The following is a 144179-nucleotide window of genomic DNA, read 5'->3' as shown; positions in this document are numbered from 1 at the left end:
TACAAACATGCTAATCAATGCTAGCAACATGATAGTAACTTGCTAATCATTCTAAAAACGTGCTAGCAACTTGTTGTTGTTAATAATGCTAGAAACATGCAAGCAACTTGCTAATCATGATAGAAACACTAGTAACTTGTTAATCATGCTAAAAACGTTCTAGTAACTTGGTAATCATGCTAGAATCATGTTAGCAACTTGTTAATCATGCTAGAAACAGTAGAAATATGCTAATCAATGCTAGCAACATGATAGTAACTTGCTAATCATTCTAAAAACATGTTAGCAACTTGTTAATAATGCTAGAAACATGGCAGCAACGATTTAATCGGGCTAGAAACATGCTAGCAACTTGCTAATCATGATTGAAACACTAGTAACTTGTTGATCATGATAAAAACGTGCTAGCAACTTGGTAATCATGATAGAAACATAGTAGAAACATGCTAGCAACTTGGTAATCATGCTAGAAAAATGCTAACGACTTGTTAATCATGCTAGAATCATGTTAACAACATGCTAGCAACTTGCTAATCATACGAGAAACACAGTAGAAACATGCTAATCAATGCTAGCAACAAGATAGTAACTTGCTAATCATTCTAAAAACGTGCTAGCAACTTGGTAATCATACTAGAACCATGCTAGCAAATTGCTAGTCATGCTAGAAACACAGTAGAAACATGTTAATGCTAGCAACATTATAGTAACTTGCTAATCATTCTAAAAACGTGCTAGCAACTTGGTAATCATGTTAGCAACTTGTTAATCATACTAGAATCATGCTAGCAACTTGCTAATCATGATTGAAACACTAGTAACTTGTTAATCATGCTAAAAATGTGCTAGCAACTTGGTAATCATGCTAGAATCATGTTAACAACATGCTAGCAACTTGTTAATCATGCTAGAAACACAGTAGAAACATGCTAATCAATGCTAGCAACATGATAGTAACTTGCTAATCATTCTAAAAGCGTGCTAGCAACTTGCTAACCATGCTAGAAACATGCTTACAACTTGTTAATCATGCTAGAAACATAGTAGAAACATGCTAGCAACTTTCTAATCATGCTAAAAAATGCTAACGACTTGTTAGTCATGCTAGAATCATGTTAACAACATGCTAGCAACTTGCTAATCATGCTAGAAACACAGTACAAACATGCTAATCAATGCTAGCAACATGATAGTAACTTGCTAATCATTCTAAAAACGTGCTAGCAACTTGTTGTTGTTAATAATGCTAGAAACATGCAAGCAACTTGCTAATCATGATAGAAACACTAGTAACTTGTTAATCATGCAAAAAACGTTCTAGTAACTTGGTAATCATGCTAGAATCATGTTAGCAACTTGTTAATCATACTAGAATCATGCTAGCAACTTGCTAATCATGATTGAAACACTAGTAACTTGTTAATCATGCTAAAAATGTGCTAGCAACTTGGTAATCATGCTAGAAAAATACTAACGACTTGTTAATCATGCTAGAATCATGTTAACAACATGCTAGCAACTTGCTAATCATGGTAGAAACATAGTAGAAACATGCTAATCAATGCTAGCAACATGATAGTAACTTGCTAATCATTCTAAAAACGTGCTAGCAACTTGCTAACCATGCTAGAAACATGCTTACAACTTGTTAATCATGCTAGAAACATAGTAGAAACATGCTAGCAACTTTCTAATCATGCAAAAAAATGCTAACGACTTGTTAATCATGCTAGAATCATGTTAACAACATGCTAGCAACTTGCTAATCATGCTAGAAACATAGTAGAAACATGCTAGCAACTTTCTAATCATGCTAGAAACATGGTAGCAACTTACTAATTATGCTAAAAACGTGCTAGTAACTTGGTAATCATACTAGAACCATGCTAGCAAATTGTTAGTCATGCTAGAAACACAGTAGAAACATGTTAATGCTAGCAACATTATAGTAACTTGCTAATCATTCTAAAAACGTGCTAGCAACTTGGTAATCATGTTAGCAACTTGTTAATCATACTAGAATCATGCTAGCAACTTGCTAATCATGCTAGAAACACTAGTAACGTGTTAATCATGCTAAAAATGTGCTAGCAACTTGGTAATCATGATAGAAACATAGTAGAAACATGCTAGCAACTTGGTAATCATGCTAGAAAAATGCTAACGACTTGTTAATCATGCTAGAATCATGTTAACAACATGCTAGCAACTTGCTAATCATGCTAGAAACACAGTACAAACATGCTAATCAATGCTAGCAACATGATAGTAACTTGCTAATCATTCTAAAAACGTGCTAGCAACTTGCTAACCATGCTAGAAACATGCTTACAACTTGTTAATCATGCTAGAAACATAGTAGAAACGTGCTAGCAACTTTCTAATCATGCTAGAAACATGCTAACAGCTTGGTAATCATGCTAGAATCATGTTACAACATGCTAGTAACATGCAAATCATGTTAAAACATGCTAACAATTTGGTAATCATGCTGGAAACACGCTAGAAACATGTTATCTATCTATATCTATCTATCAAACATTAAGCCATGCAATGCCTAATTCAAAATTTGGGTAAAACAACTATGAAAATTAAGTACAGAAACTTCCTTCATATTAACACAGTAGATTGGAGCCAAGTTTTCTCTTCCTCCCCAACATTCAGTGCAATCCAGAATAACTGTTATACTCTATGATTGTGCTTTTAAGCTACCTTCAGTAGAAATACAAAGGCTTAAGCTTTCAGTAAAAGAAAAAACCCTTCCTGAGCACTACCTGTAGTTAAATGATGAGGATTTCACATGGTGAGTGACGTCTGGGATAGCCTGAGCCTACAGTGAGCTTTCTCTTGCCAAGAATAAGGGAGTGGATGACTGGAGTTGACTGTCAGTTTCACTGGAACGAAAGTGAATAATTGGGCTCCAATAATTCAAGGTACCCTAGGAAGTGTAGACTAGAGTCTAGTAAGCCACCTAAATTAGCAGGATCAACCTTGGCAACCAGGTTTGACACTCCCATGGGTGAAGTTGTAGAACCGGGAGTGTCTGTTTTCAATCTTCCCACAATCCCAATGGTGAGACCAAACTCACACCAAAAGTGCTAACTTAGCTTAATGTTTCATATAATGATCTAGTGAACAAACTCTCACGATGCTGGTTTATGCTGGTTAGCGCTGGTTTGGTATCATCATGGGACCATAGCCATGATGAAAAAAAAAAATGGAGGTTTGCTAGTTAAGTTATTAAGCCTGTAGACACTAGCCTGCCAGTTTAAAGATCACAACATACAGTATGCTGGATGGACTGGCAGTAAAAAATGACAGACTTCCCACTGGTGACATACAGTGCCTTGCAAAAGTATTCATACCCCTTCATTTTTTCCCCATTTTGTTTTGTTGCAGCATTACGTTAAACTGCTTTAAATTAGTTTTTCCCCACATCAGTTTACACTCCATACACCATAATAATGACAAAGCAAAAACCAGATTTGCAAATTTTACACATTTATTAAAAATAAAACACTGAAATAAGTACATTGCATAAGTATTCATACCCTTAACTCAGTACATAGTTGAAGCACCTTTACAGCCTCAAGTCTTTTTGGGTCTGATGGGACAAGCTTTGCACATCTGCATTTGGCAATGATCTGCCATTCTTTGCCTCACCTTTTCACCTCTCAAGCTCTGTCAGCTTGGATGTGGGCTGGCAGACATTTTCTAGAGTCCTAGTTGTTCCAGTCGTCTTCCATTATGGATAATGCTTCTGTCAACCTTCAATGCAGCAGATTTGTTTCTGAACTCTTCTCTAGATCATTGCCTTAACGCAAGTCTGTCACTGAGCTCTACAGGCAGTTATCTTGGTTTTGGCTCTGATATGCATTTTCAGCTGTAAGACCTTTTCTGAGAGGTGTGTGCCTTTCTAAATCAGACTCATTCAAATGAATTTGCCACAGTTTAACTCCACTCCAACTGTAGTAACATCTAGAAGCAATATGAATGCTCCTGAGCTACATTTCCAGTGTCCCAGAAAAGGGTGTGAATACTTATGCAACGGGATCTTTTCAGTTTTTTATTTCTAATAAATTTGCAAAGTTGTTACAAACCTGTTTTGTGCTTTGTCATTATGGTGTATGAGATGTAGATTGATGTGGGAAAAAAAGTAATTTAAAGCAGTTTAGCATAAGGCTGCAACAAAACAAAACGTACCAAAAAAAAAAAAGGAGTATGAATACTTTCGCAAGGCACTGTATGCAGGACTTCTCCAAACATTGGCTTTGTCCCAGATAGCACTGAAAAGTGAAAAGTGCTGCCTCTGGCACGTCTAAATCCTGAGATTGTGTCACATTGTTTCTACTGACATACCTTCATCTCACAATTTTTAGAGGCAGCATAGACTTATCCCGTGCTGTCTTTGATAAGCCAAGGATGGGTTCTATTCTGTGACAGCTGAGCTAAAAAATAATGGCCAATGTTTACACTGCATTTTTGTTTTAAGTCAGGTCACCTTTATATAACGCTTTTAACAATACAGGTTGTGTCAAAGCAACTTCACATTAAACAGGACGATAGTGTGTCAATAGTGCAGTATTGCAAACAATACATTTTCAATTAAAGGCAGTTCATCATTGATTTCAGTGATGTCCTCATCCAGTTCAGTTCAAATAGTATACGATATCGCTGGAAGGTAAGTGTCCCCAACTAAGCAAGCCAGAGGCGACAGCGGCAAGGAACCAAAACTCCACAGGTGACAGAAATGGAGAAAAAAAATAAACTTGGGAGAAACCAGGCTCAATCGGGGGGCCAGTTCTCCTCTGGCCAGACCAAACCTGCAGTTTGTACCAATGTCAGATTGGAGAGGACTCATCAGGTTCCCATGGTCTTGCACCTGGGTGACGAGGTCTCCACTGATGATCCGTCTCTGGGGCTCATCTAGTCAACATTCAGGGCTGTAGAGGTCATCTCTAGGGGCTGATCCACCATCTTGGCTGGGTACAGACTGGATCCGGGGGACTGCAGTGACCATCTGATCTGGACCTCGGAATAAGAATGAAACAGACTAATATTAGCTTAGATGCCATTCTACTTACGGTGCAACGAGTAGGGTGATATCAGGTAAATTGGGCCACTTATTGGTCAACTGCTGGGGACACTAACAAAAAAACCATGATTATGATTAATAAGGACTGTTTTTAATATTTTTGTGTTGAATTGATGTAGTAAAATATAATTGCTCAGGTCCTACAGGTTTTTTAAACATTTGGTGCCCCACATTTTTTGAGATAGCAGTGTTCAGGTAAAATGGGCCAGTCAATATGCAAAGTGAAATAGAGACATTTTTGATAAAACACATTTAATTATATTTCATTTTATAATGTAGCAGTGTAATTATATTAAAACATCAGTTTCACACCATTGAGAAAACATACATTTACTTTTAGGCCTCTCTCGACTGTCTCCCTATATTCGGCCAATGCTCCTCTCATTCTCTCCCCTACCCTCCGATTGTATTTTTTGCCCCATCCCTAGCAGACATCCTTTCTATCTCCTTAATGTTCCTTTCTGACCCTTTTTTTCCCTTTCTGATCCTTTGTTTTTATGCTGTCTGTAATAAATAGTTTAACATTTGGCTACTTCAACTAATATCACTTCTATATCAAAATTTTAGTATTTAGAAGGTAAAATGTAAAAAGGGTGTGTCACAAATGCAATAATACAATATATTAATAATATTTAATCAGAGGAACCACTAGAATTTCTGCCTAAACGCTACTCAGAAGGTGGCCCATTTTACCTGAAATTAACGGCTCGTTTTATCCCAACACATTCAGGTCAGTGTTGTTTTCGTCAACGATGACGATGACGAAATCATTTCGTTGACGCCACTTTTTTCCATGACGAAAACGAGACGATGACGAGATAAAAATGGTTCGTTGATGACTAAAACATGACGAGACGTGTGTGAGTTTTCGTTGACGAGACGAGAATAGACGAAAATGTTAGTGGGTGGTCCGTCAGACGTTTAAAATGCATGACATTTCCGCTTATTGTGCATGCCAATTAAAACCGAAAAAAGTACCTGCCGCTATGGCAAGCCGTTTTAGCATTAAATGCTCTTTGCCATACTAGTATGGCAAGCCGATCTTAGCATTCCATCCTTGTTTGTCTTTTATGTTCTAAAACATTCCTTCATTATTGTAATTATTGGTGAAAATAGTCGATCCGGAAGCTCACATTGTGTTGAACTATAGATCTGCTATTTTGAGAACTTATAAGTGACACTACCCAACAGCAAAATACTTACTGACCTACATTCATTTGTTAAAAGACTACTTTTTCCCCTTTTTTTGACTAAAACTAGACTAAAACCTTTTTGACTTTTCGTCGACTAAAACTAGACTAAAACCTTCTTGACTTTTCGTCGACTAAAATTGGACTAAAACTATCACATATAGAAGTGACTAAAATTTGACTAAAACTAATAACCATTTTAGTCCAAAAGACTAAGACTAAGACTAAATCTAAGATGGTTGTCAAAAACAACACTGATTCAGGTAAATTGGGACGGTCCCTAAAATATAAAAATCTAGATTATTTAGCTAAATCAGCATTTTATCTCACAGATGCCATCAAGACTATGAATCGTTATTTCTATATGTGCATTTGGTTTTTTTTTTATTGATTTATCAACCTTATTATTGAGGAGTAAGATTGGATATGTCAGGCCACTCACCCTGCTTTTTTCTGGCCTGGTCTTAAAATAAGGCATTGCCCCTCACCCCTTGGCGACCTCAGTCCAATAAAAAATATTTGCTAAATGTCATGAACTGTTATGGCAACAGTTTGAAATTCTTTGCAGTCATTGACTGTTCACTTTTAATGAAATATGGCACACAAACCTTAAGTGGCCCATTTTACCTGATATTACCCTTCCGGTTGACCTAATTAATGCAGCCTTACAATCCTTTAATGGATTTGGATTTTAGAAATGTGTTAATGTTTTATGTGTAAGCCAGGTTAAAGAGATGTGTCTTTAATCTAGATTTAAACTGACCGAACAGTGTTAGATAGAGTTTAGGCGCTAAATAAGAAAATGATCTGCCGCCCGCAGTTGATTTTGATATTCTAGGTATTATCAAATTGCTACAGTTTTTGAGAATGCAGCGTGAGGGACAAGAGCTCGCTCAAGTACTGAGGAGCTGAATCATTGAGGGCTTTTATATTTTAAAACGCACAACTTTTGCTGTGGTTACGCCTGTTGTTTACACTATTCCGGCGTTAAAACACTTTACAAATACTAGAAGGGACAGTTCACCCGAAAATGAAATCCAAACATTATTAACATTCTACAAACACCTTCTTTTTTGTCATGATAGAAATATACAGTAAAATCACTCCTTTTACAACAAGAATAATGCATTTATAATCTCTCAGTAGCCATGTGGTATTTAAAGACAGCCTTAAGGAAAAAGAAAAGAAAAAAGACCAAATGTTATATGTTATCTTATAAGAATCACACCATGAAAGAGTTATTATAATATAATTATTAGAGTTTCCTAAAGACTTTATATAAATGTCAAAATCGTTCCTGGAAACAAAAAGGAAGGTTTTCTTTGACAATTTACATTTATGAATGAAAAATTTAGCAGGAAATAGCAATAAATACAGGGTCTAGATTCAAAGAGTAACCAAAAAAAAAAAAAAATTTGGGTTATACAGAAGTTTGGATATAAACAAAATTTAAAAAAAAAACAACAACCCAGAACACTTTACAATAAACACAGTCCCAAATTAAATGATTGATTATTTCTTCAGACTGAAGAAACTTCAACAATTTTTATTAAAGGAGTTAACTGTCATCCAAGATGTTCATGTCTGTCTTTCTTAAGTCGTAAAGAAACTTTTTTTTTAGAGGAAAACATTTTAGGATTTCTCTCCATATAGTGGACTTCTATGGTGCCCCTGAGTTTGAACTTCCAAAATGCAGCGTCAAAGGGCTCTAAACGATCCCAGCCGAGGAAAAAAGGGTCTTATCTAGTGAAACGATTGGTTATTTAAAAAAAAGACAATTTATATACTTTTTAACCTCAAACACTCATCTTGTCTAGCTCTGCGTAAACTCAAATATTCTCCTCCAACTTTAAAATCGTCCTATCGCTGTTTTACCTTTTTTCGTAAACGGCGTTTGATCTTCTTTGCATGTTGACTTTGTAAACACTGGGTCGGGACTTCTGCAGCGAGGATGATTTTGAAGTTGGAGGAGAAAATCAGATGGGATTTTTTCCGATATATCCCTTCTTGAACGGGAATACACAGAGTTTACGCAGAGCTAGACAAGTGTTTGAGGTTAAAAAGTATATGAATTGTAAAAACATTTTTTAGAAAATAACAGATTGTTTCGCTAGATAAGGCCCTTCTTCCTCGGCTGGGATCGTTTAGAGCCCTTTGAAGCTGCATTTAAACTGCATTTTGGAAGTTCAAACTCGGGGGCACCATAGAAGTCCACTATATGGAGAGAAATCCTGAAATGTTTTCCTCAAAAAACTATTTTTTTTAAATTGTAAATAAATAAAAAAAATAATAATAATTAAAAAAAAGAATCAATCGTTTCACTAGATAAGACCCTTCTTCCTAAGCTGAGATCGTTTAGAGCCCTTTGAAGCTGCATTTAAACTGCATTTTAGAAGTTCAAACTCGGGGGCACCATAGAAGTCCACTATATGGAGAGAAATCCTAAAATGTTTTCCTTCAAAAAACTATTTTTTTAAATTGTAAATTTAAAAAAATATTAATAATAATAAAATAATCAATCGTTTCACTAGATAAGACCCTTCTTCCTAAGCTGAGATCGTTTAGAGGCATTTGAAGCTGCATTTAAACTGTATTTTGGAAGTTCAAACTCGGGGGCACCATAGAAGTCCACTATATGGAGAGAAATCCTAAAATGTTTTCCTTCAAAAAACTATTTTTTTAAATTGTAAATTTAAAAAAATAATAATAATAATAAAATAATCAATCGTTTCACTAGATAAGACCCTTCTTCCTAAGCTGAGATCGTTTAGAGGCATTTGAAGCTGCATTTAAACAGCATTTTAGAAGTTCAAACTCGGGGGCACCATAGAAGTCCACTATATGGAGAGAAATCCTGAAATGTTTTCCTCAGAAAACATAATTTCTTTACCACCAAAGAAAGAAAGACATGAATTTTTGTTCTGGAAGTGAACTACTCCTTTAAGAAGCCAAAAATCTTTCCATTCTATATCACTAAATATATTACTCCGAGAACTCACACAAGCAGGTAAAGAAATCTGAGATCTGTTGATAATTGAACGAATGTCTTTGTTTGACATGTTGGGTCAACAAATAAGTAAGTGTTGTCAAAAATACTGAAATCTAAAGAACATATAGAGCCAGACTTGACTAAAGGTATAGCAGTCAGGAACTGCACCAAAAACAATGGCATATTCTCTTGGAGAAACTAGAAAAGAAAATTCTTGCATACATTGTTCTTTAGTGAAAAGGGCACCATGATCATCTAAAAGTATATATATATTTTTTTTTATAAAAAAGAGATTTATTTTTATATCTTATATTTTTATTGTTAAAACAACTATGTGGAGAAAAATATAATTATATTTAAGGAACCAACTAATTAAAGCCTGTTTATAAAAACTAGGTAAAGTTAAAGGTATTTTAGAGATGTTCCACAAATTTACAATGAATAGTTTTTTTTTTACAAACTACCACAAAACTTACAATTATAACAAGACAAATTAGATAAATAAATAAATAAACAGGTTTGCCATTTACATTTTAGATATAAATATACAAAAACTACAATTGGACAAAAATACAGATAAATACAACCAAATGTCAATTTTCCAAATGACAGTGTATATAATTTCACTTTCCAGTCAACTTTAACTCTTTAGCAAATACAATTGTATCTTCAAATTGTTTTTACTATCAATGAATTGGAGAGAATTCATATATAAATGAAAATCAACCATAAAAACCTTTAAACAAAGTTTAGAATTATTTCTTCTACTCAAAATTACAATGTCTTTTCTTTTATTATTATTGCAAAACTTGTAAAAAACATTCAAGAACGGGGAAATTAGACACTGATAAATTCCTACAAGGAACAATCCGAAAGATAAAAACAGAAAAATAATATTTTGGATGTGCGTACATCAAATTATGGTGTTATCCATACAGAAAAGAAAAGTATAAAAATAAACTACATCCCTTTAGAAAAGTTGTCATAATGCAACACAATTTTTTGTTATTTGCCCTCTTTTTGTTATTTCGAAGTCTAAGAGATGAAACAAGATAATCAAGTTCAGCAAGAAAAATGGAAAAAGACAGAGGAGATTTAAGCCATTTTTGTGAATAAAAAAGTTTGCATTCAATATAAGAAAGTTAACATCTTATTCAACAGATAATAGTTTTGGATTTTCATAATAAAAAAATAACACCTTTGAGGTCGAAAATATGGGTCACATTTGTAAGGCTGAAAACAAAATTACATATTTTTTGTTGTTTTTGCTTTTTATGCTTTAAACAACAGATACAGACAAAAACAACAGATATTATAAAGTCAGGGAACTTTACATTTCTCAAAGATTTTGAAGACAGAACACAAACAGACCGTTTTGATTGCTTTTCTATTAGTCCTATGTTGAATAGTACAGAAATAGTTTTCCAATTCTTTACAAAACACTGTGAAACTGGTTTTTAGTTAGTAAATTTACACTTATGCATGTGAAACTTAACTAGTAATATAAATAGATTAATAACAAAAGCTTCGTTATTCACATTAATTAAAATATGCAAAAACTTTCAAAATGCAAATTAAAATGATTTTTTCTTTGATAAACACGAGGAATTATACCATAACTTTTTAACATAACTACAGTGCCAAAAGATGTGGGGTAAAATTACAAAAAAAATATTATTAATTCAATGCCACATGAACAAGAGGTATTACAAATTCATATCATATTAGCATTAGCTGCCAGAGAAAAAAAAAAAGAAACAAAATAGAAAAAAGAAAGAAATAAATTACATAAATTTAAATGTTTTTAGAGCATTACATGTTTTCAGTGCTTTTTTGTTTTTTGTTTGTTCCTAGAGATTTACATACAATTTAAAGTCATTAATAAAATGAGGAAAAGAATTTTTACACTGAGCCCACTTTTTCTTATGTATATGGAATTTTCCTAATAATATAAACAAATGCACACGTACATCTGCAAGATGTCTGTTAAAGATCTCTTGATCTGGAAAGCATCTGCTGTGTACAAACGTCTGGCAGATGTCTGTAAGATGTCAGTTTTATCTACATTGTGATTCAAGAACATCTTGAAGACATCTAATAGACGTCTATTTGACATCTGATGGGAAACGTCTAATAGATGTATTGCAGATGAGCAAACTACGTATTTCAGATGTCTTTCAGATGTAAATGCAGACGTCAAATAGACGTCTCCGAGATGTATGTGTGCTATCAGGGATAATGTGTTGTTCTTTACAATTCAATATTTTTTGATTGTCTGTATAAAAAAGGCACATCAAATGTACATATGTGACCCTGGACCACAAAACCAGTCATAGGTGTAAATTTGTTGAAATTGAGATTCTTACGTCACCTGAAAGCTGAGTAAATAAACTTTCCATTGATATGTTGTTTGTTAAAATGGGTCAATGTTTGGCTGAGATACAACTATTTGAAAACCTGGAATCTGAGGGTGGGGGAAAAAAAATCTAAATATTGAGAAAATCACCTTTAAAGTTGTCCAAATGAAATTCTTAGCAATGCATATTACTAATCAAAAATCAAGTTTTTATATATTTATGGTAGAGAATGTACAAAACATCTTCATGGAACATGATCTTTACTTAATATGCAAATGATTTTTGGCATAAAAGAAAAATCGATCATTTTGACCCATACAATGTGTTTTAGGCTATTGCTACAAATATACCCGTGCTACTTAAGACTGGTTTTGTGGTCCAGGGTCACAAATAGAATTCCACGTCTTTCCCAAAAAATCACTTTGAAATTCAGAGAGCGCACCTGACGTCACATGGAGCTGCGGGTGCACGTGAAGCTGAGAGTGCACGACGTCCGCATCAAACCGCTGAATCTGGCCAACAGAGGGCAGGCGAGATGAAGAACAAATGACATTTGAGCCCAGTTGCTATTCTTTTGAACAACTGTGCTACTTATAGAGCTATTTTAAATCATGGCGAATATAAGCTAGATAAATGAGGTCATTTGAACTGAGCGAAAGCTACTCCAAATGACTGGTGTCCCTGGTCTCCACTTACCTTCCTGCAGCCCCGTAGAGCCCACCCACCCATCCACTCCCACCGGAGAGAGAAACACGACTCCTGCGCTCATACAAACCCCCAGCACTGGCAGAAGCACACGCTCAGAGGGGCTCTTTGTCTCCATTTCGAGGAGATTTCTGGTGAATTCAGCATGGAGCGCCTGACACATCCAACCAAACCCACAGCTCCAAACTAACGAGCATCAACTCCTGGAAGACTCGCTTTGGGGAAGACCAAGAAACTGGATTTTAGCGTTTATACCACAACCTACAATTGCAGTATTTGTACATACATGAACTTTTAAGCCTTTAATTTATACCAGTCGCGTTTTTCGACTTCGACCATGGGTTTATGGACGAGAAGAAACGAGCGCAAACTTACAAACGCCGAGAGTGTTTTCCTAGCGTTTGCTCTGATCGCCGAAGGTAAGAATCCATCCATCTCTACATGAGCGTGCATTTTTGTTACACAGTACAGCATGTTTGTAGCATTTGCCAGGTTCGGAAACTTCATATCCACTTCTTTCCCCCTTCTTTTCCCAATGCATAACTAGTTTAGACATTGATGTGCGTCTAGAACTATTAGCCAAAGCGAAGCGTTTGAGTTTACGCAAACTTTCCAATCGTTGTGTTCGCAAACGCTTAAAAGCCCAGAAAGAAAAAAAGTGTTCCAATATGTTACCAGTGACTTAAAGGATACTCATTTATATGAATGAATCAATCCGCTCTCCTTTTCTAGAAATCCCAAGTACAGTAAGGGCAGAGGAGGCCTGTAAAATAAAGTTTGCATAACAGTAGACCAAGAAAGGAGAAACGGGTTTGTCTTTTTATCTAAACTTGATAGGGCGCATGCAGTGCATATTTGTAGGCGCCCAAGTGAACTTCATGAGGCACGTCTATCATTTAGGTAAAACACGAGCTGAATATCAATTGCACCAACTTGGACAACTTGAATATTAATTAGGCTTTGCTTGGGTCAAGTCAAGTCCAAGTTTATTTAAATATCCACTGCAATGCAGCATTGTAGAAGCCGTTGAAATTCAAATAATAGCAAAAATAGGATATGGAGTACACTCTTAAAAATAAAAGTGCTTCACGATGCCATGGAAGGTCCTTTTTTGTCTAAATGGTTCCATAAAAAACCTTTCAGGTTATAAAAAAAGGTAAGAAAGAGATGGTTCTTTCTGGAACCAAAAATGTCGCTTGAAGAACCTTTTAAAGCATCTTTGTTTTTAAGAGTGTACAAGTCAAAGTATGATATATATATTATAGTCCAGTGTGTGAGATGTCTTCATCTGAAATGTTTAGTTTTACTTGACGACTTATTGGTTCCTCTGCAAGCTCCTCCAAGAGTGAACAATCCCATCTGTGTGGCCTTTAATGAAATATGCATGGTCTGAGCTGGAGTTTATCTTGAGGGAGTTTTGGGGAGTCGTAAGATGTTAGACCTGAAGCTTCTCTTTTGAGGACCATAAAAATGGTACATGATGTTCTGTGGAGTGGCCCATAGCTCGAGAGTTTGTATGTCCTGATTAATTGAACCCATGAGACATCTTTTGTGAAAAACAAGAGCTTCTAACCTTATTTGGAGCCAATCAAATCCAGATCAAGGTCCTACTGGATGTGTTGTTGTTTTTTTAAAGTTCAACTTGTTACTTTTAAATCCAGTACGATTTCTTAAAAGTCCTTTTGATGTCCTACAAGGACATTTACGTTAATGGGAACTATAATAGTTCAACTCGAGCTTTGCTTTCTTAAAAATAAAGGTGTTTCACGAAGCCATCGAAGAACCTTTTTTGTCTAAATGGTTCCATAAAGAACATCCTCAACATCTGAAGAACCTTTCTGTTTCACAAAAGTTTCTTTGTGCGAAAGATTATAAAAAGGTAAGAAAGATATGTTTTATAGAGAACCTCTGACTGAATGGTTCTTTGTGGAGCCAAAAAATGGTTCTTCCATGGCATCGCTTGAAGAACCCTTTAAAGCACCTTTATTTTTAAGAGTGTATGTCGGAATCATATACAAACTTCCATTAGGATCCTTGGCATGGAAGCCACAGAAGAGTGTGAAGAACATTTTATTCATCTAAAGAACCTTTAGTGGTTCCATAGATGTTAAAGGTTCTAAATCGAACTGAAGATTCCAATAAAGAACTTTAATTTTTTTAGAATGTAACAGAAATTCCAATTGGAAACTTTGGGAGTTTTTGACTGATAGAGATGGCTTTGGTCATTGTTGGTGGGAGGGACGGCCTCGGGGGCCCATTGAAGGACCTGCAGCATTTGCATGAAGACTTTAAAGATAAAAGGGTGGAGGGTAGAGACATTTCACAGGTACTTGAGGGCACTGCTTGATCTCAGGGACGAAGGGGATCCATCTCCTGTCTTTCATATGCTAATCGCAGACAGTCTGGGAAAGAAATATCCCCCGCTATGCAACGTGAAGGTGTGACTCTGTGGTTATCAGTGCTATTTGTGTATTCAGTTATTTCTCAGGTGTTGTGTTTCACTGAAATCCATGTTTGAATTTCTCATTCGTTTTGTGGTCTTGATCGTATTATCATAATCATTTACTTCATGGTCTTTGTAAACGTCACTCCAAACAGGAGAAAAGCGAAAACAATGGCTCATAAATTATGAATGAGCAGACGTAAGAGCTAATATTGTAATTTTATCTGACTAGTTTGGAGTTTTTATGCGTGTTTTTGTTCTGTAGTTTGCAGTAGTTTGGCTCTGGCTGGTAGACTTTCACACATTTATATTTAAGGCATTTCATAGTCACTTAAAACTTCTCACAGTTTCAATTTGCTATAAATGTATTATTTTAAAGAGCAAACAACTTGAATTGATCAGTTGGGGCTTACAGTGAACATGCTTTAGCTATTTTATTTACCCAAAATCAAAAGATAAAAGAAATTCTATTTTGCATTGAGGACCATTGCATTTTTTGGTTTATTGTGATGCAAAAAAAAAAAAAAGTCCCGTTCAGCCGCAATATTTAATAAAATCAGCCTAAATTCAGTTTTAATAATATTAAACATAATATTCTTTAATTTATAAAGTTCTTTATTAAAATATTAGATTAATTTTTTAATCAAAATCAAACCAAAAATGATTCAGACACCAGATATAATTTTAGATTTTTTGTTGCAGGACGCTATAGTTAAGCGAGGATAGCAAAATAAAGTAAACTGTGACATATTATACCCAAAAATTCTTCAGACAGTGGACTACCAGTAAAAACTGATAGACATTTGGGACCAAAAAATTGATTTGACACTTGGACCTGACCGTGTTTTGTTACTAGGGTTGCAAAAAGGTGGAACATTTCCAGTAAATTTCAGAAACATTCCAGAAATTTTGGAAACTTTCCAGGATTTTTTGGAATCTTCCAAGTGTTTTTCGAAATTGTCTCGAAATTTTCAACCCTATTTGCTACATACCCTTCCATCAAGATCAATTTGCTTTGAGTTCTCATCATATTTTATTACCGTTTTCTAAACCATAGCGAATAAACTTTTGAAGGTGTCTGAATAAATTTTGCTTTGACTGTAATTCATTTGTGATCATCAAGATGAATTTGTTCTCTTGAGCTCTCGTCAAATTTTATTACCATTTTCACAATGTTGTATGCGTCTGAATAGATTTTGGTTTCGACTGCATGCTTGCATGATTGCAATGCATAAGAATTAAATGATATTTCAAATATATTTTTCTTTAATTCTGCCAATTTTTAAGTGAACTTTGACGCAATCCAACCATTCTTGTTTTTAATGAATGATTCTTGTTATCTTCTCAAAGCTAGTAGTCTGCATACTTCAAGTTCACGTCAGGTCAAGACGAGTCCATCGCCAGCTGTTGCCATTTATCGACTTTGTTTTTGTTTTTGGAGCGCTATTTTGTTTGATCAAGTAAAAGAGAAGAGCTGAACTCCACAGGAGTCGTGTTGATGGACACAACAGCTGCTTTTCCCCCTCAGACACTCTCTTGAGACACAGCGCTGCCTGTTAGACCGTCACAGTATAGCGTCTCAAAGCTTGTTTTCAATGTAAAATGCCACTATTGTTGAGATCACACAGGTCTCCCAGGAAGTTCACACTCGTTTAGGAGGTGAAGCCTTTTGTGTCCTTTGTTTGCAAGTTTCCGTGAGGGGGTGACAAAAACACAAGGACCAGTTTGAGGACTTGTTAGAATCATAGTGCAACCATCAACACTGGAATACCTCCATTTTTGGACAGAAGTGCTCCCTGCGTCACCTTGAATAAACTTAGTAGAGGCCATGTCAAGCATGTCTCAACTGGTTTGAGTCTGATTAAACTTCTCCATATTCCTGGTGTTTGGCGTCCGGCCACGTTTGAGTCGGAGGGGGGCGGCTGACAGCCTGCCTGTTTGATCTCTTTCTTAATTAACTTCTGTAACGACAGCCTCCGAGATGCCACTCTCGACGGCAGTGATGAAACGCAGAGCCTTGGCGCAAAGAGCGCAGACACGTTTATCTTGGAGCTGGTTTCAGAAACGTGAGCCCGGCTGGCTTCTATGATAATGCAGTGCTCGTGAATCCATGAGATTAGTTCGCTCCGGTTAAAGTGAAAATGCAAACCATTTTAGACTCAAAGGAGTTTCAGTTTCATTTTTCTTAGTGTAAATGCGAGTTTCTGGTATCATAGATGTGCACATTTTACTTTGACGTGCCAGGAGTTGAACAATTGGATGTAACTTATTCTATATAACATTCTATTTAAGGCGATAAAAAAGTAAGTAATAAAACTGTAAAGTTTGTTGTAAGTGTTACTGAAGTGGAGACGTGTGGCTCAGTGTAAGAGAAAAAACTGTTGAGAAAACGGCCTTTAAAATTATACATCTATCCATGCCCAGCAACTAGAATCATGCTAGCAACTTGTTAATCGTGTTAGAATCATGCTAGCAACTTGCTAATCGTGCTAAAGACATGCTGACATCTTGTTAACCATGCTAGAAACAGGCTAACAACATGCTAATCATGCTAGTGACTTGTTAGTCATTTTAGAAATGCTAGCAACAGACTAGCAACTTGCTAATCATGTTAGAATCATGCTAGCAACTTGCTAATCATGTTAGAATCATGCTAGCATGCTAGCAACTGGCTAATTATGTTAGAATCATGCTAGCAACTTGCTAATTGTGCTAAAGACATGCTGACATCTTGTTAATCATGTTAGAAACAGGCTAACAACATGCTAATCATGCTAGTGACTTGTAAGTCATTTTAGCAATGCTAGCAACAGACTAGCAACTTGTTAATCATGTTAGAATCATGCTAGCAACTTGCTAATCATGTTAGAAAACTTGCTAATCATGTTAGAATCATGCTAGCAACTGGCTAATCATGTTAGAATCATGCTAGCAACTGGCTAATCATGTTAGAATCATGCTAGCAACTGGCTAATCATGTTAGAATCATGCTAGCATGCTAGCAACTTGCTAATCATGTTAGAATCATGCTAGCATGCTAGCAACTGGCTAATCATGTTAGAATCATGCTAGCAACTTGTTAATCATGTTAGAATCATGCTAGCAACTTGCTAATCATGTTAGAATCATGCTAGCATGCTAGCAACTGGCTAATCATGTTAGAATCATGCTAGCAACTTGTTAATCATGTTAGAATCATGCTAGCAACTTGCTAATCATGTTAGAATCATACTAGCATGCTAGCAACTTGCTAATCATGTTAGAATCATGCTAGCAACTTGCTAATCATGTTAGAATCATGCTAGCAACTTGCTAATTGTGCTAAAGACATGCTGACATCTTGTTAATCATGCTAGAAACAGGCTAACAACATGCTAATCATGCTAGTGACTTGTTAGTCATTTTAGCAATGCTAGCAACAGACTAGCAACTTGTTAATCATGTTAGAATCATGCTAGCAACTTGTTAATCATGTTAGAATCATGCTAGCAACTTGTTAATCATGTTAGAATCATGCTAGCAACTTGTTAATCATGTTAGAATCATGCTAGCATGCTAGCAACTGGCTAATCATGTTAGAATCATGCTAGCAACTTGCTTATCATGTTAGAATCATGCTAGCATGCTAGCAACTGGCTAATCATGTTAGAATCATGCTAGCAACTTGCTAATCATGTTAGAATCATGTTAGCTACTTGCTAATCATGTTAGAATCATGTTAGCATGCTAGCAACTGGCTAATCATGTTAGCATGCTAGCAACTGGCTAATCATGTTAGAATCATGCTAGCAACTGGCTAATCATGTTAGAATCATGCTAGCAACTTGCTAATCATGTTAAAATCATGCTAGCATGCTAGCAACTGGCTAATCATGTTAGAATCATGCTAGCAACTTGCTAATCATGTTAGAATCATGCTAGCAACTGGCTAATCATGTTAGAATCATGCTAGCAACTTGCTAATCATGTTAGAATCATGCTAGCAACTGGCTAATCATGTTAGAATCATGCTAGCAACTTGCTAATCATGTTAGAATCATGCTAGCAATTTGCTAATTGTGCTAAAGACATGCTGACATCTTGTTAATCATGCTAGAAACAGGCTAACAACATGCTAATCATACTAGTGACTTGTTAGTCATTTTAGAAATGCTAGCAACAGACTAGAAACTTGTTAATCATGTTAGAATCATGCTAGCATCTGGCTAATCATGTTAGAATCATGCTAGCAACTTGCTAATTGTGCTAAAGACATGCTGACATCTTGTTAATCATGCTAGAAACTTGCTAATCATGTTAGAATCATGCTAGCAACTTGCTAATTGTGCTAAAGACATGCTGACATCTTGTTAATCATGCTAGAAACAGGCTAACAACATGCTAATCATACTAGTGACTTGTTAGTCATTTTAGAAATGCTAGCAACAGACTAGCAACTTGTTAATCATGTTAGAATCATGCTAGCATCTGGCTAATCATGTTAGAATCATGCTAGCAACTTGCTAATCATGTTAGAATCATGCTAGCAACTGGCTAATCATGTTAGAATCATGCTAGCAACTTGCTAATCATGTTAGAATCATGCTAACAACATGTTAGAAACATGCTAGCAACATGCTAGAAACATGCTAGCAACTTGCTAATCATGCTAGAAACATGCTATCAACATGCTAATCATGCTAGAAGCATGCTAGCAACTTGTTAATCCTGTAAGAAACATGTTAGCAAAATGCTAATCATGCTAGAAACATGCTAGTAACATGCTAATCATGCTAGAAGCATGCTAGCAACTTGTTAACCCTGTTAGAAACATGTTAGCAACATGCTAATAATGCTTGAGACATGCTAACAACTTGCTAATCATGCTAGAAACATCTATGTATCTATCAACTTTAAGCTTTTAAAAACTACTTTAAGCTTCAAACTATCCGAGGCTGTAAACAGTCCAACTTAAAACTTTTAAACTTCTTACATCTTTTCAGACTTTCTGGTCCGGCTTTCTCAAGCCAATTTAAAGTTTGTCTTGACAAAATTTTTTTAATCTAGTTGAAATCTATCGACACAAATAGATACAGTGCTATAAAAGAAACACTTAACAGTGTCTTTTGGGTGTTTTCTTTCCACTAGCCTGAAAAAAAAAACACTTTATGAAACACCAAAAAGCCTAAAATCTCCAAGTTGATGGGTGCATGAAAAAAGTGTTTTTGCCTGCAGTGTCTCCCCTTCATGAACTCACTCTCATGTTCTTCTAATCTAAACCATTTGCATTTCTTTTTTTCTGTGGAACACAAACAGCAGACATTATTAAAAAGTAAATAAATCTGAAGTAGTTCAAAAGAAGTGGAACTCATTCTTTACCTGCTTTCCTAATGTAATCTCCATCCAGCGAAACCCAATCACGCAGCAGGAGCAGCTGTGTCTCCTCCACTGTAAACCAAGAGCCGTGGGTTTTGCCAAGGCTCAGCCAGGATCCTCCAATGGTCCGCTAAAGGTTTTCACAAGCCGATCTTCAAAACCGTAATTCCATCATCAGGGAAATTTGTTTGACCAAATGCAATTATCTGCTCGTGATGCGGACGGCAGATGTGAAGGTTTCCGTAAACTATAGACGTAATCCCTCAAAGCCATAAAAATAAAACTGCTTTTCCTGCTCCACAAACTACATATTGCAAGTGTTCAGTGAGTTTGGTTTAGTTCTTGGGTAGAAACATTCACATTTCACCACGAAAAGTAAAAAAATAGACAGAGAAAAGAAACTCTTGGCTGTTTGTGGCTGTTATTACAATTTTTTTTTTTATTTCAGGACAATTAAACCAGTTGTCATGCTGTAATGCAAAAACATTACACAGGGCTCTAGACTAACTTTTTGCACTGGTTGCACTGGTGCGCCTAACTTTTTTTCTTAGGTGCACCAGCACAAAAGTTAGGTGCACCCAAATTTTCAACCGCATCACATTCAACACCGCAGTTTTACAAGTTCACTTTTTTTTTTACTTTTTTATTTTATTTATTTTTTAAATCCCTGTCCATATAGGCAATATTGACTTGTAAATGATTAACTAACAATCTGGTCAATATAAAGTTCTTTATTTGAAGCATATTTTTTCCCCCAGTACTTTACCCTAGTTTGTTTAATAACGAAAACATTTCAGTGAAAAAATAAGGACAAAACTCTCTATTTTAACATTTTGAACAATAGGGCTCTACAATTGTTTTTTAATTTAATTTTATTTTTTTAAATTCTTGTTTTAATTTTTCTCATAATCAAATGAAAGCATAAACATGTATTTATTTTTAATCAAATGAAAAATAAACCTTTTTAATTTTTTGCAAACATATATGATTTATAAATAGGAATATATATATAAACACCTACATTATACTGTACAAAAGTAATACAGGGCTTATATTGTTCTGTTTCATGTTAAACCGTACTCTTATTTTGACAGGTTGCGTTGAAGTTTCTGTGTGTACAGTATGATATGATGCTTTCTCAAATGAAACGGTAAAAGTGACACAGTAGGTTTGGAGATTGAGTTTATCTGTTCATGTGAGATGCAAATGCCAAAAATTAGCGGGAGCGTCACGCGTGCTTCAGTAGCCTATAGGCTACGCGTGTAGTTAAAAAAAAAAACACGTCTCCACCATTAATACATAGAGGCAAACGGAACATGCAGGATTCATTTTAAACGGTCTTTTTGCCTTTCAGTTTTCATAGACACTAGTCCATATCGCGATTTGAATTAAGTGACAGACCAACTTTTGATTTATCATTCCAGAAATCAACGTATTACGTGGCATTCCGCGCCATAGTAAATTCGGTTTTTATGAATGGAGTCCGCGATCCAGTCCGTGTTTTTGCGGAGGAGGCATTGTAAACGCTTGATCCGTCCTTTATCTCTGATTGGTTTAGACCACGATATGGGTCTAATGTGTGTCTGTTGTTGAGCAGCAGGGAGACTTTAAGAGTGACGGAGTTTCGTTTTTCCCCCCTCAAACGGCTGGTCGCACCGGTGCAACCTTTGATTTTTTTTAGTCGCACCATTGAGAAATTAGGTCGCACATGCGACCAAATTGGTCGCACTCTAGAGCCCTGTTACATTACAGTAAAGTCCTGTATTAGTTAACGTGTGTTATCTGACATTAACTAACAATGAGCAATACATTTGTCACAGTATTCATTTTTTTGAACATTAGTTGATAACTGACAGCTGTTCACTGATCGTTAATGTCAGCTCAGGTCTATTAAATATTATCAACAGCCTCAACGTTTTATTTTAATAAAGCATTAGTAAATTAAAGTAAACTTTAATAAATAAAAGTAATCTGATTACATGTACTATGCAGAGCTGCGTAGATTACTTCCAAATTGTAATCCGTTACTGATTCTAAATTACATGACAAAAATTGTAGCTAACAACGTAATCCGTTACGTTACACAGATTAGGTAATATAATCGGATTACTTTTGGATTACTTTTGTCTGGTTTTTACTTTGATTTACATTGAAATTTTCGCACGTAAAAAAAATACTGTCGGTCATGTTTACACACTGCCTTTGAAACTTCAGTCCGTCATAAAAAAAAAAATCTATCTATCCAAGCCTAGCAACTAGAATCATGCTAGTGACATGCTAATCAGGCTAGAAACATGTTAACAACATTAAAAACATGCTAGTAACTTGCTAATCATTCTAATAACAGGCTACTAATGTTAACATCATGCTAGCGACATGCTAGTAACAGGCTAATCATGTTAGAAACCTACTAGAAACAGGTTAACGCCATGCTAATCATGTTGGTAACATGCTAAAAACTTGTTAATCATGTTAGAAACATGCTAACAACAGGCTAGCGACATTCTAATCATGCTAGCTACACGTTAGTAACATGTTAGAAACATGTTAGAAATATGCTAACAACATGCTAATCATGTTAAAAACATGCTAGTGAAACATGCTAACAGTGTTAATGATGCTAACATGCTATCAACATGCAAGCAACACGCTATTGACATGTTAATCATGTTAGAAACATGCTAGCAACTTGCTAATAATGTTAGTAACTTGCTAATCATGCTAGCTACATGCTAGTAACTTGTTAAATGAGTTAGAAACATGCAAGCAACACCCTACTTACATGTTAATCATGTTACAAACATTCCAGCAACATGTTAATCATGTTAAAAACATTCCAGCAACATGTTAATAATGCTAGTAACTTGCTAATCATGCTAGCTACATGCTAGTAACTTGTTAAGTAAGTTAGAAATATGCAAGCAACACGCTATGTAAATGTTAATCATGTTACAAACATGCTAACAACATGTTAATCATGTTAAAAACATTCCAGCAACATGTTAATAATGCTAGTAACTTGCTAATCATGTTAGCTACATGCTAGTAACTTGTTAAGTTAGAAACATGCTAACAGTTTTAATGATGCTAACATGCTATCAACATGCAAGCAACACGCTATTGACATGTTAATCATGTTAGAAACATGCTAGCAACTTGCTAATAATGTTAGTAACTTGCTGATCATGCTAGCTACATGTTAGTAACTTGTTAAATAAGTTAGAAACATGCAAGCAACACGCTATGTACATGTTAATCATGTTAGAAACATGTTAGAAATATGCTAACAACATGCTAATCATGTTAAAAACATGCTAGTGCCTTGCTAATCATGTAAGAAACATGCTAACAGTGTTAATGATGCTAACATGCTATCAACATGCAAGCAACATGCTATTGACATGTTAATCATGTTACAAACATGTTAACAACGTGCTAATCATGCTAGAAACATTCTAGTAACATGCTAATCATGCTAGTAACTTGTTAAATAAGTTAGAAACATGCTAGCAACATGCTAAAACATGCTATCTATTTATCCATCCATCCATCTGACAGACTGTATTGCCTTCAAAAAGCTTTAAAACTACTTTAAACTTCAATCTTTTTCGGACTGAAAACCATAAACTTTCTACAATTTCTAAAATTTTTACAACTTTCTGATCAGGCTTTTTCAAGCCAACTTAAAGTTTGTCTTGACAAACTTTTTTTATTTAGTTTATTGCTATTGTGAAAATATGTAATCGTGTAATCTGTAAAAAGTAACTGTAGTCTGATTACAGGTATTTTAAAATGTAATGTAATCTAATTACAACTTCTTTTTTTTGGAATCTGAGAGTAATGCATTACAAGTGATGTAAGATATGTAATCAGATTACTTTTTAAAGTAACTAGTGAAGTAACAGATTACTCTTCAATTTACAACTAAATATCTGAGTTACTTTTCCAAATCAGTAACACGACTCACTTTGTTTTACCATTTATTCACTGACAGCTCTCTTGTCGTCGTGTTGAGAGAAATTTGAAGCGCAGAGACAGGCACTTCCTTCAGCCTGAGGCTTATTCTATTCACTTTGGGTATGAAAAGAGCCTTTACAGTTGGCAAAATGTAACCTTTGGGGTTTTTGTTATTAAAAACAAAAACAAATAAGCAAGCCCAGCTTAGATGACACAAAGTAATCCAAAAGTAACGTAATGGATTACTTTCCATAAAAGTAATTACTGCTATTAGTTACTTGTTTATGGAGTAATGCATTACTTTTAAAAGTAATTTTCCCCAACACAGTGTATATATATGTGTGTGCATGTGTTTTGATGCATATGTCAGGTTTTTAGGAAGATAAACTGAGGGATTTGAGTCTCTGTGAAGTTGACTGGTGAATTCGGAGAGCGAGTGGTTCTTGTTAGTTTTGATAGGAGAATGAGAGTGATTACAAGAAGTGCATGTGCTTTACGTTACATTCGCTGGCCCTTCCCCCCCATTCTGTATTTAGCATTCCCCTCCTTCACCACAATGCCGCCCAGATGATATTTAATGAGAAAAATGTGTGCGTGTTCCTCAGATGGTACCGTGTGCTGCTTTCTCCTCTCTGATACGCAAGGGTAAATCCTCGAATCATTAATAAACGGGACTTCGGCCTCATTTAGTTCATGTTTAATCCAGACGTTCGTGTTTAGTTTGACATTCCGAGGGGGAAAAGTTTCGTTTCATCCAAACAATAGCTCTGGATTTTTGGTTGAATTAGCCGTTTGTTGTATTGTGTCTGTTGCGGTAACCAGGATCTGTTTATATTAGGGCTCCATGGTGTCTCCCGAAACACTCGTCAACGCTGCAAGTGTGTGAAGCTCTTGACATGTTCAACTAATGTTCCTGTAATGTCAGAGAATAGCTAGTTGCATCACATTCCCCGTCTCATACTGTAAACACGTGGTGGGTCACCGGAGGCTGTGGGACGTCCTGGAGAGTTTGCATTGTGCAGCGACCCCCAGGACTGACCGCATTCCCTGAACGAGTGCTTAGTCATGAACTTGGACTCAAATTAAACACACATGCTCTTCTTTCTCATCTCGTGCATTTGATTTATTGATGAGGACAAGCTAAAAGTGGTCACTGATGTCTGTTTATAATGCTTGTAAAGGATTTGTGCAACAAAAATAGACAATCTAGTTTTCCTCAACATTTTCCAACCATTTTTTTTTTTTTTTTTTTTTTTTTTGCGTTTGCACTTTTAAGACTTCTAAATGTAAATGGCCTACATAATGATTGGCTAACCTTTTAACAGACTGACTTACATGCTGCTTGTTGGTCCTAGTTGGCACTGCACCATCATTTTGTATGTATTTGATAATTTGCCTAAAATTCATTACAAATTCAATTCATATACACAATGACTGTTTTTAATTATTGAATTCAAATCTGTTTTGAAATGTGACCCTGGACCACAAAACCAGCCTTAGCATGGGTATATTTGTAGCAATGCCCAAAAATACATTGCATGGGTCAATTATTGATTTTTTTTTTCTTTTATGCCAAAAATCATTAGGATATTAAGTTCGTGTTCCGTGAATATATTTTGAAAATTTTCTATCGTAAATATATCAAAATTAATTTTTAATTAGTAATATGCAGCGCAAAGAACTTCATTTGGACAACTTTAAAGGTGATTTTCTCTAGAGGTCGACCGATATTGGTTTTTACCGATACCGATAGCTAGGTTGGACCACACTGGCCGATACCGATTAATTAACCGATAGATTTTGAAAATGGATATTGAAGGGCAACTAAAATAGTGCTCTACGATTTAAAAAAATAAATACTAAACCATACTTTGTAAATGAATAAAAATATTAATATTAATTATAAATTGATCATTAAAGTTATTTCATAGTTCATTAATGTTAACAAAATGAACTTCGAAATTTAACAATATATCAGTAAATGTTGAAATTAACACTTTAACAAGGAACAACACTTCTATTCTACAGCTTTCATCAATCTTAGTTGATGTTACAAATGGGCTCATTGTAAAGGGGTGGGAATCTTTAAATTTTAACATTTTTTTATTATATAAGCAGGCTACTTTTTAAAACAATTACTTATTTAAAATTAGTGTTCTTTAAGTGTCGGCAAGTTTACAGAAATAGTTATTGTTTTTTTCTTTTTCGTTTGATTATTACTGATGAGATCAGACAGTGGCTGCTTTAACAGGCTGCATTCAAACGAATGCAGATCTATTTCGATGTATCAGATATTTTGTCCTGCTCTGAAAACATAACTGACTGTGTGTACATCAGTTTCGTATAAAAGTATTTGAAAATCCAAGTGCATTTAACCGCATCTGCAATCAAGCTTTTTAGGACGAACAAACACAAAGAGCAATTGAAAGTCTGTCAGTGCATCTACTGCATTACAAACGGCAGAAATGAAGGCACATGTAAAGTCAAAAACTGCGATTGATAGCTCACACGGTCAAACAATACACACTTATTAGCTCACTGTGGAAATTCTGTGCAATGAAGCCAGCCGCGTTTCTGGCGCGCACGCGTGCCATATGCGGGAAAAACACACGCTCATTGAAGAGAGGATTGAGATGCGTCTGAGAATCTATTTTTCACCCACCCTTAATGAAACCGAACAAAAGTGCAGCGCTGTGTTGCGCGGACAACTTGCAGGTATCACACACACACAGGACGCGTTGTATAGTTCAAGCATAAATCTAAAACAGTTTATTTAATCACCAAACGGGCAAATGTTTACTTCAAGAATGATCAAAAAAGCGGCAAAGGTTAGTTTAAACATGAAACGGAAAGAGAAAGTGCGATCTATATTGCAGCCATTTCAGAAACAATTTCTTTTCTGTTTTACATTTATGTTTAAATATGATTTGTTTTTGTTTTGTTTCAGTTTAATATGTTAATTACGAAAGAAGTTTGTGTAATTTGTAAATGTCATAAAGGACATGGTATGAATTGGACGGCAATACGCCAGGAGAATTGGAGAGGGTCAGACACAATTTTTGACCACTTCGTACGTTTTTATTTGTGGAAAATCCCTTCTTTAACGAATTTCGTTTTGTATTATTTTTATCTTAATTTTTAATAGATATTTTTGTTGATCAGTTATTAAAATCAAATAGGAACAGGAAAATGGCATTGTGAAATAAAGTGCGTAACAAGATGCAAACTCACCATGCTTCAACGGCCTGAAGAAAAGGCTAAAACATAAATTATAGCTCTATATTAAGCATACAGACTTAATTAGAGCTACAGAAATACAAATAGTTTGCTTAAATGCACAATACTTAATTTTCCAGCCCAGGGTCAAGTCTTTATGAACGATGTGGGACAGATGTGTAATGTAAAACTAAGGCGCGCTGTGACTGATTTTGTCGGCTGAATGAACACAGTTTGCTTTCTCATGTCTTTAAATCTGCAACTTTGCTGGCTAAAAATATGAACAGCTGGATATAAATCAATACAAATATATGGTAACAATCCTGGCATTAAACATTGGTCTGGGGCTTAACCTCTCATACTCCATGACAGCGGAGCGTGAGCCGCTTCAGCAAAGAATGCAACCCGGAAAAACCATCGGCATGGATTTTTGCCGATAACCGATAGTTCGGCCAATCAACTATCGGTGCCGATTAATCGGCAAAACCGATACATCGGTCGACCTCTAATTTTCTCAGTATTTTGATCTTTTTGCACCCTCAGATTCCAGATTTTCAAATAGTTGCCCTATCCTAACAAACCATACATCAATGGAAAGCTTATTTATTCAGCTTTCAGATGATATATAAATCTCATTTTTTTTTAATTATCCTTATACCTGGCTTTGTGGTCCAGGGTTGCATGTTGTTTTGAAGAGAATAAAGTCAAAAATGTAGAGTTGGAATATAACTCTCCTGGTATGAAGAATAAATAATTCAATTCCTAAAGTCTTTTTAAGTAGTTTAACATAAACTTTGACTTTTTCTTCATCTACTTTTTCGACTTCTTTGGATTCTGCTTTTTCTTCGACTTCTTCTATGGCTTCTGCTTCTAACCCTAACCTCTTCGACTTCTACTTTTTCGACTCCTTCTACGGATTCTGCTTCTTCGACTTTTTCTTCAACTTCTACTTCGACTCCTCCTATGGCTTCTGCCTCTTCGACTTCTACTTTTTCGACTCCTTCTACGGATTCTGCTTCTTCGACTTTTTCTTCAACTTCTACTTTGACTCCTCCTATGGCTTCTGCCTCTTCGACTTCTACTTTTTCGACTCCTTCTACGGATTCTGCTTCTTCGACTTTTTCTTCAACTTCTACTTCGACTCCTCCTATGGCTTCTGCCTCTTCGACTTTTACTTATTTGACTTCTATGGCTTCTGCTTCTTCGACTTTTTCTTCAACTTCTACTTCGACTCCTCCTATGGCTTCTGCCTCTTTGACTTCTACTTCTTCGACTCCTTCTACGGATTCTGCTTCTTCGACTTTTTCTTCAACTTCTACTTCTTTGACTCCTCCTATGGCTTCTGCCTCTTGGAGTTCTACTTCGACGACTTTTATGGCTTCTGCTTCTTCAACCTTTTTCTTCAACTTCTACTTCAACTTCTATTTCTACGACTTCTATGGCTTCTGCCTCTTCAACTCCTACGTCTTTGACTCCTACGTCTTTGACTCCTTCTATGGGTTCTGCTTCTTCAACTTTTTCTTCAACTTCTGTTTCTTCGACTCCTTCTGTGGCTTCTGCCTCTTAGAGTTCTACTCCTTCGACTCCTTCTATGGCTTCTGCTTCTTCAACCTTTTTCTTCAACTTCTACTTCTTCTACGACTTCTATGGCTTCTGCCTCTTCAACTTCTACGTCTTTGACTCCTTCTATGGATTCTGCTTCTTTGACTTTTTCTTCAACTTCTGTTTCTTCGACTCCTTCTGTGGCTTCTGCCTCTTCGACTTCTATGGCTTCTGCTTCTTCGTCTTTTTCTTCGTCTTTTTCTTCAACTTTTTCTTCAACTTTTACTTCTTCGACTCCTTCTATGGCTTCTGTCTTTTCTACTCCTACTTAGACTCTGTCTATGGCTTCTTCTTCTTTGCCTTCTTCGACTTTTTCTTCAACTTCTACTTCTTTGACTCCTCCTATGGCTTCTGCCTCTTGGAGTTCTACTTCTTCGACGACTTTTATGGCTTCTGCTTCTTCAACCTTTTTCTTCAACTTCTACTTCAACTTCTATTTCTACGACTTCTATGGCTTCTGCTTCTTCAACTCCTACGTCTTTGACTCCTACATCTTTGACTCCTACGTCTTTGACTCCTTCTATGGGTTCTGCTTCTTCAACTTTTTCTTCAACTTCTGTTTCTTCGACTCCTTCTGTGGCTTCTGCCTCTTCGAGTTCTACTCCTTCGACTCCTTCTATGGCTTCTGCCTCTTCGACTTCTACTTTTTCGACTCCTTCTACGGATTCTGCTTCTTCGACTTTTTCTTCAACTTCTACTTCGACTCCTCCTATGGCTTCTGCCTCTTCGACTTCTACTTTTTCGACTCCTTCTACGGATTCTGCTTCTTCGACTTTTTCTTCAACTTCTACTTCGACTCCTTCTATGGCTTCTGCCTCTTCGACTTTTACTTATTTGACTTCTATGGCTTCTGCTTCTTCGACTTTTTCTTCAACTTCTACTTCGACTCCTCCTATGGCTTCTGCCTCTTTGACTTCTACTTCTTCGACTCCTTCTACGGATTCTGCTTCTTCGACTTTTTCTTCAACTTCTACTTCTTTGACTCCTCCTATGGCTTCTGCCTCTTGGAGTTCTACTTCTTCGACGACTTTTATGGCTTCTGCTTCTTCAACCTTTTTCTTCAACTTCTACTTCAACTTCTATTTCTACGACTTCTATGGCTTCTGCCTCTTCAACTCCTACGTCTTTGACTCCTACATCTTTGACTCCTACGTCTTTGACTCCTTCTATGGGTTCTGCTTCTTCAACTTTTTCTTCAACTTCTACTTCTTCTACGACTTCTATGGCTTCTGCCTCTTCAACTTCTACGTCTTTGACTCCTTCTATGGGTTCTGCTTCTTCAACCTTTTTATTCAACTTCTGTTTCTTCGACTCCTTCTGTGGCTTCTGCCTCTTCGACTTCTATGGCTTCTGCTTCTTCGTCTTTTTCTTCGTCTTTTTCTTCAACTTTTACTTCTTCGACTCCTTCTATGGCTTCTGTCTTTTCTATTCCTACTTAGACTCCGTCTATGGCTTCTTCTTCTTTGCCTTCTTCGACTTTTTCTTCACCTTCAACTTCTTCGACTCCTCCTATGGCTTCTGCCTCTTTGACTTCTACTTCTTTGACTCCTATGGCTTTGCCTCTTCAACTTCTACTTCTTTGACTTCTTCTATGGCTTCTGCTTCTTCAACCTTTTTCTTCAACTTCTACTTCGACCTTTATGGCTTTGCCTCTTCGACTTTTTCTTCAACTTCTACTTCTTCGACTCCTATGGCTTCTGCCTTTTCGACTCCTTCTATGGCTTCTGCTTTTACTTTTTCGACTTTTTCTTCAACTTCTACTTCTTCGACTTCTTCTATGGCTTCTACTTCATTTTCTTTGACTTCTACTTCTCCGACTTCTTCTATGGCTTCTGCTTCTTCGACTTCTACGTCAACTTCTTCTATGGTTTCTACTATGGTTTTCTTTAAAAAAGTTTTATTGCTTATTAAGATTTGAAAGAAAAAACAAGAACATCAAAGGTAGAAACACATAGGGTGAAAAAAAAAAAAACATGAAATTTTGGGGGTCAATAAGTGTCTTAAAATATAAATATAATAAAGATAGTTTGACATTTTTATGACAAGGAAAGGTTAGTTCAAGTTGTACAATGTCATGTTTCGCAACTCCTTAAAAAGTAACGTTATTTCTGTTTAATAATTCATGACTTCTGTGAAAATAAAATAAACTTCATATATTTTAAATAATATTTTAAAAGGAAAATAATTATGATGTATGCAAGGTATCTAAGTTATAAAAAAGTCTTTCTTTCCCACATTTTCAGAGTTACTACATTTAAACTTTCAGGAAAATAATATAAAACCATGAAAAATGTGTGATATACTTGTGTGATATACTTTTAAACTAGATTTGCTGGACGTCTTTATTTGCCAGTGACCCCATGAACTGCTGTATTGTTGTGTAGATTTGGATGAACTATTCTTCGAAAGTTAGCATTTTCAATTACAAATAGATGTGCCAGCAGAAGCTGTTTATTTAAGAGATGAAATCTTTTTAGTTTAGAACGTAAGCCGCTCTACGACACCACTACATCATGCCTATATACTTGGCGTTTGTTATTTTCAGGGCTCTGGTTTGAACCCCAGCGATGCCCCACCACCCATCATTACACATATAAACAGAGAAGCTTGTGCTTTTCTTCTGCATGCGAAGCCATCAGCCCCTCCTAATGATGTAAGGTGTTGGGTTTCCACAAGTGTGGAGGCTCAGTTTGACCTTTCAGACCTCTTTGTGAATAGCAGTGAATAGTGAATGGAGCACAACACAAACTGTGTCACGGGTTTCGCCCTTCAAACGCTGTCACTGTCCTGATATCATAATGAAGAAAGCCTTATTAAAAGAACTCAATTCCTAACAGTTCTTGTTAGAGGTGCATTAGATGCGTGCAGCTCTAAACATGCTGCCGATTGTCATTAAAGGGACAGTTCACACAAAAATGTAGTCACTCACATGTTGTCCCAAACCTCTATTAATTTTTTTGTCTTGTGCTAAACACAAAAAAAGATATTTTGAAGAATGTGGATAACGGTAGCACTTTGACAGTGGGGAAAAAAATAAATAAAATACTATGGAAGTAACTGGGGTCCAGCAACTGTTTGGTTACCCACATTATTCAAAGTAAGTTTTATGTTCAACAAAAAAAATAAATTATGACAGGATTGTCATTTTTGGGTGATGGTAGGCTAATAAAACAAAACACAAAGGAAAATCACTTACAGCTCTTGACTGAACAACTTTAGTTGCTTTAATAAGAGTCAATGTATAATTTGTTTATAGTGTATATAGTGTTTTATTTTTATATTTGTTAATTAAATTTCTTGAATGCTACTGATAAATACACCTACTGTATCTGAAAATTAAAGCACTGTTTGTTTTATTTGCATATTATGTGTATTTGTGACATGTAGCCTATCTTTGCTCTTATTTTTTAATAACAAAGTTAAAATAATGACCAAGATTTATCTTTGCCCATTTTGGCCTAAACATCCGCTATTCTTTTGGTTTTATATTTTGTTACCTTGTAAGGTTTTGGTTTTAAAATAGGGAAATTAGTTTGGCTGTGTTGCTTAGACAGTTTGTAAAATAGTAAAACCAACATGACAAAGAATCATGATATTTTTATATATGTGACCCTGGACCACAAAACCAGTCATAAGGTTAAATTTTACAAAACTGAGATGTGTATATATAATATGAAAGCTCAATAAATAAGCTTTCTATTGATATATGGTTTGTTAGGATTGGACAATATTTGGCCGAGATGCATCTATTTGAAAATCTGGAATCTGAGGGTGCAAAAAAATCTAAATACTGAGAAAATCACCTTTAAAGTTCCTCAAATTAAGTTCTTAACAATGCATATTACTAATCAAAAATTGCATTTTGATATATTTATAGTAGGAATTTTACAAAATATCCTTATGGAACATGATCTTTACTTAATTTCCTAATGATTTTTGGCATAAAAGAAAAATCAATAATTTTGACCCATACAATGTATTTTTGGCTATTGCTACAAATATACCCCAGCGACTTAAGACTGGTTTTGTGGTCCAGGGTCACATATAGTTCTTGTCCTTAGTAAATAGTTTAATACAATCTTTTTGAATTGAATTGTTCACCAAATCTGTTCAACTTTTTAAAATTAAGATTTGAAATCAGATTGAAAATGTAGAACATTTTGTAGACATTGTACCTTAATTGACTTGAGATCCAGTTTAAACTGTCTCTTAATATAGTATGTCCACTGTCCAATTGCAAATAACTGCACATAAACAAATTCCAGTCGTGACACTCCCTCAATACCAAATCGCCATGATGGGCGCTAATGTTCTGTAATATAATTCCTCTTTGGCGTCTGGCACCTCCACCAGCAGACTGGATTTTCAGTGGTCCCTTCTGGCTGTTTCCCTGACCCCACCCAATGCTTCAGCATGCGTGTGTACTCGCCTCCATCTTGTCAAACGTTCTGATCCTAGCAGTGGCACCTGTTCAGCGGCGTCCCAGCACAATATGACGACTGTGATGCCACGAACAGCTGCAAAAACAGCTTCCTTCCTGCTTGAAATGAGTCTCCCACCTATTCAATAAATGATGGAGCACCTTGCAAATCTCTGTGTTTTGGGGTCAAAGGCCTGGAGTGGGCAGACAGGACTTTGAGGGCTAACAGGCATTGATATCTAGTTCCCCTCAGGGAGCGAAATGGCTAAACGCCAAACTCCAGTTATGTCTAAAGCTAGATCTTGGGTAAATGTTTTTGATCACTACTAAAATGTTCATTTTTTTTAAGTAGATACTGCAGAAACTGCTGTTCTGTGACTATTGATAGAAAAATATGTACGTATAGTACACTTTTTTTCATGACTAATGGTCATTATATGGCATAACTATCAGCTAGTGGCAGTTTTAAAATCTTCTGACCATATAGGTGAATGTTAACAAATTGTCGTCAGAATGTGGTCATAGTAGAGATGCACGATTAATCGTTAAAAGATTGCAGTCTTCTTTTGAAAGTAGTCGTCGCTTTAAATGACATTTGCGTTGACGACAAGTGACTGTTAAAATGTGTTGGTCATTCAAGACATTCATTCAAAAATGTTGACTCATTCAGAAATTAAACAAGTGAAGTATTTATGAGTCATTGAATCATTCGTTTAATTTTTTTAAACAAGTAATTTAAATGAAAGATTTTTAATTGTAATTTTGTCAGCCTGTAGTAAATTACATGTTATTTTGTTAAGTTCAAAATCATGGAATCTCTATTTGAAACAAAAAATTGCGATTCTCAATTTATCCAGATTCGTGCAGTACTAGTTAGTAGTATTTACATTTTGGCGAATTGGTTGCAAATTTGTTGATTGTCATTTCTACGTTTTCTAGGGCCCTATGAAAACCCATTTTTTATTTTTTTCCAAATTCAATTTTTCAATTTTAATTTTTCTGGATTGCATTTTTTTTTTATTTCTGTTTAAATTTGTCTGAGCTCTATTTTAATGCTCAAAAAAAAAAAAAAAAAATCAAATATTTAATATTTTAATTAAATTGTAATTAAATAAAATTAGCATGTTTAATTAATTTATTAAATGTACACAATTTAACAGCATTTTTTTTCTTCTTCTCAAATTTAGTTTCATTCTTTCCTAATTCTGTTTTTCCATTAATTTTCTGCATTAAAATTTAATGGTTCAATTAAATTTGAATAGTCATAAGCATCTTTAATTAATTGATTATTTAACTGTTTTTTATAACAATTTCTTTCGTTCACACAGTGCATGCTGGATTCGTAGTTAAATAGTATTTTTGCGACGTAATATTCACAGACACTAGTCTACATTGCGTTTTAATTTAAGTGTACTGACTTTTGATCTATTCATCCAAAATTTGGCAAATTCCGCAACATTCCGTGTTATAAAGAAAATTCCATTTTTAGGACTGGATTCTGTGATTCTGCCCTAGTTTTAATACCATCAGTTTATGGCCCACTAAGGGTTAAGTTAAAGGTTAAGTTTAATTCATATGAAGTCGCCAAATTGTAAAATAGTTACGTTTTTTCATTGAATCGAGTTGGATAGTACACATTCTATACTGTTATCACACATTGTTTGAGTACATTGTGAGTATATATGATGTAAAATAAATATACTTATATTACCATCACTAAATTATTTCTTTTTTGTTGCCACTGGCCATTGACAATCCTATCAAATCTAAAGATGTGGTGAGATTTCGCCACATTTTCATTAAATTACATTCTCATTGGAAGTAATTTTAATAATTTCGCACGAGTGCAAACTGTTTCCCCAGATCATGGTCATGCAAACTCTGCACTGCATAGTTTTACTATTGTTGTGGCTACAATGAAACCTTGTTGGTCCATAATCTTGCTCCACATAACTGTATAATATGTGAAATATGTCATGTGTCTCACAATATTGTTGCTTTAGTGTCAGCGAAATGTCTCTAAAACTCTCTCATAAACTCCAGTTTAAGTGTTATTTTCCGTGGGCTGACCCTCAGCGCTCACGTTTCCATGTGGGCTGTTCTCATGGTTTCAGATGAGATTAACAACCCAATTAAACGGCTAGTGTTTTAAGAGGACAGGTGGAGTTCATCAGCAGCAGTTGATGAGAGTAACGTGGATCTCTTCATGTGTCCCTGCTTGGCTTCACTTCTTTACTTTACGGTCTCAACATCTGTGGGTGGCACGAGTCTAAAGTTACAGTACGGTCTGACTCCACCTCCCCAATGGGCTTTGTTTCATATGTCGGACTTATAAATCAACGGCTCTTTCAAACCCATCCTCCCCTAGCATAGCAAACTGCGCCGTTTGTTGGACCCTATTACAAATATTCGAAGCTGGGTAGTAACTGATTGCATGTAATCTGTATTATTTTGGATTAATTATAGATTACATGAGTACATATTATTTACACAGTGGTGGAAAATCATTCATAATTTACTTTTCTATGCGAGAAACACAAACCATCTATAATGCTTACAAGGAAACATCTTAAAATATAAATGGAAGTAAAATTAGCCTCATGCCACAATTGAAAATGTATATTATTATTAATGTATTTGCTTAAAACCCACTTTAAACCATCATTGAGTGCTTGCAATAACTTCTGATTGTGATCTGAAGTTGATTTAGATTCTGTAATAGGCAGACATGCACTCTATGTATGTTTAATAATGCCACACTGCATAAAAAATAGATACAAAAAATATATCATATAGATGTAATATAACAATCGTATTTCTGTTTGCTTTCATATTTCATGCGTATAATAGCAGAAAAATGTTTCAATCATTTTTTTTTTAAATACGGAAGATCTAGAGAGTGAACACGCTCTGACTCATACAACAGTCGCTCATGTGAAAGAAAATGGACAGTGTTTTCCTCCAGATTCCATCATTCAGTGGAAAATTAACAGAAATTATATTAAGAACGTGTGAGAATAACCATCTGTTTTCTCGTAATACTCCTCTTCTGTTTTTGTTTATACTGGTTTTCGAAACTTGGTCACCACCCTTGCCTTTTGTGCAACAGCAGCTGCTCCGGGCACGTGATGTAATGCTCAAATCTTATTGGATGGCTGTTTTTTCGCTTTGAAACTGGCTGACTGGTTTTGTGGTCTACGGTCACATTATATCAACAAAAGAGTTTTACAAACTCACTGTAGTTCTTTAGGAAACCCTGGTTTTTCTCTTTGCTTTTCAACAAGTTCATTAAAAAATGTAGTTTTAAAAAGCTTAAATTAGTAACCTGGATTACATTACTAACTACAGTTTCTGTCATATAAATTGTAGTCCATTACTGATTACAGATTACAAGTAATCTACCCAGCGTTGACAGAATTGGTGTCTAAAATGGAAATGCCAATCCTTCGGCTCGCTTCGCTACTTGATTGTGGTTGTTGAATGGTGGCATTGTGCTAAACTATGGAATTGACAGGTTTATTTTGTGTTAATGACTGTATGACTGTACATTATCCCTCAGTTGTTTAATGGAAAATCAGGCATGACTTTGATACGGGCTGATTAGTGCTTCCCAGATTTTCCAGCGGCGGATTTAAGTTCGACCACAGACGCGACTAATAAAGTTTTGCTTGGAGATCATCATCTGCCATCAAAGACTCTTTGTGAAGGTGGTAAACTTGGCTCTTGGAAAAATGAACGATGGGTTTTAATATAATAAATGTGTTGAAAGTAGCGGTGGGTCAGCTGCCATTTGTATAACCACAGTTTTACTACAAATACCATGGTTAAACTATGGTTAGTGTAGCGAAAACATGGTTAATTCGTGGTTGCCATGATTATCTACAATAGCTATGTTTTCTTGGCCTTATTTGTATTAAAGCACTGTTTGTCCATGAAGACGACTCAATTTTGTCTACAAAGAAACTGTGCCTCAGACTGTTGCTGCCAAATGTTTTGGTTTATCCAAAATCTTGAGGTTTGTGTGTTAAAAGAGGCCAGTTTAAACACAGTTTGATAGTGTTCGAGCACAACCCATGCTCTTTGGAGAGGTTTTGTGAGCAAGCCTAGTATGTACATAAAGTTTATATGTTCTTTAGCCAATCAGGTTCGTCTCTTGGTTCTCTCCTGGCTTGTTAGTTGTAGAGCGGCCATGAATGGGCACCTTTGTCCCAAAAAATTCAAATTCCTCCACAGGAATCCAGGAAGTGGAGAGCAACTTCAGCCAGGTTAGCGCTCCTGCCCTAAAGCATCCTGCTCTCATCAGGGCCAGTGAAAGTGGTGTGGATATTGGCTTTTTGGCTCTTTGAGAACTTAAATAAGTCTTGGCGAATAAACGCATGGATAAATGGTTTTATTTAAAACTTTAAGAATATTAAGAACATCCTATGCCTACTCTCTTGAGGTTCGTACTGTAGATATAGTGTTTTTCCCCATTGTTTTAACCCAGCGCTTTCCCCTAATCTACATTTTCCTGCGTTATTTAAAGCTTTCGATTGGGGTCAGTCAGATTGTGTGGCAATTGTTGGTGCAGCTGTGTGGTTGGTGTTGAGTGCTGGGTTAATTCTGCCTTATGGTCATCTGGGAGCTAACAGACAAGGTCTTCTGGTCACGCAGAGCCGCAGAGATTTTGTTTCTCTGACCAAATGCGCATAAGGAGAGATATACGTCTGAGTTTATTCGTGTAGTTGTGTTAGTGGTTTGTTTTCCTGTGTATTGGTGAGGGTTTGTGGCAGGACTAACCCGCTACTTTTCCCAGCTCTGGCCATAAGTTTGTGAAAGTAAACAACAATTGTGTTTAAAGTAGAAAAAATGTATTTAAAGTAGAACCACTTGCAGAATCTGTGAAAAACTTTCCAATGCCGCTGTATATATTCTTTATTATAGGCAATGCGTTTAAACTCTCAGACACACTTGCCCCATAGAAAGTGTAACCGAAGGACAAGATGAAATCATCTATGGCAATCCATGTCATGAATGCTGTCCATGGAGATTAACTTGTATTGAGTTCAGGATATTCCTTTAATGCTCTAGTAGTTTGGTAGTTCTCCAGAATGCTAACCAACTTTAGCCATTATGAATAAGGTCTACAGAAGATGACAGACTGTGCTGTTTAAAGACAATAGAGATCTCACAGCGTCAGGTTCAAGGATAAAGATCTTGCTTGTAGAGACTTGATTGTGCTTTCCATAGACCTCTGAATACAGACGTAATGACTGCTGTCTGCTTGAGGGGAAAACAACGATACAAGCGGAGGTGGTTTACGGATAACATTTGGTGATGTTTATTAGCTTTTGTCGAGTTCTGTGGGTGTGCATTTTTTGCAGGCGTAATCATAACCACATTAAAAAAAAACACACAAATGCAGTCTGAAGGTTTCTTTGTCATTGGTAAAGACTGCTAATAGCTTGCTTGTAATGCTGTTTTGTTGGACGGATTACTTACAAATTGTAGTTCGATACTGATTACAAAATATGTGATAAATTGTAGTTAGTAACATAATCCATTGCTTTCCATTACATTTTAGGAATTATAATCGGACCACTTTTTGATTACTTTTAGACTCATTAATCACATTGATTTACGTGGGATAATCTTGTACCAAATTGGAATAAAAATACAAAGAGAAAGAAAATATGTTCCCTTCATTTAGGAACTGCAAAAGGTTTGTAAATTTAATGACATGCTAACAGTGAAGTCATAAAAATATCAAATTAAAGTAAATCATTTAAAAATAACAACCAAAATAAAACACTTACTAACAAAGATGAACTAGTAGCAATTAGAAAAAACGTGAACGTGAAAATATGTTACTTAATTATTAACTTTTTACCTAAAAATTTCAGGAAAGAGGTTCAAGAGGTTAATTACAAGTACTTGAAAAAAGTCAAGACAAACTTTAAGTTGGCTTGAAAAAGCCTGATCAGAAAGTGTGGGAAAGTTTTAGAAATGGTAGAAATTTTAGGGTTGTCAGTCCGAAAAAGATTGAAGCTTAAAGTAGTTTTAAAGCTTAAAGCTTCATTTTAATAACTAAGTTTAAATAGCATTTCAGTAAGTTGGCTTTCTGAAGCCAACTTAATTGCATAATCAGGTTACATAAATTCAGATTACATATAATCCATTACAACCCAGCTCTGTTGATGGAATAGGAGCCTAAATTGGTGACAGGACACAGAATATGCTGACAATATAACATTTAGCAATGATTTAAGTATATCTGGATCTGAATGTCTTTATATGACCTGGCCTCAAGTATAACCTACTGACACAGGTGTAGGTGAAGATGACAGACACATAAGACAGCAGCAGATGAATGTAGAAACGGGGTTTCATAGGCCGATGTGACGTTGACATTGTGTCAGAGTGAATTAAAGAGAGGTTATCTCACTCCTGACAGGTGCAAGCTTCCTTCACCCCCTCAAACATCCAGCTACACTCATGAAATATCTCTGTATGGTTCAAACTCCAGTCACTCATCGCAGCTGTTTATTGAATATGTTTTACTCCACTCCACAGGGAATCCGGGCTTCATTTCCCATTCCCAGTGCATGCTGGTCCTCTCCCAGCACGAGCTGTGCTCGCTGGAGCGGGACTGACTACTGTCTGTCTGTCTGTCTGAATGGGAAGTCTTCAGAGCTTCACTCCGTGGGGTAGAAAATGGGCAGAGGCGCCAGAGATTAGACCCTGTCATTCAAAGGGCCGCCTCTTTTTTTGTTTGGTAGTAAGAGTTGGCACGTTTGAATGCTGTTTTTACAGGAGTGATATAAAACCATCAGTTGCCTTTGAAGATCATCACTGGCGTATCAGTTTTTGGCAGCAGGCAAGCGTGAACTTCAGAATTGCTCATAGTCAGATTAGGGACTTTTTTTGTAAACCAAATATATGAAGCATCTATTGGAATGTGCAACATATTCTCTGTCAATTTAGTAATTTATAAAATGGACTGTTAAAGAAGTTCACTTCCAGAACAAATATGTACAGATAATTTACTCACCCCCTTGTCATCCAAGATTTTCATGACTTTCTTTCTTCAGTTGTAAAGAAATTACGTTTTTGAGGAAAACATTTCAGGATTTCTGTCCATATAGTGGACTTCTATGATGCTTAAATGTTTAAATTTCCAAAATGCTGCTTAAATGCAGCTTTAAAGGGCTCTAAACGATCCCAGCCGAGGAAGAAGGGTCTTATCTAGCAAAAAGATTGGTTATTTTCTAAAAGGAATTGACAATTTATTTACATTTTAACCTTAAATGCTCAACTTGTCTAGATCTGTGTCAGCTCTGTGTATTCCGGTTCAAGTCAGTTAGGGTATGTCGAAAAACTCCCATCTCATTTTCTCCTCCAACTTCAAAATCATCCTACATCGCTGCAGAAGTACCGACCCAGTGTTTACAAAGTAAACATGCAAAAAGGGTAAAACGGTGACGGGACGATTTTGAAGATAGCATGATTCGAAATAACCCAGGAACTGTGTATACTTTAGATTATATTGGCTATGGACTTAATGTACTTGTGCTTTTGAACAGCCATCTTTGTTAAGTGACTCTGTTGTAAGCTTTTTGGCTATGAAATGTTTCGTTCAGTTGTATTGCTGGTCATGCAACTTATCAGCCTTGTTTGGCCTGGGCAATATGTCAAAAATATTTGACATAATCTAAAACCTGCATTCTCCCACTGAAAACACATTACAACTTTATAGCAATGTCCTGGAAACCGTCCACATCATCATAGAATTGACCTAGCAAGCACATATGAACTTACTATAGAAGGTCTCGTTAGCCACCTACAACATTGTAGCATCACATAGTGAAAAATGTAATACTTGAATGTATTTTAAAGTGAAATAGTGTTGTGCAAATGAATCAAGGTAATGTTAAGCTTCATGATGCATGTTCATACAGGTATTCGTCCACTCACCTCACATGCTTTCCTTCAATAAAAACTGTAGTGTGCAATTCAGGTGCTTATTACATGCTATAGCCACACTTTGATCTAAAATGAGGCCAGTGCCAATAGTTTCACTCAAATACATAACGGTAAGGGTTATCGCTTGGGTCATTGTTAAAAGGTCCAGTTCTTGCGTTGTCTACCCCAGCTGGCCTGTCTTTCTAAAGCACACCTGGGCGTCTGGCCTTGAAGTTCCAGCTGGATGAAAACAAAGAACAAACTGAGAGTCTGAGGGAGGGGTGAGGAGGGGGGTGTTCTGCTTTTTCTCAAAGCTACATTCTTTCACCTGCATTTCAGCATCTTGCTAATCAGCATCACCAGTTGTCCGTCTGGACGTGTAAGCGCTGGCACCGATCTGCTAGATTAGTTCTTTAGGTTATCTTTCTTCATGCCTGTGCTTTTTCTTCCCCTGATAGTGATCCTCGTGCAGGCCGCCACTTACTCTTTCACCAAGGAGCCAAAATCCCAGGATGCCCTGCATGGGCGCAGTGCCATGCTACGATGTGAAGTAAACGACCCTCAAGGTGTCATCTACTCCTGGAAACACAACGGTGAGAAGGTCACCAATTCCGAGAGACGATTTCTGGAAGGAGGCAACCTGAAATTCACTGCCATTGACCGAACGCTTGACTCAGGAAACTTCCAGTGCTTTGCCTCAAAGAACAGCACTGGTGAAGAGTACCACACCGGCGAGGCCTCCTTCAACATCAAATGTGAGTGTAACACTCAAATTATCCCTTCTATCTGAGTCTTAACAAGTTAGTCAAACTCCCTGCCTCTTGCTTTTCCTGGCATGTAAAAACACATGTGAACCATTGGCCCTTCCTAGCTGGCCCACTTCACCCCCTTTGCGACTGCAGCAAGCTAAACAACGCCCGCGTGAGAGAAGGTTATTTTGAGCCAGCAAGTGGAAGCCAGACAAAGCGCCCCTTTATGCCCAATGCCAAGATTAATTGGTTGAAATGCAACGTCCGGCCGCTTGTGTCAGATAACAAGTAAGGTCAACTAAATGGAGAGGCCTGTTTTTGCGGCGGGCGCAAAGCATGACCAGATGGTGTGAATGGGGGAGTTTGCTTTTGATAATGAGTGCAGAGAGTTTCGACAAGAGTTTCAGCCATCTCCTGATCATCAAGCTGTTTTTAACACGTCTGTCTTACAGGGTTGGAAAGTGGCATGGTGAGCCTGAAGAGTCCAGAATCAGAAGCAGAGATTCAGAGCTCCTCACAAGTGATACTGCGGTGCAACATAGACGGACACCCACGGTGAGGAACTGCATGTCTGATTCTCAGCCGTAAATCAGAAGCATGCTGTGGATGTGAATGCATTTAGTTACACCAGCTCAGTTTTACATGTCATTGAGTTTTGTAGCTTTTAATGCAGAGCAAGTACTCCTTGCGTTGTAGTCATAAAAGTCCAGGTATACCTCATTTTCCTCATTCCCGCAACATCTAGCACAAAACAGGCCAGTGGTTCCCAACCTAGTTCCTGGAACCCTCCAATACTGCACATTTTGCATCTTTCCTTTGTCTGTCACACCCATTTCAGGTCTTGGAATTTCTACTAATGAGCTTATGATTTGAATCAAGTGTGTTTGATTAAGGAGACATGGAAAATGTAGTGTTTGGGGAGCTCCAGGAATGTGGTTAGGAACCAGGGGTGTCCAGTCCTGTTCCTGGAGGGCCAACATCCTGCAGAGTTTAGCTCCAACCAGCACACTTGCCTGGAAGTTTTGCATAGGGATGTCACGAACATCACGTGCGTTCCGCTGGAGCGGCAATTAATACACAGAGACGTAAATCACTGACAAGCTATGCCAAATTGCACTAAAAATCAAATTCGATTTTGAATGCACGTGATAGAGATTTACTACTAATCAAAGTACCGGCTTCATTGACTAAACGCGCCTCATAATCGCATTCGCTTTATCGTGCATCCCTAGTTTTGCGTAAGTCGGAAGATCTTGATTGGCTGCTTCAGGTTTGTTTAATTAGGGTTGAAACTAACCTCTGCAGGACAGTGGCCCTCCAGGAACAGGTTTGAACACCCCTGGTTTAGATCAGGGATGGGCAACTTCGATCCTGGAGGGTCACTGTCCTGCAGAGTTTAGCTCAAACTCATCTGCATGTAGCTTTCCAATAATCTTGAAGACCTCAAAAAGCTAATTCAGGTGTGCTTAATTAGGGTTGGGGCTAAACTCTGCAGGATAGTGACCCTCCAGGAACAGGTTTGGAAACCACCGGTCTAGATCAAGGATGGCAACTTAGGGTTGAAGCTAAACTCTGCAGGAAAGTGGCCCTCCAAGACCTAATCAAACCTGTCTGTAGCTTTCCAGCGATCTTGAAGACCTTGATTAGATCATTCAGGTGTGTTTGATTAGGGTTGGAGCTAGAGATGTGCCAAAATTTGAATGCGATTATAATGCGCATTTTGTCAGTAATGCCGGTTCTGTGATTAGCTGTAAATCTCATTCACATGCTCATTCATGGAGCGCAATATTGTGCACATTATCAGAGATGTATCATCTTAGATAATTAACATGATATTGCGTAGCTTGTTCAGTGAACTTCGGTTCGGTGTAGTAAATGCCACTCCATGAATGAGGCATTACTGAGGAGATGTGCATGATAATCGCATCAGATTATCGGCACAGCCCTAGTTGGAGCTAAACTCTGCAAGACTGTTGCCCTCCAGGACCGAAGTTGCCCATTCCTTGTCTAGATGGACACCTTATGGTATATAAACATTTAGTTTAAGCACTTAAATCATGTGTACATTTGCTTTTGTCTATGGACAAATGTGTGGTGCTTGTGGACTTTGTGCGAGGGCATCAGTGGACTATGCTGATGAAGAAAAATATGTCACGCACACTGTCCATGAGCCAGAGCGAAACCTGGACAAAGGAATTACACTTTCAGTTTGAGGCACTGGTGTACAAATCTGCTACTAAATGGACATTATCCTGCAGAGTTTAGCTCCAATCCTAATTAAAGACATCTGAAGAAGCTAGTCAAGGTCTTCCAGATTACTAGAAACATCCAGGTTGGTGTATTGGGGCAGGTTATAGCTAAGTTCTCAAGGACATTGGCTCTCCAGTAGCAGGTTTGGACACCCTTAGCTTAACCCGAATAACATGTCCTGTTAAATGAGGAAGAAGGTAAATTGATCATTGGGACTGCATAACATTCATTGATTGCGATATCCCAACAAATATTCCAAAATGTTCTGTGCTCACTACTCATGAACATAGCAACGGCATTGATTTTTGACAACAAACCAACAAGCTACATGGAGAAAGGGCTCGTGGTCACCTTTGCATTGATTTGCAATCCACTTTCTTGCTTGATAGAGTGCATTTAGTTTGAAATCAATTGTAGCATCTTTAACTACCTGGAGCACACTATAACCTAGAGATTTGTGGCCAACCCTGCTCTTTGAGGGCTACCTTCCTGAAGGCTTCAGTACAAACTCTGCCCCAACGCACCTTCTTGTTAGTTTCAACTGATCCTAGACACCTTGCTGGTCCTAGCTGGTTCAGGGGTGTTTGATTATGGTTGGAGCTAAACTAAGGGTTGGGCAACTCTCGAGGTCTACTGTCCTGCAGAGTTTAGCTCCAACCCTAGTCAAACACAACTGAAATAGCTAATCAAGGTCTTCAGGAATACTAGAAAGCTACAGGCAGGTGACCCTGAGGGTTGGATTTGCCTAAATGCTGCATTTGGTTACCCCTGATCTAGAGAACGTTCTCATGCACTTTTCCCAACTATAATAACCATGACCCTGGCTGAACCTACAGGCCCACCAATCGCTGGCACAAAGATGGAACATTACTACCAGAGAAGAGCTACAAAATCAACAACAAAGACAGAACGCTTACACTGCCGAACGCCAGTCCTGACGACAATGGGATCTACTACTGCTGTGCGAAAAATGCAGCTGGCCATGTGTGCAGCAATGACAACTTCACCCTCAACATCATAGGTATGGGTTTCTCATCGTGTATTTGGATGAAAAGTTGAACCACGGGTCTTTCTTCAAGAGTCTGTCTTTCAAGTTTTATGTTCCTGTTATGTAACAAATGGTCTTGATCTTTCTCTGTAGATAAGAGTTTTCCTCAACCGGTGGTGAAGCCAGAAGATTTGGTAGTCATGAGGAATGAGGAAGCGGTTTTCCACTGTCAGTTCACAGCTGAACCGCAGCCTACGGTTGAGTGGTACCACGAGAATGAGCTGGTGGCCAACAAGAGCCGGTACTACTCTTTATAATTTGTCTTTTAGTGACAAATTAGTTTTTGAATTCTGCGAATGACCGTGCATTTGACCATTTACCTCTATGTTTCCTACAGTGTCTTTATTCTGAGCAATGGATCCCTCTTCATCTCTCAGGTGAAGCAGCGAAACACAGGCCTGTATAAATGTGTGGCTCAAGGGCCCCGTGGCCCACCTGTGTCTCTCGAGGCCTCGCTGCGAATTGCAGGTAACAAGCTCAGACCTATTCATGTGCAGTTAGACATGCTGTCATGTAGGAGCTAGACATATCAAAGGGATTTTAATAACAGCCAATAAGATAAAGCGTACGTTACAGCATGAACCATGATTTGCATGAACATAAAAGCTGAGTAATCATACTTAGTATGATCCCATACCCTGGTGTATACCAGTATATAGAGGATCTTAAACCTGACAGACATGAATTTAAATCTGCAAAACTCAGTGGACTCATTAAGTGAATTTTGAATCTGACTCAGAATTGTTCAATTCCATAATGTTCAACATTAATATAGTATATAGGTTTGAGGTTTTAGAGGTATAGAGGTTTGGCCTGGGCCTCACATACTGGTGAACTCTGGGTTCCTAATGCATTGAATCTTCAGAGCAATTATCTGCAGCTTCAGTGATGAAGCCCATCTAATCCCTCTCTGTTTACGACACCTGCCTGGGTGCTTTCACAGGACTGAGCGGCTTACTCAGCTCAGATGTCATTGTTTTCGGTGAATGATGGACTGTTTGGAGCCATTCTTTGAAACCTCACTTGACATATTTCCTTGCTTTGCTCTCGAACCTGTTTCTTGTCAACTTTTCTCCTCAGAAATCGATGATATGATCCCTAAACAGTCCAAAGTGTTTACCGCTGACTCTCTGGAGCATGTGACGTGTCGAGCACCCCATGGACACCCTGAGCCAGAGGTTTGGTGGGAACATGAGGGACAGCGAGTTCCAGCTGAGGGCAGAGTACGCCAGGAAGGACTAAACCTGATTTTCAGCCCCACTCGTGGTGAAGATTCAGGAATCTACACTTGTTTTGCACAAAATAAGGCTGGACAGAAGAAACAAGAGTTGACTGTCACCGTGGCAAGTAAGTCTTAGGCCAGAAACATTGCATAATGTACATGTTAAAGGGTATCAGAGTTTCCTTCTGTTATGCCCCAGAACCAACTTTAGCTCGTTTAGTCTATTTTTAAGAAAGAAGCAAGGAAATGACTGTGAGGTTTTCAGATTAAGTCAGATTCATTTTCTCAGCTGTTCAGACTGTTGTTATACCTGGAAGGGACACCTGTTACATTACATGGTTTAAGTGAGCCAATTCAGCTTTTTTTTCCTTTCATGTGGCACAGATCGGATATGAACATCTAAGTAGGAAAAAACCACATGGATTCTGATATACTTTGATCAATCTCAGGCCTCATTCATATGTGGAAATAAATCTGATATGAATTATTTATGTATATTTGTGTCTCTCATGTAAGTGGACATATTGGATATTCCCGTCAATGCAATTTATTCATCATTGAAAAAGTGATGGTGGCGAATTACGCAAATGTCAGAGGTGGACACTTTTCTAGGTCAGTACATGGTGTTGCCAAGTCCGCAGTACTTCTGTTTTGTAGTCCGTGGGTTAAAGAGATCTCTCCTAACCACTATTTCGAATGAATAGCAATTGGGCGGGGTTTGTTTTACAGACCTGGCAACCTGTGAAGGCTTCTACCCTGGGTTTTGGGTTCCCAAGTGTATAGTATAAATGCAGATATCAGATATGGGTCTCTTTTAAAAGAAGATGGTCATCAGAAAAAATGGATATAGTCACCAAATCGAAATTGGGCATCAAGAGCTGCAGTGTAAATGTAACCTTGGAATGTAACATGTACACTACCAGTCAAAAGTTTGACTGGCAGTGTATGTAGGATATTTCAGAATGCAACAACTCAAAAAAATCTAGCTTGTGTTCACAGAATCATTTAATTTGCGTACTCCATTAGCATGTTTTCTACTGTCCTCTACTGAATATCTCACATTCCATCAATTTTGCTTCATTATGACCAATACTGTCTTATGAATTAAAGTCCTGTAGATGATCCATAACAATACGACAGAAAGTCTCTCAGTGTCACACAACAGGGCCTTTCAGGACTTTAAATAAATTACTATTCTCATTTAAACAATTTCCCCTCAGAGACTCATCGGCCGAAGTAACCAGATTTAGTTGTTGGTTTTTTTTTTTGCTGAGTTAAACAATTGGATATAAATTAACTTTTTTGGGGGAGTGCAATGCTTCCCATATGCAACAGAAAAAGGCAACACTTAATCATAATGCCTAAAAAAGCTGTTTTGTTGTTGCAGTGGATTTCGTGTATTGGTGTAAAGCTTAAATTATACTTTGGTTTTTACACAAACAGTAGGCCATTCCTATATTGCCTGTGACCGAAATTTAATTATCAGCATAGTACGAACATACTTTACGCTAGGAAAGCACAATATTGGATTTGTGCAGATATCCGATATGCCGATATTTTTCAGCTCATTTTGGCTGATTGCCGATATATTTCCTTTTGTTTGGAAACAACACCAAATTATGCAAATTAATTTTAATATTGGTTACATTTTAACAAGAAGTTACTTGTTAGAATTACGCAAACAATAATGAAGTGTTTTTTTTAATAATAACTACAAATAAACTATCAGTAACTGCATTTTTTTTCTTAGGAAAACATTTTTATTTTTAAAAGATTTAACATTTGTAGATGGTGTAAAGCAAAAGAGAAATTCTTAAAATCTTTTATGACATTAATTACTGCTTTATTTAATCAGAATTACATTCTTAATGTTATTTGTGTATTTTAATTCCATTCTATTAGAAGTAGGCCAACAGTGTCCCATACAGAATTAAAACTCCTTTCCTGCTGCCGCCATTCCTGCTGCTGTTAATACTGTTTATCCTATATCACACTGAACGCGTCATTCTGTACATGCATTTTCAGATTAAATGCAGTGATCCAAAACATTGAATCTAATCATCATTCAGGCAAAACTTTGCTTCAAGAATGAGCCACACTGCTGATCTGATCTAATCGCTAACACACCCTGAGAACATGCGAGTTATTCCTCTTATCAGCATAATTTTTCATATCGGGCCGTTGCCGATATTTCGATATTTACATTTAAAGCATGTTTATGGTTATCGGTAGGGATGCACGATAAATCGAATGCGATTATGAGGCGCGTTTAGTCAATGAAGCCGGTACTTTGATTAGTAGTAAATCTCCATCACGTGCGTTCAGCTGGAGCGGCAATTAATACACAGAGACGTAAATCACAGACAAGCTACACCAAATTGCGCTAAAAATCGAATTCGACTTTTTACTACTGATTTACTACTAATCAAAGTACCGGCTTTATTGACTAAACGCGCCTCATAATCGCATTCAATTTATCGTGCATCCCTAGTTATCGGTCCCTTTCAAAACTGATTTATTGATAAAACTATTTATTTTAATAAAGTTTTGGTCAGAGCCCTTTTTATTCTCAATATTTACATTTTCATTTTTACTATATATATATATATATATATTTGTTCATATATCTTTCGGTTATCTTTCTACTTGAGAAATTTGTAATAATCGGTATCTGCATTGGCCCTGAAAAACTGATCATACTGGCCTGTTATTGGCGTCAATATTAATCATTTTTTATGCTTATCTGTCCTTTTCCAAACCGATTTACCGATTAAAATAATTTGTGTGTGTGTATATATATGTCTGTATATATCCTGAAAAACTCATATCAGTCCACCGCTAGTACAGAGATGTGCATAGCTCAACATCGACATCAGGACTGCTAAACAAAAACATGCTAGCATCATACTTAAACATGCTGGTAGTGTGTAAAATCATGCTAGTATTGTGTGAAAACATGTTACTAGTTTGTAAAACTATGTATATCTAGTAGATTTACATGCATAAATAATAGGAGGTGGGTGTTTCAAAGTGAACTTTCCTCAAATAGACTAAGTAAAAAAAATGAATAATCCTTTACAAGATGTCTGCAGTAAAACTGTTCAACTGTTGTTCATTATTGCTATTGTGATCCTAAACCTCTGCTCTGCGGTTCCAGCCAAACCGGAGTGGATCCAGAAACCTGTGGAAAGTCAGCTGGAGGAGGGGCGCCCTGGATACCTGCACTGCCATACACGCGCCACGCCTGAACCCGAGGTCACATGGTACCGCAACATGCAGCCAATCAGCACTGAGGTGAGTGGGACAGTGATGTCATGCCCATATCAAATTCGAAACACAATCTCTTGCTGCCTCCTCAGGCGAGAGGAGCCTTTTGATGTCTCCGAAAATGAGGATGTGGTGATTCTCTACTGGGGAAAGACGATCCTCTGCACAGTCGATCATGGATGAAGCAAACAGTAATGTAGTAATCATGTTGTCACACACACACTCTCTCTCTTTTTTGTAAAGGACGTTCGCTTCAAGCTCTTCTCCAATGGAACTTTGCGAATAAATAACGTGGAGGTGTACGACGGCCACCTGTACAGCTGTGAGAGCAAAACAGAGGCGGGACGACTTAATGCGCAGGCGCGGGTATACGTACTTGGTGAGGAACATTTGTTGTGTGCTGTTTTATTTCTAATTTTAACTTGAACGGTTTTTCAGTGGCTGAGGCCATTGTCTGGATGTCAAGGTGGCTGATATATTGCCCATATTTAAAAGCCGCTCTAGGCACTTCTCAACAGCATTCGCTATTGTGCTATCTATTTCAGAGCGTCTGAAGTTCACACCGACACCGCAGGGCTACCAGTGCCTGGAGCTTAATAAGGGAGGAAATCTGCAGTGTTCAGCAAAGGGCCGACAGACCCCGACCATCCGATGGATCAGGACAGGTCTGACAGAAGATTGACTACCATTGTGAATTTGTAACCTAAAAGATGTTTTAAAAGTGTTGAATGTGGTTTAACTTTGTAAGGTGTAAAATCCTTGATAGCACACGTACATCTCTGAGATGTCTATTTGACGTCTGCATTTACATTTGCAAGACATCTACACGACGTAGTTCGCTCATCTGCGATACGTCTATTGGACGTTTCCTATCTGATGTCAAATAGACGTCTATTAGACATCTTTAAGATGTTTATGATTCAGAATGTATGTAAAACTGACATCTTACAGACATCTGCCAGACGTTTGTACACAGCAAATGCTTTCCAGATCAAGAGATCTTTAACAGACATCTTGCAGACGTACGTGTGCTATCTGGGAGACATCTATGTGACGACTGCATTTACATCTGCAAGACGTAGTTTGCTCATCTGCAATACGTCTACTGGACGATTCCTGTCAGATGTCAAATAGACGTCTATTAGATGTCTTTAAGATGTTTATGAATTAGAATGTATGTAAAACTGACATCTTACAGACGTCTGCCAGATGCTTTCCAGACCAGGAGATCTTTAACAGACATCTTGCAGACATATGTGTGATATCTGGAATGCTAATCCTAATCATTGCACTTGGGAAGCGATCTGTTGCTGCTGCCTTTCGGAATTTACATGTCCCCAACAACTTCCGTAGTCCCATTTAGCGTTTAAGCTTTTTTCAAGACAAAAAAAAATTAAAAAAATTTTTGAATAGTGTTATTGAGTTACTTTTGGCAGTTAAGAAAGCTTTGCATTGTGTGTCTTTGAAAATGAAAACATCTGCTGCTGGATTAAGTTCATGAAAGTCCTGGGTTTCCATGTAGTGAATGTGTCTTTTTCTCTCTGGCACCCCTGCAGATGGCAGTGATATCCCTGCGTGGGTGGAGCAGAAGGGAGGCACACTGCACTTCACCACAGTGACGCGGGCAGACGCCGGGAACTACACCTGCCTCGCCTCCAACAGCCAGCAGGGAGAGATTCGAGCCGTCGTCCAGCTCACAGTTGCAGGTACTTGGGGAAAAAACTTTGTTTTTGATGGATTTTCTTGATGCGTATGGACAAGAAGCATTGCTGAATTAATAAAATATCCCTTGACACGTCTCTCTGTTTTTCTTTTCTTTCTTCCTCCGTTCTTTAGTTTATGTGGTGTTTAAACTCAAGCCGGAGAATACCACAGTATATCAGGGACACACCGCAGTACTTCACTGTCAGGCCACTGGAGACCCTCCTCCCTTCATCCAGTGGAAGAAGAAAGACAAATTTCTGGAGGCAGACAAGAGCAGGTAAAGCTTTATTATCCCAAACTGTATCACTAGCCAGGTTTCCATCCAAAAATGTGAAATTACCTTAAGCGCAAAATTGGAATATCGCATAAAATATTTACAAATAAGCACTGTTTTTATCCAACAAGTCAGAGAGAATAAAATAGTCACTTCCTGATAATCTGACACAAAATATCAGAAGAAAGGTGGGAGAAGCCACTGGATATTAATAATTTTCAGACAAAACACAATAAATGCGGTCATTGCTTTCGACGGCTCATGCCAGCTGTTTGGGAACGCAGTCTTGTAAGACAGTTCTGGGAGGCAATTGTACAGAAATACTTTGATAGACTTTGCTCAGGCATTTCAGAATGACCATAACATTTCAGATGCTGTACAATGAGATCAATCCACTTGTTAGTCAAGTTATCCCGTCGCATAGCTCAAAGTTACATGACTTTTTCTGGTGTGCGTGGAGGAATTTATTTGCAAAATGAGTTTCCATATCCCATGATTCCCATTAACCCTTTTTGGCTAAATGAAAAAAACACCAAGTACATTTCGGTTTCTCCAAATTGTGGCATTTTAATCACTCGTTTCTGATGCAATACTTCAAAATGTGCATAAACAGGGTTGATTGAAACATAGCTACACTCCTAAAAATAAAGGTGCTTCACGATGCCATAGAAGAACCTTTTTTGTCTAACTGGTTTTATAAAGAACCTTTTATATCTGAAGAATCTTTCTGTTACACAGTAGGTTCTTTGTGGCAAAAAATGTTCTTCAGATTATAAGAAGGTAAGAAAGAGAGAGTTCTTTAAAGAACCTTTGACTGAGAGGTTCATTGTGGAACCAAAAATGGTTCTTCTATGGCATCGCTGTGAAGAACCTTTTAAAGCACCTTTATTTTTAAAGGTGAGTGTACTGATCCGGCTTTCTTAAGTTCAGACTGAAGTGGTATCATTGGAAGATTTGAAAGAAGTATTTCCTTGTTTCAAGAATCTTCTTGTTTATTGCTAATTCAGATTCCAGAAGATGCCCAACGGCTCCCTGGTCATTCATGACGTCAGCATGGAGGACACAGGAAGCTACACCTGCATTGCAGGAAACAGCTGTAACATTGCACACACTTCGGCAGAGCTCTACGTTGTCGGTAAGTGTGAGACCCTTCTCATTTTTCAAAAACCTACAATCTATTGGTTTTCCTATTTTCTGGATGGGTGTCTTTTGCAACTCACATCTCTTCATCCAATTAACAATGCATAGGAACATGTCTTGCCTTACACTATCTTTCCATTTTTAATTTCTATTTTTCCAGTTGTACATCACAAAACAGAAAAAAAGATCTGTCACTGCTTGTGTTTCATTGCTTAATACACATAATGCACTCAGTGGTTAAAACTAAAAACAGTGGAAACTCAGATTTTTCAAAACTCTTTTTCTGTAACAGCAAATTTGACTGTAAAGATACCAAACAAGAAGTAAAGAAGCAAAGGAGATAAAGGTCACAATAGCAATATTTTGTGGACAAACATCGTTGATTTGTCTTTTTTGTCAATAGCATAGTGATATATGAAACGGCTCACACAGAAGTTAAGTTCAAACTGAGCAACACATGATCAACTTCTTATTGCATTATTCCGAAATCAAGTTTTTTAAATAGGTATTTGGTTAACACAATATCAGGATATTTAATATTTCCCACTCATTAAAATTGTTATTTCTAATGTGGTTGCTAACACGTGACTTAATGTGTTTAGGCTAAAACATTCATAAAAATTGTGTTACTTTGTAAAAATCATCATGATGAACAAAACATGTAACTATCTTAAACTTTGAGCTTATTTTCTACAATTAATCCAAAAGCCAGTGGAAAAATCCTATTGGCTTTTTGTCAAGGGATCCTTCTTAGTTGGCTTACAAAAATACATTATCCCTGCAGCACTCTGTGGGACCATTTCCTGCTTGAAAGTGATTATATCTTCTCTTATCCTTTGAACCAATTAGAATTCTTGTTCTGCTGTCTTTTTATTCTTTTTGTTTACGTTACACCGTATCTGCCACTGCTATACTTGGAGCGGTGTACTCCTCGCAGCTGTGTTTAACCAATTTTTGTACTATATGGCTCTTTGAAACCTGATATATACTGCAATACAGTTTCAAAGTTCACCCTAAACCAATTTCAGCCCATCTCAGACCACCAACTCAATTTCCACATTAGGCTGAATTGCAGATGCTTTGAGTCTAGTTGACTTCAGAGAGAGGAGAGGCACATCAAATTGTGTTGTGGTGCGAGTTCAGGACTGTTAGATCCTAATTTAATTTTTGTCACTTGATTCCTATAAGGAGACTATTTAAGCTGGGATCAAAGGGATGCAGGAGTCAAACTGCTCTTTCTAAAAACTCTATGCATTTTGTATGTGGTTGTCTACAGAAAAACCAGTTCAGCACTCATTGGCAGATGATGAAAAGACCCCTTACAAAATGATCCAGACTATCGGTCTGTCGGTGGGGGCAGCCGTGGCTTACATCATTGTCGTGCTGGGCCTAATGTTTTACTGCAAGCAGAGACGCAATGCCAAGAGACTCCAGAAGGGACAGGATGGAGACGAGCAAGAGGTGGAATGTCTCAACGGTGTGTGTGTTGTTAACTTTTGCTAGCAAGCAATTGTGAAAAATAAACCTAGTTCTCTGATCCAGTTTTCTGATCGACTTACAGGAGACGTCCAACAGAACGGCCATACCACAGCAGAGATCCAAGAGGAGGTGGCGCTTACCAACATGGCAGCCAGCGGAAACAACAAACGCCACAGCAGTCACGACAAGCTCCAATTTCCCCGAAACAACCTGCACACCATCACGACACTCGGTACAGCAATAAACTCTTTAAAAACAAAGACCTACTGACTAGTTTACAACTAGCATTAACATCTCAGTTTTTGCCAAAATGAATTAATCTACTTTGTTTCTCCTCATGTAGGTAAAGGAGAGTTTGGTGAAGTGCTGCTGGCAAAAGTGAAGGCCAGTGAGGATGAGGAGGAGACTGTAGTGCTGGTGAAGAGTCTGCAGACACGTGACGAGCAGATACAGTTGGATTTCCGTCGCGAATGTGACATGTTTGCTAAGATCAGTCATGCCAATGTTGCTCGTCTGCTGGGCATCTGTAGAGAAGTGGAGCCGCACTACATGATCATGGAGTACACCGACATGGTAAAATCAGTTCACTGCATTATGTCTGTCTGTCTGTCCATCTGTTTATTTGTTTGTTCATCTATATATGTCCTTAGGTCTATCTATTGGTCTGCCTGTCCTTCTAATCACATATCTGTCTATATTTATGTGTCTGCCTATATATCTATCTGTCTTTCTATCAGTCTGCCTGTGTTGTCCATCTGTCTATCTATCTGTGTTCCTTTGTCTGTCTGTCTGTCTGTCTGTCTGTCTGTCTGTCTGTCTAGCCGTTGTCTATCTGTTGTCCATCTGTCTATCTATCTGTGTTCCTTTGTCTGTCTGTCTGTCTGTCTGTCTGTCTGTCTGTCTGTCTGTCTGTCTAGCCGTTGTCTATCTGTTGTCCATCTGTCTATCTATCTGTGTTCCTCTGTCTGTCTGTCTGTCTGTCTGTCTGTCTGTCTGTCTAGCCGTTGTCTATCTGTTGTCCATCTATCTACCTGTGCTCGTCCGTCTGTCTGTCTGTCTAGCCGTTGTCTATCTGTTGTCCATCTGTCTATCTATCTGTGTTCCTCTGTCTGTCTGTCTGTCTGTCTGTCTAGCCGTTGTCTATCTGTTGTACATCTGTCTATCTACCTGTGTCTGTCTGTCTGTCTGTCTGTCTGTCTGTCTGTCTGTCTGTCTGTCTGTCTGTCTGTCTGTCTGTCTGTCTAACTGTCTATCTGTTGTCCATCTGTCTATCTGTGTTCCTTTGTCTGTCTGTCTATCTAGCCGTTGTTTATCTGTTGTCCATCTGTCTATCTATCTGTGTTCCTCTGTCTGTCTGTCTGTCTGTCTGTCTGTCTGTCTGTCTGTCTAGCCGTTGTCTATCTGTTGTCCATCTGTCTATCTGTGTTCCTCTGTCTGTCTGTCTGTCTGTCTGTCTGTCTGTCTGTCTGTCTGTCTATCTAGCCGTTGTTTATCTGTTGTCCATCTGTCTATCTATCTGTGTTCCTCTGTCTGTCTGTCTGTCTGTCTGTCTGTCTGTCTGTCTGTCTGTCTGTCTGTCTGTCTGTCTGTCTAGCCGTTGTCTATCTGTTGTCCATCTGTCTATCTGTGTTCCTTTGTCTGTCTGTCTGTCTAGCCGTTGTTTATCTGTTGTCCATCTGTCTATCTATCTGTGTTCCTCTGTCTGTCTGTCTGTCTGTCTAGCCGTTGTCTATCTGTTGTCCATCTGTCTATCTATCTGTGTTCCTCTGTCTGTCTGTCTGTCTGTCTGTCTGTCTGTCTGTCTGTCTGTCTGTCTGTCTAGCCGTTGTCTATCTGTTGTCCATCTGTCTATCTATCTGTGTTCCTTTGTTTGTTTGTCTGTCTGTCTGTCTGTCTATCTATCTGTGTTCCTCTGTCTGTCTGTCTGTCTGTCTGTCTGTCTGTCTGTCTACCTGTGTTCCTTTGTCTGTCTGTCTGTCTGTCTCTGTCTTTTTGTCTATCTGTTGTCCATCTTGTCAGTTTGTCTCTCTGTCTCCACTCTTTTGCCTCTATCTGTTGTCCATCTGTCTATCTATCTGTGTTCCTTTGTCTGTCTACCTGTGTCTGTTGATCTGTCTGTCTGTCTCTGTCTCAGTCTTTTGCCTCTATCTGTTGTCCATCTGTCTATGTATGTGTCTGCTTGTCTAGCCGTTGTCCATCTGTCTGTCTACCTATCTGTGTCCGTTTATCTGTCTGTCTCTGTCTCAGTCTTTTTGTCTATCTGTTGTCCATCTTTTCAGTTTGTCTCTCTATCTGTCTGTCTGTCTCCACTCTTTTGTCTCTGTCTATCTGTTGTCCATCTGTATGTCTGTGTCTGCCTATATATATATCTTTCTATCTACCTGCCTGTCTGTCCATTCATCTGTCACATGTCTCAGTCTGTGTTTTGTCCATCTGTCTTTTGTCCATCTGTCTATCTACCTGTGTTCTTTTGTCTGCCTGTCTATCGGTGTCTGTCTTTTTGCCTATCTGTTGTCCATCTGTCTGTCTGTCTACCTACCTGTGAGTATCTATCTATCTATCTATCTATCTATCTATCTATCTATCTATCTATCTATCTATCTATCTATCTATCTATCTATCTATCTATCTATCTATCTATCTATCTATCTATCTATCTATCTATCTATCTATCTATCTATCTCACCCCATTTACCCCTAATAGTATCACAGTAATCTCTTTGGTGGCATATGGCTTTATTCTAGATGTATTTTGAAGTGCTGATTGAAATATTGTGTCCTGAGAAGCTTCTTCACTCCTGGTCTTGTCTAATTTTGCTGTGTGTGGTGTACTTTCAGGGTGATCTGAAGCAATACCTGAGAGTGTCCAAGAGCAAAGACGAGAAAGTCAAAGTCCAGCCACTCAGCACCAAGCAGAAGGTAGTTAATAACTATCTCCAGTCTCCCTCATATACAAACACACACATCAGGGCAAACCGCACTCACTCTGTGCTGTCTGCTCGCAGGTGTCGGTGTGTCTGCAGGTGGCACGAGGGATGGAACACCTGTCCAACCAACGCTTCGTCCACAAAGACCTGGCTGCACGCAACTGCCTGATCTCTTCCAAACGCCAGATTAAAGTGTCTGCTCTGGGCCTTAGCAAAGACGTCTACAACAGGTACAATTAAAAACATGTTCTGCAACATTTGCCTTTTATTAAACCAGTTAAGTTCACTCGGAAGTCCTAATCCACGTTTATAGCCAAAGCCTTTGATTTACAAAATGAGGACTGAAGAGAATGTTCATTGGAGTCATCTTTTTGAATTCCGAAAACTTCCTGTAGTGATTGTTCACACACTTGTGAATGTTCTCCATGTATTGTAATGCACAGTGCTTCCCCCTTGTGGTGACAGTCATCATTGTTTCTTTTCTGTCTTTGCGTGTCTGTTCACAGTGAGTACTACCATTATCGCCAGTCCTATATTCCACTGCGTTGGCTCCCGTCTGAAGCCGTCTTTGAGGACGATTTCTCCACTAAGACGGACGTGTGGTCATTTGGAGTGCTCATGTGGGAGGTGTTCAGCTTTGGCGAGCTGCCGTACGCCGACCTCACGGACGACAAAGTTCTAGAAGGTGCGACTCAACAAAAAGTCAAATGTGTTACGTATCGACTTACGGTTCTGATTTCTTCCTAACTTTCTTTCTTTGTGTCTCTACAGCTCTGCAGGAAGGGAAGCTGAAGTTGTCTCCTCCTCAGGGGTGTCCATCTCGGATCTTCAAGCTGATGGTGCGCTGTTGGGCCGCCAGCCCAAAGGACAGACTGTGTTTCAGCGACATCACCACCGCCCTCAGCGATCTGCCCTCTGAAAGTAAAGTGTGAGAGAATTGGATCGTTCTTCAAGCCATGGTTCAACACCTTCCATCCTAAACATTCAGATTCAAGTGTCTTGCCTCAAGAACAAAAAGACTTGGCATTTGTTATATTTTCCACCATTTCTTTCTTTTATAAATATATATATATATATATGTTTATTAAAATGTTTTCGAAGGTTCCTCAAACATTTGGTTCTTAATGGGGTTTGTACCAAAAGCTGCCCTGTCACTTCTCAGTTTGAGTTCGCCCACTCAAAATGTAGTAAATAGTGCGTTTGTAATACCAAACCGTGCACTGACCAATTTTATATTTTAGAAGGATTGTCTCGGGAGCCTCTTAATTTATTTAAAAGGTCCTGTTCGTTCAATGTACAGAAAGGTACTGTTTATATGACTTTTTTTTATTATGTTTATGACCTTTTTATATCATTCAGAAGTACACATAGAGACAGACTATGTTTATAAGACGACTTTGTCATTGAGTTCAAATTTCAAGTGCCTGTTCAATGAAGGATGTCTTGAGTTTAGTATGCTGTATGTTACGACTCGGAAAGCCTTGAATGTTTTGTTTTTATACATTTATAGTGTTTTATTGCTTAGTAAGAGTTCAGTGTTTTATCTTGTAACTGCTACCCACACGTTGCATATCGGTTTCTATAAAAAGTCAGAGGTATTTTTGACTTTGGAAAAAAAAAATAGTGAACAAACGCTTCTGTCACATACTCTGCTGTTGCAATAAAATTTCACTTTTAACAAAGCTTGTATGATTTCATGTTAAGTTGCCTTATATGCACTATATAGTTCTACAGAGGCTTCTGTGAGATCCTACCTCACCTCACCGCCTGCATCCAACATCTTCAAACAGGACAGAAGTTGATTTCTAGACATTTCAACTCACTGACTCCCTCTAATGGTTGTATAGTGTGCAGTTCCCATTTTTCTAGAATCAGTTTGCAGCTGTATACTTTCTGAAGTGCTCTTGTACAAAGTGGTGAGGGCTGGAGTTATTTATATTCTGAAGGAAATGGAGACCCTGCTGAGCTTTCTATCTTCATTTCCACTGAAGAAAAGGTGGTTCTGGAACAGAAAGAAGCCTTCCTTAATCCTTGATGGAAATGAGCCATCACTGCCACAGGCTTGAGGAGCAGTCTTTTAGTTGGTGATGGCCATATTTGAGTGAATTATCCTTTTGAAGAGTCATCTTTATATGCTCCACCAGCTTACATGTCTTGAGACAGAGGTTGGTTAAACTAATGTGAACACTTGAGAAATAGGCAATATTTCTTTGAGGTGTTTTACCACCATTTGCCTTTAATAAAGCGCCCAGCCTTCTAAGAGTGGATTCATACTTCTTTTGAATAGTCTCCAGCTGAATGAACATCTATCAGAACTAGAACTGCAAAGGGCTGGGAAATATATGGTACATTTCTGAATATTTCCAGGATTTTTTGGGGAAACTCTGGCAGATTTTCTGATTAGGGTTGCAAAATTTGCCAGTAGATTAAAGAGGGAATGAGCTTCTCACTCTTCTCTCGAAAAAGGGAAACATCCAGTACATTTCTGAACATTTTCCAGGATTTTTGGAAATTTACTGGAAAAATTGACTCTTTGCAACCCTAATCAGAACATCTGCCAATGGTTGAAGGAGGGAATGAGCTTCTCACTCTTCTCTCCAAAAAGTAAAATATCCAGTAAATTTCTGAACTTTCCAGGATTTTTTGGAAACTTTTGGAAAACTTTGGAATTTTTTTGCCCCTTTTCAACCCTAATCAGAACATCTGCCAATGGTTGAAGGAGGGAATGAGCTTCTCACTCTTCTCTCCAAAAAGTAAAATATCCAGTAAATTTCTGAACTTTCCAGGATTTTTTGGAAACTTCTGGAAAACTTTGGAAATTTACTGGAAAAATTGTCTCTTTGCAAGCCTAATCAGAACATCTGCCAATGGTTGAAGGAGGGAATGAGCTTCTCACTCTGCTCTCCAAAAAGGAAAATATCCAGTACGTTTCTGAATATTTCCAGGATTTTTTGGGGAAACTTTGGCAGATTTTCTGATTAGGGTTGCAAAATTTGCCAGTAGATTAAAGAGGGAATGAGCTTCTCACTCTTCTCTCGAAAAAGGGAAATATCCAGTAAATTTCTGAACATTTCCAGGATTTTTGGAAACTTCTGGAAAACTTTGGAAATTTACTGGAAAAATTGTCTCTTTGCAACCCTAATCAGAACATCTGCCAATGGTTGAAGAAGACAATGAGCTTCTCACTCTTCTCTCCAAAAAGAAAAATATCCAGTAAATTTCTGAACTTTCCAGGATTTTTTGGAAACTTTTGGAAAACTTTGGAATTTTTTTGCCCCTTTGCAACCCTAATCAGAACATCTGCCAGTGGATGAACGAGGGAATGAGCTTCTCACTCTGCTCTCGAAAAAGGGAAATATCCAGTAAATTTCTGAACATTTCCAGGATTGTTTGGAAACTTCTGGGAAACTTTGGAAATTTACTGGAAAAATTGTCTCTTTGCAACCCTAATCAGAACATCTGCCAATGGTTGAAGGAGGGAATGAGCTTCTCACTCTTCTCTCCAAAAAGTAAAATATCCAGTAAATTTCTGAACTTTCCAGGATTTTTTGGAAACTTTTGGAAAACTTTGGAATTTTTTTGCCCCTTTGCAACCCTAATCAGAACATCTGCCAGTGGATGAACGAGGGAATGAGCTTCTCACTCTGCTCTCCAAAAAGGAAAATATCCAGTACGTTTCTGAATATTTCCAGGATTTTTTGGGGAAACTCTGGCAGATTTTCTGATTAGGGTTGCAAAATCTGCCAGTAGATTAAAGAGGGAATGAGCTTCTCACTCTTCTCTCGAAAAAGGGAAATATCCAGTAAATTTCTGAACATTTCCAGGATTGTTTGGAAACGTCTGAAAAACTTTGGAAATTTACTGGAAAAATTGTCTCTTTGCAACCCTAATCAGAACATCTGCCAGTGGATGAACGAGGGAATGAGCTTCTCACTCTGCTCTCCAAAAAGGAAAATATCCAGTACGTTTCTGAACATTTCCAGGATTTTTTTGCTTCAGTAGATCTGTGTTCGGACACAATCCTTATCATTCACTTTTAGGCTTCACCAATTATTCTCCATCGCTGATCAAGTCTCGTAATGCTTTGTGACGCAGTAATCGTAAAGACTGTTGTTCTTCAAACACTAAACTATTTTCGCTGTTAAGGTTACAGATGCTCCTGTTAAACAAGCTACCATATCATTTCACAGAACACTTGTACTAAACACTGCTGAACACAACTTACACTACACTGACATACAAACAGGAGAATATAGACAACAAAAGATAACTGCAATGTTTTTTTCCACTGTAATCTCCAAATTAACTCCCAAAATTGGGGGTTTTCACATTTTGTCCAACCCCTCTATTTGGCCATGCATTACTAGCTGTGAATTCTGACAAGAGTAAATAAATAAATGTTTTACCATTGTCTGTTTTTATTATTATTTAAAATTATTATCAGGCAAAACCAGTATGAGTAGAATACTAGTTTGGCATTTTCAACTCATCACATACAATTGATGATGGCTCCCTCTGGCGGTGTGGAGGATGGTTAACGCGAACAATTGTGAGACTTCCTAATCTATTAGATTAGATTCCCAACAACAACAAAAATGAATCATTTAGATATATACATTTATACTTTAGGATTTTTGTGCTCAGTCAAAAAAAAAATCTCTGAAGCTTTTAATAAGATGGTGTTAGAAACGCAATACTGCTTAAAATCCATTAGGTGGGGATGTAGGTCAAATCTAGAGAGGCATATCACACTGAGCTTCTTTTAAAAGACAGTGGTAAACATTTCAACAGTGTGATGTTAGGTTCACGCACTTTCTCCAAACGCTGCATTGTCTCAGACTAAGGCCATTGATGGAGCTTGTCATGACAAAGCATTGCAAAGTCTTAAGTTGATATTATGAAACCACATATTTTTAGCAAATGCACGGGTTAAATAGCCATATCAACTACTAGATTGATTATTTTGCGACACAAGCACTGAGTTCTTTCATCGTCCTCCCCCTCTGTGTGTTTCTATCAGGGTGGATCAATGCAGGAGCCTGAGCCCCACACACACACACACACATACTCACACTTACACACTCTCTCTCACACACACACTCACATTCACACACACACACACTCGTCCTGTCCGCGCATCCGCAGCGTCGCGTTCGCTCTGTCTCTATCTCACCCGCGGCTGACGCGGGCCGCTCCTGGATATGTGCATGTTATAAAGCCGCCGCCGCCGCCGCATCGTAGGTTGAAGGCCGGGAGACATGCCGGTGTGACGGGGATCGGATATTAGTATCTTCCGCGTTATCTTCCCTAACCCCGGGTCCGCTGCTCTGCTGTACCGAGCGCCGGTGCTGGAGCGAGCGGCCTGTAAACACAAGATGTCGACCAGAACGCCATTGCCCACCGTGAACGAGCGCGACGCCGAGAATGTAAGTGAATGCTACAATGTATCCGTCCGCATGAATATTCATGCTTATAATGCATTTGTTCTCGTTTGCGTCCTTGTGCTTTTGTTGACGCGCACACGAGCTTTAAACGGTTTAACAGAGCGGATTGGTTGAGCAAATACTCGTTTTGTCTTCTGGGGGTTTGCTAAAGGATTTCAGTGTTGATTTAAACCCATTCATAGACTTATATTTGTTTGTCTAACTATGTATATTGCTCAGGTGTGTATCAGATGTGTTAACCAATCCAACACAGTGATGATCATCATCATATCAGACTGATATCCCACTGCAAGCTGTCCCACCTCATGAATCAGCGTCCCGGCACGAATTTTCACACTGTTTACATACACCACATTGTAATTGATACATAATAAGCTCAGCAGGCCTATTAGGAGTTTATTAAATAGGGTTTTCAGTGACCGACATTTGATATTCTTTAATACAAATTAATTACAGCAACTTGGAGTTAGAAAATGAGATGCAGTTATTTTACGCAGTACTTAATTAAAAATAACATGATATCAGAAACATATGATCTACTGAAAAGGCTGTTGGTAGGTATTTGGATTGACACAAGGGGACATAACATTTAAAGGCACACTTTGTAAGATTTTTGAGTTGAAATATAAAATAAAACAGTAGAACAGTGTTTTATTTTATAAATAATTTGCTGACTTTTCGTACATTATCCCAAATGTTTCAAAGAATGTCTAAATCCAGAGAAATAAGCAATTTCAACTTGTGTAACGGACCGTGCACACCCTCAATTTTCCGGTTTTATTTTGTAGAAAACATGGAAACCCCAAAAACGCTTTAATATCCCATATAGCACATGTACGTCTGCAAGATGTCTGTTAAAGATCTCTTGATCTGGAAAGCATCTGCTGTGTACAAACGTCTGTAAGATGTCAGTTTCACATACATTCTAATTCATAAACATCTTAAAGACATCTAATAGACATCTGTTTGACCTCTAATAGGAAACGTACAAAAGACGTATTGCAGATGAGCAAACTACGTCTTGCAGATGTAAATGCAGACATCAAATAGATGCCTCCGAGATGTACGTGTGCTATCAAGGCAATCAATCACAGCGTCATCAAACTACACCTTTGTTTCTCTGTTTGTTTTGAATATGCGCCCTCTAGTGGCAACAACGTCCATATTGTGCCTTTAACATAGCACATCTACGTCTGTAAGATGTCTGTTAAAGATCTCTTGATCTGGAAAGCATCTGCTGTGTACAAACATCTGGCAGACGTCTGTAAGATGTCAGTTTTACATACATTCTTATTCATAAACATCTTAAAGACATCTAATAGATGTCTATTTGACCTCTAATAGGAAACGTACAATAGACGTATTGCAGATGAGCAAACTACGTCTTGCAGACGTCAAATAGACGTCTTCGAGATGTACATGTGCTATCAGGGAAATCAATCACAGCGTCATCAAACTACACCTTTGTTTCTCTGTTTGTTTTGAATATGCGCCCTCTAGTGGCAACAACGTCCATATTGTGCCTTTAACATAGCACATGTACGTCTGCAAGATGTCTGTTAAAGATCTCTTGATCTGGAAAGCTTCTGCTGTGTACAAACGTCTGGCAGACGTCTGTAAGATGTCAGTTTTACATACATTCTAATTCATAAACATCTTAAAGACATCTACTAGACATCTATTTGACATCTGATAGGAAACGTCCAATAGATGTATTGCAGATGAGCAAACGACGTCTTGCAGACATCAAATAGACATCTCTGAGATGTACATGTGCTATCAGGGCAATCAATCACAACGTCATCGAACTACACCTTTGGTTCTCTGTTTGTTTTGAATATGCCCCCTCTAGTGGCAAAAACTTACATATTGTGCCTTTAAGTACTCAAAAATGACAATTTACTCGCTTTTATGTCGTTCCAGCCCTTACCAGGTTTATAGCGATTTAGATTTAAGCGTGAATTTGGACCAATCAGATTTAACTGTGGGTGGGGCTACTTGGCGCAACAGCGCAGAAATGAATAGCTGTAATGTCCTGTGGCTTTAAAACAGCTTAATAGAGTTTGTATTGCGTTATCACTTCTGGTTTGGACATACCTGCTGTTTTTATTTCCGTGAAACACAAAAGCGCGTCAGAAATTCAAATTTGAGCTCCGCTCTATTTCTGCTGTTCTGTAAGCGACACCAGCTGTCAGAAAATGAGGTTGCATTGTTATTCAGCCCATTTGCGTTTTTTCCCTGTTGGTTCTGAGGGGAAATGTTTGACAATTTCTATGCAGCTTTTTTCTACAGTTCTCACTCTGCCATACTCCAAAAGGGACACCGGTTTAATGCACCAAAATTGAAAGTGTAATTCACTGAAATTTTCCACTTTGTCTGAGCTCTTAAATCTCTTCAAGATGGATTTTTTGCATTGGTTTTCTTTTTGCATTTCGGATTTTTGATGCACAAAAAGCTTCATTTATAGAGGAAATCATCATCATCATCAAGGATATTGATCAGTGAGTTACTGGAGAAAAGAGGCAGTGTAAAGCCCATCTCTTATGCTCCTGTGGGTTTAATGTCATCTCAGGTTATAGGCCTGCAGAGCTCTGATTATGTAAAGGATTCCTGTACTTGCATTGTGTTAAAATCCTCCAGTGATGCGGCAAGACACTCAGTCAGTATCAGGTCTGCGGCCTGTGGGAGAATCTTTATGACTTGCAGATAATGGTCGCAGAGGGGCTGTTGACTCGATCATGTAATTACAGGCTGTGATTAATGAAAAGCACAGAAATGCTCAGAGGTCGTCTGGGTGTGTGGCGCGGGTCATTAATGTAAGTAATTTATGCTGAATCAGTGGAGGAAACATCTGCAAATCGCTGTACATCTCACCCTGTCAGGCCTGTGTAATATGTAATTGCTAATCACTGTTTTCAGTGACGGATTCTTACGCTTTTACATTTTTTCCCTCCTCAGTTTTGAATATTTAAATTGAATATGTTTTGCATAGCCACTAAACATTTGTGGAGCACAAAAGAAGATATATTGAGAAATGCCCCTTTTTCCATTCAACGGAAGTCAATGGACGCCAATGTTCTTTGGTTAATGTTCTTCTGCAGAAGAAGGAATGTCTTAAAGGTTTGCAGCGACTTGAGAAACTTTAATTTCTCTGTGAATAATGCATTATGAGTGTTGCAGACTCAGTTTGCATACCGTGAGCTCATGCTATGAATTCTGACGCAGGACTATAAACTGACAGAAGAAGAGTTTGAAATAGTCAGTAGATATTGATTCGGGTTTATTGCTTGGTTTGCATTCACTCTTGTCCGTTGTCATTGGGGTTGAAGTCGCAGACGGACTGATATGTAGATAAGAGGAAGGAGTGTTGTAAAGCGCTGCTTGCCTTGCTGCAGCGTGTCCTGGCAGAGGTCAAAGGGGTTCGGGATATCAGTGCACTTCTCTCTGTTTTAATCAATGTGGCTGTCAAACTACAAGGCACTCTCACTCCCTCCATCACAGCTGAATTACTGTCTGTGCGTGAATTGGAAAACGTGAACAGCAGCACAGGAAGTCCAAGTGCTCAAAAATGGTTTTCTGGTAGTTGAAGAACAGGGCTGCCTGCAAGCAGTAGATATTTTGGTAATTGACCAGTGTTATTTAAATTGCTTATCTATCTGGTCAAATAATACAGTAATTAATAGTCAGCTATTCTCAACTCTAGCCCTCGAGGCTCACATTCCTGCAGAGTTTAGCACTAACCCTAGTCAAACACACCTGAACAAGCTAATCAAGGTCTACTGGATTACTAGAAAGTTATTGGCACACTCTTAAAAATAAAGGTGCTTTCAAAGGTTCTTCAAGCGATGCCATAGAAGAACAATTTTTGGCTCCAAAAAGAACCATTCAGTCAAAGGTTCTTGAAAGAACCATCTCTTTCTTACCTTTTTAGAATCTGAAGAACCTTCTTTCGCCACAAAGAACCTTTCAGATGTTAAAGGTTCTTTACAGAACCATTTGGACAAAAAGGTTCTTCTAATCTATGGCATCGAGAAGCACCTTAATTTTTATAGCATTCAGGTGAGTTTGATCAAGGTTGGAGGTAATCTTTGCAGTTAAGTGGACCTTCAGGGCTCGAGATGAGAATCACTAGGTAAAGCTAATCTGTAATCTCCTATCGACTTTAATCATTTGTTGATTGATTTGTTCAATCATTTGAACAAATCAAAAGCCAGTGGTGTGACCTTTGCTTTTAGGTTGCATGCCATGGAGTAACTATTCTGTAACTATTCCTTTATCTGAACTACGCTCTACTAGATTGATGAGCCAGATGGGACCAGCACCCCCCAAGTCAGAAACATACTCTACACAAATGCATTAAAGGAATAGTTCTCTCAAAAAATTAATAGGGCTGCCCCTAATTAGGTAATTAGGGCTGTGCAATAAATCGCATGCGATTGTCATGCGTATCTCATCAGTAAAGCCGGTTCTGTGATTAGTAGTAAATCTCCATCACGTGCGTTCAGATGGCGATTCATCAGCGATTTTGAACGCGATATTGCGTAGCTTTTCAGTGATCTACGGCTCAGTGTTTTAAATACCGCGCCATCTGAACGCACGTGATGGAGATTTACTACTAATCACAGAACCGGCTTTACTGATGAGATACGCATGACAATCGCATGCGATTTATTGCACAGCCCTACCCCATAATAGTCGACTAACTGAAGAAGAAGCTTGGTCGACCAAAATTTTATTAGCCGCTTAGTCGCAGAAAAAAAATCACAGAAAGTTGCAAAGTCGCGAAGCCTGTGACAGACAAATCGTTAACGGCTGGTGTGTGTGGTAATATAATACATCGGAAATGACTTCCAAATCCTCACCTATCATTCATCAACCTCAATATGGCTTTTCTTCTGAAATATGTAAATAGTAGCAGTTTTTACATGGCTGCGACGTAAAAAAAAAATAGTGATATTGTGCGGAGTGTGGAAACTGAACATTAGTGCGCTCACTTGCTCTTAAAATACTCCATCATTTTTGCTCATACAGTCATACATCTTCCAAAAGTAGTACATCTTTCAAATCTGTAAAGACTCTACATTTATGTGTGTGCACTCAGAATAACAACGAAACGCTGCGCTTTTGTAAAATAATGAAAGCGAAGAGGGTGCGCTTTCTGCCCTCTCAGTCTCTGTGAACTTGAGCACGAAACTTCTAAACTCTGTGTAGCCTATACTTGCCTTACAGACATGAAAAATATAATTATAGAGAGAGAAATGTCTACTTCTGAATGAATCAATTCAAACGAAAAACAAGTATTCTCAGATTATGTAATCCAAATGAAACATGCACACAGGTGCAGCACTAGCAGTGATTTATCAATAAATTATTAAAATGTTAATGTAGTCTCTTTGTTGTTTCACATAATTATTATATCTGCCGGTGTGCTGTGGCAAGCTTTTTTGTGTGCGCTTGAGCGCTTATTAGACAATTAAAGGCTCACTATTATGATTTATATGGTTTATTAATAAACGTGCGACTAATAGTGGACTAATGCTTAAAATGAACGACTACTAGTCGACCAGAAGAATCTTTAGTCGAGGACAGCCCTAATAATAACTCACCCCGTAAGACCTTGGTTCATCTTCGGAATGCAAATTAAGATATTTTCGATGAAACCCGTAAGCTTTCTGATTCTGCATAGACAGCAACAGCATTGCAGTACTCCTGTTTTTGAGTGTGTGTGTGTGTGTGTTTGTGTTTGTGTGTACTCTCTTTAATGCTTGGTCAATGCATTGTGTATTGCTGTTAACCACCTTTAACATGCATTCTTGAGTTATTTTGGTGGTACTCAAGAGTGCAAAAGAATATTACTTTCTTGTCACATGGGATGAATTCAGAGATACAAATTCTCTGAGAGGGCTTTAGAAACTTGGGCTTTATCAGACAGTACTTTACACTAGTATGGATGGACCTTGGACCAATAGGGATGGGACTATAAATCGATTCTGAGATCTTCCAAATGCACCGCGGTTCTCTTTGGAATCGATTCTAAGTTCTAAGTAGATTTCAACAGCAGATGATGTTCTAATGTAGTTTTTATCCGCACACTCAAACGCTCACGAAGAAGAGTGCTGAAGAGCACTTGTGCGTTCGGCTAATTTCACCTCGGCTCAGAATGTTTTTATGATGCGAGATTATTGTAAATACAGCCCACTGTAAACACCATTGTAATTCGCTTCAACTTTTTAAAATTGTATAAACGGTAATTTAAGGTTCCAGTGCGTGTAAGGATTTGAAAACAAGCAGAGCACAGCTGTTTCTAAAGCAAGCAGTGCCATCTACTGCTCAGAACTAAGCTCAGAATCGATTTGAAAAAGAATCGTGATGTGTTTGGAAATCTCAGAATCAATGCTGAATCATTTCTCGATTCGCGTTGCAACGATTTATCGTCCCATCCCTATGGACCAACATAGGCTCATTGGAAATGCGTGCCTCTATACAAAACTTACCTATAGGTACGAATCACTGCAGTTTCCAGCTAAAATGAACACTAGAGGCAGTAAAACTCAGACAACTTTTATTCCTTTTCCACAAAGTATTATTTGCACACAGTTTTTTGATTAATAAAGCTTAATTTTCACGCAGTTACTTACAGAATATTATATAATGGCTTCAAAACAATTTTAACATCCTACGCGATTTGAAAAATGATACTTTTGAATGTTTTTGCCACGTATACAACTTAATACATGAGTTTTCTAATTCAGTAGGTTTGCTTGGTATCTCACGCGATACGGCGTTGCACCTAGAATTAAAATAGCACAGCTGCATAAACAAATGTGTTTTAGTTGGGTTTGGTGTAGGTGATATTTCCAATACGATAGAGCATTAAGCTTTAGCGACACGCCCCGGATATTTGAATTCTAAACAGCCGCAATACTTACCTCAAGCAGTGTAATAAAAACGCAGCAATATGTGTCTTTACTAACGTAATAAAAATGTACACGCGTACATTGAACATGTGTTTTAGCACCATTTCTGGACATTTCACTTTGGAAACGTGCAGTAAGGTCCGTAATTACGGAGTTGTAGAAATGGATGTAGAGTACATGAGTATCCAAATACTCAAAATTTACAGATTAGTGAGTTATGTGACCTTTTACATAGTTAAACATTCAAAAGAAACGATACACAATTTTATCCCACACTCCTTAGATTTATGGGTTGTAGGGTTGTACCTAACTATTATTTCGATAGATTATATTAACCGATTAATCGGTTCATTTATTCGATTAATCAGATTAAAAACACAGGTTTTCTTTTTTTTTTTTTTTTTTAGAAAAAAAAAAACAATTTACATCCTGCACAATATTTCAAGGAAGTCTGGGAAGGGTGAAGTGAAGAATTGCTTGCTGTCAGGACAAACCTTTCCATGCAAAATGGAAGTACTCACATGAATTTGTAACACATAAACATAAATATATAACTGCATAATGTCCACTTTCAACCAATTTCCTGATTTATTTGAGGGGAGGATCTATGAGTGGTTGCGTATATGGGTCTTTTCTGATTGTTCGATCTAATATTGTGAAATAAGTTGCAAATGACATATGTATGCAAAAGGAGGCAACAAAAAACCCTGATACATTTCTTCTCAGATAGCCGCAAAACCTCTCAGTTAGTTTTCTAATTCAGTAGGTTTGGTTGGTATCTCACGCGATACGGCAATGCACCTGGAGTTAAAATAGCACAGCTGCATCAACAAATGTGTTTTAGTTGGGTTTGGTGTAGGGAATATTTCCAGCACAATAGAGCATTAAGCCTTAACGAAACACCCCGGATATTTGCATTATAAACAGCCGCAATACTTACCTCAAGCAGTGTAATAAAAAACGCAGCAATATGTGTCTTTACTAACGTAATAAAAATGTACACGTGTACATTGAACGTGTTTTAGCACCACTTCTGGACATTTCACTTTGGAAACGTGCAGTAAGGTCCGTAATTACGGAGTTGTAGAAATGTATGTAGAGTACATGAGTATCCAAATACTCAAAATTTACAGATTAGTGAGTTATGTGACCTTTTACATTCACATTCATTAAACATTCAGTAGAAATGATTTATGGGCTGTAGGGTTGTACCTAACTATTATTTTGATAGATTATATTAACCGATTAATCGGTTCATTTGTTCGATTAATCGGACTAAAAACACAGGTTTTCTTTTTTTATTTAAGAAAAACATTAATATATATCCTTCCCAAGATTTCAAGGAAGTCTGGGAAGGGTGAAGTGAAGAATTGCTTGCTGTCAGGACAAACCTTTCCATGCAGAATGGAAGTACTCACATGAATTTGTAACACATACACATAAAGATATAACTGTATAATGTCCACTTTCAACCAATTTCCTGATTTTTTGAGGGGAGGATCTATGATTGGTTTTGTAAATGGGTCTTTTCTGGATCTTTCGATCCATCATTGTGAAATAAGTTCACGCAAATTACATATGTATGCAAAAGGAGGCAACAAAAGAACAATAAATTTCTTCTCAGATAGCCGCAATCTCCCAGAACACTGTGTGTTTGTATTAGAATGACCCATGATAGAAAAACATTGTGCTTTTAAAATATTTTCACCTTCGAACGACTAATGCGCCTAATGTAAAATAATGTGAGTGGTGGAGGTGGAGACAAGCTGATGCTATTCATCAATATCAAAAACTATGCTATAGCTCCCCTTGTGGCCACCATGAGAATGCAATACATGCTTGCAATTGTGTTCATTTTACTGTTATGTTACTGAAAGCAGTGATGCATGTAAAATCAAGCTGGGGTTTTTTTTCTTTGTGTACTTGCTTAGTATACTTGTATGAGTATGGAAGTGAAAGTGGTGCAGAGATTGAACAGAGCCGTCACCATCAGAACAAACGTGAGTCAAGAGTGTTTTAGAGAGCTCTTGCAGATGCGCATTGGAAGGCTTTCACTTTTACAACAGTTGCGTAACAGAGGAAAGGCTGCGAGAGAAGGGAGTGCTTTTAAAGAGACAAGTGTGTGTGTGGAGAGGGGGATGTGTATACGGAGATCGTACCTTGTCGGAATGTTTTTTGTCCTGGCAGTGTGTTCATTGTCATGCTAAAGCAGGAATGCCGATGCTGTGTCATGAAAGCCCGCAAAACCGCAGCTGTTTCATTTCATCCGTGGTCTCTTCAGGATTCACATTTTTTTTTTTTTTTTTTTTTTTAAATCTGTGAGCTGTGTTCCAAAACCATGTGAGCTGTCTGGCTGCCTTCTGAGGGGCCTTGCACACAGTGTGTGTTTATGAGACGCAGTGCAGCAGAATAGAACTAAATGCAGCTTTTTTTAAAAGTTGAACTTCTTTTACTTGACATGGTGACTTAAAGTGCCCCTATTATGCCTTTTCAAATATGATATTTCATGTAGTGTGTCATGTAGCTGTATGTGAACATAAACTATCTGCAAAGTTGTGACGCCGACAGTGCACTATAAATAAAGTTTTTGTCTATCAAAAAAAGGAGTCGGCTCACATTCGCCTAAACGAGTCGTCAGCAATTCGAATCTTTTTTCTGTAACGGCCACACGTCACGAGCTACACATTTGCGTAATGTCCGCCCACATTCAATTTCGCGAACAACTTGCCCGCCCACAAACAGTAGGCCTACCATTTTCACGTGGATTACATCATGTCAAGAAGACGCCCTGCGCTGTGACAGCCTGTGAGAGTGAATTTGTTTTATATGCCCTTCCGAAAGATGAAACTATCAGTGGTTAACATTAATTTTTTCAACACCTCAGCAGTCCAATGCCAATCTTGTGTTGTGTTCGCGTCATTTTACTGATGACTGCTTTTCTAATCTTGGGGAGTAACGTTACAACGCGAGATTCACCAAACGCTTGGTTTTAAAAAATGGATCAGTGCCCAGTTTATTTGGACCGGCTTGCTCCTCTGAACTTCTACCTGTAAGTATGATTAATAATTGTATTTTCTAGCGATCGTTCAAAATACGTCTTTGTGTACGTTATGGTGTGTAACAACCCCGCACATGTCTTGGTAACCGGCTAACTTGCGTTTCTGTAGTTCTGTTGTTCAGCTGTGAGTGCAATGTAGTCTAAAAAGTCTTGTGATTGATGCAGCTTGACTGTCTGTCTGCCTTATTAGTTTAAGTAATGATAATGATAAACGATGGCTTAACGCAGTGTTATGGATTGTACAGTGTTGAAGTTCACAACGTAGAGGTGTGCCCGGTTCGCTTACAAAAGCAAATTGCAAGCACTTTCCACAGTTAACATATGACAACCACTGAGAATCATCCTGCTCCGGTCGTGCTTGCAAAACAGTTTCTTGTCGATGTGACACTTCAACCGTTTCATCGTCAGACTCCGGCTCGAATTGATAGGGTAAAATCGAGGCTATCTTTTCTATGCATTAACAGGTCTCCGCAGCTGTCATTCAGTTATGCCAATGGGCGTTTCGTTTTGCGCTGTAGCGGTAGACCAATCCAAAAGGACTGCACCATCTGACCAATCACAGCAGTGAGGGCTCACGGAAAGGAGGGGTTTAGAGAGACTGATTCTTCGAACTGCTTCAAACGAGTCGTTTACGAATCATTTAGAAACGGGGTAAAAATAAATCTAATTTTGGAGAAAACTAAAGTGTTTTTTGAACTTGCATACATGTAAACCTGTTTTAAGAGACTATTACAACAATATTAACTACCTTTAAAATGGCATAATAGGGGCACTTTAATGCAGTGCTCATGCTGCAAGACGAGTCATGACAGTCAAAATAATGATGATCTCAAAGCGAACTCACTGACTGATAAGAGCTGAATGATGAAATACCGACTAAATACAAATATTGGGACAATATACTTGGATAAAATATGATCAGAGCTATCTGTATTAATGTTTACAATCAACTTTGAGGTCCTTGATGAAAAGACCTGTCCATTATCTTGTTTAAAACATGCTCTCAAGTGAACTTTTTGTATCATGATGGTTCAAGGATATATATACAGTCAAGCCCAAAATTATTTATACCCCTGGCAAATTCTGACTTAAAGTTACTTTTATTCAACCAGCAAGTTTTTTATTTATTTATTAGAAATGACACAGACGTCTCCCAGAAGATAATAAGACGATGTTCAAGAGGCATCATTGTGGAAAAAAAATATTTCTCAGCTTTTATTTACATTTGAACAAAAAGTGGCGTGTCCAAAATTATTCATACCCTTCTCAATAATCAATAGAAAGGCCTTTATTGGCTATTACAGCAATCTAACGCTTCCTATAATTGCTGACTAGCTTTTTGCATGTCTCCACTGGTATTTTTGCCCAGTGGAGCTGTTCCAGCAGCTGTACCCAATGAATTAGGATGCTTTAGAACAGCTTGGACTATTTGGAATGGTATAGAACTTTGGATTTTCCCATAGACTGAGACAGTTTGCAAAGGGTATGAATAAATTTTGGACATGCCACTTTTTGTTCAAATGTAAATAAAAGCTGAGAAATATTTTTTTCCACAATGATGCCTCTTGTACATCGTCGTCTTATCTTTTAGGAGTAGCCTGTGTCTTTTCCGGTCAAGAAAAAACTTGCTGGTTGAATAAAAGTAACTTTAAGTCAGAATTTGCCAAGGGTATGACTAATTTCGGCCTTGACTGTATGTATATGTATATTAAGCAAAGAAGCAGTTTTGTCAAGATGTAATTTTGCTCTAATTTAAGGAAAAAAGGATACTTACTACTGCACTATTAAAGCAAACATGTATATATGGGCCACAGAATTGGTGAAAACTACTGTCGCACAACCAAAAAACACATTTAAAAAGCATTGAAGTATTCAAATCTTAGATGTTTACTAAGATCCTCGTATTTTCTATTGAAAGCCACAATAATATTTAAAATACCAGTAGGCTTAATATATATAAATTCATAATTTATTGAGTACTTTCAATTGGAAGGTGGCTGTCTCGAACCCTAACCCCTAAATTTCAATTTCTGAAAAGAATATTGAAATAATTGTTGTATTCTAATAAATCAAGAGTATTCTACTGAGTAATTCCATTTTGGCTGAATATTAGCCTTCTAAAAGTGCAAAATCTGCTCCTGGGCAGCATTGGGTTTCATGTGTTTGGATCATTCGATACCTCGCTGAGTCACCAGTTACACTGAATGCTGATTGTCAAGGCCTGGATTGGGCTTTCTGCCATTGTGCTCAAAACGCAAGATAATGTGGATCCTAGTTTCGTTTCTTGAGGCTTTAGGAGTTACTTATTCAGTAAACCAGACAGTCTGAATACTGGTGTGGAGGCAAGGTTCAGGAGTCCAGCCAGATTTGGCTGAAAATTTGATGTTTGCTCAGGAAGAGCACAGGGATGACTGAAAATTGCCATTGCAGTTATTTTGGTTTGTGTCGGAGCAGCCAGATTCATCCCTGGCACGAGTTTGTGTTTCTTCAAAGCTCTGCGTGTGTGTTCTAATAGCTTTGTTGTTGAGAATAAATGTGCTTGGGCATTTGCAATACTGAATTCTGCTTGCATTGATGTCATAAAAGTTTTCTGTTTAAGGAAAGGTGTCACTAAGAACCTGCAGAGAAGCTGTGACCTTATTTGACTGCTAATCTAGAAATTAAACACCCATGAAAGAAACTTCTTTTGACACCCAGGAATGTCATGTGGTGGCAGCCAACATGCATGGAGAAAAAAAAAAAAAACATAAAGCAGGAAATGAAATCACAGAGACGACCCAGAAGACCCACAAGATTGTGTGTCAAGATCAATAAGTCTCTTAAAGATAATTTGATCTTTTTATGGCTAGGAAAGGTTGCACAATGTCATGTGGTGCTGTTCCCTGAAAGCCTAATGACATTTATGAATTAAGAATTCCTGTTATTTAAAAAGAAAAACTTTCTAATTTAAAAATACATGTAATAAACCTCCTTTTTTAACATAGACATGAAAATGCTACAAGTGAGTACACCCCTCACATTTCAGCAACCGTTTTAGTATATCTTCCCAAGGGACAATACTATAGAAATTAAACTTGGATATATTTTATTATAGTCAATGTGCAGCTTGTATAGCAGTATAGATTTACTGTCCTCTGAACATAACTCAACATACAGCCATTATTGTCACAATAGCTGAGAACAAAAGTAAGTACACCCTAAGTGATAACAGCAGTATGTTGTTTAATCATGCAAAAGCACATGTCCTATTCATCATGTTTATGTTTTTGTCTGCTTGACAGGACCATACAAACGTGTGTATCTTGTATTAGAGCAGTTAAAATTAGATGCTTTAGGTACAATTCTCTCATACTGACCACTGGATGTTCAACATGGCATCTCATGATAAAGAACCTCTGAGGATTTGAGAATTAGAAATGTTGCTCTCCACAAAGATGGCCAAGGCTATTAGAGGTTCAGTAACACCCTGAAACCGAGTGACACTACAGTGGTCAGAGTCATACAGATGTTTTCCAAGATGCAAGGGTCGATCAACGAAGTTGAGCACTCATTCTGTGCGTCAGGTGCAGAACCTGGCTTCAAAAAACAGATGCATGAGTGCTGCCAGCATTGCTTTAGAGGTTGCAGAAGTAGAAGGTCAGCTTGTCAGTGCTCAGACCATACGCCACACATTGCAACAAGTCGGTTTGCATAGGCGTCATCTCAGAAGAAAGCCTCATCTGAAGCTGGCTCACAAGAAAGCCCACAAACAGTTTGCTGAAGACAACCAAGAGCATGAATTACTGGAACCATGTCCTGTGGTCTGATGAGACTATAAGATAAACTTGTTTGGCTCAGATGGTGTCCAGCATGTGTGGCGATGCCCTGGTGAGGAATACCATGAAAACTGTGTCTTGCCTACAGTCAAGCATGGTGGTGTTAGCATCATGGTCTGGGGCTGCATGAGTGCTGCTGGTTCTGGGAAGCCATGTGACCAAGTTATGTTCCAAATTTGAAGCTGATATCACAAAAATTGAGGTTCCTGTAAGATCTGTCAGAAGTCACTGGATGACACCTAGTATTTATTTATTTATGTATTTATTTAGCATTTTCTTTCCAAAAATGTTAAATGTCTGTCATTATATTACTCATATCACAAAATATACCACCAAATATGGACTCTTGAGAGTTAGACCTTTCCAATGATACGTTTCTGAGAGTTAACAAGTTTTAACAAACCCTTCAATAACATTTATATATATATATATTGATTTTAACTGCTTAGCTAAAAATAAAAAAATACCTAGAAAAGAAGTCCATGGAAAAAGGATGATTTGAGCAACTTTATAGCTTATATTTAGTAAAATTTTACCAAAATCCCATGCTTTATATTTATATTTTTAAACCCTCCATAATGCTAGACTCATCATTACTGTAAACGGGGATGAGTTGAAATTAACTTTAAATGCTGCTGAAAAAGCATGTATTGAGCATGTGACAATTATGCCCTTAACCCAGCCTTCATTGTGAGGCAGTAAAGACGACATATTGACCAGGGTAAATGGATGAGATCTTTATTGGGTTACCTTAATGTCGTTGTGTGTCATGAGGAACAATAGAGGAGACACGGTGAAAGTAAGACCACGAGAGAAGGTCTTTTCTCTAGTGTCAGAGTGACAGACATTGTCCTACGTGTGTTTTATTGTGTTATATAGCACAGGTCATCCTCAGTTCACCAGAGTCACAGGATTTTACTGTACAAGTGACTCAGCAATTATTCACAACAGACTCTTCCATTCACTGAGTTCTGAACACAACTTTAGCTCAGTCAGTATGTCTTACCATTGTGTTTCTTGACAGGGAAAACTGTACTCTAATTTTAGTGTTTTGGTGAATTGGAATGGGCAATGTAAAGTTTTAAAATGCTATAAATCTTATTGTGAACAGTGCATCCATGTGTATGTTTAGGGTTTGACCTTGTAATATTTAATAACTGGATTTTTAGAAAGAATTTAACCAGTGTACACTCTTAAAAAATAAAGGTGCTTTAAAAGGTTCTTCACAGCGATGCCATAGAAGAACCATTTTTGGTTCTACAAAGAACCATTCAGTTAAAGGTTCTTTAAAGAACGACCTCTTTCTTACCTTTTTATTATCTTTTGCCAAAAAGAACCTTCTACATTTTTTTTCTATATTATTTCTACTACTGTTCAAACAAGTCCCAGCCTTTTTCACACAGAACAACCTCCTCTGGTTTTAGAAGTGGACATTGAACTGAGACTGCCTTGCTTTCAGTTGTTGAAGCCCTAGAATTGGCAAGAGCGGATTCCAGATCTTCAATACTTATCTTGCTGGATCTGTTTATACTGCTTTTGACACGGTTAACCACCAGATCCTCCAGTCAACCCTTTTGGCAAAGTGCTTCTCAGAAACCGCACTCCAGTGGTTTGAGTTTTACTTCTCAGATAGGTCCTTAAAGGTATCTTGGAGAGGTGCGGTATCCAAGTCGCAACATTTGGCAACTGGAGTACCTCAGGGCTCAGTTCTTGGACCTCTTCTCTTCTCTGTCTACATGGCGTCACTAGGTTCTGTCATTCAGAAACATGGCTTTTCATATCACTGCTATGATGATGACACTCAACTCTACCTCTCATTACATCCTGATGATCCTTGGATAGCTGCTCGGATGTCAGCTTGACTAACAGACATTTCTTGCTGGATGAAGGACCATCATCTTCAACTCAACCTTGCCAAGACAGAACTGCTTGTGGTTCCATCAAACCCACCGTTTCATCAACAATTTCACCATCCAGTTATGCACACCAACCGTAGCTCCTTCAAAAACAGCCAGAAACCTTGGAGTTGTAATTGATGATCAGCTGACTTTCTCCAACCACATTTCTAAAACTGCCCGGTTCTGCAGATTTGCTTCATTCAACATCAGGAATATCAAACCCTTTCTTTCGGAACATGCTTCACAACTCCTTGTTCAAGCTCTTGTTCTGTCCAGGCTGGACTATTGCAATGCTATTTTGGCAGGTTTTCCTGCCAGTTCTATCAAACCTTTACAATAAATCCAGAATGCGCTGCAAGATAAATTTTTAATGTGATGAAAAGAACGCACGTCACACCACTCTTCATCAATTACTGGCTACCAGTAGCTGCTCGAATAAAATTCAAGGCATTAATGTTTGTCTACAAAACCACCACTGGCTCTGCACCCCTTTACCTTAATTCATTACTCCAGACTTATGTGCCTCTAGAAGCTTGAGTTCTGCAAGTGAACAGTGCATTGTTGTGGCATCCCAAAGAGGCACAAAATCACTTTCACAGACTTTAACATTAAAGTACCCTTCTGGTGGAATGACCTGCCCAACTCAGCTGAGTCCTTAGCCATCTTCAAGGATCGCCTAAAAACACATCTTTTCCATCTTTATTTGTGGGTACTTCAAGGTATCTTGGAGAGGTGAGGTGTCCAAGTTGCAACATCTAGCTACAACATCTAGCTACTGGAGTACCTCAGGGCTCAGTTCTTGGACCACTTCTCTTCTCTGTCTACATGGCATCACTAGGTTCTGTCATTCAGAAACATGGCTTTTCATATCACTGCTATGATGATGACACTCAACTCTACCTCTCATTCCATCCTGATGATCCAACGATAGCTGCTCGCATCCTGAGTCCTAACTCTAGCACCCCCTACACTAACTCTATTATAAAAAAATATATACTCTATAAATTTACTTACTGCTTGTTTTCTAGCTTCTCTGTTCTTTTTGTATTCTATCTATCTATAAAACCCAACAGTTTTTGTTCTCATTCTGAAAAGAAAAAAGTGTGTGTAAGCACCTTGTTACATAATAAACTGATTTAAAGTCAAATAAAATTGTATTGGATACAGGAAGTCATATGAGGCTTTTCCTCATATATATCATATTGTTTCATGACGTTCAAAAAGTGGGCTTTTATGATGGCCAAAACAGATCAGGTTTCATAGCGTAGACACAGTCTCAGGTAAATGAAGCTCCACTCCTCTGGTAATGGATTCTGTTGTAAGTGCTCTCTGTGGTTGGGGCTGAAGGTCTCAGCTCATTTTCCACTTTATCCAGTAGCTTCTGTATATTGAGCGCCAGATTTCTACTGCGGTCGAGATCAAGTTAACTAGCTCCAGTGCTTTCGTCACATGCTCAAAAAGTGCTGGAGCTACAACAGAACTACAGAAGCAATAGCCTTAAAGAAGTATTGTACTGCGACACTCCTTTAGGGTTGTGTTCATGATATTCACATAGGACTAGTTTTTGTAAATATAATTTTAATTTAACACCATTTCCTTTTGTCTTCCAGCACACGTCTGTCGATGGCTACACGGACACACCAGCACCACCCACGAAATCAGCGAGTCGACAGAGTCTCCCGCGATGCCGCAACTCGGTGGCGTCCATCACAGACGAACAGCCTCACATCGGGAACTACAGACTCCTCAAAACCATCGGCAAAGGGAACTTTGCCAAAGTCAAACTTGCCCGGCATGTTTTAACAGGAAGAGAGGTGAGCGGAAACATATCAACAAGAATTCCAGAATGTAAAATTGTCTTTACACTTACTTTTTCATAGATACATTCTGATTATTTTATCTAGTATATAAGCTTAAGCTTGAACTATTTTTCCATTTTTGACTGTTGCCATAAAGTCTGGTGAACTCTCTGTATGATTCTGTCCAAGAACTGCTAATTTGGACAAGAAGAATCTACACTCATAAAAATAAAGGTGCCTCAAAAGGTTCTTCAAGCGATGCCATAGAAGAACCATTTTTGGTTCCACAAAGAACCATTCAGTCAAAGGTTCTTTAAAGAACCATCTCTTTCTTACCTTTTTATAATCTGAAGAATGTTATTTGCCACAAAGAACCTTTTGTGAAACAAAAAGGTTCTTCAGATGTTAAAGGTTCTTTATGGAACCATTTAGACAAAAATGGTTCTTCTATGGCATCGTGTAGCACCTTTTTTTAAGAGTGCCCTGCTGAAAAAATCAACTAAAACCAGCCTCGGCTGGTTGACTGGTTTTAGCTGATGAACCAGCTTGGATTAAGCTGGTCAGCAGGCTGGTTTTAGAGGGATTTCGGACACTTTTCCAGCCTGCCCTGGTGAAAAAACAGCTAAAACCAGCCTAGGCGGGTTGGCTGGTTTTAGCTGATGAACCAGCTTGGATTAAGCTGGTCAGCAGGCTGGTTTTAGAGGGATTTTGGCCACTTTCCCAGCCTGCCCTGGTGGAAAAAACAGCTAAAACCAGCCTAGGCGGGGTTGGCTGGTTTTAGCTGATGAACCAGCTTGGATTAAGCTGGTCAGCAGGCTGGTTTTAGAGGGATTTTGGCCACTTTCCCAGCCTGCCCTGGTGGAAAAAACAGCTAAAACCAGCCTAGGCGGGGTTGGCTGGTTTTAGCTGATGAACCAGCTTGGATTAAGCTGGTCAGCAGGCTGGTTTTAGAGGGATTTTGGCCACTTTCCCAGCCTGCTCTGGTGGAAAAAACAGCTAAAACCAGCCTAGGCGGGTTGGCTGGTTTTAGCTGATGAACCAGCTTTGATTTAGCTGGTCAGCAGGCTGGTTTTAGAGGGATTTTGGCCACTTTTCCAGCCTGCCCTGGTGAAAAAACAGCTAAAACCAGCCTAGGCGGGTTGACTGGTTTTAGCTGATGAACCAGCTTGGATTAAGATGGTCAGCAGGCTGGTTTTAGAGGGATTTTGGCCACTTTCCCAGCCTGCCCTGGTGGAAAAAACAGCTAAAACCAGCCTAGGCGGGTTCGCTGGTTTTAGCTGATGAACCAGCTTGGATTAAGATGGTCAGCAGGCTGGTTTTAGAGGGATTTTGGCCACTTTCCCAGCCTGCCCCGGTGGAAAAAACAGCTAAAACCAGCCTAGGCGGGTTGGCTGGTTTTAGCTGATGAACCAGCTTGGATTAAGATGGTCAGCAGGCTGGTTTTAGAGGGATTTTGGCCACTTTCCCAGCTTGCCCTGGTGGAAAAAACAACTAAAACCAGCCTAGACAGGTTGGCTGGTTTTAGCTGATGAACCAGCTTGGATTAAGATGGTCAGCAGGCTGGTTTTAGAGGGATTTTGGCCACTTTCCCAGCCTGCCCTGGTGAAAAAACAGCTAAAACCAGCCTAGGCGGGTTCGCTGGTTTTAGCTGATGAACCAGCTTGGATTAAGATGGTCAGCAGGCTGGTTTTAGAGGGATTTTGGCCACTTTCCCAGCCTGCCCCGGTGGAAAAAACAGCTAAAACCAGCCTAGGCGGGTTGGCTGGTTTTAGCTGATGAACCAGCTTGGATTAAGATGGTCAGCAGGCTGGTTTTAGAGGGATTTTGGCCACTTTCCCAGCTTGCCCTGGTGGAAAAAACAACTAAAACCAGCCTAGGCAGGTTGGCTGGTTTTAGCTGATGAACCAGCTTGGATTAAGATGGTCAGCAGGCTGGTTTTAGAGGGATTTTGGCCACTTTCCCAGCCTGCCCTGGTGAAAAAACAGCTAAAACCAGCCTAGGCGGGTTAGGTGGTTTTAGCTGATGAACCAGCTTGGATTTAGCTGGTCATAGCTGGTCAGCAGGCTGGTTTTAGAGGGATTTTGGCCACTTTTCCAGCTTTGCCAGCTAAAACCAGCTACTTGAAGCTTAAACCAGCTAAGACCAACCAACCAGCCTAGGCTGGTTTTAGCAGTTTTTTTTTCAGGGTTTATTTGAGCAACATGTAAAACGGCTTGGTTTTTACATGACAATTTTGCTGGAGTAAATATGAAATAGATGGTACCATTATAACAGACCAATCTGGGGAAAAATTCAGATAATAACACAGCAGCCCTGATGAATAGATGTAGAGTCAGAATTTACAAACATTCCCTCATTCAGGGAAGCTGAAGAGATTCTTTTGAGCTCTAAAATAAAGACACTTTCCTAGCGCTGGAAACGGCATGCATTATTTAACAGCCTGTACGTCAGAACCCGCTTGCAGGACCAACAGAAACTCCAGATTATGTAAGATACGGAGCCTTTTTGCTCTGACGCGGGGAGGGAGGATGACGTGGATGCCCCGCAGCCTGTAGATATTCAGATGTATAGGCTATTTATAGGAATCTATAAATAAACACATTTCAAACTAACAGTGTGTTTGTCTTTCAGGTGGCGGTGAAGATCATTGATAAAACACAGCTCAACCCCACAAGTCTACAAAAGGTGAGACCTCAATGTCTTAAGCCGGCTTTATATTGTCTATTTTTTGCTTAATTGTGATGAAAGTTTTAGAGTTTATTTGAGCAAAAACATATTTTTTCACATTACAAATGTAATGTTCTTCACACTTTTTTTCTGTTACTATCAAGTATTTTTAAGATTGATTAAGTATTTTAAGATATACAAACATTAGAAATCTGGGTTTTGAGAGTCATATTTGGTGTGAGATATTTGTCTCAGTATCTTTGTAGACATGACAATTACAGGATGATATCGAGAATCATAATTCAAACACTGGTTAGTCCCTTTGAACGACTGTGGAGTAAACATAAGGAACAATTGAAACATGAACATGGATGTTATGTTTTGGTGTCACTAATTTTAAAATTGTTTTATCCTCAAAATCTTGCTCTAAACTCTTTTAGGTGTTTTTTAAAGTTTAGAGTTTGCGAGCATTATGCAAGTGACCATGGTTTTTCAAACTGAGGACTCACTACATGTAAGATCACAAAAATATTTGGTCATTATATTACAAATTCAAACCTCAGAGGGGGGTTTACTAGACTGAGAATTTAATTCAGGGTAGTAAACAGTAGTAAAATTTGCAACACTTCACTCTGAAACATGCAGCACATGTTATAACATGTTTTTAGGCATTACTAGCATGTTGCTAGCACATTTAACATGTTTCTAGGCATTTTTAGCATGTTGCTAACGTGTTTTAATATATTCCTATGCACTGTTAGTGTGTAGCTAATGTGTTCAGTATGTTCCTAGCCATTCTTAGCCTTCAGTTATCATGTTTTTTCACGTTACTAGTATGATTTAGCTTGCTCCTAAGCAGTGTTAGCATGTTAGCGTGTTTTAGCAAACTGCTAACATGTTTAATATATCCATATGCACTGTTAGCATATTGCTAATATGTTTAATATGTTCCAAGCCATTATATTAGCCTGAAAGTATCATTTTCACGTTACTAGTATGATTTAGCTTCCTCCTAAGCAGTGTTAGCATGTTAGCGTGTTTAAACAAGCTACTAACATGTTTAATATATCCTTATGCATTGTTAGCATGTTGCTAATGTGTTTAATGTGTTCCTAGCCATTGTTAGCCTGCAGTTATCATGTTTTTTCATGTTACTAGTATGATCTACCTTGCTCCTAAGCAGTGTTAGCACATTAGCATGTTTTAGCAAGTTGCTAACATGTTTAATATATTCCTGTACACTGTTAACATGTAGCTAATATGTTTAGTGTGTTCCTAGCCATTGTTAACATGCAGTTATCATGTTTTTTTAATGTTACTAGTGTAATTTAATTTGCTCCTAAGCAGTGTTAGCATGTTGCTAACGTTTTTTAGCAAGTTGCTAACATGTTTAATATATCCCTTTGCATTTTCAACAAGTTGCTAATGTGTTTAGCGTGTTCCTAGATATTGTTAGCCTGTCAATATCATGTCTTTTCATGTTAGTAGTGTGTTTTAGCTAGCTCCTAAGCAGTGTAACATGTTGCTAGCATTTTTATCAAACAGCTTGCCTGTTTTAACATTTTCATAGACAGACAGAGCGAGATACTGTCAGTTAGATCAAATGTACTCAATCCAACATAAATATCTGCTGAACTGCGTGATAATAGCAGTGAATAAAGGGCTTGCCTTTTTGTCTTCAAGCAGTAAAATGTCAGAGTGGCTGTTTCTTGGCTTTTATAAGCAGTGATGACCTTAAAGAGAATGACGCAGCCTCTCGTGATGAGGACAACATCAGAGCTCATGCAAGTCAATCAGTCTGCAGCCCAGAAATCCTTGTCCATTGAACATTTTAAAGCAATATCCCCATCCTTTCTCACCTTGTAGTGCATCCAAAATCACAGAGCTATGGTCAAATGATGATAGCTGGTAGCTGGCTCACCTCAGAGCGGTCGTTTTAACCAGTCTTGACCAGTGGTGTAGTGACATTTTCATTATAGCGTTTCATTAGTGCCTTGTCAAGCGTAGATTTCATACATTTAAGAGCAATTTAGAGAACCGCTGACAGAAATTGCAATATAAACTCTTTTTATTAGAAATGGATGATATAAACTCACAATTGTGAGAAATAAAGCCAGAATTGCAATATAAACTCATAATTCAGACTTTTCTTCTCAGAAATGGATGATATAAACTTACAATTGTGAGAAATAAAGCCATAATTAAAATATAAACTCATAATTCAGACTTTTTTATTAGGAATGTATGATATAAACTCACAATTGTGAGAAATAAAGTCAGAATTGCAATATAAACTCAAAATTCAGACTTTTATTCTCAGAAATTGATGAAATAAACTTACAATTGTGAGAAATAAAGCCAGAATTAAAATATAAACTCATAATTCAGACTTTTATTCTCAGAAATTGATGATATAAACTTACAATTGTGAGAAATAAAGGCAGAATTAAAATATAAACTCATAATTCAGACTTTTATTCTCAGAAATTGATGATATAAACTCACAATTGTGAGAAATAAAGTCAGAATTGCAATATAAACTCATAATTCGGACTCTCCTTCCCCCATCCTCCATTGTTTATTAAATGCAGTTGAGGGTTTTGCAATTCCAAGTGAGTCTTGAATAAATTCCCTAAGGTTTTTGGAGGCGTGGTCTAAAACAAGACAAGGACCGTCCAGGATCAGATGGTCACATCTGGCGAAATTACTTCTGTCAAGTGACCTTTGCTTCTACACGTTACTAACAGCATTTGATGAAGGGACATTAATGAAGGGATTGAATTGATCTGTCGGGTTGGAATGAGTTTCAAGGGCGTCAGAATGACGTTTGCTATTCGCTGTCAAGAAAACAACATTTCTGTAACGTTGTGTTACATATTGATGAAAAAAATGAATCTACTGTACGTTGTTTTGGATAAATGAATCGTGAAGTTTTATTTCCGTACAGTCAATTATCATATCATTTGAATATGTTAATGAGGCCCGCCCCCATGTTTGATTGATGTACACATTAGTATTGCTTGAACAGATGGACAGTGAAAAGGTTGTCATTGAAACCTGCGCTGATTTCTCTTGCCTCACGTTTCGACAGCAAGATTAATGACCTCTTGGTGAGGCACACACACACACACACACACACACACACACACACACACAAACGTGTGCACAACGTCAGAGCTCATCTGTAAATATGGCTGGTTTACCTCCTCCCCCAACAAGGACCATCCAGTTACTTTCCCATTTTATTGAACGCCTGAGATCAGAAGTGAAATTCTCTTCAAGTACATTCATTCATAAAAAGTCAGTAAAACTAGCCATTGTTAGCCTGCAGTTATCATGTTTTTTCATGTTACTAGTATGATTTAGCAGTGTTAGCGTGTTTTAACAAGTTGCTAACATGTTTACTATATCCCTATGCACTGTTAGCATGTTGCTAATATGTTTAGTATGTTCCTAGCCATTGTTAACCTGCAGTTATCATGTTTTTTCATGTTACTAGTATGATTTAGCTTCCTCCTAAGCAGTATTAGCATGTTAGCGTGTTTTAGCAAGTTTCTAACAAGTTTACTATATCCCTATGTACTGTTAGCATGTTGCTAATATGTTTAGTATGTTCCTAGCCATTGTTAGCCTGCAGTTATCATGTTTTTTTTTCATGTTACTAGTATGATTTAGCAGTGTTAGCATGTTAGCGTGTTTTAGCAAGTTGCTAACATGTTTACTATATCCCTATGCACTTTTAGCATGTTTTCCCATATGTTTAGTGTGTACCTAGCCATTGTTAGCCTGCAGTTATCATGTTTTTTTCATGTTACTAGTATGATTTAGCTTCCTCCTAAGCAGTATTAGCATGTTAGCGTTTTTTAGCAAGTTGCTAACAAGTTTACTATATCCCTATGTACTGTTAGCATGTTGCTAATATGTTTAGTATGTTCCTAGCCATTGTTAGCCTGCAGTTATCATGGTTTTTTCATGTTACTAGTATGATTTAGCAGTGTTAGCATGTTAGCGTGTTTTAGCAAGTTGCTAACAAGTTTACTATATCCCTATGTACTGTTAGCATGTTGCTAATATGTTTAGTATGTTCCTAGCCATTGTTAGCCTGCAGTTATCATGTTTTTTTTCATGTTACTAGTATGATTTAGCAGTGTTAGCATGTTAGCGTGTTTTCACAAGTTGCTAACATGTTTACTATATCCCTATGCACTGTTAACATGTTGCTAATATGTTTAGTGTGTACCTAGCCATTGTTAGCCTGCAGTTATCATGTTTTTTTCATGTTACTAGTATGATTTAGCAGTGTTAGCATGTTAGCGTGTTTTAGCAAGTTGCTAACATGTTTACTATATCCCTATGCACTGTTAGCAAGTTGCTAATATGTTTAGTATGTTCCTAGCCATTGTTAGCCTGCAGTTATCATGTTTTTTTCATGTTACTAGTATGATTTAGCAGTGTTAGCATGTTAGCGTGTTTTAGCAAGTTGCTAACATGTTTACTATATCCCTATGCACTGTTAGCAAGTTGCTAATATGTTTAGTATGTTCCTAGCCATTGTTAGCCTGCAGTTATCATGGTTTTTTCATGTTACTAGTATGATTTAGCTTGCTCCTAAGCAGTGTTAGCACGTTAGCGTGTTTTAGCAAGTTGCTAACATGTTTAATATATCCCTATGCACTGTTAGCAAGTTGCTAATGTCATTAGTGTGTTCCTAGCCATTGTTAGCCAGCAGTTGTTTTTTCATGTTACTAGTATGATTTAGCTTGCTCCTAAGCAGTGTTACCATGTTAGCGTGTTTTAGCAAACTGCTAACATGTTTATATCCCTTTGCACTGTTAGCATGTTGCTAATATGTTTAGTATGTTCCTACCCATTGTTAGCCTGCCTTTATCAGTTTTTTTTCACATTACTAGTATGATTTAGTTTGCTCCTAACAGTGTTAGCATGTTTTTAACGTGTTTTAGCAAGTTGCTAACATGTTTAGTATATGTATATATATAATTTTTTTTCTCAGAAATACTTTGTTATGTATTCACATATTTCTAGTAAATATTCCTTAAAAATTATATTGTATTAAAAGGTTTATTAGAAGTAGTACTATCATAACATTAAATATCATATTTCTGTCACAATTTCTTCAAGTTAAAACTAACTTTTATTTTGACGGCTTGCCAAGACCTTTAAGTTTCCTATGGACTGTTAGCATGTTGCTAATGTGTTTAGTATGTTCCTAGGCATTGTTACTCGTATGTTTTAGCTTGCTAAAGCACCAGGCGATCAGGGTTTTTTCTCAGTGGTGGAAACCTCAGCATGCGTTGAATTGTTATCGGCTAACCTCAGCGTGTCCGAGAGCATTCCTCAACCTCTGTGTCATCGCACTTTTATGAGCTCTTACTATGCACCCATCTTCTCTCAACCAGCGTTTGATGGTTTCTCAAATGGATTCTCATTTAATCACCATTTTGAATCACTGCTAGAGCAGGCTTGTGCTTAGGACCATGTTTTTGGGGCTCAAGCCTCTGCTTTTCACAAAATTAACCAAAAGTGCCTGCTCTCAACAGTCATCAACAATAATATTGTGGTCACTAACAGTAAATACCTGTTTACTTTTAGTCATAGCCTAGTGTTTAGCAGTGTACTTATAGTGTTAAGAAGTGAAAAATTTACTCTTATTTACGTACTGCATATTTATAAATCATTGGATTAGACTGTAATTGTTGGTGAAATGAAGCCCAAGTGCCGCCAACTGGCCTATTATGTGAAGTGTAAGTAATTCAAGTGTTGTCTGTGCTGCTTTTGTAGGAAAATCTACAGAATAGTGTTATTGGTAGCTGAAAATATACTCAAATTAGACAAAATATTGTCTATTAATAATGATAATGTATAGAGCTTTGTGAATTATTTAAAATAGCATTTTCAAATATTTTTTAATTGTTAAATTGTTTTTTCTTTGAAAAGCAAGAGAAAACAATAAAAAAGGCACATTTTGGCTATTTAATGAATTTAATATGCAATTGTGAAAAAAAGGCAAAAAACCCCAAAAAACGTTCTGTTTCGGCCAAGAAAGTCTTAATTAATTAAAATCATGAAACTTACACACTGTAACAGCAATTTATTAAAAGTTGAACAAAAATTAAATTGTTAAAACCCTATGAAAAAGTTGTTTTATTTTTTTCTCAAGTTACACAACACAGTATTTCTGAGAAAAAAAAAAATATATATATATAATATATATATATATATATATATATATATATATATATATATATATATTATATATATATATATTATTATTTTTATTTATTTATTTATTTTTTTCTCAGAAATACTGTGTTGTGTATTCACATATTTCTAGTAAATATTCCTTTAAAAATTATATTGTATTAAAAGATTTATTAGTAGTAGTACTATCATAACATATCATTTCTGTCACAATTTCTTCAAGTTAAAACTAACTTTTATATTTTGACGGCTTGCCACAAAGACCTATAAGTTTCTCTTAATTATTTGAAATCATGAAACTTACACACTGTAACAGCAATTTATTAAAAGTTGAACAAAAATGACATTTTTAAAACCCTATGAAAATGTTTTATTTTTTATGTTGACCAAATTCTATGTTTTGCATTCATTTTCTGGTTTCCATTTCAATGTTTTCATAAAATTGTAATAATTAAAAGAATCTCTAATTAACTGATTTTATAAAAAAAAAAAAAAAAAAAATTTATATATATATACACATTTCTTCAAGTTAAAACTAACTTTTATTTCGAGGGGTTGCCACAAAGACCTTTAAGTTTCTGTTTGTATATGTTATGACAACAGTTTTTCTCAAATGTAAAAAAGATTGTATGTTTATGTCAGAAATCATAGTCGTTGAATACTTCCCTTGATATTGTTATCACTGCATTATTAGAGTACAGTATGTTGTTAGTCCCAGTGATTCTCACTTTACAACCTCATTCATCCTGACTGTGTTTGTTCAGCCTCTGTGAAGTGAGGACTAGTGACAGGAAACACGTCTTGGCTGCTTGTGATCACGTCTTGATAAATCAGAGGCATTGACAACCACACACACTGTAGGACCCACTACAGGAAATGACACAGTTGTCAGTGTGTGACTGGAATGTTGCTGTGGGTTTTTTTTAGAAATATGGCTGTAAAAATAGAAGCTCAGGCTCCTCTGCTGATTATTTACCAGAGACGACTGCCAAGAAAAAACACAGCTTCTCTTTTTTTCCCTTGTTTTCCCTTTTTTTTCCTTTACTGTTTATGCCTCCAACTCTTCAAAGGACAGCGAGGACACATTCCACGGGACGGATAGAGGTCAGGGGTCACATGTAAAGAGAGACATCTCTGCTGTGCTCATGAGATCGCGTACGAAGTTTGTGATATATGCTGATTAGAGGAGAAAATAATTTGCGTTATTAAGTTGACTTGGGAAAGCTATCTTAACATTTCTGACTGCTGCTCCTCCTAGAGCTTTAACTCTCCAAACTCCAAACTCAGGCCAGATCTTCAGACTGATCTGACTCCAGTTGCTGGATCTTTTCTAACTGATCCGACTTACTGTTTTCCTAAAAATGACGATTAAAACTGGGAAAAATCCCATAGACTTACATTGAGAAATGTTCAACTGATCAACACTATTCAAACTCCAACTGACAAAATTCAAATTCAACTGTCAGAATCCCTTCAGACTCAATCAAACTGCCCTTTATATGTGTCTATCCAAGCCTAGCAACTAGAATTATATTAGTGACATGCTAATCAGGCTAGAAACATATTAACATCATGCTAGAAGCATGTTAGTAACTTGCTAATCATGCTAACAACAGTCTAATCATGCTAGCAACATGCTAAATCAGGTTAATCATGTTAGAAACATGCTAACAACAGGCTAATCATGCTAGTAACTTGCTAATCATGCTAACAACAGGCTACTAGTCTTAACATAATGCTAGCGACATGCTAGTAACAGGCGAATCATGTTAAAACAGGCTAACAACATGTTAATCATGCTAGTAACATGCTAATAACTTGTTAATCATGCTGATAACATGCTAATCATGCTAGAGACATGCTAACAACGTGCTAATCGTGTTAACAACATGCTATCAACAGGTTAGCAGCACACTATTTACATGTTAATCATGTTACAAACATTCTTGAAACACGTTAACATGTTAATCATGTTGGAAACTTGCTAACAATGGGCTAATCAGGTTAGAAACATGTTAACAACATGTTATTACATGCTAGTAACTTGTTAATCATGTTAGAAAAATGATAAGAGGCTAATCATGCTATAAACATGCTAACAACATGCTAATCATGTTAACAACATGCTATATAATAACAGGCTAGCAGCACACTATTTACATGTTAATCATGCATGTAACTTGTTAATCATGCCAGTAATGCTAAAAACATGCTAATCATTTTAGAAACATGCTAGTTAGTAAACATGCACTATTTACATGTTAATCATGTTACAAACATTCTTGAAACATGCTAACAACATGTTAATCATGTTAGAAACATGCTGAAATGTGCTAATCAGGCTATAAACATGGTAACAACATGTTAATCATGCTAGTAACTTGTTAATCATGTTAGAAAAATGCTAACAATGTGCTAATCAGGTTAGAAACATGCTAACATGTTAATCATGCTAGTAACTTGTTAATCATGTTAGAAAAATGTTAACAACAGGCTAATCATGTTAACAACATGCTATCAACAGGCTAGCAGCACACTATTTACATGTTAATCATGTTACAAACATTCTTGAAACACGCTATCAACATGTTAAACATGCATGTAACTTGTTAATCATGCTAGTAATGCTAACAACATGCTAATCGTTTTAGAAACATGCTAGTTCCTTGTTAATCATGTTAGAAACATGCTATCAACAGGCTAGCAACACACTATTTACATGTTAATCATGTTACAAACATTCTTGAAACACGTTAACAACATGTTAATCATGCTAGTCACTTGTTAATCATGTTAGAAAGATGTTAACAACAGGCTAATCATGTTAACAACATGCTATCAACAGGCTAGCAGCACACTATTTACATGTTAATCATGTTACAAACATTCTTGAAACACGTTAACAACATGTTAATCATGCTAGTCACTTGTTAATCATGTTAGAAAGATGTTAACAACAGGCTAATCATGTTAACAACATTCTATCAACAGGCTAGCAGCACACTATTTACATGTTAATCATGTTACAAACATTCTTGAAACACGCTATCAACATGTTAAACATGCATGTAACTTGTTAATCAAGCTAGTAATGCTAACAACATGCTATCAACAGGCTAGCAGCACACTATTTACATGTTAATCATGTTACAAACATTCTTGAAACACGTTAACAACATGTTAATCATGCTAGTCACTTGTTAATCATGTTAGAAAGATGTTAACAACAGGCTAATCATGTTAACAACATGCTATCAACAGGCTAGCAGCACACTATTTACATGTTAATCATGTTACAAACATTCTTGAAACACGTTAACAACATGTTAAACATGCTAGTCACTTGTTAATCATGTTAGAAAGATAAGGGTCAATTTTTGAAATGGAGATTTATACATTATCTGAAAGCTGAATAAATAAGCTTTTCTATTGATATATGTTGATATATAGTTAGAATAGGACAATATTTGGCTGAGATAGGACAACTATTTGTGTGCAATATTGAGAAAATCACCTTTAAAGTTGTCCACATGAAGTTCTTAGCAATGCATATTACTAATCAAAAATTAAGTTTTCATATATTTACAGAAAAAAAATGTACAAAATATCTTCATGGAACACGATCTTTACTTAATATCCTACTGATTTTTGACATAAAAGAAAATTGATCGTTTTGACCTGTGCAGTGTATTTTCTTTTATTATAATTTTCAAAAATCTCTTGCAAAAACTTTTTCTCTATTAGATTGACTTTTAAATTTTACATTTCTATTTGAGTTGATACAAATATTTGTTGGACCATTTGAGTCTAAATGTTAGCATTTGATGTTGGAGGTGTTTTCTGGAGTGACATTCCCACATAGACGTGTTTGCGATCCCTAAAAACAGCCCTTTCCTGAAGAGGCACATCACAGAACAAAGGCGTTCCTGGGGCGGCTTTGTCGTGAGATAAATTGATCTGTCAGTCTGTATTGTTGCGTCTTTCGGGGCCGTGGTTGGTGGAGCTGATGGGTCACTCTACCTTTTTCAGCTTTTCCCGGCTCAGCGGAGGATGCTTTCAGACACAGCTCATCACTTTCACTCTTGATGTGACACAGTAGTGGGTGTTTTGCACAAACAGGATACAGATTGTTTCTTATTATGTTTTAAAAGCAATAAAGGGACAAAACTGTCACATACTGTAGATCAGATGCACTATTATCAACCGAACTCTTGATGCCATTGTAGAACCTTTTTTGTCTAAATGGTTCCATAAAGAACCTTTAACATCTGAAGGACCTTTCTGTTTCACAAAAGGTTCTTTGTGGCAAAAGAAGGTTCTTCAGATTCTAAAAAGGTAAGAAAGAGATGGTTCTTTAAAGAACCTTTGACTGAATGGTTGTTTGTGGAACCAAAAATGGTTCTTCTGTTCGCTGTGAAGAACCTTTTAAAGCACCTTTATTTTTTAAAAGTGCATAATTAAGAAAAATGTATTAAACATTGACCTAATTACCAAAAATGTAATATTTAAAATTGAATTGATTGACCATTTCAATCCTGTTAGCAAAGTTAGTGTAAAAATAAGAAATCGTGAGAAAAAATAGGAAATTTTTCTTCAAATCCAGCATTTGGTCCCAAACTAACTGGCTAAGTAGTAACATCTTCATTAAAAATCAAGTTGCTAACCTGTTTTGTTTTATATTTGTTTTTATTTAAGAGTTAAAAAACCTCATATGTGAATATGGACCACAAAGCCAGTCTTAAGTAGCATGGGTATATTTTCTAGAAATAGCCAAAAACAATTTTTTTTTGCCAAAAATCATTAGAATATTAAGTGAAGATCGAGTTCCATGAAGATATTTTGTAAATTTCCTGTCGTAAATGTATCGAAACTTAATTTTTGATTAGTAATATGCATTGCTAAGAACTTCCTTTGGACGATTTTAAAGGCGATTTTCTCAATATTTAGATTTTTTTGAGCCCTCAGTTTCTAGATTTGAAAATAGTTGTATCTCGGCCAAATATTGTGCTATTCTAAATTAAATCTTAACGAATATTAATCTCAATTTTAACAAATTAACCCTTATGACCAATTTTGTGGTCCAGGGTAGAAGTGGGCAATATGGCAAAAATAATTTTCAGAAATATCAAGTTTTTATCACGATTTTAGTCAATTGGTTTTACTATTTTACAAGTTGTCTAAGCAGTACAACCAAACTAATTTCTCTCTTTTAAATCAAAACCTCAAGGTAACAAAATAGAAAACAAAAAGAATGGCAGATATTTAGGCCAAATTAGGCAAAGAATCTTTGTCATTATTTTGTTTTGTTTTTTAAATTAAAAATACAAAAATAGGCTAGATGTTACAAATACACATAATACACAAATAAAACAAACAGTGCTTTAATTTTCAGGTAGAGTAAGTGTATTTATCAGTAGCATTCAAGAAACTGAATGAACAAATATAAAATAAAACACTATATACACTATAAACACTATAAAGCGATTTTCCTTTGTGTTTTGTTTTATTAGCTTACCATCAGCCAAAAAATGACAATTCTTTGTGATTATAAAAAGGTAAGAAAGAGATGGGGTTTTTTTTAAGAATCTTTGACTGAATGGTTGTTTGTGGAACCAAAAATGGTTCTTCTGTTTGCTGTGAAGAACCTTTTAAAGCACCTTTATTTTTTAAAAGTGCATAATTAAGAAAAATGTATTAAACATTGACTTAATTACCAAAAATGTAATATTTAAAATTGAATGGACTGGCCATTTTAATCCTGTTAGCAAAGTTATTGTTAAAGTAAGAAATTGTGAGAAATAATATGAAACTTTCTTCAAATCCAGCATTTTGTGCCAAACTAACTAGCTAAGAATTGTAAAATAAAAATATTAAAATGTAATTTTGTATTTTATTTTACAATTCTTACTCTAACTTAATTCTTACTTAAATATGATTTGATAGCACTCAATATTCTGGGGTTTTTGTCCAAATAAAAACATTGCCTTTGTTTGGACAAAAACCCTAGAATATTGAGTGCTGGCAACTCAAACTTTTTAAATATACTACTGTGTCCTTATTTAGGTAATAATCAGTATATATTTTGTTATATGAATATCTGAACATGCAAAACATCAAAAGAAAGATCAGGATATCTGCTTGTAAATAAAAACATTTTATTTTAGCTTCATGCATTCTTTTTTATAAACACTTGAATGTGGGTAAGTTTCATAAATGGAAAAATAAATAAACAACATTTTGAACAAAAAGCTAAAATAAAAGACTATTGATGATAATTAAAACGTAGATGGAGTCGATCAACACCCAAAGCTTGACAGTCATTATTACCTCTTCATGGGTCGACATTTTATTTCATTGCGTTACACAGTTTTCCATATCTATGGTTTTGATGCTGTCTGATTGTGTTCGATTACATGTGGAAGCATCTGTTGTTTCGGTTTCTTCTTCACTTGTGTTTTGGAAATTCTGTTCAGAAGATGTTCAGAGAAACTCTCAGAGAAAAAGTACAACTCAAATATATTTAGACTTTGTCCAAGTATAAGTCAAGTATACTTAAATGTCATTTTAAGTATATTTCTAAGACGTATATACAGCACATTTCTGAGAAGTAGACAAAGTATGCTTTAATATTTTTTAGTTTAAAAGAAGTATACTAATGGCACGCTTGACTAAACTTCTTTTTCGAAAGGGCAGACTTTTGACTGCTGGCTAAGCATTATTCTGAACAAGAACCGCCCACTTAGATGGGAAGAGAGATTGATTGACATGTAAAGCCACCAACCACCGTTTGTTTTTCATGTACTGCTGGATAAATGTGAAAACAGATACATCCAGGAGAGAAGTGTGGTATATGTGCTCATGAATTTTTGATTTCCTTGCTGCTAAGTGCTTCAAAAACTCTTGAATATGTTTCTGAATGAATGCCATGGATCTTGCCAACTTTGGCAAAGCGGCAAGTTTGTTCTCAAAAGTGCTTATTGTAGCAACCTGGTGCCTTCTGTTACAAGACTCTTGCCATTATTGCAGTGGACAGTAGCAAACAAACATTTTTCATGTATTTGTGCTTTAATCACTGTAAAAAAAAAAAAGTAGTTTCAACTTTAAAAAGCCTTCAAATTTTAAGTTTAGTCAACATGAAATTTGTGTGAAAACATGGATATTTGAGTTGAGTAAACTTAACTTTTTAAGGCAGCATGAACACTTACTTTTATAAGTTTAAACAGCTTTTTTTTATAGTTTATAACACAGTTTTTACTCCGCTTGTTGATTTTTAATTTCGAACAGAAGAACTCCCACTTTGCTCTGAGTCATGAATGAACAGTTTTTTTTCTTTTTCTGAGAACATGCAATTAACTTCAGATGAAAGCGAAAAGATAAATATATTTTCTCTAATGCTTTGTCTCTATTTTTACCCACAGCTCTTTCGTGAAGTGAGGATTATGAAGGTCTTAAGTCATCCTAATATAGGTAAGACTTCATGCTAAAATTCATCTCAAAGTACAGATCATTAGACCATATTTAGTGCTTTTATTTGTATTCGAAACTCTCTCATTTTTCTTCTGCCAGTCATTTCAGTCATAATTTGACCCATATATTGAAATAACCTGTTTTTTTTTTATTTCAGTTATGATTGGAAAATGTATTCACATGTGAAATGCTGAATTTGAAAGTGAAATTGTTTAAATGTCTTATTCTTGCCTATATGTTAAAAGGGGAAAATATTTAAAGAATCCTATTAATGCATTTGTAAAATAGTGTATCAAATCATATACAATCAGTTAGAAATACAATCAATTGTAAAATAAAAATACATTTAAATATTTTTATTTTAAATATTATATTTTAAATTAAAAAATTGCCTTTGTATGGACAAAAACCACAGACTATTTAGTGCACACAACTCAAAACTTTAGTATTGGCTAAATACTATTATATTTATTAAATTATTAATATGTTCTAAACTAGCTTTTATTTGTACATTTTCAGTTTAATTGGTTAAGTTTGAGTCATTTTTAGGGATGAAACTATATCAAAATCTCAAGATGCGATAATATCAAAATATGAAGTCTAAGATACAATATTATTGTATATATAATTAACTTTAGTATTTATTACATACTATTATATTTATGCAATTATTAATATGTTCTATTTGTACATTTTAAGTTTAATTGGTCAAGTTTGAGTAATTTTTAGGGATGTAACGATATCAAAATCTCAAGACGAGATAATATCACAATATGAAGTCCAAGATACGATTTTATTGCGATATTTAAAAAAAAGTAAAATTAACTTTAGTATTTGCTACATACTATTATATTCATCAAATTATTAATATGTTCTAAACTAGCTTTTATTTGTACATTTTCAGTTGAATTGGTTAAGTTTGAGTAATTTTTATGGATGTAATGATATCAAAATCTCAAGTTGCGATAATATCAATATATGAAGCCTAAGATACGATATTATTGCGATATTAAATAAAAAAGTTAAACTAACTTTAGTATTTACTACATATTATTATAATTCTTAAATTATTAATATGTTCTAAACTAGCTTTTATTTGTACATTTTCAGTTTAATTGGTTAAGTTTTAGAGATGTAACGATATCAAAATCTCAAGATGCGATAATATCAATATATGAAGCCTAAGATACGATATTATTGCGATATTAATAAAAAAAAATCTTCTATCTAATTCACTTTGAGAGTTCAAAATTAAGGGCTCCAAACCATGTTCTATAACTTTAAAAAAAATAATTTTAAAAAGTCAGTGAGTTGACTTGGTGTCAAAGCATAATGGCCTAAAACACAAGCTTTAATATATATTTTAAAACCTGCACGAAAGACCTATCATTTCATATCGTCATCTGACCACGATAATATCAGGACCATTTTGATTTTGCGATACCACAATATTTCGCTTTGATTTATTTTTCATAAGAATGACCAAAAAGACCTTTCTTTAAACACTGGAGCTGTTTAGAGCTGCTAACTGGAAATGATGTCTCCCTTAATCAATGTCTTGTTTTAATACACGGCTCGGTTTCATCCGTGACACGGCACTTTCCCTCTCTTTTCTCTCGCCCCATTCTTATGAGATGTTAACTGGATTATTTATATTCCTAATGGAAGGGAATCACCGGAGAGTCGTTCAGACGGGCCGCTTTAGCGTGATCATCTCTGTGCGGCCGATGTCTGACCAGCTCAGCTCTTTTGTGCCCCTCTTAACGGCACAAGACTCCGTTTTCACTTCTGTATCGATTAGCATGACTGGCTGTTTCTGGCGTACCCTTCCTAGGGCCGCATGCGTGTCACCGCTGGCCTCTGATTGGCTGAGACTGAGCTGGATTTTAGATTAATCAGACTAAAAGCTGTGATTACCCACCTATCCCTGACGTTTTTATTCTCTCATCTTTCCTAACACACACACAGACGGCATGCAGGAAGCAGTCAGACATTATTAGTGTCCGTCCGCAGAGAGTAAATTGAATTACAGAAGCTCTTCACATACAGTAAACTACACTATGAAATGGAAAGACACAGGAAGCTGTGTGTGTATTTTAGCACATCTCCATAACAAGCATCCCTGGTGTGTTGTATCTCCATGTCATAGATGAGTTCCTGAGAGAATTCAAGCGTAGATCAGATGTGTCGTTATTCTGAACTGCTCCAACACTCAGCTTTGTGGGGCTAAATCGGTGCCAAAAGTGAATGTATTTGCAAAATATGGTTTGCAAATGCATAACCAAATTTACATCCACAAAGCACGCAAAGCACAGTTCATAAATTTGCAAATCATATTTTATAAATGTTCATTTTGAGTAGGGCTGCCCCCTAATAATCGACCAAAATGTTTTTGGATTTTTATTTTATTTTTGATTGGATTGGATTGGATTGGATTTTCATCCGAAAGATGTATGTAGTAGCAACTTTACATGGCCAATCAATCTAAAGGCCACACTGAGTGCAAAAAAGCGAAATGAATATCGCACGCGATGACGCGCTGATTTCTACACTGTAAAAAGTTTTCACCAGTTTCAACTTAAAAGCTTAAGTTTAGCAGCCGCCTTAAAATTTTAAGTTAAATCAACTTAAGTCATTTCAACTCACAAGTTAAATCAACTCATTTTTATTGTAATAAGTTAAATGACTTTTTATTTAGAAAATAAAAAGGTTCTATCTACAAAGTCAAACTCTAACTTGGTTCTATCAGGTTCTATCTGTGAACCAATAAGCACTTTGAATGCAAACAAGAGGACCAATCAGGATCAACTTTCTTTGTCATGACATTTCTTTGTCTTTGTCAATAATTACATGTCTGCGGAATTACTTACCGCAGGCATAAAACAAGTAATATTATCTGCAAAAACTGGTTGAATGGCTTTACTGCAGAGCAATTACTGTACATAATGAAATATAAGCATCACTGTCGTTTGATGGTGAATGTGGTAAATAGCGATCAAAATGTTGTTATTAAAGATATGGAAAATGATAGTTTTGAGAACATGGTTGATATGAGCCAGATGCTGAATGTATACTGGGGAAATGCGCTCTGGCGATGGCAGTTATGGTAAAATTGTCTGCTCAAATCAAACCATTCTAAGTTTTAAAAGGTAAGGAAGTATGCTTTATTTTATTCTTTTGTAATAGTTCTCAAAATATCAAGAGAGTTTCTTTCCTATTGGAGTAGTTAGAGATCCACTCGTGCAAGATATAAGTCTGGGTCGCCAAAGACCCGAATATGTAATGATTGGCGAAACATTCATGCCGTTTAAAGTCTTAAAACAACAAACATTTTACAATATTAAGCTTTAAAAGATCGAATAGTCAACCATTTAAATGATGGGGTCTTAATTACAACAATAAACATCAGTGTGTCGTCTCTGCCATACTGATCTAAAGAGCAAGCTTGACCCGTTTTTATGGAATAAAGTCCTGGTCAGATCGATTAGAGTAGCCATTTTAACTGTTCCTACAAAAAAGTGTTTAATTACCCACAATAATCCTACCTAAAATTAACATCTGCTCTGGACAAAACATTTAGCACTGCCTTTTATGCCTAACTTAAACAAGAAAAAAAAATATATTTGTCCTAAAATATGAAATAAATGTGATAAATGAAACAGTCTCATACATGTTGACACATTGTTGCAACACTAATTTATTTTTTAAAACAAATTATAAGTAAACTAAAACTAAAAATTACAAGTATTTCTTGAAAATAGTTGCATTGATTAATGTTTTGCAAGATAGAACCTTATAATTCCAAGCGGGAAACGACTTTTTAGAATTAGAAGTTTCTATCTGCATTTGACCTGTTCCCAAAATCCCCATTGTAAAAATTTGAGAGGATTTTGATATTGAACATTTAGAATACATTTAGGGTCTCTGTTATGTTCATGTTGGAAAGAGACTTGTTCCCCGTATAATTTTTGCTATATGGAATGCAAAAACTTTGAAGCTCAATATCTCAAAACCACTGATAGAACCTTATAATTCTAAGGCGACGATATATTTAAGCAATAAGGTACTTGAGGCCGTGCTGTATCATGAATAAATCGCGGCTGAAGGGCGTTGTTGATTTATTCACGATACAGCACGGCCTCAAGTACCTTATTGCTTTTATAAAACGGTTACCACACAATAAAAATATTAAAATCAAAAATATATATTAAGTTGTATGTTTTCATAAAGTAAAATCATTAACTGCCTTCCGCTGTAAAAAGTAGTCCCTAACTGCTGCAGCTGTGTTTACGTTGCTAAGGGTGGTTGCTAAGGGGGTTCAATGATACACAAAACCGTTGAGTGAAGCGGTCATAGCAGTGCCGTATCATGAATATATATATTATTATTATTATTATTATTATTATTTTTTTTTTTTCTTGAATTAGCAAACAATTGGTTAGCGCTCGGTGTGAAAGCATCATTCATTTTTTTGTCGCCGCACGTTTTCGCATCGCACTCGGTGTGGAAAGGCCTTAATGTTAACCTAGAAAAATGTGCGCTGTTCAAATGTCTGTGTGGACTGTGGAAGATAAATAGTCGCGTGCTTACTGCATAACAGATGGAGGCGCCGGTGCGGTCACTTGCACTTAAAATACTCCGTCATTTTTTTGTCATATGAATAAGAGTAATACATCTTTTGTATGTGTAAAGACTCTACGTTTAGTTGTGTGCACTCAGAATAAAAACGAAACGTTGTGCTCTTGTAAATTAATGAAAGCAATTAAGACCGTCTCGGTCTTGAGCGTGAAACTTCGAAACTCTGTATACTTGCCTTACAGACATGAAGAATATATCTATAGAGAGTGAAATGTCTACTTTCAAATGAACCAATTCAAAAAGAAAAATATTCTCCGATTATGTAATCTGTATATATGAAACACATGCATATAGGCGCATCCACTACTCTCGAGTTGATGAGTCAGTGTTGCTGACTTCATCTCTTTAAGCTGAAAACAAAAGAAAGCACTAGTTTGTCAATAAATTATTAAAACGTTAATGCAGTCTACTTGCTGTTTTTCCCTTACACTTCATAATTTATCTGCTGGTGCACTGTGGCGACATTATTATGATTTATACGGCTTATTAATAAATGTGCGATTAGTCGACTAATGCTTAAAATGACCAGAAAGAGTTTTAGTCCTAATTTTGGTACTATTTTAACTCCGTATTGAAACCTCTGAACCACTGTTTGGTTGATTTCGAAATGTTTCCAGCTTCAAATATTGAATCACTCTCAAATTTTGACTCTCTCTCTCTCGCTCTCTCTCGCTCTCTCTCGCTCTCTCTCTCTCTCTCTCGCTCTCTCTCTCTCTCGCTCTCTCTCTCTCTCTCGCTCTCTCTTTCTCTCTCTCTTCCAGTTAAGTTATTTGAAGTCATTGAAACCGAGAAGACACTTTATTTAATAATGGAGTATGCAAGTGGAGGTGAGTTTGATGGACAGGCGAGATACATATTTAATATCACTGTTAACGCACGTCATGTCACATATCTCTGAATGTCTCTGTTTATGTCAGGTGAAGTGTTTGACTACTTAGTCGCTCATGGGAGGATGAAGGAAAAGGAAGCCAGAGCAAAGTTTCGACAGGTGAGAAACACATACTGTGCACGCACATCTGCAAATATGACTAATATTGAAACTTCATGTTAGGTAACTGTCATAAACTGGGAGAATCATCCACTGCAATATTTCATTAACATGGAAAAAGTATAAAATGATTTAGAATTTTTTGCTTAAAAATGTATTTAAAAATAGTAAGTAGTTAAAAATGAACAAGTCGCTGTTAGAATAGGTAATACTATGCAAGTAGTATCTAATCAGTAGTTACTAGTAAAGTGGGAAGGGATATTAGTTAATATCAAAATATTTACTAGTAACTGAAAATATGTAATTACAGTAAAGTACTAGCTGTTTTAAAACACAAAATATTTATGATGCATTCAATATTATTTTGTAGACAATATAAAATTCAATTAATCATGAAAATCACAATGTTAATTTAGTTTTTAATGCACATTATTTTTTTAATAATTTCATTCAATTCATTTAAAACCAATGTTTCATTGAGTGACATGTTCATCAAAGCCCCTGCCTATTCATTTACATGCTCTATGATATTTTAGTAAAAGCAAAAGTTTTTGATTTTTAATGCTTTTTAAAAGAGACTTTTCTGCTCACCAAGGCTGCGTTTATTTGATTAAAAATGCAGAAAATACATTTAATATTGTGAAATGTTATTGCAATTTAAAATAGTGGTATACTATTTTAATATACTTTAAAATATAATTTATTCCTGTGATGCAAAGCTGAATTTTCAGCATCATTACTCCAGTCTATGATCCTTTAGAAATCATTCTAATATGCTGATTTATTATCAGTGTTGGAAACAGTTTAATGTTTAGCTGCTTACATTTTTTTAAACCTGTGATACTTTTTTAAGGGTTCTTTGATAAATAAAACGAAAAAAAAAAACAGCATTTATTTAAAATAGAAAAAATATAAATTTTCAATAAACACCTCGTTCAAAGTTTGGTTTTTTTTTTTCTCTTTAAAAGAAATTAATACTTTTATTCAGCAAGGATGTGATAAATTGATAAAGTCATAGTAAACACTTATATTGTTAGGCAATATTTCTATTTTGAATAATTGCTGTTCTTTTTAACTCAAAAAGTATCACAAGATCCCAACAAAAAATATTAAGCAGCACAGCTGTATCCAACATTGATAATAAAAGTAATAAATCAGCATATTAGACTGATTTCTGAAGGATCATGTGACACTAAAGACTGGAGTAACAGCTGATGAAAATCCAGCTTTTTTAATTTTGAAGTTTATTGCAAAAATATTTCATAATATTTATTTTTCAGTTTTTTTGATCAAATAAATAAAACTTTGATGAGCATAAGAGACTTAAAAAGAGACTTTTGAAAAAACATTCAAAATCTTACTGATCCCAAAGTGTATAATGGTAAATATTGACATTTATTATGTTTTATTTACTATGTTTTTGTGTTGGTTTGCATACAATGAATAAATTAAAATATTGAAATATTATTGCAATTTAAAATTGTGGGTTTCTATTTTAATATACGTTAAAATATAATTTATTCCTGTGATGAAAAGCTGAATTTTCAGCATCATTACTCCAGTCTATGATCTTTTAGAAATCAGTCTAATATGATGATTTATTATCAGTGTTGGAAACAGTTTAATATTTAGCTGTTTTTTTTTTTTTTTTTAACCTGTGATCGTTTTTTGGGATTGATTGATAAACAAAGCAGCAAAAGAACAGCATTTATTTAAAATAGGAAACTTTTGTAATAATAAACACACCTTGTTCAAAGTTTAGGGTCAGTAATTTTTTTTCTTTCTTTCTCTCTTTGAAAGAAAATAACACCTTTTATTCAGCAAGGATGTGTTTATGCTGAATCCTGAAAATAGTATCGCAGGATCCAAAGAAAATACTAAGCAGCACAACTGTTTGCAACACTGATAATAAAAGTAATAAATCAGTATATCAGAATGATTTCTGAAGGATCATGTGATGCTAAAAACTGTAATGGCTGACGAAAATTCAGCTTTGAATCACAGAAATAAATTATATTTTAAAGTTTATTGCAATAATATTTCATAATATTACTGATCAAATAAATACAACTTTGATGAGCATAAAAAAAAACTTCCAAACTTTTGAGCAGCAGTGTATGTAGATAAATATTGACATTTATTCATATGCTTACATTTTCATTCTGCTTGAGAATGGTTTAGTTGAAAAGAGAGAAAAGGAACTGATTTAGTATTTGAGAATAGTGATACTTCTTTAAGAAAGATAGAAAGAAACAAAGAGGTTTCTAATAGTCATGTCATGATCAGTAAATACACTGGGGGCATCTTCTTGTTTTATTACCCTAATGAATGTTAATTAATTTGAATGCGGGTTACTACAGAGCACATGCACACCCTCCAGTGGTGATAAATCACTACGGCGTTTGTCGGGTTTCCCTCTGATCAGCTGTTGGTCTGATAACTGTAAACGAACAGACGCCGGTTTGAGTTCACGGTCAGGCTGAGTGTAATTAAACCCCCTGCTGTGGTGCAATAACTAATTGGCCATTTTCTGTCGCTGAAGCACATTGCACTGCAGGAGGTGATTAGTGAGAACATAAGACCCCTCTCTTTTAACCATAGTGATATTTGGTGACTTCTCAGCTTCTATTCACAGTTAAACCGAACAAAAGAGCTGGTTTGTGCAATGATATATTAATGTGCCTTTCTGCGTGTGACTACAGATTGTCTCTGCAGTGCAATATTGCCATCAGAAGAGAATAGTCCACAGGGATCTCAAGGTGAGCCTGTGGTAAAGATCTGCTCACCTTCGGTGATTTGTGTTGCATTGATTTCTAATAAGCGCACACAATGCAGAGCGCTTTTCTCAGAGTGTGTCTTTCTCTCTAAGGCTGAAAACTTGCTGCTAGACGCCGACATGAATATAAAGATAGCGGACTTTGGCTTTAGTAATGAGTTCACCATCGGGAGTAAGTTGGACACGTTCTGCGGCAGTCCTCCGTACGCGGCTCCAGAGCTCTTCCAGGGGAAGAAGTACGACGGGCCGGAGGTGGACGTCTGGAGTCTAGGGGTCATTCTGTACACGCTTGTCAGCGGGTCGCTTCCCTTCGACGGACAGAATTTGAAGGTCATTTCTTGCTGTATTCAAGATTACTTAAATCCTACTCACGCCAAATGACGAAAATGGTGAATAGGGTAAAAAGTGAACTAATAGTTATCACCTTACTTACCCAGTTGATTGATTCCATTGATAATTGCAAGCTTTTTTTGTATTACAGGTTTTCTAAAATGATATGCAAATGATCATTATTTAATGAAATATGCGCTAACTTGCATGCATTTCTAGAACAAACATCTAAACACTGGATGAAGTCAGTTTCAAAATTCGTGTTTAATTATTTTGACATGTTAGGGTCAAATGGTCGGGGTCAATTCAGGAATGAACTCAACAATTCCAATTCCAAGAAGGAAATGGAATTGGAATTGAACAACAATTACAGGAAACAGAGTTGGAATTGAATTGGAATTACAGGAAGTGGAATTCAATTCTGGGAAATTCCACTGAATTCCGTGTATTGCTGTTTCTGAGCATTTATTTGTGATTACATTTAGAGACATACATTTGAACTTTATTTATGATGCCTAACAAATACCATGTGTGAAATAGAGTTGATCAAATGCAAGTAAATAAAATGAGAACTGTACATTATGAATTAATAATTGAATGACCGTGGTGATACGTTTCTGGATGTACAATATATGATTAGCACATAATATATGTCTCAACTCACAAAAAATGAGTGTTTATTGCATCGAATTATCATCATTTCCTGAAATTTGGCATGTGAAATGATCATGCTTAACATACTAAACATACAGTGCTTTGTATTTCTTTTATATGTTTGTTGTTTATGTGATTTGCAATGTTTAATGTACTATAAACTACTAAGCAAATCAAGTCAAATTATTTTATTTAGCAACTCAAGTGGAATTTAGTGAATTCAATTCTGTTTCCTGGCATTCCAATTCAAATTCCAATTCCATTTCCTGTCAGCTGCATGCAATTCCAATTCCGTTCCGGGAAGTGAATTGGAATTTACCGTTCATTCCCAATTCAATTCATGAATGGCCCCAACCCTGTTAAAAAATGTATAAAATCAAGCAAATTATATATGAGCAAACCCCTTTGTAAAAGCCTTCAGGATATAGACAGGAATAAGAATGTCAAGTTCGGTGTGTGTAAGTGCTACTGAAATGGAGATTTATGGCTCAGTGTAGGAGAAAAAACTCATTTTGAGAAAATGGCCTTAAAATTATGTATTTTAATTAAAATCTATTGACACAAATAGATAAAGGGATTTAAAAGAAACACTTAACAGTGTCTTTTGGGTGTTTTCTTTCCACTAGTCTGAAAAAACACTTTATGAAACACCAAAAAGCCCAAAATCTCAAACTTGACAGGTGCATAAAAAACAGTGTTTTTGCCTGCAGTGTCTCCCCTTAAAGACTCAAAAGTTTATCTTATAGTCTCATCAGACCACAGGACATGAGTGCACAGTAAGTCATGCTCTTGGTTGTCTTCAGCAAACTGTTTGCCGGCTTTCTTGTGAGCCAGCTTCAGATGAGGATCTTCCTTCTGGGATGACACCTATGCAAACCGACTCAGAATCCACTGCTACATCTTTAGGCTTACGTTTTATATAGTTCACCTAAAAAATGTAATCTTAAAAGCATATTTCAGGCTGTATGTGTTGTGTTTGGTCCTTACTCTGAATGTTGGTCCACACAGGAGCTGCGAGAGAGGGTTTTGCGAGGGAAGTATCGTATACCGTTCTACATGTCCACAGACTGTGAAAACCTTCTGAAGAAACTGTTGGTGCTGAATCCAGGCAAACGGGGAAGTCTAGAGGTGAGACTGCTCTACACACTTCACACACCCATCTGACTTTTGGAAAGAACTTGTGGAAAAATATACTTTTCTGCGAAACACAAAATGGGATGTCTAATGCTCTTTTCCATACAACGAAAGCATACTGTGAACAGGGCAACTGTAAACTCAAAAAAAGCCATAAAACTTTATTCCAAGACTTCAGGAATACATTTGTAAGTTAATACGTATTCAATATTAATCATCTAGTGATCACAGTCTAAACCAAATGACCTAAGTGGGACTGGTTTACAACAGAGTTCCTCGACACCCTCCTCCCTCCCCAGCACCACCTGTCTAGATTTGCTATGGAGGATATTATATGCTCTATGTCTTTGTGCAGTAGCTTTTCTGACATGCTCACAGCAGCACATCTATGCGGGTCTTGGTGGTAGTGTTCCAATACTGTAATTTTTAATCTTGAAAAACATTAATATTTTCTGCTATTTTTGATGCCACATGGAAGAAATGGCATTTAGGACATCCAATTTGAACAGTATCTAAGTTAAAACAGAAATATATTGCTTTTAATAATAAGTACAAGTTATTTTAATTTAAAGTTTTAAAAGTACAGCACTTGCGATTTAATTTCCTTACTTGCAAGAGTTGAACCCTCCAAGTTTTGTTTTGTCTGTGACAACAGGTTTACAAATGCTTTTCATTACAAATCTGTGCGTAATGCTGTAATCGTCCGTTCGAAGAATGTTGGAAATTACAGTATGTCACAAAAGTGAATACACCCCTCACATTTCAGCAACTATTTTAGTATATCTTCTCAAGGGACAATACTAGAGTTGGGGTACTCGGACTTGTACTCGGACTCGAGTCCGGTCTCGAGTACAATTTTTAGCGGACTCGGACTTGTCACGGACTCGGATGCATTTTGACTCGGACTCGAGCTTTTCGGACTCTGGAATTATTGTCGAGTCCAGGAACAGTTGATGGAAATTTTACTGACTCGATGCATTATTACGAAAGTGACATTCAGTATTCACACGTGTTTAAAAGTCTTGCCAGTACTTGAAAGCCAGCTGGTTTCTTTGCATACACAAACACCCAAAGCGGGCTCACCGAAAGCGCCTCGCAGTCAGCATGTGAATGCTGAAATAAGCATTCTTTTGCATGTTATTGCTAGACACTTAGACGAAAAATAATGTCAAAATGCACCATCTTGGAGATTATTCATGCAAATGCAGTCGGTTTTGTCTTGAGTGAATTTGAACAGTTGGGAGAAATACAGATGTGTCAAAATATATGATCTGTGCGTCCGTTCTTAAAGCGACAGCAGCGTAAACCTGCTGCAGCAGACTGCGTCATATGTGACCCTGGACCACAAAACCAGTCATAAGGTTAAATTTTACAAAACTGAGATGTATATATAATATGAAAGCTCAGTAAATAAGCTTTCTATTGATGTATGGTTTGTTAGGATAGGACAATATTTGGCCGAGATACATCTATTTGAAAATCTGGAATCTGAGGGTGCAAAAAAGTCAAAATCCTGAGAAAATCACCTTTAAAGTTGTCCAAATTAGGTTCTTAACAATGCATATTACTAATCAAAAATTACATTTTGTTACATTTACAGTAGGAATTTTACAAAAAATCTTCCTGGAACATGATCTTTACTTAATTTCCTAATGATTTTTGGCATAAAAGAAAAATCAATAATTTTGACCCATGCAATGTATTTTTGGCTATTGCTACAAACATACCCCAGCGACTTAAGACTGGTTTTGTGGTCCAGGGTCACATATTACATTTATTTCATCTCACAATTCAGAATTTTTTTTTATATGTCGCTTATATGTTGTATTTCAGACTTTATAACTCAATTTACCTCAACAGTAATGAGTTTGTCAGTTATGAGGGGATAAAATGCCAGAAGTGTGGGATATAAACTCATTAATTGTGGGCTGAAAAGGGAAAAGGGAGAATGACTTTTCTTATCAGAATTGTGAGATATAATCTCGGAATCGTGAAATTTTTAAACATAAACTCAAATGTACTTTTTTTACTCTTTTATTCCATGGCTTCCTTAGACTGCTACTTAAAAACTGTCATTAACCCTCACAGCCTCATTTTCATCCAAGAAAAAAAAAAATTAAATGCCATCTACCCTGTCTAAGGTCTAACCATTCGTCATATAAAACCCAAAACACAGCCACAGAGATAAGAGGTGCTTTCTCTGCTCCTCAGGTCTCATTCACTTAGCTTCCTACCCACCCCATTGAATTTATACATTTACTATATAACAGCAAATAAAGTCAAGTCCTGTCCTATAATTTTTCACATTCTAAAAGCTGTTTCACTCTGAAATATGTCACAATACATAAGCTATAACTTCTGTTACGTGACTTTAAGTTTGCTGAGCAGGACACTAATTACGAGATGGTGTGAAATCAAAAATCAAAATGGCAATATGCAATAGAGGTTTGCTTTTGTTACATTTAAATTAGCATTGCCTTATTCTAGTTGTAAAGGTTAAAACAAGGTTAAGATACTGACAAACAGTAGTGTTTAGTTGGTCCTGTCAAGCAGACAAAAACATAAACATGATGAATAGGATATGTGGCTTTGCATGGTTAAACAACATACTGCTGTTATCACTTTTGTTGCTAGCTATTTTGACAATAATGGCTGTATGCTGAGTTATTTTCAGAGGACAGTAACTCTATACTGCTATACAAGAAGCAAATTGACTATAATAAATTATATCTAAGTTTAATTTCTATAGTATTGTCCCTTGAAAAGATATACTAAAACGGTTGCTGAAACGTAAGGGGTGCACTCTCTTTTGTGAGATACTGTATGTAAATGTGAAAATACATGTAATACATATGTGCTTTTGTATAAAATATAAAATATAATGTATATAGAAAATATAAAGCACATTGAACAACAGTGTATGTGCTTTTGTAAAATGCACATTTGTTGTGTGCAGACTTGATGTCGGAGAAAACAGAAAGTGAGAAAGCATAGTCAATCAATATATTTCCATTGACATGCTAATTGATCAAATAGTAATAGAAAGTGAAAACTTTTACATGCAAAGGTGTCATTTGTTGTCTGTCGATCTCTCACAGCAAATCATGAAGGACCGCTGGATAAATGTAGGTCATGAGGAAGAGGAGCTGAAGCCGTATACAGAACCTGAGTCAGACTTCAGCGACACCAAACGGATAGGTCTGGATCTTATCTCAACTTTCGCGCTTCACTCCTTACTTCTTCAAACGCTACATGGCCAAAAGTATGTGCAAGGATGCATAACATCTTCTCTTTCCTCCTCTTTCAGAGCTGATGATCACTATGGGGTTCCCTAAAGATGAGATCACAGACGCGTTGGTAGGGCAGAAGTATGACGAGGTTATGGCTACATATCTTCTGCTGGGCAGAAAACCTCCAGAGGCAAGTCTTACACGTTAATTAACTACCAAAACATTGGTCATTATTACTGATGCACATCTAAAGTACATTAGAAAGAGAAATTTTGACTTTGTAGCTGGCTGAAATGAAAGTTTTAGTTAACACTGAGCTTTTGTTGGCTTGTTTTAGTTTGAAGGGAGCGATTCGCTGTCCACCACCAACCTGTGTCAAAGGTCACGACCCGGCAGCGACCTGAACAACAGCTCTACGCAGTCACCCGCACACTCCAAAGTCCAGCGCAGTATCTCAGCCACGCAGAAACAGCGGCGATTCAGCGACCACGGTATTAAACACCATCACACACACGAAATCTCTGAATAATACATTCATTCAGACCAACAAATGTAGTTGTCGGATATCTACTTTTCTGATGCTGATGTTCAGAGACAGTTGTTTAGTCTACATGCAGAATGTGGCCTGCACACAGTTGAGCTCAATTCATTTTTATTATAGATTTTCTTAGTTTTAGGAGGTCTAGGTCTGGGTAAAACAAGAGTAAAACAATCAAATCTATACATAAAAAGCATTGTATAGTTAGGAAAAATAAATGAGGGACACAGTAAAACGTTTCTAAGATCATTTTAATGTGAATCTATCTAAATCATGCTAACAATATGCTAATCATGCTAGAATCGTGTTAACAATATGCTAATCATGTTAGAATCGTGCTAACAATATGCTAATCATGCTAGAATCGTGTTAACAATATGTTAATCATGCTAGAATCGTGTTAACAATATGCTAATCGTGCTAGAATCGTGTTAACAATATGCTAATCGTGCTAGAATCGTGTTAACAATATGCTAATCGTGCTAGAATCGTGTTAACAATATGTTAATCGTGCTAGAATCGTGTTAACAATATGTTAATCGTGCTAGAATCGTGTTAACAATATGCTAATCGTGCTAGAATCGTGTTAAAAATATGCTAATCGTGCTAGAATCGTGCTAACAATATGCTAATCATGCTAGAATCGTGCTAACAATATGTTAATCATGCTAGAATCGTGCTAACAATATGTTAATCATGCTAGAATCGTGCTAACAATATGTTAATCATGCTGAAATCGTGTTAACAATATGCTAATCATGCTAGAATCGTGCTAACAATATGCTAATCATGCTAGAATCGTGCTAACAATATGTTAATCATGCTAGAATCGTGCTAACAATATGCTAATCATGCTGGAATCGTGCTAACAATATGCTAATCATTCTAGAATTGTGCTAACAATATGCTAATAATGCTAGAAACATGCTAGCAAAATGCTAATAATGCTAGCAACAAGCTAGTAACTTGCTAATAATGCTAAAAACATGCTAGCAACATGTTAATCATGCTAGACACGTGCTAGCAACTTTGTAATCATACTAGAAACATGCTAACAAATTGCTAATCATGTTAGAAACATGGTAATAATGCTAAGAGCATGCTAGCAACATGCTAATCATGCTAGGAACATGCTAACAACTTGGTAATCATACTAGAAACATGTTAACAATATGCTAATCATGTTAGAAACATGCTAGCAACATGCTAACCATGCTAGCAACAAGATAATAACTTGCTAATCATGCTAAAAACGTGTTAACAACTTGGTAATCATGTTAGAATCATGCTAGCAACTTGCTAGTATGCTAGAAACATGCTAGTAACTTGTCAATCATGTAAGAAACATGCTAGCAACATGGAAATCAAGCTAGGAACATGCTAGCAACTTGGTAATCATACTAGAAACATGCTAACAAATTGCTAATTATGTTAGAAACATGCTAACAACATGTTAATCATGCTAGGAACATGCGAGCAACTTGCTAATCATGCTAGCAACAAGCTAGTAACTTGCTTATCTTGTTAAAACGTCCTAGCAACTTGGTAATGTTAGAATCATGTTATCAACTTGCTAATATGTTAGAAACATGCTAATAATTTGCTAATCATGTTGGAAACAAGCTAACAACTTGTAAATCACGGTAGTAACTTGCTAATCATGCTAGAAATGTGTTAGCAACTTGCTAATCATGGTAGCAACAAGCTAGCAACTTGAAAATCATGCTATCAACTTGCTAATCATGTTAACAACAAGCTAGTAACATGTTAACCATGTTAAAAACGTGTTAGCAACTTGCTAATCATGTTAGCAACATGCTAGTCATGCTAGAAACATGCTAGCAACATGTTATCTATCTAGCTATCTATCAAACAAACTTTTAAAACTACTTTCAACTTCAGACTATTTCAGGCTGAAAACCCTCAAACTTAAAACTTTTCAAACTTTTTTAAACTGTTCAAATTTTTTTTTAACTTTTCAAACTTTTCCAAACTTTCTGGTCCAGCTTTTTCAAGCCAATTTCAAAGTTTGCCATGACACACTTTTTTATCTAGTTTGATTTTTTTAGCTGGCATATTTTCATTTGAACTAATACATGGATGTTCTGTGCTTTTTCCAGTTGCACCGTCCATACCTCCGGCCGTCTCTTACACCAAACGCTCTCAGGCCAACAGTGTGGAGGGAGAGAAGAAGGAGGAGTGGGATGCGTCCCGTAAGCTGCCCTCCTCCAGCTCTAAAGGAGACATGGCTGCCTCTCCTCTGGTGGCCCAGGAACGCAGGAAATCCTCCACAGCTTCAGGGGTGAGAGGTCACACCAGCCGTTACATCACGTGTCACAGATGCAGGATACAAATACAAATACATATGACTAACACTAGATCACACATTCTCAGTCTATAGTGATGTGTGTTTGTGTTGGTGTGAACAGAATAGTGCTGCTGGCGGAATGACGAGGAGAAATACATACGTTTGTGAGCGATCCAGCACAGACCGCTACTCAGCCATACCTAACGGCAAAGACAGCAGGTGAGCAAACTCAGTGCCTTACCGCAAAGTTTTTAAAACGGTGTAGAGATTAGAGCTCTTCACATGAACCAAACACTGACCAGTAAGATACCTGCGTTTGCTTGTAAAAAAAGCAGCGATGATGGGCCCAAGCCATCAGCGCAATCGCCATCGGCATATTATTGGTCATATTTGTGACTTAGAACATTTCTTTTATTATTTGTTCTCATATTTAGTTTTTTGTTTTAGCTTTTACAGTATATAGCAACGTAACAGCTTTTTATAACAATAAAAAATTGTATTACTCTGCTTTTATTCCCTGCTTTGGCTTCTTCAGGAAAATGTTTTGTTGTTAGAGCCAAAACAAACACAATATCTGGATATACTGTATGTGACACTTTTAGTGTCACATGATCCTTCAGAAATTATTATAATATGCTGATTTATTATCAGAGTTAGAAACAGTTGTGCTGCTTAATATTTGTTTTTGGAGCCTGTGATACTTTTTCAGGATTCTTTGATGAATAAGTTTAACATTGATAATAAAAGTAATAAATCAGCATATTGGAATGATGACACTGAAGACCGCAGTAATGGCTGAAAATTCAGCTTTGCATCACAGAAATAAATTATGTTTTAAAGTATGTTAAAAAAAAACATGCTGAAAAAAGGTCCTTGGTTTTATTTTACAAAAGCGCAAAATTTCTTGCAATTTGTGTTTGCATTGCACTTGGTGTGAAAGGCACGTAATTATATGTTTTCTCCCTATTTCGATCACATATGTTTTCTTTGTGTTTTATTTTCTGGCTTATTTTTCTCATTTATGGCTCTTCCTGTCTTTTTCTCATTGTGTTTGTGTCTCAGTTTGACGGAAATGTCCGCCTCTGCGAGTGGACCTTCTTCGGTGTCTCCAGGAGCGCCCTCTGCGTCGGCGTCCACTCGACCGCGTCATGTGAAGTCCATGTCCGCCTCAGGCCACCCCACCAAGTCTCCGCTGCCGCCCATCGAGGACAACGCTGAGTTTAAGGGGTGAAGAGACATACTGTTTAGTATTTCAGAGACAATAGTATTCTAGTTTCATTGAAATAGTGTTAAAGTGATTGTTAATATTTTGAATTGGTTTTCATATTTTAGTTTTTAATATGTTTTCTGTTTTCTTTTATGTCAAGTCACCTTTATTTACACAGCGCTTTTACAAGACAGGTTGTGTCAAAGCAACTTTACAGTAGGAAAATAGTATGTCAATAATGCAGAAGGACAACAGTAAACAATCAATTTACAGTTTTGTCATTTTTATTATTTTCGTTTTTTAGTTCGTTTATTTTAGTCTATCAAGTTAAAATTAATATGAGCTGAAGATTTTTTTTCAGTTAACATTTATGTTTTATTTAGAGAGATTCAACTGGTTTTATAATTAAATTATTTGTACGGAAATTAACAATTTTGGTTCTGATTCTACACAACTAGTCTGGTTCCTTAAAGAAAGCCCTTAAAGACTTGTATGGCTTAATATAACGTTAATTATGTCTCTTACTAAAATACAGTATGCAGTAGAAAACCTATAAATTATTATTTTTTTGATTATGTGAAAAATGTTGCTATTTTAACTGCAACACATCTTGGTAAATAAAATACTGTGTACTTCAAGTTTATTTTATTAAGTATACTTAAGTAAAGTTCAAGTATATTTGTATAAAGTATAGTTTATGTGGTAAGTATTAAAATATGAGTGTACTAGTAGTATACTTTCAAGTGTACTATTTCAATACTCCTTGGGACTAAATTGGCCCACTTTCTAGTGTATAAAAGTATACTTTAAGTATAACAGTAGTAAACTTTGAGTACACAACTAGTTTACATCTATGTTTTCAGTTTGTACTGCAAGTATACTAAAAGTGAACTTCTAAGTGTACTGATAGTTTACTACTTAAATGCTTTTTTAGTACACTTTGAATTATAGTCTCAGTAAACTACTAGTTCAGTTTTCTTTAAGTGAACTTTACATCATACTTTAAGTATACTACTATGTCTCTATTTAGCTATTAATTAGTATATATTTTGTTATGAATATCTGAACATACAAAACATCAAAAGAAAGATCAGGATATCTGCTTGTAAATAAAAACGTTTTATTTTAGCTTCATGCATTCTTTTTTATAAACACTTGAATGTGGGTACGTTTCATAATTAAAAAATAAATAAACAACATTTTGAACAAAAAGCTAAAATAAATGACTATTGATGATAATCAAAATGTAGATGGAGTCGATCAACACCCAAAGCTTGACAGTCATTATAACCTTTTCATGGGTCGACATTTTATTCCATAATGTTACACAGTTTTCCATATCTATGGTTTTGCTGCTGTTTTATGTCTGATGATTGTGTTCGATTACATGTGGAATCATCTGTTGTTTCAGTTTCTTCTTCACTTGTGTTTTGGAAATTCTGTACAGAAGATGTGTAATAGCGCCCCTAGTGTATAACAATGATTCTCAGAGCACAATTAGAGCTCAAATATATTTAGACTTTTTGTAGTCAAGTTTACTTCATTCAATCATTCATCATTTTAAGTATATTTCTGAGAAGTACATAAAAATTAGTTTCATTTTAAAGTATACTAATAGCACGCTTGAATAAACTTCCAAGATCCACTGTGTTTTTTTTTTTATATCACTGTCTATCTATCCGCAGCTCTACCTCCAGGGCTCCATCTACGTCTCCGTCAGCTCACAGCATCAGCAGTATGACTCCAGATCGGACCCGTTTTCCAAGGGGCACCTCCAGCCGTAGCACCTTCCACGGGGCGCAGCTCAGAGATCGCCGCAGCGCCACATACAACGGCCCTCCCGCTTCGCCCACACTGTCCCACGACACGGGCGCTCTCGCCCAGGCCCGCAGAGGAACCTCATCCGGATTCATAAGCAAGCTCACCTCCAAGTTTGGCCGGAGGTCAGTCTCTAAATCTGTCACTTAATGTGACTGTACTGCTGCCCATATGTGCCTGAATGTGCATTTCCTTTACAGCCTCCGGAGGTTTGTATGAAAGTCAGGTCAGGATTTATCAGTACTGTAAAAGGTCAAAACTGAAAAAGTCAAACACAGGTCAACAATGATGGATTACAGTATTTCTTGTGCTCGCCAAGCCTGCATTTATATGATTAAAAAAACAGTAAAAAGTTTTCAACATTGATAATAATCAGAAATCTTTGTTAAGCAGCAAATCAGCATATTATAATGATTTCTGAAGGATCATGTGACACTAAAGACTGGAATAATGATGCTAGTGATCAGTTTTGATCACAGGAAGAAATTATTTTATAATATATTCACACAGAAAACAGTTCTTTTTAAATTGTACGAATATTAGCTTTACTGTATGTTTACTTTAGAGATTTAACTTTCTCATTTAAGTTAGAAGTATTTCACTACTTCAAAGGAGAAGTTCACTTCCAGAACAAAAATGTACAGATAATGTACCCACCCCCTTGTCATTCAAGATGTTCATGTCTTTCTTTCTTCAGTCGTAAAGAAATTTGTCCTTATAGTGGACTTCTATGGTGCCCACGAGTTTGAACTTCCAAAATGCAGTTTCAAAGGGCTCTAAACGATCCCAGCCGAGGAAGAAGGGTCTTATCTAGCAAAACAATTGTTTAATTAAAAAAAAAAGAAAAGACAATTGAACCTTCTTCCTTGGCTGGGATCATTTAGAGCCCTTTGAAACTTCTCCATATAGTGGACTTCTATGGTGCCCCCGAGTTTGAACTTTTAAAATAGGGTTTAAACGCAGTTTCAAAGGGCTCTAAACAATCCCAGCCGAGGAAAAAGGGTCTTACCTAGCGAAATGATTGGTTCATTTAAAAAAAAAAAAAAGACAATTGAACCTTCTTCCTTGGCTGGGATCATTTAGAGCCCTTTAAAACTTCTTCATATAGTGGACATCTATGGTGCCCCAGAGTTTGAACTTCCACAATGTAGCCCCTTCTTTAAAAAGGGCTCTAAACGATCCCAGCCAAGGAAGAAGGGTCAGTTGTCACTTTTTTTTTAAAGAAATTATCCAATCGTTTCACTAGATAAGACCCTTTTTTCTCAGCTGGGATCGTTTAGAGCCCTTTGAAGCTGCATTTAAACTGCATTTTGAAAGTTTAAACTCACGGGCACCTTAGAAGTCCACTATATGGAGAAAAATCCAGAAATGTTTTTCACAAAAAAAAACAATTTCTTTACTGAAGAAAGAAAGACATGAACATCTTGGATGACAATGGGGTGAGTACATTATCTGTAAATTTGTGTTCTGGAAGTGACAAATTACTTCACCTTGCGGTGCCCTTGGAATTTTGCAGAAGGCCCCTAGAAGACCTGAATGAGTACCACCACTTGCGAGTGTTTACAAACCATTAGCACAAAAAATCTCTTTTTAACAGCTAAAGCCCTTCACTGCAGTATGCATATGGGAGAGAGAGAGCCAGGGTGCCACACACACACACACACACACACACACACACACACACACACACACACACACACACACACACACACACGCTCAGTGCTGAGCATGCATCAACTCTGAGTGTGCTGCAGTCAGTGAAGGACACTGTGTAAAGTGAGCTGATCAGGCAGCTGGCTGCATCTGAAATCAGATGCTGTTGGTTAACATCACTCTCAGACCTGCCCCCTACTGCCTGCTTGTAATCTCATTTGGTGACACTAGTGGTGCAGGAGTTACACATTTAAAGGAATAGTTCACATAAATATAAGAATTTGCTGAAATGTCTTCACCCTTAGGTCATCCAAGATGTAGATGAGTTTGTTTCTTCATAAATTTTGGAGAAATGTAGTATTACAGCACTTGCTAACCAAAGGATCCTCTACAGTGAAAGGGTGCCGTCAAAATGAGAGTCCAAACAGCTGATAAAAACATCAAAATAATCCTCAAGTCATCCACACCACTCCAATCCATCAATTAACATCTTGAGAAGACAGGAGCTGGGTGTTTGTAAGAAACAAACCCATCAGTAAGACGTTTTGAACCTCAAACTGTTGCTTCCAACTGTGTTTTACCAGTGGAAAATTCATTTCCTCTGAATCATGAGAGAAATCTGCACAGATAATGCACTGTTTACAAGCCAAAACAGCTCTTAAGGGATTACTCCACTTCATGTTCACGTCTTTCTTTCTTTCTTCAGTCCCAAAGAAATTACGTTTTTTGAGGAAAAATGCAATAGTGCTTCAATGGTGCTCAACGGATTGAAGGTTAAAAATGCAGTTTCAGTGCAGCTTCAAAGGGCTCTAAACGATCTAAACTATGGGAACAGCCGAGGAAAAAGGGTCTTATCTAGCGAAACCGTTGGTTATTTTCTTTAAAAAAAAAAAAAGATAAAATTGATATACTAACCTCAAATGCTTATCTTGTCTAGCTCTGTGATGCACATGCGTACTATGTGCACTCCTGTTCAATACAGTTAGGGTATGTCGAAAAACTCCCATCTCCTCCAACTTCGAAATCATCCTACATTCCTGCAGAAGTACCGACCCAGTGTTTACAAAGTGAACGTGCAAAGAAGATCAAATGCCCTTTACAAAGGAGCATTTGTGGTTAAAAGTGTATAAATATTAATTTATATATTATATATTAATATAAACTTGACTGATTGTTTTGCTAGATAAGACCCTTATTCCTCAGCTGGGAGTTCATTGAAGCTGCGTTAAAACTGTACTTTTAACCTTCAGTCCATTAGCACCATTGAAGTCCATTATGGAGGAAAATCCTAGAATGTGTTCCTCAAAAAATTTAATTTCTTTGCGACTGAAGAAAGAAAGACGTGAATATATTAAATGACATGGGGTCTGTAAATTATCAGGACATTTTTATTCTGGAAGTGGAGTAATCCAGACTAAGGATGGACTTTTTCACTGGTGGAAGTGTTATTATGAATTATGGACTCGTAATTTGGCCAGAAGCAATGGCTTAAATTTATAACATCTTGATGGATTTGTTTCTTACAAACACACAGCTTTTGGCTTCACAAGATGTTAATTGATGGACTGGAGTGGATTATTGTGATGTTTTTTTATTAGCTGTTTGGCACGCTGACGGCACGCATTCACTGCAGAGGATCCATTGGTGAGCAAGTGATGCATTGCTAAATTACTCCAAATCTGATGAAGGAACAAGCTCATCGACATCTTGGATGATCTGAGGGTGAGCACATTTCAGCAAACTTATATTTTTGGGTGAACTATTCATTTAAGTTCTTAATAAATATACAGTGTTAATACAGATAAATGAGACTTCACTTGTATGGTCATTTTCCATCTTTAGATTTCATGGCTGACCGAAAGGTCTTGGGTCCAGGCTTTGGTTTTGAACATGCTGTGTTTGTTTGTTTGTGTTGTAGAACTCTGTCTTTCAGAACGGCGAGGTAGGGAACGATAGTTTGACATTTCCCATCAGACTTACAAATGGAAGTGTGTCCTCACAAACCCTTCTCCTTAGAAATAGACTCCTGTCGACCCATGTGTCTCTTACTAATAATCTGTGCATCCGTCACCTCTGTGAATGTTTTGCACGGCCTGCAGACTGACTTCCTGCTGCCGATGATGATGTTGATGATGATGACACTTCCCTCACCTGTGTGCCCTCTGACTTTACCTGTGGAGCGTGTTGGTGTTTAGCTGTAGTCTGGTTGAATCTGTTGAATGCTGATGGTCTGTAGTGGTCCTGTTACCCATTCCCCTTCCTCTATTTGGAATGAATCTCTGTGGTCAAAAGAAAGTTTCTCAGTTGTTACTGTACATCACCAATCAATCAAAGACAGTTTTTCACTTAAGTTATGCTCAGTAAGAATGATTGAGTAAAGAAATAAGAGGCCATTTTCTATAGTGATTTTACCAAAGTTAAGAGATGTTTACAGGCACACATGAAGTAGTAGACCTTTGAACTGTGGTAAAATCACTGTGACAAACAGCTAATGGTATATTGCTTTACAGCAACGTGATGAAACTATAAACAGCAGTATGTATTGGTCCGTTCACATCAAGGATGATAGCTTTAAACTTAAAGTTTTAATACTTGTCTTAATTCTCATCTACACCAGTTATGTCATGTCAATCACAGTGTTGATTGCCGGCATACCTATTACATGCCTACAACAATGAAACAAATACTAACCCTAACATTAACCGTAACCATAAAGTTTGAATAATCATTGTAATATACCGATATCCAAACTCACAATATTGTTGGAATCTGTTCAGAGGTATGTTTTTTTTTTTTTTTTTTTTAATGGTGAAATCACTGCACTCAACCACTGTTTAGGGTGCATAGATCAGTAAAAATAAGGTTATGTTAGTAACCAAGTATGTTCCCTGTTGATACTACACTCGTGCTTGTCGCTAGACGCTATGGGAACCAGTACAATCACGCCGTGCTAGATAGAGGAACGACTAAATGTATACTCCCTTAAGCATGCCATGCTCATAGAAAGCATAACAAGATCCTTCCAAGGCAATAACTTGGTGAGGTTAAGCTCGACCTGGGTGATCGTTCCATAAAACTTCGTACAGCCTAGACACCTCAGGGGCCTAGAGCGCCACGTAACTGACTTGAGGAGCTTGAACATGCCACGGTCAAGAAATCCACCTTCAGACTGGTTCTAGATGGAAAGTACATGCCTGTCTAAGCAGAAAGGACATGGAAAGGGGATGTCCAGGTTATAAAACCTAGCAGAGTGGACGGTGAGGCCCAATCTGACACTGCTCGCTAGACCATGCCCATGACGAGGAAATGCCTCTAGTGGAGTGGGCCCGTACTCCCATGGGGCATTGCAGGCCCAAGGAAGAGTACGCCAGCGCAACAGAGTCAACTATCCACCTGGAAAATCTTGGCTTCGTAACCGGAAGTTCTTTAATGGTTACCGAAGTTGACAAAGAGTTGTTCCAACTTCCTAAATGGGGCAGAGTGCTCAATATAGATTCTCAGTGCTCTGACAGGGCAGAGCAATGACAATTCCTGGTCTTCTTCTGACAGAGGGAATACAGAGAGTGCAATCATCTGTGCTCTGAACAGAGTGGAGAGCACCTTAGGTGTGTATCCGTGCCTTGGTTTCAGGACCAGGAATTAGTCCCGAATTCCAGGCAGGCAGGGCTTACAGAAAGCACCTGCAGGTCACCTACATGCTTGACCGATGCTAGTGCTGGAAGCAAAACAGTCTTTAACAATAGGACTCCGAGACTGGCAGTCTGTAGCAGCTCAAAGTGAGGGGGCAAGGCGGATTTAGCCTCTTGGCCCATTTTAAAAATCAGACAACTAAGTTGTTCCTGCTATAGCTGGTATGTAGACCCAGAGCGTGGATGGGGAGCGTCCCTTGTCCAGCAGCTCATGCAAGAAGGGCAAAATTGTTCATAAGTCTACAGTAGACGGGTCTACCTTGTGGTCTAAGCACCAGGCAGAGAACACTGACCATTTAAGGGCATAGAGGCATCTCGTAGACGGGGCTCTAGCCTCTAAATTAGTGTTCAATACACACTCTGGGAGGTTTGTAGGCTCCCATTGAGCAGCCACAGGTGCAGAGCCCACAGCTCAGGCCTGGGGAGCCATATTGTCCTGTTCGCTTGAGAGAGGAGGTCCTGTCTCAGAGGAATGGGCCAGTGTCAGCTCTGCAAGTGGAGCTGAGCCCATTCCAGAAGATGCTCTACTAGAACAAGGAGGCGCTTCGAGGAAAGGCCTTCCTGGTGATCTATGTAGGACACCACAGACATTGTCTGAGTGAAACAGCATGTGGTTTCCCCTTAGGTCTGGCAGGAAAAACTGACAGGCTCTACACACTGATATCATTTCCAAGCAGTTGATGGACGATGGACGAAAGTAGGTCAGCCCTCGCACGGAGCTCCCCAGCCCACGTTGGAAGCATCTGTCGAGACCAACTTTCATCTGCTGACCATTCACAGGGGCGCTTCCTTCTCCATCCACCGATTGTCTAACAAAGCGGCCAGGGTCATCACGCAGACCTGGTCCACCTTGGGGTGGTCCTGCACGAGCCACACTCGCAGCGTGACATTTGCAACAATGTCGCTAGAAAATTTACTCATTTAGAATAACCTCCTTAGAAATAAGCTCTTTTAGGCTCACCGGATAGCAGCAGCGGATCAGCTGTGACGCTGAAGGTGGCGAAGAAGCGGTGTATCAGCCAAGCAGAGGGTCGCTGGTTCAGCTTGATCCGCTGTAAAGGCATTTCAATGGCAAGAAGATTTGAATCTCGTAGATCAGCGAAGAATGTCGTTGCTGAAGGAGAAAAAAAATCGGAGGATCCTGTGGCGAAATGGCCACTTATATAGCCAGATAACCCGTCCCTTTTGGCAGGCTTTGCCGGGCTTCATCGCCATAGGATCATGCAGCACCGCTGCCGATCAGTTGGTTCATTTCTAAAGCACTGCACAAACCAATGGTCATGCAGTTTCACTGCGTGATTGAAAAAAGGCTTCAGTCAAGGAGAAAAAAGGCCTTTTCCTATAGCGTGTAGTATTGACAGGGAACGTAGATGCTGGGCACTTATAATAAACAGAACTGTTGTTGTGGATGCTAATATAAGTGTTATAATTATCATTCTGGGTGTGAACGGGACTAAACTATAGGCATTTTACAGTTGCCCAGGAAGTGTTGTCTGCTGACTTGTATTAATCTATGGTTTAAGAGTTTAGCTGTCCACTGTTTTCTCAATATGACCTCTGATATTTCCCAAGGGTACCCAGTGAAGGAGAGGCCCGCGGTCGGGCGTACAGTGTGAGGTGAGGTTTTTATAGATCCTCTGTCTTATGTAAAATTGTTGCTTGTGGGGTATGTGTTGTTGCCCCTTCAGGTCAGTCGACAAGAGTCTGTGTTGATTTAAATGGTTCAAATGTTCAAAAGTATTTGACTATGCGTGTGTGAGAGATTTTGCTGTTTTTTGCATGTTTACTAATAATTTAACGCTGTCTGCTGTCTTTTCTATATAGGTTTTACCATTCTAAACAACCTTGCTTATTTCTCAGTCCATTTATTGTAGGGATGCACTGATACTGAATCTTAATTCCTCAGATAAGCAAAAATGTATACAATTCCACTATGTTTACAAAATTTATATCTTGAGTCTAATGTACTGTATGTTTTGTTTTAGCTCCATTGGCTACATATTTTTATTTCCACGCACCTCAGTTGCTCCCGAACAAAGACCTGTTCGCACCAAGAACAATGAATTTACAGAAAACTATAATATATTAGCATCCAGACTAATGCATAATAACATTCTGTTTTATTATAAATGTGTGATGCAGTTTTGTTGACTGATGATTTAAATGCTAAAGCTCTTTCATTTAGGTAGATTCTGTTTGACTATCAACATTTTCACTAAGTGCAAATAGTGCGCCTTGTTGGCAAAGGGTATTTACACTAACATCGCACACCAATGTGTGATTAGGCTAGACAACATTACAAAAGATGATAGTATAACAACAGCTCCAGTGGCATAGATGGTAAAGCATGTGCCGTAGTCATTTTTGACGAGATCGACCCGATCCGATCCAAGATCTTTTAAAAATCTGAAAATATAAATCACAAGAAAATCCTGCTATTTTAACATAGTGTAAATATAATCTATTTCTAAGAAAATATGCTGTTTTTGCGTATCGTAAATGGAATCTGACGCTATGAAAATCTATCTATCTATCTATCTATCTATCTATCTATCTATCTATCTATCTATCTATCTATCTATCTATCTATCTATCTATCTATCTATCTATCTATCTATCTATCTATCTGTCCAAGCCTAGCAACTAAAATCATGTTAGTGACATGCTAATCATGCTAGAAACAGGCTACTAATGCTAACATTATGCTAGCAACATTCTAATTATGCTAGAAACATGCTAGTTACAGGCTAATCATGTTAGAACCATGTTAGAAACATGTTAATAATGCTAGTAACTAGCTAATTATGCTAGTAATGCTAACAATGCATGTAACACGTTAATCATGTTAGAAACATGTTAATCATGCTAGAACCATGCTAATCATGCTAGAAACATGCTAGCAACATGTTAATGATGCTAACAACATGCTATCAACACGCTATTGACATGTTAATCATGTTACAAACATGCTACAAAACATGTTAATATGTTAATCATGCTAGCGACATGCTAGTAACTTGTTAATCATGTCAGCTACATATTAGTAACAAGCTACATAAGTAAAAAAAATATGCTAGTAACTTGCTAATCGTGCTAACAGCAGGTTACCAATGTTAAAATCATGCTATTCTAATCATGTTAGAAACATGCTAAAAACAGACTAACAACATGCTGATCATGCTAGTAACATGCTTATAACTTGCTAATCATGCTATAAACGTGCTAACAACATGCTAATCAGGCTAGAAACATGTTAATCATTCTATTAACTTTACTAATCATGCTAGTAATGCTAACAATGCATGTAACATGCTAATAATGTTAAAAACAGGCTAACAGCATGCTAATCATGCTAGTGCCTTGCTAATCATGCTAGAGACATGCTAGTGCCTTGCTAATCATGCTAGAAACATGTTAATGATTCTAACAGCATGCTATCAACATGTTATTGACATGTTAATCATGTTACAAACATTTTAGAAACATGTTAACAACATGCTAATCATGCTAGAAACATAAGAGTGGTTTGCTAATCATGCTAGCAACATGTTAATAATGCTAATAACATGCTATCAACACGCTGCTGACATGTTAATCATGTTACAAACATGCTAGAAACATGCTAACATGCTAATCATGCTAGAAACATGCTAGTGCCTTGTTAATCATGCTAGCAACATGTTAATGATGCTAACAACATGCTATCAACACACTATTGACATGTTAATCATGCTACAAACATGCTAGAAACATGTTAATCATGCTAGAAGCATGCTAGCAACATGCTAGCAACATGCTAGTACCATGCTAGTAACTTGTTAATGGTGCTAGCTACATGCTAGTAACATGTTGAGTAAGTTAGAAACATGCTTGCAACATGCTAAAACATGCTATCTATCAATCCATCCATCCGTCCATCTGACAAACTATTGCCTTCAAAACATTCAAGCTTTAAGCTTTAAAGGATAACTATTGCCAAAATGCAACCTGGGCTGTTTTTACTGTGAGACAAACTTATACCTAAAAGCATAATTACGACAAACGAGCCGTTTTTGAGATTGACCGTGATTTCGTTTTGTGGTCAATGGCCGGTGAATGGGAGAACTAGGGGCATAACTGTGAGCGCATCAAAATCTATATTTTTCCAACACTAAGAAGGCTCGACACACCATGACACTTTGCTCGAAGTATCGCCTGGGTCTCTACACATGAACTCCAGCATTGAGAACATTGTTTGTGTACACAGAGTTTACTAAAAAGAAAGGTTTTGAACAACTCACTTTCACTGTTTGAGTTTCCGCTCGCGGCCGTCTTGCCAGTCAAGAGGTGTCCATCTCCGAATGCGAATGAATGGACTCCATAGGACGAAATATTAGGCTTATATGAGGCTCTTTTTACAACTAGAAGGTTAATATTGTTTTTCACTTGCAACAAAACAACGAATTAGCCGTGCATTTATATGGAAATATGCTTTAGGAGCTATCCATCCTCGCATTCAGAGATCGACACTTCTTGACTGAAAAGACGGCCTGCGTTTAGTAAACTCTGTGTACACAAACAATGTTCTCAATGCTGGAGTTCATGTGTAGAGACCCAGGCGATACTTTGAGCAAAGTTTGATGGTGTGTCGAGTCTTCTTAGTGTTGTAAAAATATCGATTTTGATTGGCTCAAAGTTATGCCCCTAGTTCTCCCATTCACCGGCCACTGACCACAAAACGAAATCACGGTCAGTCTCAAAAACGGCTCGTTTGTCGTAATTATGCTTTTAGATATAAGTTTGTCTCGTTTACAGTAAAAAAAAAAAACAGCCCAGGTTGCATTTTGGCAATAGTTATCCTTTAAAACTGCTTTAAACTTCAATCTTTTTCAGACTGAAGGTATAATTTCTACAGTTTCTAAAACCTTTGGACTTTTTCACACTTTCTAAACAGGCTTTTTCAAGCAAACTTAAAGTTTGTCTTGACATTTTTTTTGGTTACAGTTGTTATCCTTGGTGTAACTTTACAAAACCCAGATCTGAAGAACTCTTCTGACTATTTTAACCTGAGATGAGAATCAATCTGACGTTCTGAACTCTTCTGTGTTTGTCGTCAGGAGCGGATCCGGAGAACCCAAGGAGGAAGGCCGTGACTCGAAGCCCAGATCGCTGCGGTTCACCTGGAGTATGAAGACCACCTCGTCCATGGAGCCGGGAGACATGATGAGAGAAATCCGCAAGGTGCTGGACGCCAACAACTGCGACTATGAGCAGCGCGAGCGCTTCTTGCTCTTCTGCGTGCACGGCGACGCGCGCCAAGACAGTCTCGTCCAGTGGGAGATGGAGGTGTGCAAACTGCCCCGGCTGTCGCTCAACGGCGTGCGCTTCAAACGCATCTCGGGGACGTCCATCGCCTTCAAGAACATCGCTTCGAAAATTGCCAATGAGCTCAAGCTGTAAGCAAAGGGTTCGAAAGTATACATAACACTAAAAAAAAGAGAAAGGAATCTCACCAGGAAGTTCGAGCACCATTTTGAGTTACTGCTTCTGTAAGCTACTGCTGTAATGTGTAGTGGAGAAAAAAATATGAATGCAAAAAGAGAAACGAAACGAGAAAAAAAAAAACGCCCTAGCCTGATCTTCATGAGCTCTCTCATATACGCCTGGTTACAACAACCATCTTGCAATAATATCCAAACCCTTTCAGGGTCGGCGGGACAGAGATCTGTCGAGCCAGTTATCGACTTAAACAGACTTTTTCCACATGTACAGTTAAGATATAGAATGTTTTTGTTGTATTGAATTGATGATAGAGTTGTATAATACAAGACTTTCAGCCTACTTATGTGGAGGTGTTGTATAGTCACTATTGAGCTCTGTACAGAAATATTATGTTCAATGTGTCATACTTGTTTAGTTGCTTTCTTTCCTTGTGTTTCTTTTTTAGTTTTTTAGTTTTTGACACCACTCAGTTTTAACAGTTCTTTAATAACTTATCAACATTTGTTTTAAAGGGAAAGTTGATCCCACACTCTTAAAAAAAATAACGATGCTTTAAAGGGTTCTTCACAGCGATGCCATAGAAGAACCATTTTTGGCTCCACAACGAACCATTCAGTCAAAGGTTTTTCATAGACCCATCTCTTTTTGAGCTTTTATAATCTAAAGATAATTCTTCAGATGTTAACCTAAGCTAAAACTTAATTTGTTGTAATTCATGAACACTTTGGAATATAGAAGAGAATTGTTTTTCAAAAACATACAGTATCAATAAGTTATAGAAGTTTAAATTGACTGTAACGAAAATTCACTGTACCATTTTTATTTTATTTTGTCAAATTTTTACCATAACAGGTTTTACCCTAAATTTGATATCAAATTGAAGCCTTATGTCTAAAAAAGTTATGTTCCGAATTTGAAGTTGATATTAAAAAAATGGTTCCTGTAATAGTTTATTTAGGGCGTTTTACCACAAACAGCCACCAGGTGCAACTCCATAGAATTTTTTTTAATGCATTTTTCTATTACACACGTCTAAATTTCCCTGTCAATTTTACTTCTATTACAAAATAATAATTTAGAATCTAAAAGACCGTAACTAGGGCCCGAGCACCGATGGTGAAATGAAACATTCTCCAAAATCAATCGCATTTTTGAGGGCCTAAACATGACTGAAAACTCATGAAACTTTGCACACACATCAGACCTGGCAAAAATTTACATCTGATAAGGGTTTCAGAAGTGGGTGTGGCAAAATGGCTCGATAGCGCCACCTTTACACGTTCAGCGGTGTGCGCTTTCGGCTACGATTCACGTACATGCACGAAAATCGCTACACGCATGTAACACACCAATACCTACAAAAAAGCCTCTTGGAGCAAAATCCGAAACCCAACAGGAAGTTGGTTATTATTAATTTTCTCAGCAAATGTATCATTTTTGCCATTTTCAGGCGTCGTACTTGAACGAACTCCTCCTAGAGATTTATTCCGACCAACGCCAAATTTTGTGAGTGTAATCCAAAGCCCTTTGTGACGTTAAATTGCGAAGATCTAGAGTTTTCGTCGGAGGGCAAATTTCGATGTTCGCCATGAAACAGGAAGTTGCTATAACTCAGGCATACAATGCCCAATCTTAGAAGACACCTAAAGGCCAATATTCAGATAGTATCATAGTGCCACCTGTTGGCAGCAGGATATATAATATATTACACTAACTCAAACATACCAAGGGGGAGGAGACCGCCAAAACATTTGAAAATACAATTTCTATAGTAACGCAATGTCCGATTTCATGAGCCGATTCTTGAGCTTATATCATTTATGATGGGTACTAAAAAATTTGATAAAGAAAACGGACAATGAATAAAAGAGCGCCAAGCGTCCCACAGGTCCTTCTATGGCATCGTGAAGCACCTTTATTTTTAAGAGTGCACCATGGAAGTTCTGTTATTTTCTCACCCTCATGTGCTCACTTTCTGAACATTTTAAGGAATTATGCAACTTTTTTCTGACTATTAACCTCTAAAAATGAGAAAACACCATTATAATAGTCTACACAATGCATCTAGTGTGCAATAGCCATACGTTACACTTGGTGTAACAATCCAAAATACGTTGGAAGGGCACGAGGGCAAGTAAATACAGACTGAACTTTCATTTTGGATGAATTATCCTTTTAATTCAGAGACTTGTGATCATGACATCAGAATTAACAAAGTAAGTAAGTGTTTCGTAGAGCAAGCAGTGTGTTTCCCAAATGCAGATGGTTTGGATGTACAAATCGGCTAGAAATTAGTAAACGAACGTCGGCATTAACATTCCATACAGAAGTTACACTGAGACTAACGTAGTTTGCTCGGAGCAGGAGTGGCCAGTTCATATAACTCCAAGAAATTTATTTATTAAGCCATTTTATGCCTTCCTTGTTTTATTAACTGTAGAGTTTCATCTGGAGAATGCATGACTTTTTTTTGTAATACGTCATTTGTTTTGTAATAAGTGATGATGATGATGATGATGAAGATGATGGATTACAACCACTCGTACTGGTACTTTCTACTAGTTCTTTTATACTGAAGTATCGAAGGTTAAATGTGCAATGCTGTCTATGTTGTATTACTGTAATGCTGATTAAAGAGGTTGTGAGTGCACACTTTTAAGGGAAGACGAGGTCAAGTTTGCGCCGTTTGAGAAAAAGCATTAGGGACTAAAGATGTTAAAGGGTAAAGCTGTGATTAAAGCTCTGAGAGAGGCGTTGAATGTTCGAATGTCAACTGTGATGTTTCATTTTGTGACGGTACGTTATTTCCAGGACAGGCTTTTCTGGTTTTCTTTTTTTTTTTTATGGCTATACGGATGAAACTGTTTAGATGGGAAGCAAGCCGAAGGCTGAGGATCTCCAAAAAATGCAATTAAACTCTTCAACACATTTCATCCTTCCACACACTCTTCCCATTTATTCTCTGGACATAGTACTGTACATTTCTGCGGAAAATCCCTTGGGCCACTGTGGTTCAGTCCCACTGGAGCACATTAAAGCTTACTTGAAATGAGTCTTTGAACTAAAATGCTTTGTGTCCTTTTTTCAAGTACGTCGCATATCTCTTTGCAATCGTTACATCAAGTATTTTGGTTATTCTTGATAACGTTACATTCAGTTTCACAGATTATCATATATGCTTAGGATATAGTAAATACTGCTGACTGATAGGGGAGACACTGCAGGCAAAAACGCTGTTTTTTTAATGCACCTATCAAGTTTTTTCGGTGTTTCATAAAGTGTTTTTTCAGACTAGTGGAAAGAAATCATCCAAAAAGACACTGTTAAGTCTTTCTTTGATAGCACTTTATCTATTTGTGTCAATAGATTTCAATTACAATACATATTTTTAAAGGCTGTTTTCTCCTACACCGAGCCATAAATCTCCACTTCAGTAGCACTTACACACACCAAACTTTACATTTTTATTCCTGTCTATATCCTGAAGGTTTTTACAGAGGGATTTGTTCATATATCATTTGCTTCATTTTATACATTTTATTCTAAAAAAAATGGTAAAAAACATATAGATTTCTGCCTGTTCTAAGTATTTTCTGAATTATGGTGTGATGAAATGAGATACACAAAATTCCCTCTGAAAAAAAACATTTTTGAAACTGACTTCATCCAGTGTTTAAATTTTCGTACTAGAAATGTATGCAAAGTAGCGCATATTTCATTAAATAATGCCTCATTTGCATATTTAAACCTAACATTTTAGAAAATTTGTAATAGAAAAAATGTTTGCATTTATCAATGCAATCAATCAACTGGGAAAGTAAGGTGATAACTATTAGTTTTTTTGTTTTTGTTTTTTACCCTATTCACCTGCAGTGTCTCACCTTTAAGTCTGCAATGAAAATCCAAAACGCCCATGTTATGTTTCAGCCCCAAATTGAAAAAAGATAATAAATATGAAAGAAAATTAAGCCTGTATTGTGACATTTTCAAGAAAATGTGTGTGTGATGGACCTAAAATAGGCTACTCTTATAGTACACTCTTATAAATAAAGGGCTTCACGGTGCCATAGAACTTTTTTTGTCTAAATGGTTCCATAAAGAACCTTTAACAACTGTTTCACAAAAGGTTCTTTGTGGCGAAAGAAGGTTCTTCAGATTACAAAAAGGTAAGAAAGTGATGTTTTTTTGATTGAATGGTTCTTCTATGGCATCACTGAAGAATCTTTTAAAGCACCTTTATTTTTAAGAGTGTAGAGTTAAATATAATTCTTTATGCAATTCAAGGTTTGTGAGATTCAATAATCAACTTGCATCAAAAACGTTTGATGAACATAAACTTTTTGCAAAGTCCCTTTTTCATCATAGTGTTGATCAGAACAAAAGACGTTTCTCCAGAGCAATACTTCAGTTCTCATGAACCAAAAAGCCTCCTGATGGCTGCTTCACTTCTGAGCAGGAACCAGGTCATCAATGCCACCGTTGTTTTCCAGTCTTTTCTCCATTCGGATGAGAAGTTTGACCCCATCCACGACTATCTGGGTCAGCTCGACTTCATTAAAACCAATGGTCTGCAGGTTGCTGATTTTGTAGATGTCTGGACAGCCTGCACATTAAATACAAATAAATAAAAAACAATTGAAGTTTGCTTAGTGTAGCAACTAAAGTTTCCATTCAGGAACAAAATAGATCAATCTTGAAAAAATAGCAGTGGCAGCTACAATGTAATTATTGCGTGACCCTGGGCCACAAAACCAGTCATATTTATACATCATCTGAAAGCTGAAATAAGCTTTCCAGTGATTTGTAGTTTTGTTAGGATAGGGCTATTTAAAAATCTAAAATCTGAGGGTGCAAAAAAATCTAAATATTGAGAAAATCACCTTTAAATTTATCCAAATGAAGTTCTTAGCAATGCATATTACTAATCAAAATATAAGTTTTGATATGGTAGAAATTTTACAGAATATCTTCATGGAACATGATCTTCACTTTATATCTTAATGATTTTTGTCATTAAAGAAAAATTGGTCATTTTGACCCATACAATATATTTCTGGCTATTGCTACAAATACCCCTTTGCTACTTCAGACTGGTTTTGCGGTCCATTTGTCCTTGCCATCTCCTTTTTGAGGCCGTGATTAACAAACTTGGTGTGAGCAGGATTTGCTTAATGTTGCATTAAATGTGTAGAAGGAATATAAAAAATTATAGGTTTTGAAGAAATTAAAATGGTGGGAGCCCATAGGTGCATTTAACTCAGTAGACTATTTTAGTAGAAGTAAAAATTTGGACTGTCTGTGGCACTAGAAAACTTAGGAGAGACCGCAAAATTGCCACCAGGAAAGTTGAGACCTTTCCCAATCAGTGTCCCAAATTTCTTATTCAAATTTTTTATATGTGCCATAGACTTCCATAGCAGAAGAAAAATAAAGCTGTGTCTAAAATCGCATACTCTCTCACTCTGCTTTCACCTATCATTTTGTATGATCCCTCTTATTTTGCTAAAATAATGAACATTTTGCAGATTCTGCAATGCATATTCGGATGCATGTTAGTCTATGGTTGATGTCATGCATGATTTTACACTCCAAATCTTATGACATTTGCCATACTAGTTGCTTCCATCTGAAGTCGTAGTCTGTCCAGGATGTCATCCAGGCGTTTGTTCTCGGCGACATACAGCAGTCTTACTGTGACGCTTGCCTTCAGGCCTGTGCCAACCTCTGCAGGAGAGCTGACCACCCAACCCAAGTGAGGCTTCCAGATAAACGGATGTCTCACTTTCTTATAAAGTGTCTCCAGCTAAAAAACAAACATGTTTTAGATCATTGGTATGAGCAGAATAGACCATGTATAATATATATTTATGGCATGCCTCAGGGCTCAATATTAGGACCTTTTTTCTTCTTAGTGAAAACATATCAGCCCAGACAGCACACGAACATCTGCAAGATGTCTGTTAAAGATCTCTTGATCTGGAAAGCATCGGCTGTGTACAAACGTCTGGCAGACGTCTGTAAGATGTCAATTTTACATGCATTCTAATTCATAAACATCTTAAAGACCTCTAATAGACATCAGTTTGACATCTGATAGCAGATGAGCAAACTATGTCTTGCAGATGTCAAATAAACATCTCCGAAATGTACCCTGATAGCACACGTGCATCTCAGAGACGTTTATTTGACATCTGTATTTACATCTGGAAGACATCTGGAAGACATCTGCAAGACGTAGTTTGTCATCTGCAATATTTCAATTAGACATTTCGTGTCAGTTGTCAAATTGACGTCTATTAGATGTCTTTAAGATGTTTATGATTTAGAATGTATGTACAACTGACATCTTACAGACGTCTGCCAGATGTTTGTACACAGCAGATGCTTTTCAGATCAAGAGATCTTTAACAGACACCTTGAAGACGTATGTGTGCTATCTGGGTATGTGTGCTATCAGAGCCCAGATAGCACACATATGTCTGCAAGAAGTCTGTTAAAGATCTCTTGATCTGGAAAGCATCTCCTGTGTACAAACGTCTGGCAGATGGTTGTAAGATGTCAGTTTTACTTACATTCTAAATCATAAACATCTTAAAGACATATAATAGACATCAATTTGACATCCAATAGGAAACATCCAAAATATGTATTGCAGATGAGCAAACTACATCTTGCAGATGTCTTGCAGATGTAAATCAAAACTAACCTTCAGCACATTGACGCAGATAGATTTAAACGCATCTTGCAAGCAGGCATCACTTCTATAAGACACCAGTTTCAGATGGTCTTCCATGTTCACCCAAATAGCCAGGGTCCCGTCCTTACTTAACCTGATCGCAAGGCAAAAACACACACTGTAATTGCTTTGAAGCAAGCATGTACAAACATAAATTATGAACTCATAAATTAACCAACCACAGTGCCCGAGAATCAGGCCAGTCACGAGCCACACCGATCTTTATCAAAGACAATGGTGGGGAGTCCATCACAGCCTTGCGGTCTTCACTCTCATGGCTGAGCTCATCTATGGAGTAAAGCTTTCCTGGCAGGTCCTCACCCAGCTGCTCTAAAACTACAAAACAAGTTCTATTAGCATAAAATACTGTATATCCATCTACTTAGACTCATGATCAACTGTAGTACCTGTTTTGGCCAGTGTGTGGAGCTGTCTGCGCTCTCCTCTGCTGCAGTGCGTGGGGAAGGAGAAATCCTCAATGCTGCGGACTGCAGTCACCTCACAACTCAAAGCATATGCCTGGTCAAAGTCATCACCACCCTACGCACATAAACACACATTTCACACATCTATACCATGTTACCACAGATTTAGCACTGGTCTACAGCTCTCATGACTATATAATAATCACAGATCCTAACTAGATAAAAAAGCTTGTCAAGACAAACTTTAGGTTGGCTTGAGAAAGCCTGCTTTGAAAGTTTAGAGCAGCTTAAAGTTTTGAACTTTATATAGATAGATTAGCATGTTGCTAGCATGATTATAATGTAGTTAGCATGTTTCTAACATTTGTCTAGCATGTTTAGTATGTTTCTAGCATGAGTAACAAGTTACTAGCATGTCATTAGCTAGTTTCTAACATGATTAGCAAGATGTTAGCACGTTTCTAGCATGATAAGCAAGTTGTTAGCCTGTTGCTACCATGTTTCTTACATAATTAACATGTTACTTGCGTAATTAGCAAGTTGCTAGCATGTTTCTAGTATTATTAGCATGTTATTGGCATGTTTCCAGCATTATAAACAAGTTACTAGCATGTTTCTAACATAAGTAAGTTGCTAAGATGTTTCTAACAATATTAACAAGTTGCGAACACGTTTCTAACATGTTTCTATCATGATTAGTAAGTTGCTAGCACGTTTCCAACATGATTAGCAAGTTGCTAGCATGTCTCCAGCATGTTTCTAGCATGATTAGCAAGTTGTTAGCCTGTCGTTGCCATGTTTCTTACATAATTAACATGTCATATTTGCATCATTAGCTAATTTCTAGCATGTTTTTAGCATGATTAGCATGTTATTGACATTTTTCTAGCATGATTAGCAAGTTACTATCATGCAATTAGCATTTTTCTATCATGATTTGCAAGTAGCAAGCATTGTTTCTATCATAGCAACATGTTTCTATCATGTTTCTATCATGATTAGGTAAGTTGTTAACATATTTCTAGGCTGACTAGCATGTTGCTAGCATGTTTCTAACATGTTTCTAGCATGATTGACAAATTGCTAGCATGTCTCTAACATGATGAACAAGTTGCTAGCATGTTTCTTACATGATTAGCAAGTTACTAGCATGACATTAGCATTTCATTAGCAAGTTGCTATAATGTTTCTTGCATGTTATTTGCATGTTTCTAGCATGATTAGCCAAGCAAGTGGCTAGCATATTGTGAGCATGTTTCTACCATGATTAGCAAGATGCTAGCATGTTTCTAGGCTGACTAGCATGTTGCTAGCACGTTTCTAACGTTTCTAGCATGATTAGCACATTTCTAGCATGTTTCTAACATGATTAGCAAGTTGCTAGCATTACATTAGCATGATTGACAAGTTACTAGTATGTTTCTAGCGTGATTAACAAGCTAATAGCATGTCATTAGCAAGTTTCTAGCATGATTAGCATGTTGTCAGACTGTTGCTAGCATGTTTCTTTCATAATTAACGTTACTTGCATTATTAGCATTTCTAACATGTTTCTAGCATGATTAGCAAGCAAGTTGCTAGCATATTTTGAGCATGTTTCTAGCATGATTAGCAAGCAAGTTGCTAGCATATTTTGAGCATGTTTCTAGCATGATTAGCAAGATGCTAACATGTTTCTAGGCTGACTAGCATGTTGTTAGCACGTTTCTAACGTTTCTAGCATGATTAGCAAGTTGCTAGCATGTTTCTAACATGCTTATAGTCTGACTAACTAGTTGCTAGTGTGTTTCTAGCATGATTATCAAGCTACTAGCATGTTGCTAGCATGATTAACATGTTACTATCATTTTTCAGGTGAAACGTCACCAATATTTCCATTTGGTCTCCATTTAATCTGATTGTTGATGTGAGGTGTTGTCTATAGTTATAGAGGGTTTGCACTTACATCAGGGTTTGGTCAGTTACCCAGATGAGCGGCCATATTGGTGATACTCAGATGTAAACAACAGCATGGATTGCAGTGTTTTTTCCAGGTTCTAGCAGTTAGTCCAGCCCAAAACATGACAATAATTGACCATTTTTCAGCAGCAATAATCGGCTAAATATCCAAGTTTGTTCGGTGCCACCAATATGGCCGATTGATGACGCGTCGTGAAAAGAACTTTTTCTTACCTTCAGGTTGTCATAATTGAAGTCGCTCTCTTGAACAGCATCACTGGTGACCTTGTATCCGTGGTAAGACTCAATAATGCGATCAAAGAAGTCACAGAACAGGATATAAGACTGAGCATCTCCTGCTAAACAGCCCACTGCTTTTATTCCTGTGGACTGACCTGTCAGACGAAGTCAGACAATGACTAGATATTAGCATATTTTGATTGCTTATTCTGAGAGAAAGGTGTGGCTCTTGACAAAAAGTTCATCAAAAAGTGAATTCACAAATTTTTCTTTCTCAGACTTGGTATAGCAAAAATGTGTAACTTAAACACAATATTCAAATGTCAATGGAGCACTTGTAGTACCTTCACAGAACCCCAGGGGTCCACAGATATATTGAAACCAGGACTTAAGGCAATTTTGTTACCAAATGCCCCCAGAGGGAAAGTACAACTTCAAACCTGAATAGATCTAGTCCCTTGTAAACAAACAAGTGCAACTAGTTGTACTGACTGTGCATGTAAATCTTCAAAGTATATTTTTAAAAACTGTACTTGCATATAATATTAATGAAAATAAAAGGCCACTTAAGAGTGCTTAAACTAAGATACTTTCATGGCTGATTCTTAATAAATACACTTTTAAAATGTGCCCTTTATAATAATGTCAAATTAAAGTTTTACTTTAAAGTACATTTTATTTCATTCAGTTAGGTCTAAAATTCTAAGTATTGCATCTAACATGCAATTGTCAACATTAAATTCATGTCACATTAATATATTCTTTAAGCATATTAGAAAGCCGGACCAGAAAGTAAAAAAAAAAAAAGAAGTTTTAAAAGTTTTAAAGTTTTAACCAAGTCTGATGGTTTTCAATCTGAAATAGTTTGAAGTTTAAAGTAGTTTTAAAAGCTTAACGTTTGATAAATAGATAGATAGCAAGTTACTAGCAGGTTTCTAGCATGACTAGCATGTTGCTAGCATGTTTACAGCATGATTAACATGTTCATTTGCAAGTTACTAGCATGTTGCTAGCATGATACGCATGTTAGTAGCGTGATTTTTATCATGATCAGCATGATACTAGCATGTTGTTAGCATGATTAGTCAGTTACTAGCATGTTGTTAGCATGATTAACAAGTTACTTACATGTTAGCACATTTCTAGCATGTTTAGCATGTAACTAGCATGCTGCATAGTACTAACACATTGTTAGCATCATTTGCAAGTTACTAGCATGTTGTAGAATGATTCTAGCATGATTAGCATGTTACTAGTATGTTGCTAGCATGATTTTATCATGATAAACATGTTGCTAGCCTGTTGTTACCATAATTAGCATGATTAGTGTTAATAGCCTGTTTCTAGCATGATTAACAAGTTACTAGCATGTTGTTAGCATGTTTCTAGCATGATTAGCAAGTTAGTTCAAATTAGTTATAAATATAGCACATAGAAGGTGAGTTTGATTGAGTCTCAAGGGATTCTGGGAGTTTTGTCAGTTGGAGTTTGAATAGTGTTGATCTGTTGAACATTCCCTCAATGCAAGTCTATGGGATTTTTCCCAGTTTTAATCGTCATTTTTAGGAAAACCGTAAGTCCGATCAGTTAGAAAAGATCCAGCAACTGGAGTCAGATCAGACTGAAGATCTGGCCTGAGTTTGGAGTTTGGAGAGTTAAAGCTCGAGGAGGAGGAGCAGTCTGAAGATCTGGGCTGAGAATAATAATATTAGGTTTAAATAGCATTTCAGTAAGCTGTCTTTCTCAAGCTAACTTAATAAGTACTCATTTTTAAGAGTATGCTAATGTGTGGGCCTTAAAGACTTAATAAACATTAATGATGTCTTCAGATTGATCCAGTATTCGCCTCTTTGAGGGCAGTGGCTGTACACTCATTCAGATAGTTTCGTTTCTCTGCAGTCTGCCGCTGTATAACTGTAACTGTTCATTGGAGATTGTGACTCATTCTATGAACTGATGGTTCATTTGAGATGCATGAGAATGAATTTCGATACTTCATACTGACAAATACACACACACACACACACACACACACACACACACACACACACACACACAAATAACTCACCCGGATCCTCAAGTCCGGGGCGTATGATATCGTCAAAAATGACGCCGCTTTCAGTCGCCCGGTTGAACTGTCTCGTGTACATGTGCAGGTTGAGGATCCGGCCCATGACGGTGCGGTTTCTGTCCAGGTTTGGGAACTCGTCTTTAGGGGAACTTCGGATCAGATTGAACCTGCTCATCGGGTCCCGAGGGACTAAACTCTAGGCAAAAGACATCAGACAGATATTGTTATTAATATATTTAAAGTCAATAATATAGTTGTTTTTATTAGACACCATACTGGACAAAATGTACATTTTGTAATAAAAAAAAAAGTCAAAATGAGTCAAAACTGTGCTTGCATATAATATTAATGAAAATAAAAGGCCACTTAAGAGTGCTTAAACTGAGATACTTTCATGACTGATTCTTAATAAATACACTTTTAAAATGTGCACTTTATAATAATGTCAAACTAAACTTTTACTTTAAAGTCCATTTTATTTACAAGTTAGGTCTAAAATTCTAAGTATTGCATCTAATATGCAATTGTAGCCTAACATGTTGTTAACATGATTAGTAAGTTACAAGCATTTCGTATCATGAATAGCATGTTACTAGCATGTTGCTAGCATGAGTAGCATGTTACTAGCATGTGCGACCATGATTACTAAGTTTCCTAACAAGTTGTTAACATTATTAGTCAGTTACAAGCATTTTGTATCATGAATAGCATGTTACTAGCATGTTTCTAGCATGAGTAGCATGTCATAGCATGTTACCATGATTAGTATGTTCCTAGCATGTTGTTAGCATGATTATGTCACTAGCATGTTTTTTTTAGTATGAATAAGAAGTTACTAGCATGTTGATAGCATAATTAGCATGCCACTAGCCTGTTGCTACCATGTTGTTAGCAGGTTTCTAGCACAATTGGCATGTTACTAGCATGTTACCATGATTAGTATGTTCCTAGCATGTTGCTAGCATGATTAGCATGTCACTAGCTTGTTGCTACCATAATTAACAAGTTACTAACATACTGTTAGCACATTTATAGTATGATTCTAGCATGATTAGCATGTTACTAGCATGTTAGAATGATTTTATCATGATCAGCATGTTGCTAGCATGTTAGTCACAGATGATAAAACATGGTTTTATCATGATTAGCATGTTATTAGCCTATTGTTAGCATGGTTAGTCAGTTACTAGCATGTTTCTAGCATGTTGTGCAGTTACTATCATGTTACTAGCAGGATTACCATGTTGCTAGCATGTTTCTAGCATGAATAGCATGTTACTATCATGATGTTAGCATGATTAGCATGTCTCTAGCATGATTGACAAGTTACATTTCTAGCATGGTTAGCATGTTACTTGCATGCTGCATGTTACTAACATACTGTTATCATCATTTGCAAGTTACTAGCATGTTGTAGCATGATTCTACCATGATTAGCATGTTACTAGCATGTTGATAGCATACTTAACATGTCACTGGCATGTTGCTAGCATGTTGTTAGCAGGTTTCTAGCACAACTGGCATGTTACCATGATTAGCATGTCAATAGCATTTTGCTAGTATGATTAACAAGTTAATAACATGTTGATAGCATAATTAGCATGTTGCTAGCATGTTGTTAGCAGGTTTCTAGCATAATTGGTATGTTACTAGCATGTTACCATGATTAGTATGTTCCTAGCATGATTCTAGCATGATTAGCGTGTTACTAGCATGTTTATAGCATGATTGAACCTGCTCATTGGGTCCTGAGGGACTAAACTCTAGGCAAAAGACATCAGATGTTAATATTAATATAAAAAAGAATATTAAACATATTTTAAAGTTTTAAATAAGTTTGAACATTTTCAGTCTGAAATAATTTGAAGTTTAAAGTCGTTTTAAAAGCCTAATGTTTTATAAATAGATGCATAGATAGATAAATAGATAGATATATAGATAGATTTAATTAATAGTTTTAATCAACTATAGTAACCGTTACCATAAAGAAGTATACTTTAAGTTTATTTTATTAAGTATACTTAAGTAAGGTTCAAGTATATTTAAGTATACTTTATGTAGTAAGTATACAAATATGAGTGTACTAGTAGTTTACTTTTAAGTGTACTATTTCAATACTTATTAGGACTAAATTGGCCCACTTTCTAGTGTATAAAAGCATACTTTTAAGTATAACGGTAGTAAACTTTGAGTACACAACTAGTTTACATCTATGTTTTCAGTTTGTACTGCAAGTATAATAAAAGTGAACTTATAATATACTGATAGTTTACTAATTCATTTTTTTATGCATTTTAGTGCATATATATGCATATTTTAAGTACAGTCTCAGTAAACTACCAGTTTAGTAGTTTTATACTGCGAGTATACTCGTAAGTTTTCTTTAAGTCAACTTTACATCATACTTTAAGTATACTATTATGTCCCTATTTAGGTATTAATTTGTATATATTTTGTTATATGAATATCTGAACATACAAAACATCAAAAGAAAGAACAGAGTATCTGCTTGTAAACAAAAACATTTTATTCTAGCTTCATGCATTCTTTTTTATAAACACTTGAATGTGGGTAAGTTTTATAAATAAACAACATTTTGAACAAAAAGACTATTGATGATAATCAAACCATAGATGCGGTCAACACCCCAAAGCTTGACAGTCATTATTACCTCTTCATGGGTCGACATTTTATTCCATAACGTTACACAGTTTGACATATCTATGGTTTTGATGCTGTTATTATGTCTGACGATTGTGTTAGATTACATGTGGAGGCATCTGTTGTTTCGGTTTCTTCTTGTGTTTTGTAATTCTTTTTAAAAGCGCCCCTAGCGCATAACAATGAAAACACAGATTCTCAGACCGCAAGTATAGCTCAAATATACTTTTTCTAAGTATAAGTCAAGTATACTTAAATGTCATTTTAAGTATATTTCTGAGAAGTACCTAAAAGTATACTCAAGCCCTGATGTGAACAGTGTTCATTGTGCATTAGAAACGAACACTGCCGTTTTGAACCAAACTACCTCTCAAACTTGCCAGAAATGCTCAAGGTTGTTGTAATGCTCAAGGACGTGGTTGTGGCGATCCATTTGAGATCACTGAACAATACAACTGCCTGGCAGCACTCTTTTTTTTTTCGTCCACAAACAGACAAGAGTACGGGACTTTCCACTAGCTGGGTGTAAATGGGTTTGGTGTATTTGTGAAGGGGAATACCTCCAACACAGGCCTGTATTTTGACTCCTTTGGGTGCTCAGTAGGTGCTGAAACAGAAAACAAGACATGAGCGATAAACCTCAAACACATCTACATTGGTGCCACACTAAATTGTGTTGTCTTATTTTAATCTAAAATGAGTGGGTATAAATCCATCTCCACCACCATGCAATGCCATCTCATGCATTCAAAATTTGACTTACGTTTTATCATCCACATTTTTTCTCGTTTCCACATCTTGAGCTTTCGTTTTTGTTTGTTTTTCTTCCTGAAAACACTTCCACAGACACACTCCAGCCAACAACAGCTTAGACGCAGCGGCGGACTATAGCTATGAATAGCCAGTGGGGCTTATTGTCATATGAGTGGCTATTGTCCCATCACCCATCACACAAAGCACGAGCACCCATTCCAGTGTCATGTTGCCTGTCTGTAATAATCCAACTATTTATATGGTTGTGTCAGTGTCATATTTTACATTGAAGCTTAGGTAAAAACACTTAGAGTGTAGGTCTGTACAGTACTAGAGACAAAATAGTTTTTGTTTGGTTCAAGTGAAGAAATTTCTGGGATTCTCCATTGGAAATAGATGTACATTTGAATAGATAACATGCTTTGCATGCACACACACAATATGTGCGAATGTGGTTTAGCTGTTTTTGTTCATTAGAGGGGAAGTAATGCAATGATTTTTACATTTTCTGATGAAAATTTGAGTGGTCCTTGCAAAAGTCATAACCATGATTGAAGATGTTGTGTGCAGTTTTCTTACATTATAATGCATTTACCTTATTTAGCATGCTGATATGCAGTTTCTACAGTGTTCACCACATTGCTAAGGTGTTTTTGCCAGTTTTAAGATAGGGTGTTCTGTGTGTTACTTATAAACTGATGTTTTACAGGTTTGCCTCCAAAACTGATTCCTATGCCTTCAGTAAGTGTGATGGTGATACATCTACAAGTTACAGAAGACAAAGATTTCTCATTGCGAAAACCAAAAATCCTTCATCTCAGTCTGAAAAAAATGGTTGAATAATTGGACTCTAAAATACCTTGCACAGGCCTTTTTTAAATAAGTAACGCAAGTTGTGTAATCAGATTACTTTTTTCAAATAACTAGTAAAATAACGCATTAATTTTACATTTCCAACAAAATATCATATATTTTTTAAAAGTAACGCAGGTCCTGTAATCAGATTACTTTTATAAGTAACTAGTTAATTAACGCATTATTTTTACATTTCCAATCAAATATAATTTTTTTAAAGTAACGCAGTTTCTGTAATCAGATTACTTTTTTCAAGTAAATAGTAAAGTAACACATTACTTTTAAATTTCCTACAAAATATCTGAGATACTTTTTCAAATAAGTAACGCAGGTTCTGTAATCAGATTACTTTTTTCAAGTAATTAGTAAAGTAATGCATTACTTTTAAATTTCCTACAAAATATCTGACATACTTTTTCATATAAGTAAAGCAAGTTACGTAATCAGATTACTTTTTACGAGTAACTAGTAAAGTAACGCATTACTTTTGCATTTCCAACTAAATATCTGAGATACTTTTTCAAATAAGTAACAAAAGTTGCATAATCAGATTACTTTTTTCAAGTAACTATTAAAGTAATGCATTACTTTTACAATTTCAATAAAATATTTGAGATTTTTTAAATAAGTAACGCAAGTTGCGTAATCAGATTACTTTTTTTCAAGTAACTAGTAAAGTAACGGATTACTTTTACATAGTAAAGTAATGCATTACTTTTACATTTCCTACAAGATATCTGATATTTTTTTCAAATAAGTAACGCAAGTTGCATAATCAGATTACTTTTTCCAAGTAACTAGTAAAGTAATGCATTACTTTTAAATTTCCGATGAAATATCTTAGATACTTTTTCCAATAAGTAACGCAAGTTGCGTAATCAGATTACTTTTTTCAAGTAACTAGTAAAGTAATGCATTACTTTTAAATTTCCTACGAAATATCTGATATTTTTTTCCAATAAGTAACGCAAGTTGCGTAATAAGATTACTTTTTTCAAGTAACTAGTAAAGTAATGCATTACTTTTACATTTCCTACAAAATATCTGATATTTTTTTCAAATAAGCAACGCAAGTTGTGTAATCAGATTACTTTTTCAAGTAACTAGTAAAGTAATGCATTACTTTTAAATTTCCGATGAAATATCTTAGATACTTTTTCCAATAAGTAACGCAAGTTGTGTAACGCATTACTTTTACATTTTCAATGAAGTATTTGAGATTTTTTAAATAAGTAACGCAAGTTACTTTTTCAAGTAACTATTAAAGTACCGCATTATTAATAAATTTCCAATGAAATATCTGAGATATTTTTTCAAATAAGTAATGCAAGTTGCGTAATCAGATTACTTTTTCAAGTAACCAATAAAGTAATGCATTACTTTTCAATTTCCAATAAAACATCATATATTTTTTCAAATAAGTAACGCAAGTTGCGTAATCA

At 36.9% G+C, this 144179-nt stretch overlaps 3 protein-coding genes across 4 annotated transcripts; 2 read left to right on the top strand and 1 right to left on the bottom strand.

The window, feature by feature from the left end:
* Nucleotides 1–12392: 12392 nt before the first annotated feature.
* LOC141338406 (inactive tyrosine-protein kinase 7-like) lies at nucleotides 12393–58834 on the top strand. The gene is made up of 20 exons (XM_073843945.1): nucleotides 12393–12755; nucleotides 41729–42025; nucleotides 42472–42574; nucleotides 45106–45290; nucleotides 45411–45558; nucleotides 45655–45785; nucleotides 46398–46664; nucleotides 49697–49833; nucleotides 50050–50185; nucleotides 50352–50471; nucleotides 51363–51512; nucleotides 51643–51787; nucleotides 52792–52919; nucleotides 54201–54401; nucleotides 54486–54635; nucleotides 54747–54976; nucleotides 57242–57322; nucleotides 57409–57560; nucleotides 57837–58015; nucleotides 58102–58834. The coding sequence occupies exons 1-20, from the start codon at nucleotides 12674–12676 to the stop codon at nucleotides 58260–58262; spliced, it is 3183 nt and encodes a 1060-aa protein (XP_073700046.1). The 5' UTR covers nucleotides 12393–12673; the 3' UTR covers nucleotides 58263–58834.
* Nucleotides 58835–62501: 3667 nt separating this feature from the next.
* Nucleotides 62502–130640, top strand: mark1 (MAP/microtubule affinity-regulating kinase 1). 2 transcript variants are annotated; one of them, XM_073843840.1, is made up of 18 exons: nucleotides 62502–62756; nucleotides 80073–80276; nucleotides 82893–82946; nucleotides 96566–96614; nucleotides 102014–102079; nucleotides 102170–102240; nucleotides 104943–104999; nucleotides 105110–105346; nucleotides 107009–107128; nucleotides 110233–110332; nucleotides 110442–110554; nucleotides 110702–110855; nucleotides 113023–113204; nucleotides 113332–113429; nucleotides 114273–114437; nucleotides 116103–116360; nucleotides 123150–123194; nucleotides 126674–130640. In XM_073843840.1, exons 1-18 carry the CDS (start codon nucleotides 62706–62708, stop codon nucleotides 127014–127016), a joined length of 2367 nt encoding a protein of 788 aa, XP_073699941.1. In that variant the 5' UTR covers nucleotides 62502–62705; the 3' UTR covers nucleotides 127017–130640. The 2 variants fall into 2 exon arrangements, with proteins under 2 accessions (XP_073699941.1, XP_073699942.1); XM_073843841.1 differs by lacking the exon at nucleotides 123150–123194 and having other exon boundaries at nucleotides 126674–130635.
* Nucleotides 130641–130821: 181 nt separating this feature from the next.
* Nucleotides 130822–141985, bottom strand: LOC141338306 (creatine kinase B-type). Its single transcript, XM_073843842.1, has 9 exons — nucleotides 141893–141985; nucleotides 141690–141736; nucleotides 138466–138664; nucleotides 136392–136552; nucleotides 134202–134334; nucleotides 133974–134130; nucleotides 133765–133888; nucleotides 132672–132861; nucleotides 130822–131661 (listed from the first exon to the last, which is right to left on the bottom strand). Exons 1-9 carry the CDS (start codon nucleotides 141924–141926, stop codon nucleotides 131501–131503), a joined length of 1206 nt encoding a protein of 401 aa, XP_073699943.1. The 5' UTR covers nucleotides 141927–141985; the 3' UTR covers nucleotides 130822–131500.
* Nucleotides 141986–144179: the final 2194 nt, after the last annotated feature.

The sequence above is a fragment of the Garra rufa genome, chromosome 7, assembly GCF_049309525.1.
Source record: "Garra rufa chromosome 7, GarRuf1.0, whole genome shotgun sequence".
NCBI lineage: Eukaryota > Metazoa > Chordata > Actinopteri > Cypriniformes > Cyprinidae > Garra > Garra rufa.
The sequence above is the reverse complement of the archived record's forward strand: the minus strand, read 5'-3'. Positions and strand labels throughout refer to the sequence as shown.

Excerpts from the sequence above, each read along its gene's own strand:
- LOC141338406 (XM_073843945.1), top strand. The coding sequence starts at position 12,674 with ATGGGTTTATGGACGAGAAGAAACGAGCGCAAACTTACAAACGCCGAG. Across the intron at positions 46,665-49,696 it reads GTTGACTGTCACCGTGGCAA|CCAAACCGGAGTGGATCCAG; the intron begins GTAAGTCTTAGG and ends CTGCGGTTCCAG. Across the intron at positions 57,323-57,408 it reads CACTCAGCACCAAGCAGAAG|GTGTCGGTGTGTCTGCAGGT; the intron begins GTAGTTAATAAC and ends GTCTGCTCGCAG.
- mark1 (XM_073843840.1), top strand. The coding sequence starts at position 62,706 with ATGTCGACCAGAACGCCATTGCCCACCGTGAACGAGCGCGACGCCGAG. Across the intron at positions 110,856-113,022 it reads GCGGCGATTCAGCGACCACG|TTGCACCGTCCATACCTCCG; the intron begins GTATTAAACACC and ends TGCTTTTTCCAG. Across the intron at positions 116,361-123,149 it reads ACCTCCAAGTTTGGCCGGAG|GGTACCCAGTGAAGGAGAGG; the intron begins GTCAGTCTCTAA and ends ATATTTCCCAAG.
- LOC141338306 (XM_073843842.1), bottom strand. The coding sequence starts at position 141,926 with ATGTGGAAACGAGAAAAAATGTGGATGATAAAAC. Across the intron at positions 141,737-141,892 it reads AAAAATGTGGATGATAAAAC|CACCTACTGAGCACCCAAAG; the intron begins GTAAGTCAAATT and ends TTTCTGTTTCAG. Across the intron at positions 131,662-132,671 it reads ACTTCAGATGGAAGCAACTA|GCTGTCCAGACATCTACAAA; the intron begins GTATGGCAAATG and ends TTTAATGTGCAG.